The sequence below is a fragment of the Homarus americanus genome, unplaced genomic scaffold (genome assembly GCF_018991925.1).
Source record: "Homarus americanus isolate GMGI-L3 unplaced genomic scaffold, GMGI_Hamer_2.0 scaffold14072, whole genome shotgun sequence".
Taxonomy (NCBI): Eukaryota; Metazoa; Arthropoda; class Malacostraca; order Decapoda; family Nephropidae; genus Homarus; species Homarus americanus.
Window position 1 is genome coordinate 348,053 of NW_024754528.1, and position 144,179 is coordinate 492,231.

General features: G+C 38.9%; 6 protein-coding genes across 7 annotated transcripts in view; all 6 read right to left on the reverse strand.

The window, feature by feature from the left end:
• Positions 1–8,721: 8,721 nt before the first annotated feature.
• On the reverse strand, positions 8,722–43,855 carry LOC121855831 (conserved oligomeric Golgi complex subunit 4-like). The gene is made up of 17 exons (XM_042350980.1): positions 43,729–43,855; positions 41,698–41,895; positions 38,722–38,812; positions 37,387–37,473; positions 35,456–35,649; positions 32,775–32,931; positions 27,770–27,902; positions 27,515–27,644; positions 24,382–24,629; positions 24,106–24,250; positions 23,709–23,807; positions 21,123–21,252; positions 19,924–20,060; positions 17,381–17,566; positions 15,174–15,311; positions 13,183–13,253; positions 8,722–9,345 (listed from the first exon to the last, which is right to left on the reverse strand). The coding sequence occupies exons 1-17, from the start codon at positions 43,813–43,815 to the stop codon at positions 9,303–9,305; spliced, it is 2,274 nt and encodes a 757-aa protein (XP_042206914.1). The 5' UTR covers positions 43,816–43,855; the 3' UTR covers positions 8,722–9,302.
• Positions 43,856–46,759: 2,904 nt separating this feature from the next.
• Positions 46,760–58,741, reverse strand: LOC121855832 (protein lifeguard 4-like). Its single transcript, XM_042350982.1, has 5 exons — positions 58,522–58,741; positions 54,149–54,323; positions 50,033–50,224; positions 49,208–49,340; positions 46,760–47,965 (listed from the first exon to the last, which is right to left on the reverse strand). The coding sequence occupies exons 1-5, from the start codon at positions 58,634–58,636 to the stop codon at positions 47,849–47,851; spliced, it is 732 nt and encodes a 243-aa protein (XP_042206916.1). The 5' UTR covers positions 58,637–58,741; the 3' UTR covers positions 46,760–47,848.
• An 8,946-nt stretch (positions 58,742–67,687) lies between these two features.
• Positions 67,688–94,702, reverse strand: LOC121855833 (xaa-Pro aminopeptidase 1-like). 2 transcript variants are annotated; one of them, XM_042350984.1, is made up of 13 exons: positions 94,587–94,702; positions 90,589–90,769; positions 89,851–90,019; positions 88,200–88,423; positions 83,540–83,648; positions 81,755–81,951; positions 80,645–80,786; positions 78,142–78,268; positions 76,047–76,196; positions 75,545–75,674; positions 71,813–71,990; positions 71,513–71,688; positions 67,688–68,796 (listed from the first exon to the last, which is right to left on the reverse strand). In XM_042350984.1, exons 2-13 carry the CDS (start codon positions 90,706–90,708, stop codon positions 68,677–68,679), a joined length of 1,842 nt encoding a protein of 613 aa, XP_042206918.1. In that variant the 5' UTR covers positions 90,709–90,769; positions 94,587–94,702; the 3' UTR covers positions 67,688–68,676. The 2 variants fall into 2 exon arrangements, with proteins under 2 accessions (XP_042206918.1, XP_042206917.1); XM_042350983.1 differs by lacking the exon at positions 94,587–94,702 and adding an exon at positions 92,564–92,714.
• A 19,446-nt stretch (positions 94,703–114,148) lies between these two features.
• LOC121855829 (histone H2A deubiquitinase MYSM1-like) lies at positions 114,149–128,829 on the reverse strand. The gene is made up of 3 exons (XM_042350978.1): positions 128,691–128,829; positions 118,596–118,863; positions 114,149–116,993 (listed from the first exon to the last, which is right to left on the reverse strand). Exons 1-3 carry the CDS (start codon positions 128,759–128,761, stop codon positions 114,792–114,794), a joined length of 2,541 nt encoding a protein of 846 aa, XP_042206912.1. The 5' UTR covers positions 128,762–128,829; the 3' UTR covers positions 114,149–114,791.
• LOC121855830 lies at positions 122,445–126,448 on the reverse strand. Its single transcript, XM_042350979.1, has 3 exons — positions 125,472–126,448; positions 123,508–123,710; positions 122,445–123,314 (listed from the first exon to the last, which is right to left on the reverse strand). The coding sequence occupies exons 1-3, from the start codon at positions 125,702–125,704 to the stop codon at positions 122,644–122,646; spliced, it is 1,107 nt and encodes a 368-aa protein (XP_042206913.1). The 5' UTR covers positions 125,705–126,448; the 3' UTR covers positions 122,445–122,643.
• A 10,322-nt stretch (positions 128,830–139,151) lies between the features above and the next one.
• LOC121855819 overlaps positions 139,152–144,179 on the reverse strand; it is a 58,449-nt gene continuing 53,421 nt past the window's right edge. Inside the window, exon 9 of the mRNA XM_042350938.1 lies at positions 139,152–141,426. Coding sequence (XP_042206872.1) covers positions 141,252–141,426 — 175 coding nt within the window. The 3' untranslated portion in view covers positions 139,152–141,251. The remainder of the gene's footprint in view (positions 141,427–144,179) is intronic.

A 144,179-nucleotide genomic window follows, 5' to 3' on the forward strand; every position in this document is an offset into this window, starting at 1 on the left:
ATGACCCTACTAATCTTTAAAAAGCACGGCAACGGTCGGTAGTCAGGTCAGAGGGTATGGTGACCCAACCTTCTCACCTGGTTACAAATCTTCTTAATTACAAAATTGTCCAGTTTGTACATGCCATTACTCAAATTCAGGTTGACTGCTTCGGTATGTTTAATAAGACTAAATTCTATAATGTTCCTACTGTCAAATGAATTACAAGGTAATATTGAGGAGGCATTATCCCAGTCAATGCAATGCTTATTATCCCTCAAATGAACAAACAGAGCATTGGATTCCTGGCCTGTCCTAACACTATATTTATGTTGTTTAAGTCTAGTTACAAGATCTTTACCTGTTTGGCCTAAGTAAAACATATTACATTCCTTGCAAGGAACTTTATAAATGCAACCAATTGTGTTGTTGGGGGAGTTCTTGATTAACATTTCTTTAACAGTGCTTGAGTTTTTAAATGCCACATTGACGTTCCCACATTGACGTTCCTTGTGGTTATCAGCATATACCTGGATCACGCGCAACTACAGTGATTTACTTTCATATATATATATATATATATATATATATATATATATATATATATATATATATATATATATATATATATATATATATATATATTGAGCCTTATTCAAGACATCTTCAAAGGCAACTGAAGATGTCTTGAATAAAGACGAAAGCTAAGGTGCTCCGTTGTTTCCCTTTTCCCGTGTGATTTTATCAAGATTTATATCTCATCCACGTTTTCATTGTGGATCTACATGATATATATATATATATATATATATATATATATATATATATATATATATATATATATATATATATATATATATATATATATATATATATATATAACAAAATCAAAATAGGGTGATAGACAGATATTCATTAAAAATGCGAAAAAAGTTTACGTGGTTTAACAGTAGAGTGAAGACAATCATTGAGCGTAAGAAATCCTTAAATATATAAGGCGTTTATTGTAAGGTGATTTCGATTTACTGAAGAGCTTGTAGTGGATTCCTCCCCTACAAACGCCGTGTGTCGCTGACTAGCTGATCCTCTTCGAATTTCCCAGCCTGCACCTCGTGGCCTAGGTCGGTAACAAGCGCCACCTAACAAAGCGGAGGTCAACTATCAACCCACGCCTACCCCTGCTATATAAGACCTCACCCCACCGTGACCTACCTCTTTCTACCTACAGCCACCAGCAAGCAACACTGTGGGGTTATGAGATATTGGTTCGCACTCAGGATGAGATGGAGAAAGGAAACTCACAATGTGCTCTCTGTATACATATTGTATTGGATGTACAGTGCAGCTTGGTGGCTGGTGCTGGGAGGAGGCAGCATGGTTACAAGCGTGAGTAGGGAGAGCTGGTTGGTGAGGGTGCTCAAAGGTGTTGCTTGCTGCGGCTATAGCTAGAAGAAGGGCAAGTCACGGCCAGGTGAGGTCTTATATAGCGGGGGTAGGCGTGGCTTGAAAGTAGACCTCCGCTTTGTTCGGGGGTGCTGGTTACCTGACCTTGCCCACGAGGTGCAGGCTGGTGAATTCACGGGGGGTCGGCTCGTCAGCGACACACGACGTTTGTAGGGGAGGAATCCACTACAATACTCCCCCTTCCCTCCGGGCGGTGCAGGAGACTTGTTGTCGGCAGGGTTGTATCCCACATGTGAGATATAACGGGCGGGGGTGTGGATGAGCTGGATGCTACGGGAGATGACTCTGTCTAGAGACACGAGATCTGTGGGAGAAGTAGAGGGAGGAGTAGGTTTGTGGATAAGAGAAGGTTTTACAGGCGAGGAATGTGGTGCTTCTCTCGCAGTGGGTACGCAGTCCTCGGTGGCTCCGGGTGGGGTGTCTGGGTCCGCGTCAGGAGCAGGGGCCACGTCGGGAGGAGGGTCCATGACAGCAGGAGGGTGCAAGACAGGCGCAGTGGGTACCTGAGGAAGAAAAGAGGGTGCCCAGAAATGTTGTGGGCGAGGTGGTGCTACAAGGGGTAATTGTGGGCAGACTGGCAGAGGAGGTGCGGGATGAATGTGTTCATGGCGGTGGGAAGGCTAGAGTGGTGCAGTAGCCTTGAATGCAGAAACCGCCTGACGTAGTGTTTGTAGTAGGTCGTGACGGACATAACGAGTGAAGTGGTCAAGGTCAGAAGTAAGGCATGTGATGTGCTGCTTGATATTGGCGGAGGTTATGGCGCCTAACCGTCTCCGTCGATGTCGCTTCACTGTGTGGTTGCAGGGGGCCTCACAGCATCTAGCATTAGCACCAAAACGTTGATGGTACCAACAGGGGGTAGATACACTGTGCTGGGGGCTGGGAGCGGCGTCTGAGGCAGGACGGGTGTGTTGGGGTCAGTAGGACGTGGTCCATGAGTTAGGAACAGTCCAGCATCAGGCATGGAGGAGCAGAGCTGTTCAATGGTGTCCATCCTGCGGTTCAAAGTTTGCAACAGGTTCCTGATGTCTTGTGAGGTATTGCTCGGCTGAGGGGTGTTGACCCGGTTTACAAGTTCGGAGGTAAATACTGGTGTGGTCGTTGGGTTGTCCGCGGCAGTGAGGCACGCAGTCACGCACTCGTTGAATATTCTGTCTGCCGCGGTTGCGTAGAGTTCAGGTGTCGTAGAGTAATCTACTGCGGACAGGATGATACGTACTTGTGTGGGGAGCTTTTGTGCGTGAAGCTGGCGCAGGATAGGGTCGGGAAGTCTGTCTGTGTGCCGGGAGTTCAGCCTACACATCTCCTCCCAGAGAAGTCCCGGAGTTGAGTTTCCAAGGGAGATAGAAGATAGGTTCTGCAGGAGGCTAGGGCGGGCCCGTTGGTAATGCGTTTTTCAGGTGTCCCGCAGGGTGGCAAATTTGTTGTTCTCTGGAGGGTTGGAAATAGTCCGTGATACATGCGTAGTGACTTCCGTGGGCAAGGAACAGAGCAGGGCGCCGTACTTTTGCTCGTCAGCAGCTTGTGAGCCAATGAGGATTGCTTCCACATGATCTAACCAGTCCTCAACGTTGTGGTTGAAAGTCGGTAGAGAGATCCGTCCGTCCATTCTTGCGGAAGTGTGTCACATAGTCGTGAGATGGTGTCGTCGTGGAGTAGTGGGTAAGCACGTGGTGCAGGTAAGGCGGTTGGCCAAGGCTGGCAGCAGGCAGGACGATCTTCTCAGCTCCAGGAGTAAGGCAGCAGACAGGAGTGTGGTGTTCACGGCTCCAGGGGTCACCAATTGTAGTTTTACATGAGATGTTTCTCCTCCATCCTGTGTGAGTGCGAATCTCCGGGGTCACTATTTGTGGGGTTATGAGATATTGGTTCGCACTCAGGATGGGATGGAGAAAGGAAACTCACAATGTGCTCTCTGTATACATATTATATTGGATGTACAATGCAGGTTGGTGGCTGGTGCTGGGAGGAGGCAGCATGGTTACAAGCGTGAGTAGGGGGAGCTGGTTGGTGAGGGTGCTCAAAGGTGTTGCTTGCTGCGGCTGTAGCTAGAAGAAGGGCAAGTCACGGCCAGGTGAGGTCTTATATAACGGGGGTAGGCGTGGCTTGATTGTAGACCTCCGCTTTGTTCGGGGGTGCTGGTTACCTGACCTTGCCCACGAGGTGCAGGCTGGTGAATTCGCGGGGGGTCGGCTAGTCAGCAACACACGGCGTTTGTAGGGGAGGAATCCACTACAACACCTCCTCCTCCTCCGCTCCTGCCTGGTGCCCCCGGAGATTTGCACTCACACAGGATGGAGGAGAAACTCATAACCCCACAAATGGTGACCACCGGAGAATCGCACTCACACAGGATGAAAGAGAAACTGATCACTCTCCCAGTCTTCAATCAACATGGAAGACTGGCTTATACACACAGAGGCAGCTGTCATCGGCTCTACAGCTACTGTCTCTACACCGAAGGTTAGACACCCTAGAGCAGCTCTGCTACTCTAAGGAGACAGCCGCTCCTCTTCCTGCCCCAAGCACCACGTCCTGCCGACTCCAACACACCCGTCCTGCCTCAGACGCCGCCCCTGGCCCAGCAGTAGCCCCTGCAACTGTCCTGGACCCTCCTCCTGACGTGGCCATTGCTCCTGACGCGGCCCCTGCTCCTGACGCGGACCCACACACCCCTCTTTTCTCCCTCAGGTACCCCCTGCTACTGTCCTGCACCTTGCTGCTGTCGTGGACCCTGCTGCTGTCTTACACCCTGCTGCTGTCATGCACCCTGCTGCTGTCATGGACCCTCCTCCTGACTCAGCCCCTGCTCCTGACGCGGACCCACACTCCCCACCAGGCGCTACTGAGATCTATATACCTGCCGCGAGAGAAGCACCACATTCCTCGCCTCCACAACCCTCCTTCTCCTTCTCTTCTCCCACAGATTTCGTGTATCTTGACTTTTACTTTTATCCTCTTCGCCACTGATCGACTCGTTAGCCGCTTGGGCGATCGGTCACGTCTCTGATTACTTTTCCTTTTCATTTATCCTCTTCACCAAAAGGTCGGCTCGCTAGCCGCCCGGGCGATCGGTCACGTCTCTGTCACGCACTGTTGGCAAATACTGGGCATGCACAGGCTCCTGAATGTACCTGAACCCGCTCCAGTGTTGGTCAAGTCTTGTCTTGAAAGAGCTCACACTCGGTGCCGTCACAACACTCTCTGGTAGATTGTTCCAAGAGTTTACAACCCTCACTCTGAAAAAGTTTGCCCTCACAGTTTTCTGGACTTGCGGCTGCTTCAACTGTGACCCCTTGTGGGGCGAGCGTCCGCCAGCTCCAAGTAAGGAAACCCGACTGAGTAGTGCCCCCTGAGATGCTTATACACCTCAATTAAGGTCCCCCCTTGCCCGTCTGTAGTATAAGCTAGGCAAGTTCAGGCGCTCCAATCTCTCAGGGTAGCTGAGGTGCCGAAGTGCAGGCACCAGTCTGGTGGCCCTCCTTTGAACATTTTCAACCAACTGACAGTCCCTAGCATATCTCGGGGACCAGATGGGGTGACAGTACTCCAGATGGGGAAGCACTTCACTCTTGAAGAGCGTTACGAGGGACGGACCGTCTAGATATCTGAACGACCTTCTTATAAGACCCAATAATTTATTTGCCTGATTTACCTTCTTCTCACAATGGCCCGAGAACTTCAGCTCATTGTCAACATACACACCTAGGTCCTTTTCACATTCAGTCTCAAATAGTGCAGTTTCTTCATCCCGTTGGGACATATGATACGCCTCCTTACCGTTGGTACGCCCCAGGTGCATCCTCTTACACTTTGTGACATTGAATCTCAGCAGCCATTTCTTTGACCATTCTTGGAGCCCACAGAGGTCCTTCTGCAGCTCTTCACAGTCCGCTTGGTTCTTGATTTCAAAAAATAACTTGGCGTCATCGGCAAACATTTGTATGGAGGAGTGTACAACGTCAGGCATGTCATTTATGAAACAAACAAACAACAGTGGGCCCAATACACTGCCCTGTGGTACCCCGCTTGTGACAGGTACGGATGATGATTTCGTGCCATTAAATCACCACACACTGCTTGCAGTCATGTAGAAAGTCTTCTATCCATGCTTGGACATTTCTCTGAATTCCGTACCCTTCCAGTTTGATTTTCAGCCTTTCGTGGGGTAAACTGTCGAAAGCCTTGGCAAAATTTAGGTAAATATTGTCGATATTACCACCCCGTTCCAGAATATGGGTCCAAATATCCAATACCTTGAGCAATTGTGTTAAGCAGGAATGCCCGGCATAAAACCGTGTTGGCAATTCTTAACAGCGTTGTTTCTAAGTAGATGTTCCATCGCGGCATCTCTGATAATACTCTCAAGTACAGTACTTTAAATATTATGCTGGTCAAGCTCACCGGTCTATAGTTGTTCGTGGAGTGATGATCGCCCTTCTTGAAGATAGGACTCACATAAGCCACTTTCCATTCACAAGGGACCTTTTGTTCATCCAAGCATTTACAAAACAGGATCTTCAGGGGCTTGGCAAGCTCGTTGCACAACTCTCTTGGCACTCTAGGATGCACCATGTGAGGGCCGGGACTCTTATGGACCTTTAGCCCGGACAGTTTATTTCTAATACCCTCTTCTGTGAACACAATGTGGGTCAGTGCTGTGTTGAACTGTCTGTCCTCAAACGCAGGAAGGTTAATCACATCCTCGCTTGTGAACACCGAGGAAAAGAAGCTGTTCAATGCCTCGGCTTTATCCTGGTCAGAATCTGCATAACTACCATCTTCAAGCCTCAGGTCTGATACTCCTACTCGCGTTTTTAATTTCGACTTTGCATAGCGGTAAAACGCCTTTGGGGACTTGACCTCGCTTGCAACCAGCCTCTGGAACTCCCTTTCAGCCCTTCTACATTCTATCTTTGCCTGGTTTCTGGCTCTTGCATACATCCTCCTGTCCAGCTCATCATTTGACCCAACCCTTCGTATTCCTAGAGGCACTGGGTTTGGTTTTGGATATATATTTATCAATCAAATGGGTCACTTTATTAGTTATAATATTCAGCGTAGTGTCTGCGTTCTTGTGCCTTAATGAGTTAGGCCAGTGGATATCCCTCATCTCTTCCCTCATCCAGTTGTAATTTCCCTTGTAATATTTGCACCTTGGCCTGGCCTTATCCTGAACTAGGTAGCAGTTAAATATGAATGACAACACTATATGGTGACTGGTGCCAACTGGGCAAGGTGTTCCAGTTTGGCCACCATACCCTCCTCATTTGTTATGATGAGGTCTAGTGGCTCTGGTGTTTGCTCCACTCTGTAATGTGTCGGGTCTCTAACATGTTGGAACAGAAAATTATCTCTCAGAGTTTCTACAAAAAGAGTAGCAGGGTTATTCAAGTCATTTGGGGTGAACTCGTTTCGCCAGTCGATGTCACCATAGTTAAAGTACCCCATGATAAGGAGGTGGCTAGGGTTGAGCATTGCCATGTTGTCTATTAAGGCTCTTAAGTTCTTTTGATTTAGTGGGCCACAGTCTGGGGATCTGTAGATACACCCAACATTAAGTAAGTCCCTTCCTTTAAGTTTAATTTTACACCACTTGGACTCTTCAAAAACATCCTCTCCCTGTACCCTCGTCTGGCTGGCTCTAAGGTCTTGCTTAGCATAGATAACCACACCCGTCTTGCAAGTTTCTTGAGAAAGGTTCTTAAATTAGTCATATCCAGCAATACTGAACTCACATTCCTCTGGGACGATTCTCCTGTTCTTGTACAACAGTTCTACAGCTCCCACAATATCTGGTTGGTGTACCTTCAGTTGTGTTTCAAACTCCTCTCTCTTATCAAGGAACGTGTCAGTATTAGTGTACATGACATTCAAGCCAGAATTTGTTCTCGGTAACGTCTCTGCTCTTAGTAGTAACCCCCCCCCATTCTCAGAAACTGCAGCATTTGCTAAGTACACTGTATTTTGCAGGGTGTGGTTAGAAATGTCATTGTTTACAAGGTGCTCGCCTCCTCCCGGCTGATAGGCGGAGCTGGTGCCACCTCCTGGGCAGGGGGTAAAGTAGTTGGAGGGTGCGCTGCTGTCCCCCGGCCATGTGTCGGCACACTTGCTTTCACCACTCTTTCCCTGAATACAACCCATGTACACCCGTCCTTGCTCCTCCCTTCTCTGCTTCAATCCGCGATGGAGCTTCCTGTGCTGTTCCCTCTGCATTACCAAGCTATCTGGGAGAATGAAAACACTCCGAAATGCCTCGCTCCTTGCTAAGTTTTTTGCCTGCCGAAGTACTGGGCATGCACTGGCTCCTAAATGTACCTGAACCTGCTCCAGTGCTGGTGAAGTCTGGCCTTGAAGGAGCTTACACTCGGTGCCGTTGTAATGTCCACGGTCATACATGTTAGTTAACGTAAAATCAAACAATTCATATTACGCTCAATAGCCCACAAAATATGGAGCTAGGCTTTCTTTAGTGAGTCTCCCATCTGAGGCATCCGTTTTCTCATCGCTTCAGGACGTCTTAGTCCTCCATTTTCCCTCCATCTTAGAGTGCATCCGACTCTGTTATTCCTTAGTTTATGACGCGAAATTTGAAATTGCAACTGTAGTCTTATCTGTTAAGGCAACTTAAATATGTCTGATTACAGATGGAACATTCAATATCCCCTTGAGAGTGATGTTGAAAGCTTCAACTGTCTTTATTGTTAGTAACACCTGTCAAGTAAGTGAGTGTAGAGTACGAGCGGCATGTCCTTATATCGTCCTTGGAGATAGCCATGAGTTTATAAGTACTACTGAAATTAGATCATTTTGATGCCCAAACATCAGAGAATCTGATGTTTGTAGTTCAGTTAGTGTTAGCTGTCTATTCAAGAAAGTTATTAATCTCCCGAAAAATTCTGTCAAACTGTATATCTACAAGATCTCAACGTATAACCATAGAGGGCCCTTGTCTGAAATCCCGCTGATGTTGTGAGAATGACGTTAACAGTATGTGTATTTGATGTCCATTTCACTTTTTCCTGGCAAGCTCAATCTCTGACTAGATTATAAAAATAGACAAGAAATTCACCTGACCCATGACACTGATTTTCATAGTTAAATGTACAACAAGACGGTGGCCAGCATTCAGCTTGCTGGATCTCGTGAAACTCCCTTTTTTTTATGTCGTATATAAGACTTGGTTACATTAGGTAGTGGCAGCGAAATTAAAAACCGCAAAATATGAGATCCTACTGTACTGTATTAATGAGGGTTTACTATAAATAAAATTCATAGTTCTGTACTGTACTTTAGTTTTATCTTGCATTACCATACATAGAACTGAAGGCATCTCTCATATTTTTTTCTTCTAAACATACAGTATGTACTGTACACCATTGCATTACAAAGAAACTCTATAGAACTCGTGTACTCAAGGGTTTACTAATCTACTCTTGATCCAAAATTTATAACAGTGTAGTAAAAATATTAATTTAAAGTTACTCCCTATATGAGGCACCCAGACATACATACTGGGTACTGTATAAATATATACAGGGATATATTTTTGATCAATAAATTTATACTCAACTTCCCTATAATTCCCATTTATACACAATCATTTCCAGGAAACACTTAAATACAAGCAAAAACTAACAATGTGTCATTTAAGGTAATAAAACAATAATTTTCTGTGAAACTTAAGGACATTGTTAAAATATTTTAAGTGTTACATTGAAATAGAACTAACAAAATAAATCTTTTAGTGCTATGTCCTCAGCAATACCAACATTAATCAACACAGCATACACTCAAATCGAAGAACATAAATATATACATACTGCATATATTTTTTTTAAAGAATCTCTATCAGGGCTCTACAGCTTCAGTCTCTTGATCTCCTCAGCTTTAAAGTCAACTCTGAAAGAGAGAGAAAACTGTACAAAAGATACATCTGTATACAATAAATAAAAAATATGTTAAAGAACACTATATTATACCCTTGGTGAATGATTTCCATACCACACATAAAAAAAAATGGCTTTCATTCTGAAAACCCGTTTTATGACTTTGCCTATGAGGAACAATCTGAAAATATATGCATCCAGGTTTATCAGGGTTTCCCCAGTAAACCTTGTAAGCCCTGGTGAGTGCTGGTAAGCCAAGGGAGTGCCCTTTTTATAAACCTTCCTAAAGATGAGAGAAAAGACATGGTTCACCTTAAGACATGCAAATGTAACATGTCATGACTCCACACAGCTCATTCTTTCCACTGTGCATATCACACGTTATTTTAGTGTTATAAACCAGGTTCACAATAATAATAAACTCACGCCAGCTAACCTCCAAGGAAATCTTCGGGGAGACAGGTGGAGTCTGGGTCACTCCTTACTAGTTCTGTCACAAAGTTGGGTTTTCAGGGTAAAATCCTCACCTATACTGGGGCAGCAGCTCAGGGTGACTCATGAATGAAAAGCCAATCATCAAAAAGGAAGAATATCCAAATAATGTGCAGCGTGCAATCCCAAATGCAAGTTTGCTTCCAAATAGAGAGGGAAAGACTTTAATTTACAAACTTTCCAAGCTATGGTAAAAGATATCTTGTACTGTACACTGAAAGATTCTTCATGAAATAGAGACCCAAGAAGATCACCACCTAAGTGGAATTGAAGAAAGAGTCCTGGGACAGTTAAACAAAATGACCATATCAATCACAAAAGCTCTATAGTTATACCTGTAAATTATAAAACAGAGAACAAGGGGATGAGACTATGTCTACCCAATGACTTATTATCACTGAAGGAAGGAGAATGGGATTAAAAAATATCTGATTCAGTAGGGGAAACACACAATGCCTCAGCTTTGAAAACACTTCAAGTACTGTATCCAAAAGAGAAGAGGAAACACATAAATTTGATCTCTGTTACTACAGTCCAGGGTAGAGTGGTGATTAAACTGAAGTCACTTTACAAGTGTCTGTAGTTAATTTTGAAGGCTTTCAATCCAACTAGCCTTCACCCCCAGCCTGGACCCCCATTGTCTCCCACACCTCCACTATTCGGTGGAGTACAGTACCACATAATTAACTTCCTGGACTTTCTTAAAATATATCTTTAATAATGTAGATGCAGTAAAGGTCTGGTGAGTCCAGTACAATACAATATAGCAATCCACCAACACAAAATGAAACCCATCTGTATTATGCACCTTCATATACCATGGTTTATTTATTAGTCAGTTACCTTACTGTACAAGTAGTCAAATCAAGTCATAATGTATCACTGAAAGGTAACAAATTATGCTATAAGAATGTATCTCCATATTATATACAATACAGTACAGTACTGTATGTTATTATGATCCTGTTGTAAGCTGATCTGCTGGAAGCTCTCTCTCTAGGAACACATTCTGAGCTTTCAAAGGGTTTTACTGTTTTGTTAGAATGCACATATCCCTAATTAAATTAATTCTTTTGAGGGAAAATTCTTCATTATAAAATTTCTGTGGAATACATCCCCAATAGAGAACCCCCTGTACAGAGCAGTATACTAAAGTGTAATCACTTTTTATGTCTTAACACTGCTCTAACGGTATTCTTGGCTGATTATATCCTGGAAAAGTAATGTACAGTACTGCACAACACAAATCGAATGTGAAAACAGCAGTGACCGAAAAACAAGCTTGTACAATGGCAGCAGACAATAAACTAAGTGTCATTATGTGAGGTATAAGGTATTATACATTGCACCACAGAGTATCTAGGGCAACAGAGTTAATATTCAGCACCCCTGGTAAAATATGGTTCCTGTGGTAGTGACCCAAACAGGGAGGTACTATCACCTGAGAAGATATTGGAAGCATAATGTGTTGTCTAATGGTAGACCCTGCTGCTATATGGTATCACAAAAATTGTAACCAAGTCCCAGGTTGCTGATCTGTCTTTCTGCTTCATTTACACACAATTGCAGGGTCTCAATTGTTTCTCTTACTATTGACAACACAACATACATACTGCCATTTCTCACTATTGATTGATTTTTTAATTTTTGTATTTATTTATTATTATTATTATTATTATACTTTTTATTTATTTTATTATAATCATTATTATTATAAATATTATTATAATATTTCGCCCTCCAGGCCCTGATGTGGGTCAGTGACCTGTGCCAGGGTGGGCTAATCCCCATAAAAAAAAAAAAAAACACCCAACAACCTCCCCCATTCATGTCAGACCAGCCACTGTAGGCAGAATGTCTCCACTTTTACGGTAAATCTAATGTTGTAGACTTTATATCTAATTTACAGTGCAATTCCTTTTATCAGAATTCCAATTATCTGAATCTTCCTCGTATCCAAATTTTGTCCCCTTTGGTCTCCTTTGGTAAAAATTCTAATTTAGTAAAAAAATCTGACTGCAACTGAATTCATTCATTCACCAGTAGTGCTATAACTGCTTTAACAAAAATTGCTGTGATAAACAATAATATTGACACATATCCTATCATAAAATACACTAGCACATATTTTATGTACCAAAAACAGCTCCTTCTACACTCAAACCATCATCTATGTGACTCCAAACAGTTGAGCCAGGCAGTGAACCAGGTGACTGATACGTGTGTGTGTTGTGACGCGTGTGTGTGTTGTGACGCGGGTGTGTGTTGTGACGCGGGTGGGTGGCAAGTCTGTGATGCAGTTATAGCTCACTGCCTCTACACATTTGTTCACCCCATACATAAACATTCATGCTCTTCATTTATATTATTTTATACTTTTATCTAATATTTTCTTTATTTCTAAGCCCCATTAGGGTACAATATGGTCATTTTTACTCTTTTGTTCTTTATTAAGTAGAGAAAACAATTATTTGTGTTAAAATTTATCATTAGTATTGCAGAAAATCACTCCATAAAAACATCAATATTATCTCTAAAACATTTATCATTTCTAGCTCAAAATATTATGACAAAAATGTTAATCTTAGTAGCCATGGTAACATACCCTATTTTTTTCTATAAGGTATTAAATTCAGAGTTTGTGAATTCATGATTCTCAACGATTTCCAAGAATGTAACCCTCGTGAATATGGGAGGATAAGTGTACTGGTATATACACTGGACCCATGATAGACCTGTCCATTGACAACAAATCCAATTACAACCAAATCTAGTCTAAATGATGAACACTGCAGTATGAAAACACACTAGATAAATATACTTATGCAATGAAACATACTCTGGCAAACACAGGCACAACCTTCAAAACACATCCTCCTATATTTACACACTCTTATGCAGAAAAACGGACTTATACACAAACAAACTTGCATCACCAGAGAGGTGGACAGGCGACCTCATCACACAGTACCATGGTTAATAAAACTATTCCACAGACATGCTCCTGTTCATCTTCAAAAATACTGTCAAAATTCTTGTAGTTTCAATATGTCTAACATTTCTATCGTGGTTTCTAGTTTTCTTTAGGCTTAATTTGCATTCTGAACATTCTACACCAGATAATTCATGATCCTGATATGCAATGGGAAAAGCTATTGGTTACTGCCTTCTGAACTTACCACTTGATGGATTCTTTTAGTAATACGAGTATACCACCATTGAATGCTGAAAAGTTAAACAGTATACATATGGGAATAATTATGTTGTCCCATTCTCAATTTATGAAAAGACAAATTTGTTACTTAGTTATATATACTGTAGGTTACATGCACACCTTCACCTGAAACTTGAGACTCACCTAAGTTGCAAGACTTTCCTCATTTCCGATGGAGTTAGCCTCCAAGTAGTAGTGGTTGAATACTCAGACACCTGCAAACAAAAACGAGTTACATACTATAATAAAGTACTTCTTGCTCATTTACTAAATGAGGATTGAAAAATGGATTAAAATCTTAACCATAATTACATTTCACAATCAATAATACGAGGAACAGCTTAAATACCCTCCTGAACACAGTTGCCAAGTCTAAACAAACAGCTGATTATCACTTAGATACTACACCGATTTGGGAAATAATTTATAAAGGCCTCTTTAATCTATGTACTATACCATTGAAGGTCTTTCCATGTTTATCTACACCTAATAATATATTTCCTGAATGACTAGACGGTATAAAGCGAGAGTGGTTTCCATAGGCCAGACGGCTCACGAGAGACAGTGTGTATAAATGCAAAATACCTGCCAGTGCTTTACCAAGCCCATCTTTTACCAAGAAACAGTAAAAGCATGTTATTTTAGTGGAGAAATTAAGATAATATTTAATGACAAGAACAGTTGACGAACGGCAGTGAGAGAGAGTGAACATTCACACACCATTCAATCCATCATTCATTACCACAACTTGTATACTGGGTAATTATTTTGTGCACTCTTACCATTACTACAAGCTTATTATTTTAAAGTCGAAATAGTGGCGAAAATGGGTGTACAGTAACTTTTTTTTTATTTATAACTATCACCACTTGTCAACTAACTAACCAGTCAGGTGGTTGGTCTGTTCTTGACTAAGCATATCTGTTCTATGTTACAATCTTCATTTTCCATTGTTAGTAGTATACAGTGTAGTACAGGAGAAAACTTGCAATGTTTGGTAGGATCACACTGGATAACACCCTTCTCACATCTGCCCTGGGGATCGAACCCAAGGTGCAGTAGTGATAGGTTAGCTGATGCAGAGTGGTCCACAGTAATGGGGATCATATGATAACCAGTTGTAAGATAAAGATTATGCTCGCACCTTTCAGTTGTATTTCATATACAGTACTGTAAATTGTGTGTTTTTCATGTTATTTTTCTTGATTTTTATTGTTTCTGTACAACTAAATTATTTTAGGAGGCACGGCTGCATAAATCACATGAAGTTGTTTAAGGTTCAGCGTATCAACAAAAAATATCGAGTTAGTGATGATTCAGTGTACAGTATTTTCGACTTAACAAATTATCACAATTTGTAAGAGAGTTACTTTGGCCACTGTAAGCTGTCTGTGGCACTCCACAGAATAGGTTCCCCATGCAAGTACAGGTATTCTTCTGCTTGTCCAGTGCAGTGTACCAGTATGATGTACCCGCCCAAAATGAGACCCAACTGTACTCAATGCAGCAGCATAAATCATAAGGGGGATAACTTTACTTTTTAAAAATACATTACAATTCTTTTCCACTACACTGTATTGTACTTGAAGTAAATCTGAGCCTTAGGGATGCCACTCTCTACCTTATCTATAATTCCAACTTTCTGTTGAATATTAAGCACTACATGTTTCTAGGCAACTTACCAAACCTGGGATGACAAATTGTGACTTATATCTTGCCAAAAGGAAGAAGTGTTTATAAAATTACACAATATTCTGCAAATCTGTGATTAGCTGAATGACCTAAAACAATTGCAAACACAGAAGCCATGTCAAGTCAGGCCAAGCAAAGGACAGACAAGATGCATATACTGCCTGTGCTCACTATGTCATCCAGTAACCACATGGCCTCAGTAACTCATCACTTTGTTGGTAACTTGGAGTAATTTTATATAATACTGGAACTTTAAGAAAAATGGGTCGCTGGACTAATTGAATGTTTGAAGGTTGGAAAATAAATGAATGCATGTGTTGACTTGTAAATAAAAATAAATATGTGATTGACATTGCTGACTGGTAGAGTACAATAAAAAGTTATATGATAACTCCCCAGTATACAGTAAACTATACAGCAGTTTCAAACAAAAATTTAATCACCTCTTCTAAATTTTCCAAGTTGAGAAGTGTTGCCATTTGTGTGAGGCGGGTAAGTTGTTCCCGGACACCCCACTCTGAGACTTGTGACAAGTAGCCAACTATTGCTCGAACTTCACGATCAAACTGCAGCCCTCCTAACTATACACAGGAAAAACAAAATTAATCAATAATAAAAAAAAAAGGTTAATCACCTTATAAAATAAAAATATCAACTATACTTGTACATTCATGTAACAAATTTCAACCCACCAGAGATATACACTGTACTGTACTGTACTTGGGAATGATGATCTTAATGAAGTTGAAAATACAGTAATGCCTCACCACATGCAGGGTACATGGTCTATAATTCTCTCACAGTTTGCAAAATTGTGGTTGACAAGAGCTGGTACTAAATAAGAGGTTAAGTGAAGTGTCCCTTGAGAGACATATCTAAAGTTCTATATAGTACAGTAGTAATGTACAGCTCAAGGTTAAAAATAAGTACAGTGTGTTTGTTGTACAGTACTTATAAAAAAAACCCACTCATTATACTGCATAAAAATACTGTATAGTACAGTACATTGTGCAAGTATGAACCCACTGAGCAGTAAGGGCTTCTCTCAGTTGAATAAAAATTGTCTAGTGTTGGCCAGAATAAAACACCGAAGTGTGACACTATTCCTTAAAAAACTTATGGTGTGTGCTGGGCCTCAATGATCTTCCTTGCAACACTACCCCCAACAGCACTATAAATATGCACACAGTATTAAGTTTTTTATTCTCTACAAACTTTTCATATGCAAGTGAGGGCAAAAACTATTTTATTTTTAGACTAGAGATTATATGTATAAGGACTGTGAACATACACATAAGAGCTGGGTCTGTCAAAGTAAGTTAATATCTGTTTTGTTTGTCTGGCAGCTGCACTTCACAGTTACCCCAAAGCAAATCTCTCACCTGTGGAAAAGCTCAGCACAAATGTTCCAGCTAATGGGGATAGAACTATTCACTTTCAGTGCCTCCTAAGAGGCAGCCCCTGCTTATACAAACTTTCCCCTGTACTAACAAGATTTTAGTCATGCTTTTTTTCTGGGTTGGGGAGATACATGTGTTAGGTGCAGGACTCCAGTTTGGTTTGGAAGGGAATCTGGATTAAGCCAAAACATTCACTAATTCCAAGAAAAATTCCATAGATGTGCGATTTTATTCGGGGATAAGAAAATTGGTCTCAATACACAGAAATATCTTAAACCCAGAAACACTGCACCGATTATTCCAGTTAAAGTAGATACAATTGTATTCATCATTGTGGAATGCTCAGAAAACTTTGTAAAAGAAGGATCTTTCACTCTTATAGCCTGCAGTACTGTGTCACACACAGGTTGTGTACTTTGGGGAGCACTGGCACTGACGAATCAGCCATAGGCCATACCCAATCAGCTCCATGATAACACACATGCAGCCAATCAAACGGCAGCATCTGGGGGTTTAAGGAAAATGTACCTGCACTTCGAATTATCCACTCAGTTTCTTTATTTTTTCTCCCAAACTTATAACACAAATGTAATTTTTGTGCACCATTTTTATAACACTGTGATCAATAAGTGCTTATAATAAGTTGTTTGGAGAATGAAGGTGCAGGGGAAGGCTGTGGGTGAGGAAGGAAGCATTTATTTAACATTGCTTTGAGAGAAAAGAAAACAGCACAGATAAAAAGACATTTGAGATTAGCCTATGTGAGCGTGAACAAAAGAAGACATAGATGATAAAAACAAGTGGGCCCCCTGTAAGTTCGGCTGCCAGACACGTGTTGGGGAGGAGAAAGCTAAAAAATTATTTCGTGATTTTTGGCAGCTCAGTGATTATGAGGAACAGAATGGTAACAGTAATGACCCAGTGAAGTTATACAGTGTCAAGGTCCTGTGTTGAGGATGGGGTGTCTTATGGTGTGTGGGTGGTAAAGGTTTTCATAGTATTCATGGGATAACACAGCAGAGGGAACTTATATATCCTAGACTAGAAATATGCTTAAATATAAAGAATAAACCTTAAAAATATGTGAAATAAACTGTTGTTGAACCAAGATAATTTTCCCCATCTTATTGTTAAGAAACTCAATCAATATAGTTTGTTTGATGAGGGATGCAAGAATGTTACCTTATACTGTACTCCACTACATGTTTACTGTATATCTTATTTATATGTATATTTTGTTATAAACTTGCCCTGTTGAATGTTGACTTGAATACAGCTTTCTCCAGTTGTTCTGCCACTTCTGAAACCAGTACAGACACCAGTGACTTGTAGTTCTCCTCAGTCAGAAGAGGTAAAAATGACCCGAGCAAACCATCAACTTGAACCATCAAGGTCTGACTGAAGGGATCATTTGCTTCATAACACGCAAACTCCTCCTGGTGAGAGAAGACTTAATTTTAGTCTAACAACTTAATGAGTATTTTAGGAATTTTGATAATAAGGAAAAATTTAATATTTTATTTCTAATTGTAAATCCTAATTATCTGTTAAAAGCACCTGCTTCGCTTGAAGGAAATCAAGGTCCTTCCTATTCTATTTTGAAAATTAAAAAATAATTATAATAATTAAATAAATAAATAAATAACATAAAACAAAACTGGGTCATGAACCTTGAACATAAGTTTTGAACATCACACCAAAAAATTGCAACATGTTACATAAAAGCTTCTCCCTGCCACAACCTCTCTAAGGTGGACTTTCTACCTGACAAAAATTTTCAGGTTGAAGTTTCAAGAAAGAAAAGAGACCAATGTTACGCTATGTGAGATTCCGTGGCCTGGTTATGGCTGTGTATGGTAAGGTTTCCATCCACACCTCTTACAACTTTAATTATCTTCTAGCATGAAAAAAAAGTGCTCTCAGTTCTTATGAAAAAAGTTAAAAATAACCTAAACTTTTGTCAATACAGCTGCAGTATGAGGCATCATACAGTTGTAGCTGTATTAGTGACATACTGTAATTAATCATTACACAATGACAATCATGTGATGACTATTATATGGCTGTACTGAACTGTATAGTTACATACATTACTATAATTATGCTAAATCCGTATTTGTCTGATTGTGTATTCACTGTCCCATAATATACTCGGCAATCTTCTAGGTGTAATAAGAGTCAAACAAGCTTTGCCTTTCTTTGTATGAAACATAGTGTTATGTTGACACAGTGACTCTCTGATCCATCAACAAATACCTACAAATCTACAACTTCTAATGAGCACAGTACAATGTCATGTAAAGAAGAAACTCTGTAGATAACATAACTTTGGAACAAAAAGTGTGGTGAGCTTGGGATATTTTATTGGCCAATGAGTCACTCATAACATAGAAAGGAGCTTGAAATTGAGGGGGAGATTGAGGGTGCACTGACTACTTACAGAGAAGTGTACAAATGTTTACAGAATAAAGCCAAACAACTGACCATCACCATTTTTATTTATTTTTTAATGTCTTACTGCCACCACCATCCCTGCCACCTCCACTACTTTCTCTCCCAAACAAGATTTCACCATTTTAACCATTGCCACTGCCTCCAACTCCAAACTCCCCAGTCTTTCCAAGCAGTTTAGTCACATCCTCGAATAACTGTACTGTCTTCAACATCAACATTATTGTCATATCAAGTTCTTCATCATTTTCATTAAAGGTTCAAAGCAGATTTAACTATCATGGCTCCATAAGGACCTAAGGTCCTAAGGGACAAAAGCTGTCTCAATTCCCCAATATATTAGGGCAATGGCAGAGGGGTTAAGAAAAATTGACTCATTATCATTATTTTACAGATACTTTCCAAACTTGTGTGTGTTAGATGTGATTACCTGAAGGCAGCTCATCATGCTGCACAGGCTCTCACACTCTCTCTCATCTGGTTCTTATCTCTGATGTCCAACATGAAACCTTGTGTAGTGCAAGTTGCATGCAACGTTCAGCCACTGGCATGCGGGAAGCTGCATACAAAACGGCCAAGTCGTCTACATACAATGAGATTGATACACCGCCTGGAACTGATGCTGCTACCCCATTTATTGTGATGGCAAATAGGGTCACACTCAAGACACTGCCCTGAGGAACCCCAAGGGATACATAAAACTAAATGCCGTAGTTGATGAAATGGTATACCGAGTGAAAACCGTGGATACATGGAATCTACAGTTGGCGAGGGTCTACTGTACTTAAGTCAGTCATATATGGTATTTCAGTATGTTTTTCTCTAAATACAAGTACAGTACAATGGCAAAAAAAACATTAAAAAACAATGAAATCTACTTACAGTACTTATAACAATATACTGTACAATACTATATACTGTACTATACTGTACTGCACCTTACTGTACTGTACTTTACTGTACTGTACTTTACTGTACTGTGCTGCTATAATGACAGCCCCTTTGGGTGTATACAACAGCAATTGTGGGCACTGCTATGGGGTGTTCAGCAGGCTAATTTATTATTCACCAAGAGCATGGGGGTAAAGAAGTTTTCACAGAATGACTGGCTACAGGGATCAAGGGGAGTCATAATATCTTATGTTGTTAGATTGGGTCTTGAACACCAATGAGCATAAGACATTGTAATCCCAGCCAGAAGCCTCATTAGTGCCATCCTGCAATTGGGCAATGGCAAGCTCTGCTAAACCTGGAATTTTTTGCTTTTTTCACATCATTTATGAGAACCCACTGGCTATAAATAATATACACAGACCAAAAAAAAAAAAAAATTGAGGGTTACCTCTTTGATGTCGTGTGAAGTGGTGTTGAAGATATCTACCCAAGGTTTCACTCGAGGTTTAACTGCTGTGGCTCTCAATTGTGAAATACCAAATTCTCCAACTATTGCAAGTTTGCCTGTTGTAGACTTTAGATCATCTGAAAGGAAATTAGAAAAATCTACATCGTCCTTTTTTACGTAATAAGAAAGGGGGCCCTCCAAATTCGTGGGGGTTAGGTTCTCAAAATGGCAGCGAATCGCCAAATCCACGAACAACATTTTCGAACTGAGGGGGGGAGGGGGTGTTATACGGGTGCTCCCCGACTTACGACGGGGTTAGGGACCCAAATCCAGGTCGTAAGTCCGAATGGTCGTAAGGCCGACATAGATAAAAAAAAAAAAATAAGTAATTCAAATTTTTTTTTTAAAATAAAAATCTACAATGAAATACAGTACAGTGAAAGTAATAAATAATGAGGAATGGATACAGTGTGACTGAGCACTTACCTTTAATGTAGTCAGCTGAATGCACATGGGGTCCCCATAATTTTCTAATTATACATGGAGACTACATTAACTGGAAACGTTTCGGTATAAAAAATGCGTGCGTCATTTGAAGAAAAAAAAAAAAAATGGTCACAACTGTGGTGGTCGTAAGTCCAAGCAGTCGTAAGTCGGGGACTACCTGTATTTTTACTTGCGTACAAAGAAATGTATATTCCATTTATGTGTTTGCCCTTAGGACAATCATTTCTTTTACCTGTATTGTATATATATGTGTGTGTGTGTGTGTGTGTGTGTGTGTGTGTGTAGACACACACACAACAATGCAAGTTATATTATCCTAAGTCAAGTCAGTGACATTTTACAAGCATAAAAATAAAACCTTTCATAATCCTTGAGTAAGCATTAATCTACCCTCCTGGCTGTTGAGACCCCACCTCCCCCTCCTCCCAGCCTGTGTTCTCTTCACTTCTTCCTCTAGTCAACCATACACTCTTCTTTTTCTATGACTTTTGTTTTGTGTATTTCTGCCCATTCAGTTGGAATTAAATATTTTGTTGATGGATGAAAAGATTTACAGAAAAATATTCATACTTCAAATTACTATTTTCCTTTTAGACAACAGAGTAACAAAGAACATAAGAACTAAAAGGCCACTGTAAGGTGGAAGACAAAAAAATTAAAACACATAATCTCCTTCATTAACTTATACTCACTTAAGCAGGAGTCCAGCTTAGCTTTTGGAGTTGAGCTGAGTCCCACCATGGCACTGATAATATTGTCTTCCAATGTCTGGTGCAGACTCTTGATGTGTCTCATGCTTGTCTCTGTGTTGTTTAGAGCTGTCTGTGTGGGGCAAATAACAAGGGTATGAGTAGGGCAGGCGACAACCACAAGGCAAGCTGGGCTAGCATGGATAGGACCAACAACAGTTCATTAAAATATACCTTTGTTGAGGAAGAGAACTTCATTAAATTGACAACATTTCTCTCTCACGACCAAACCTGACGCTTTGAAGTCAGGTGGAAGGTTGAAGCTGGATGGCGAAAGGTTAGGTCAACCACGGGACAGTGGAGGATGGAGGACGTGAGGGCTGGGAGAGGAGGTATGGACAGGAAGGGGGTCGCATGGTATTATGAAGTTCTGTATAAGAGAAAAAATCCACATGCCAATTATTTTACAAATGCAATGATTTTTAAGAAAGAATAGTGGAATCAGTTTGTGTTAAAAAATATAAAATATATAACTTGACTGAGGGCATGTTCAAGCTGGATCCTGTGATGTAAGCATTGGTGGTCAGGTCCCTGCTAGCAAAAGTGCTACCTGACCTTGTCAAAGGTGACCATTGCAGTGATGCGTCATGGGGGATGGGAGTCAGGTGATGTGGTTGTGAGGTGAAGTTACATTTGTTGCCAGAACTGTTTGGATTAAATAGAACCAATAAAGAATCTCAAGCAAAAGTTCAAAGCAAACATTTATTTTGCAGTCTTGGATGCAGCAATACAATCAGTTGAACAAAGATCCATACATATGCAACAAGTAAGTTCTCTGTTTGGTTTCCTGTCTGATATCCACAAAATGGAGACAATATACTGCCCCTTCGCTTAACATGGATTTGTTGAACACGGATTCACTCAAACACTCTATTTTTAAATTACTACCAGGAATCGCTTAATGCAGGCCTAAGATTCGCTCAAACACGGGTTGAATCGAACGTAGTCAGTTAGAACACGTTTTGCATGGGCCAGCTGAGCCAGCTGGCAGTCAAGTCCACAGGTAGTGTTCCCACACCAGGTGGGTCCAGTGAGTAGAGAATATTTTAAAATTAGAAATAATATCAGTGACAATGGCATATTGCTGAAAAAAATAAGAAAAATGAAGAGCATGGGTGTGTGTGAAGTGAATGTATGTGTGAACTTGGCATGTCACCAAGTTAGACTGTCACTGTAGCTACATCTCTTGAGATATTTTTTGCTTAATTTAGTGAACTAGTCTATAAATGGAGTCTATAAATTCAGTCCTAATTAAATTACACTATTTTTTTACTAAAATAATCCTAAATATTTTATCTAAAAGTTTGGTTAAATAAATATATTTAAAAAACTAAAACTCTACAGTATATGATAAGAGTACATGTATGTAATGCACCTCCTGAATGAAGTAGTGTGTGGAATTTTCCACCTTGTACTGTACAGGGGAAAGTGAGACTAAACTATGCATCATGAGCTGTATTTATTTAAGGAAACACCACTGCACACCTACAATATATCATAAATACTGTTAACAAAATAATGTACACTACTACTATACTGTACCCATCAACAGTTGTTGTCATCTTGAGCCTAGAGAATCAAACACTGTATCACTTGTGATGGAGGTGTGGTTGGGGAAGAGTAGGTCAGGTTACTGACCTGACCTGATGCAATGTCAGGTGGAGGTGAGGTGTGGAATTGGTGGTTTCACATTACTGACCTTCTGATGCAAAGTCAGGTCACCCATTGTTGGGGTGGGGGATCAGAGTGAAGGAACTTCACAGTCACTAACACAGAGTACAATGTGAACTTTAGTTATGTCCTCTCACTGTTAGGTAAAATACAACACTGATGATGACTGATAAACATTGAGCTCCATTTCTTACACGCGTGTTACCAAGAAGAAACAATGGCTGGTCTGTCGTTCACCAGATGGCCACGAGGTGATGTTTGGGTAGATGATGCCTCACCTGACAAATGATGTGAGTGATGCGATCCATTTGGCGAGTTGGCGGTATGCAGGAGTGGTGTTAATATATCATCATTATTAACGTAAACTATCGTAGATGGGAGACACCGTAAATAGAGGTTTACCTGTTTATTGTTTTTAGTTTAATTGTCTTTACAAAGTGACCAGGTCTGGTAAGAGGACCCCTGATATACCTGTGTCAGAACCTCAGAATCTTCCAATGATATGAAGAAAAAAAAATGAAAATTACGAGAAAAAATTATAAGTTCTGATTTTTCATGTGTAATGTACAGTACATCGAATCATGGAAAAAAATTGTTGTTGTAAATGTGGTTATTTGTTAACAGGATCATTGTAAACTGAGGACTGCTTGTTCTCTGGTTTATTACATGCTCTCCTAGCACAGATGTTCATGACAGTACAGTATTCTCTTTATATAAATAATCATTTTATATAAGTCTCCTGGTTCCAAACTTTTGGGATGACATATACATTTTCCCATACACAATTTTTCACATTCTGTTTGACATCTAATGAAATTTATACTAAGACACAAAAAAGAGAAGCTAAAAATAGCTTACCAAGAATCCTTGTCGGAGAGCATCAGAGTCGGCTGTGGAGGAGTTAATTTTGCCTGCCTGAAGAGTTGACTGAAGAGATGACTGTAAAACTGTGTACGCCTGAAACATAAAACAATTAACAACCATGTATAGTACACACAATACTACAGAACATTTCCTCTTAAACAAAATCATCAAACAGCAAAGTGCATTGAACGTGAAATTTTCTTATGGTAACCTAGGTGGTATTGTTGTTAGTGTACAACCTATAGCGGATAGTTTTTTAATACTGTACAATTATTTGTATCTCGTGGACACAGCTAGCGAATACAAGACTATGAGCGTAGCAAAACTTGTCAGATATTCCAGTTGGATTCAAGACCGTGACAGTGTTAACATAGAGTAAGTAAACACCCACCTGGTTGAAGTCCAAGTACCCCTGGGCAGGGAATCCTTTGCGCAGAGTTTGTTTAAATCCTTCTGCCAGTTGGGTCTCGATCAGAGTCACAGCATGATTCAACATGGCACATACACCATCAACACTGTTTGATGCTATCGCTCGCCTGGGTGATGACAGTATTAATGTCATTATTATTTATATATAATTATGATCCATATTTGCTCATATAAATTCACTTTAAAATAGCACAAATGATGATGTTTTAATATCGTAAAATATAATAGCTAAGCATACCTTACACTTTTCTTCACAATATAGAATGCATCATCAACTAAGGAAGATGTATTAGCAGTCTCCTCTACAGTGTCCATAGCTAATGCCTTCTTGAAAGACTCATTAAGATAAAACTGTTCCAAAATAGTATAATCAGCAACTATAACAGCCATGTCGCACACCAGTTGAGAACGTAAGAGTTTCCCTTCAAAAGCTGCCTCCTGTTTATCACGTTCTGCCTTGTGTGCAATGGACGCCTCAAAATCAGCCTGAAATATAATATTTAAGAGTGAGAAAACAAAGACCAAATTAATATTACATATATTTTGTGTCTATCATGTTTAAATAGTTATAAATAATTTAATTATTCTGGAAATTCCATTACTGTACCAAGACAAATTTATGACAAGGAGACTTATGTAATGCTGACAAGGTCACAACCCAAGGAGAGCCCCAGAACAATATTCTCATCACCTGTCCAGTTTAGTGATGTTAAATTATGAGGCATAAACACACAACTGAGGCCACCTTTATTAAACCATATTATTATTATTTTCAATAGTCAACAACTGTACAGTAATGTATTTTACAGTTAGTGTCTCCAGTAGTCTACCAATCCCAACACCAGAATTAAAAATATGTTATTGCTTACTTAACCCCTAAGCCCCGGTTCACGTTCCGGAACATCCTACTAGGGAGCCCCGGTTGACGTTCCGGAACAGCCTACTAGGGAGCCCCGGTTGACGTTCCGGAACAGCCTACTAGGGAGCCCCGGTTGACGTTCCGGAACAGCCTACTAGGGAGCCCCGGTTGACGTTCCGAAACAGCCTACTAGGGAGCCCCTGACGCGAGAGATTAGGAGCCCGGACGCTCCGGCATCTCACAAGGAGCCCCGTGAACTGAGCGCTCGCTCCGGAACAGCCTACTAGGGAGCCCTGGCTGACGCCCGAACAGCCTACTAGGGAGCCCCGGTTGACGTTCCGGAACAGCCTACTAGGGAGCCCCGGTTGACGTTCCGGAACAGCCTACTAGGGAGCCCCGGTTGACGTTCCGAAACAGCCTACTAGGGAGCCCCATTTGACGTTCCGGAGCATCCTACAAGGGAGCCCCGGTTGACGTTCCGGAACAGCCTACTAGGGAGCTCCAGTTGACATTCCGGAACATCCTACTAGGGAGCCCCGGTTGACGCTCCGGAACGCTCGCCTTTTCCGGCCACTGTTTAAATGCCCAGTGCAGGTTATCAGGTTCCAGTGTGACTATTTGCCTGTCACACCACACCTCGGCCACAGGGAAGCTTCCTGAACATAATTATCTACTTTTGTTTGTTTCATTTTCATTGTTTGTCCATTTTATCATGTTGTATCAATGTAATATTGCTAAAAGTAGTGTACAGTAGTTGTATTGCAGTTTAGTATTACTGTAAAACAATGCTATGATTATGTTATAAATGTATTTATATGTGGTATTATTATTCCGATAATTATTTATGTGCATTACTTGTTCTATCAAACACAAAGAAAGCCAGGCAGACTAGCGACAGACTGCGTGTGTGTTGCCAAGCACTTTTTATGAAAAATAATGCAAATAAAATATTCTAAATGAATTATTTATAGGAAATAAGTATTAAGCTCAGTAAATATATACATTACTGGCCATCCTAAACACAAAGGCAAGCAGAAAATGGTAGATAGTAGGCAGCTATCAAACAGGTAGGTAATGGGAAGATATTGGAAGCATAATGTGTTGTCTAATGGTAGACTCTGCTGCCATATGTGACCAAGTCCCAGGTTGATGATCTAACTTTCTGCCTCATTTACACACAACTGCAGGGTCTCAATTGTTTCTCTTACAACACAACACATCATACATATATTGTTTCTCACTCTTGATCATCTTCTTTTCATTTTGTATTTATGTTTTTTTAATATTATTTTCAATTGTTATTATTAATTATTATTGTTATTATTACTATTCCATTTTTATGTTTAATTATACTTTTATCAATTATTATTAAATATTATTATTGTTGTTGTTATTAATATAATTATTATTATATTTTTGCTCCTCAGACCCTGATGTGTGTAAGTGACCCATGCCTGGGTGGGTTAGTGCCCCCCCCCCAAAAAAAAATAAAAAAAATAAAAAAAAATACTGGTACAGGTTGTACCTCTCTAGTCCGGCAACCTCAGGTGCTAGTACTTGGTCCACACCCCTGTTTATCTAGTGCTTGGTCTAGAGATGAGTCTAATTCCAGAAGTGCTTCTTTTCCTTGCTTTTAGAATGGAAAAAAAAAGTATAATAATTTTCTCTAATGTCCGGATGTTTTCCTTTAAATCAACTGGACCAAGATCTATTTCCTGGTCGTCTTGCTCATGATCTATTTCCTGGTCGTCTTGCTCATCTTCTTTTAGTAAAGAAGCCAGTTATTAATTTGTTAACTCTTCTCCAGTGTTTCCAAGCAGCTCTTCTCGGATTTATTCTGGTTGCATGACACCAAATCCCTCCCGACTTACACCATGCTTGAGATCAGGGGCTTTGCTGAGGGGAAGCCAGTGAAATCATTCGTTGCTTCAGGCCATAGGGCCTCCCAACAGGAATTCACACACTTGCTAGTGATTTCATCATGGCTCAGTTTAAAATTTGTTATGCAGTCAGCAATGGTGTAATTTTTCCACTTCTCCTTCACCCCCGCCTGGCTATATTCTTCCAGTGTCTCGTGGATCTTGGAAAAACTGCGACTGAGGTAATATGACTTGAACACAGCAATTATTCCTTGGTCAAGAGGCAGTAAAAGATAAGTAGTGTTCTTTGGGACTCAGATATTTTTTTTTTGATGGCAATCTGTAAGTTCCGAGGGACGCAACCTTTAAAACCGCGAGCTTTAAAGGAATACAGTAAAATCAATGTAATAAACCATTTTACAAAGTAAAGACAAGCTATTGAGAGATGTTCTACTGCAGTGCCAGATGTTACAGCTGGGGATTTGACTGTGTTGTAACCATGCCAACAGATGTATAAAATTGTACAGTCTACAGTTTATACAAGTCTCCCAGGAACCAAACTCAAGGTATGAAAACCTTGTGAAATAAATTTTACATTAAGAGTGAACAAGATAAGCACTAAAAAAATTAACCAGATAAACACAAATACTTACCGACACTCGTCTACGGATGAACCTGAGGTACAACTCAGCTCGAGCATTTATGAGAGTCAGTTCCCCTAACAAAGTGTCTAGATCACGTGGGTCTGGTTGATCTGCTCTTGGCTCTTTACCTCCACTACACCTGAAAATTGTTTGGAAAACATGACAGTGATTTAAAGGACAACTGAAACAAACATACAGGAGCATGATGTTATAGGTTATATGCTGTTGGTGCAAACAATGAAAATTATAAGTTATTGTAGTTACCTCAGTGAATTACGAACAGCAGACACAATGGCCTCGAGTCTTCTATGTTTTCTCATCTCTCCTACAATGCGACCAGCCTGGCGATCACACTCACGCTGCAACATCTCTATTACAAGTGACAGGTGGCCAGGTCCTATGGAAAGTAAAATATACTGAATTTTGTACTAATGTATAGCTTGATTTTGCACACATTACTTATATAATGGACGAGTTGAAGGTTCAGGGTAAACACAAGAAATACACTCTGCCACGTTCGTAGAGTGATGGTATATATAATTTGTAATAAAAGTTTAAAAATCCTGCTATAATAGTCGAGATAAGTTTATTTCTCTAGAAACAGGACCGCCATTTGCAATGACGTCCCCACTTACCCTGCAGGTGATGCAGGGATGGAGATACGAGTCAATTTAGAAGTAATGACATTGTCTGGATTTTGTTTTGAGAATCCTGATGCTAGATAAACATGATGACATAGTGCAGTTATTGTTTTGATGATTCACTAATGAACCACTGGGATATATCATCATTTATATTAATTAATGAGTAAAAGTTTCATTAATTACCATTAAAATAAAGCAATAATAATGAGATGCATTCCCCAGTGTGACCTTTTCATATCTTTTGTGTGGCTTTTTACCCTCTTTTCCCCCCAAAACAACACAATTACTGAAAATTGCAAACTATATTCTTTAAATAATGTTTCTGAATGCACCTTATACAATATAAATGAATAATAATATGGTCACACAAGAGGAGATGGGACGCCATTATTTTCGTTTGTGTTTACAGCCAGGAGTCCGGGACGATAGTTCTACACGAGAAAATTAAGAAAATAAGACCCTGGTTGTAGCTGTAGTAAAATTAATGTAAAAAAATTAATATAAATGTTTTAAGTAATGTTATTTAATGTTAATAAATGGAACAATAGAAGTAGCTAACCACTAATGGCAAAAAAAAAAAAAAGAGATGGATTCGGAACGCCAACATATACGAATGTGTGCATTTAAGGATTCCGCGTCATTTATCCTTTTATGAATACTGTATGTACAAAAGATTCATTATTGTTTATTACTGAATATGTATTTGATTGAATTAATCTTTATATTATGCGAAATGAACAATGCAATTCATTAATAATACATCGAATATTGAAACACACACGAGGAGACAAGATGGCATTGTTTTCGTGAGTGACGATGGTTGTACATAAGAAACTGAAGAGAATAAGACCCTGGTTGTAGCTGTAGTGAACTTAATTTAAAAAAATGAATACCTGTATGTATGTTTTAAGTAATGTTATTTAATGTTAATAAATGGAACGCTAGAAGTAGCTAACCACTAATGGTAAAGAAATAAGGCGAGACGATTGGGAACGCCAACGTATGAACAGTGAGTGCGTACAATTACATGTGAAAACATATAGTCATTTCTCAACATATGAATATGAAAGCAACACTTATTTACTGTTCATATATGTTTTAAATAATATTTACAAATGTAAAACAAAAATTCTATTCACCAATGAATATTGTGCGAGTTTTTACTCAGATGAAGAAGTCATCAGGTTCAACTCTGGCTAGTGCTGTAGCTTTCCATAAAGCTGTTGCTGAAACTGTTACTGAACCTGAAGTTGATGTTGAAGCTGCTTATGATGCTGAATTTGATGGTGTAGCTGAAGTTGATGGTTTAGGCCTTCGAATAATAAAGCTGTCAAAAGAACCTTGCACAGCTGCTTTCTTTTCTTATGTAGAAGTCATTTGTATTTATTTAAATTTTAATGTTTTGTTCTGTTATTGGTTCCACTTCAGAAAACATGTTCATTGCTTGCTCCATATAATATCCACAGACCTCTCACCTTTTTCATATCGTTTTAACACATCTTGTTTCTCAGCTAAGCTTATACACTTTCTATTATCTTTTGAACCAACACTACCATCACTTACTCTCTTGCTCACGTTGAATAGGGATGCAAAAATGCTGTAAGATACCTGAGAAAGTTTTTCTCCTGTTCCAGAGGCGTGAAAACAAAAGGCCCGCCAAGCTCCGACTGTTGTTTACCATTCATTAGCCAGCAGCTTCTTTGTGCAAGGCGCGCTCTTCTTTTTTTTTTACAGTAATTATTATTTTTTTTATAATACATATCTGGATTTAATTATTATTTATATGAAAATGTAATTTTATTTTACTTTTATTTTATTTTGGTAGTAAGTAAAAATGAAATAAGGACGTAAATTGAATTGGGTCCTAAATTACTAGGGTTTTAAATATGAAAAGTTGGTGGTCGAACCGATGTTATCGGAGGCTTTACTGTATTTTCTTATACAATCGAAAAATGTTTTGCGACAGAAATCCTGCAGAGATAACATGTCTTATTGTTTAAAGTACAGTACTTAATCCCATAGTTAGAACCTTAAGGTTTCCCAGATGACCAAAACCAAAATAATAACAATATTGTGTGGAACGTTTATACAGTAATATCTCCGTTAGCCAGAATCCCTCAAACCCGGAAGTCTCTGATAGCCGGAATTGAAATTTTCTTGGAAAATTTCGAGATAATTTTTCCATTACCCAGAAAATTCCGGGGATGAGGGATATTTTTCTGGGTTCACGAGATGATGTAATGGGCAATTTCTGGAACTTCCGAGAACATTTTTCCGTTACCCGGAAAATTCCGGGGATGAGAGAGTCGTCTCGTTACCTGGAAATCTCTCATTCCCGGAAGTGCTCTTCACCAATTGTTCCAGCTAACGGGGATATCACTGTACTATGAAATTTGATGTATGGGCAGCTAATATCCATTGAATTAGTTAATGTGCTTAGTAATATTTATATATTCAATATAGCATTACTGTGTTGTGTTGCACAGTAAAGCACAATTAATCATAAAATAATATTTATTTACTGAGCCAATCAGCCGAGAAGGTTGGACAACTACTTCCAGGGTTTATCACGGCAGGTGAAAGAAATTTACCAAAAGTAGATGTCATTATGAGGCCTTATCTGTGGCCCAGACAGGTCGCACTGCTCACGGTTTCTTCTTTCCACCCACTTGTGAAGGTACTGGTCTGTGATAACAGGCAGTAGGTTTTGTTGTGAAGTATCAGAGAACGTCCTGTTACTAGAAAATTTTGAGAATATACTCACGGAAACAGTTAAGGCTTCCCTGTTCTTCTTAAGGGAATATATGGTAGATTCAAGGCAGTTGAGCCTATACATGATTTCACAGGTACAAGCACCACTTTTGATCGTCTCAAGCATCTCTCGTTTCATTTCAAGGGTGTATTTCCTCTTCTTGACCCCCTTACGGTAGTTACGCTTGGCTTGGGGCTTTCCTAGTTTATCTTCTCTACGGCCATCATTACCACCAGAACAGCTCCCGAAATTTACATTACGCACCTCACTCATCGTCAATACACAAGAATGGCTAATAGTTAAACAAGAATCTCGTGAAACATAAGACAATGGGTCATATAATCCAAGGTCACTACACCACTCGCTCTCGCTCATTCAAACTAACTGACGTAAACAACAAACACGATGGAACAGCTGATAACAAAGGACCACGATAATGTACGCTGCTCACTCTCCATTGACTAGCAAAACCAGTAATTAAAATCACTATTCTTGAGAGGCTGGAAATTTTAAAAGTGACGCGAAACACACGAATCACGAATCTAAAACTCGCTAAACTTGAGATCCTACTGTAAAGGTATACTGTACTGTATTCTGTGTGGGAGATGGAGTGTATCTGAGAGCAGCGGGAGGTTTGGCGACACACCCTGACTCGCTGGACTACTGTACACCTCACACTGGACAATTAAATCACACAAGTGTTGCAAAACCAAAAAATTAAGAAAAACTTTATTTGGTTCTTATATAATGGAGGGTTTGCATGTAAAGAAATGGAGTAAAAAAAGAATACAAAACTACATCTGGGTGTGTAGCCGTGGAGAGGAGATGGTGGGTGATGGAGGAGGAGGTAGGACGTGCTGCCTGGACTGAGAGGAGCAACTCACCTCCCACGCTCAGCAGCCCCCCAACCCTTTATAATGACAGTATGCAATTTCACCATAACTCCCATATTATTTAGGTTCATTTGGTGCCAGGTTAATAAAACATTATTATAAAAGAATAAATTTTCCAGAGAAAAAAAATCCCACACTCAACCACAAATGATTTATTATTTTTATTAAATTCCAGGCAGTTGTGTTTATACAGTATAGCACAAACAGCTGACTGCTGGCACCATTCCTCACCATGTCATCAGGTTTACCACAACATCTTTCTTCAGTACTTAGTAAATAATAATGGTAGTGTATTATGCACCTTCATATACCATGGTTTATTTATTAGTCAGTAGTCTTACTGTACAAGTAGTCAAATCAAGTCATAATGTATCACTGAAAGGTAACAAATTATGCTGTTAAGAATGTATCTCCATATTATATACAATACAGTACAGTACTGTATGTTATTATGATCCTGTCGTAAGCTGATCTGCTGGAAGCTCTCTCTCTAGGAACACATTCTGAGCTTTCAAGAGGTGTTACTGTATATGTTAGAATGCATAAACCTCTGTAAGTCACATTTCTCTGGAACACATCCTTGACATAAAATGAAAACTTCTTGTACAGTCAACAAAAAATATTCTGCAGCCTTTATGGTGTTCTACAATATGACACACCGGACCAAGAATTCTGAACAACACTCATTTTAATTTCTCTGTATTAACTATATGTGATATAAAAAATACATCGGACTGGTTATACAATGCATCACACAACCAGAAATACCAACCTTACCAAATTAACATGGCCTCAGTCAGTGATCGTTGCAGAGGCCATCAGACCAAGAGGTGCAGAACATTTTGTTGCTAACTGTACATATTTCCATGGCAGAGAAGTAACGTTATAATACTCTCTTATGACCCCAAATAGAATTATGATTTTAAATAAATATAAAAGTTTTGACATAAATCTTTAAGCAAACATAACGATACACCTACCATAATATGTTTCAATGATAGGTTGTCGAACTTCAACAGTTCTTGCAATGCCTTCAAATAAAAGTGTGACAGTATCAGCCCAAATGACATGGGAACGCTTTTCTCTTGGGCCAAGAGTTTGTGCAGATGCTAAATTCTGAGCTGTTGTCTCCTGGACCTGTGAGTAAAGAATACATTTGTCATAAAAATTAACATTCACATTCATGGTTTGTGAATCATTTTACCATATTCACCAACTGTACTCCTTAGTTTCACAAATAATTCTTTTGACATTTAGCTGAAGAAAAAAATATGCTATCCTCTATAGCATGTTTACCATGTCCTGTATCAAAGGTTGGTATTATTTTACTTTAGGACATAACGCGCCCTAAAGTTATAAACATTTATATCTCCCTATTCTGAGCATTTTGAACCCCATATATAACAGGCGGAAATGGATAATAGCGACACAATTGAACTTAATAGATTTTAAGTAGTTTTCAGTCTTCGTCTGTCAGGAAATGTTATCTGCGCATCACGCATGAGCAATGTTGACTGACGTCATCCAGTCGTGACCAATGATGTATCGATATCATCACGTGAATTTTTTTCGACCATCATATTTGATTTTTTTCAAAGGAAGCAGCCTGGGTACGATTTTAATTTAATTGACCAGTCTCACAATGGCCGTGGTGGAGGTTGGTTGTCATTTGTGCTCCTACGATTATTTTAAGTTTATTGCCGAGTTTTACGAAAAAGACGATCATTCTATCCAATTCTTACGTATCCCTGATCCTTCCACTTCTAAGGTACAGTATTGTACTTTCGTACATGGCGCGCCCCAAAGTTTTAAACTACTGAAACATCTAGGTTAGTTTAAGCTAGGCCTACCGGGGGTCCGGAGGCAGAGCCCCCGGCTAGGGGTTAGGTCTTGTTAGATTAGATGACAAGTTTTCGTTTTTTCCCCCACCCAAAATCCCTCATTTCCTAGGCTCTCCCCCATTATTGTTGGGGGGGCCAAAAAACTAGCAATCTCTGCCAAAAATGAAGGTCAGATTTGTTTAAAACACCAAAATACACTGGAGAAACATATTGGTCAACCCCTAAGGCCTCATGTTCTAAAGTAAAAATTTACCCCAAAGTTTACTGACTCATACAGCTTAAAAACAAAACAAAACAGAAACAGTTTATCACATTGGTGGTAAAGGTCTGGATGAAAGGTTTCATTTAATAGTAAACAAATAAGAGTACACATTGATCCCTCTCTTACCCTGGGGGTGAATAAAATAATGAACTAATCCTCTGTAACACAAATACTGTAGGTCATGGTAGGTACTGTAGGCCTTTCCATTAACTGATTAATCATCATTAGTGTGAAAAGTGACATTTTGTGCTTCTTGCCATACCTGAACTGTGGTACAAATGGCGTGATAGCTTGACTAAAACAATGATGAAGATGTTCATTGGTGACGTGACAGCGGTATTTGTTCTTCAGTAAATTCACGGCGGAGGAAGCAGACTCACAGCAGTATGTGGAGCCAAGCAGGTGAGGACATGTACGGTAATGGGGCTGTAGAGACTTTCTGTGTCCAGAGAGCGACGGGATGTCAGTCACCAACCTCCTCTTTCAAGGTCATATTTCCTGGGATTTCAATTACTACGGTAAACCCCGATATAAAGGACACCATCTATAATGGATCTGAGACGGGTCTTACTGTTTCTCTTTGGTGCTGGGGGGGTAGCAGATAGCGTGGAATGGAATGGGACGACCTCATCTTCATGGAACAAGCCGGCCTTCTACCCAAGTTCTGAGTTTTATCTATGAACGTTTAAATGGTTTTTATGAAAGTTCTATTTTATTTGTTACTTATGTTTTTTACATTACTGTCTTTCATTTTAGTCTTTTAAGCCTTAATTTTAATTCAGCGACAAATGATCTAAGCTGCTGTGTCACCAGGGATCTAAATACCACAATCAATCAATAATTATGTCAAAGTAAAAATTTGTGGAGTATCCAAATTATGAGCAATAATTACAGCAATACCCCATTAAGCCCTACCCTGCATAACACTGGTCCTCTCCTCCAGTTATTTTTTAATAAAAAGATGATCCATAATACAAGGCAGAAGTTACAAGACACAACACTCAGGACAGTGGCCATGCTAGTTTACAGTCTCTCCACCAATGAGAGCAAAGCACCCATGTACACTCTCAGCCAACCAGTGCTCTCCTTGTGTATAAATTTCTCCTGGTACCATTCAACTTACTTGACTCAATCACCCTTTATATGACTGATTTCCACATATTAAAGTGAATATTTGTGACCCAAGTTATTATTTAATAGAATATAAACATAAATTATGAAATCCATAATACTGTACATACAGGCCAGCTGTTCACCTGTGCCCGGCAGTGTAGCGGTCATTATTACGCTATGGATTCATATTGTTATCACCGCTGGCTTCAACTACAGAGCTGGCATTGCCTTACCCGAACAAACATTAAATCTAACAGCCTGCGACCAGATTTCAAAAGAAATTTCTGGGGAGCTTACAGCGCCGCCCTAGAGCCCCCCAGTTGGTTGCTCGCTGTGCTCGTCATGTTCACTCACCCACAATTTCCTGGACCCCCTTTTGATATTCCTGGATCTGCCCCTGTATGTATGGCATCTATGTTCACACAGAGAACTATAAGCCACTGACCTTAGCACAGAGATACGTTGTAAACTTCTTTAGCCCTTCTTCATGTTTATTCAAGAGAGGGAAAAGTTTGAAGAATCGATCAACACTGGCCATATCTTCTCTTTTGACTGCCTCATCAAACTTGTGTGTGATAAGCTGGCTCAGCTCCTTGTCAGCTTGACGTAAGCGGTCAAACCACGTCTCTACGCTTTCGGCTTAGAAGAAACATTGGGAGGAATAAAAATTAGGCTTAGCATACCGGTAATTATAATATTCCTTCCACAGAAATTTGTGCCATTCCTTGGAACCTAAACCCCACGAATAACAAGGGTTTATTGTATACAGTTACAGTATATCCACCAAATTTGAGGGGTTACATTCCTAAAGATTCCACAGATTACAAATACTGTACAGTTCCTACATCATAAACTGTATATCAATAATTTTTATGCGATACGAGTAAATAGGGCTTAAGTTCAGGTCCTAAAATATAAACTTAACATACACTTAAAAAAATAAATACAAATTATCATTCTCAACTCATGCTAACTAAATTTTATTGGGAAAAAAATTCATATCAAAGACGTGAGCAAACAATTTAAGTACTACAAACAATATCCCAAAATTAAATGGAGCAAAGGAGAGTACGAGGCCAGGAGAGGGGAAGATAAAACAAGAAGCACACGACTGTATCAACTGCAGTACTGTACTACAATAACAGTGTTAATTACTTATGCATTAATAACCCCATAGTGGACTTTTGGGATCAAGTATTACCTACTTACTGGTGGAAGTTCTAGAGACAACCACCACCCTTCACCACCAACCTGCTGCCACCCACCCAACATCAACCTGCTGCCACCCACCCAACATCAACCTGCTGCCACCCACCCAACATCAACCTGCTGCCACCCACCACCACCCTCCCTCCACCATTATCACCCCACACTGCAATAATCTCATTATGAAATTTCTTTTAAATTTTAAATCCATGTCACATCAGTTGAGGCCCTTAGGTCTAAAGTGTAAGAATTTGACCTTGAAGACATTCTGATTGTACAGACGTAATCAAACTTGATGTAACATTAAAAACAAAGACTGTTTATACCCAGCAGAGTGGTTCATTGTTGTGGATGACACTCAATTAGTGTGCAATGAAACCAAGATTCTCAGTAATGCTTTCTACTGCACTGAGTCTTATCACAGAATGATAGGGTGACATCTATCATGGTAGATGTAGACCATTACAGCACATGGCACTCTGATACCGAGTTTAAAAAGCATCTAATGGAATAATGGTACAGTAATATTGTGCACAAAAGTCCCTTCCACCAACCAGCCACAGTATGAGTCTGGATCATGTGAGACTGAATCAACAAAGGAGCTGAAGGAAATGTCTTGATGGTCCAGATGTTGGACCATCAAGACACTTCCTTCAGCTGCTTCACTGATTCAACTCAGGTGAGCTGGACTCACAGTGTGGCTGGTTACTGGAAGAGACTTTTGTGTATAATAATTCAACACTACCTAAGTACTGTATCAAGACTACCAAAGTAGAGAACATATATGGTAAGCTTCAGAACTCCCAGAATAAATTCACCTGCAAGAACTTTCATGTCTCAATATTTATTAATATTAATTTGTATAATGTGAGAAAATAATGTGTATAATGAGAAAATAATGTGTATAATGTGAGAAAATAATGTTACTGAGAAATACAGTACAGTACAGTATATGACATTGCTATATAATAATTGCGTCATTAAGCAAGAATAATCCTCATTCTCATCAGCAGTACAAATAACCCTATACGTCAGGTTCCCCAGTTATGAATCATCCTGCAGTAATGTCGTATAGTTCTCAATTACATTACTTTCCTACATTGTACACAGTGATGCTCAGTAAGTCATATAGAAAAAATTTATTCTAAGGGTAAGTATAGATCAATTTACCTTTACTTGCAGAATCTGTAGTGTGCAAAAGTAAAGTCTCATCCATGGCCAAGAAGCGATGGATGTGAGCTGCTGCAGTCTCATAATCTGAAAATGAAAAATATGTTTGTACTTTAAGTATACTGTACTGTACTGTACTGCATGCTGACGACCACATAGGAAAAAGAAACCACGAAGTTCCCGAGTGATTTTGTGTAATTCACATCTTGAGGGGTGAGTACAGAGTAAGGAGTAGTTACTGACAAGTATGACTGTGGTGTACAGTGAGTGGAAAAAAACAATATCTCATAAAATCTCTTCATGCTTAAACTCCAGAAACTTATGGAGAAGTTCTTAATGTGTACAGTACTTTACAGACCCATATTGATGATGTTATTAACACTTGTGCATTTTGGACGGTGCATGTGCGGTGATGAAAATTATGTAGGTACACTCGAACATTCTTTTAATTTCTAAATTATTTTTTAGCAAATAATTTTTTCCAGCTTAAGTGATATCCGCCTTAACAAGGTAGACCGAGAGGTAGCAGTGAACAACACACGTGGTGGCGGCAGGACACAAACTGAGCGGACATAAACGTACTCCACGAGCCAAGTGACACGTTTGGCATGGAATTTAACGGAATCAGCGCAATTCAGCGAAATAGTTCAGTAAATAGAGCAAACACGACGGAAAGATCAATTTAGCGGAAATTTCAATTTAATGAACAGGAGTGGCTCAAATTAGTTCGTTAAATAGAGAAAATACTCTACTGGGGTGGAGGTTGAGGCGGTGGTAGCACCCCCAAAGCCGTGAACATCAATGATTCAACAAAATCAATCAGGCCTCGATGGTGCTGGAAAATCAGTGGCCGACTTGTACTGTATGTCGTGGTAAGTCATCCATAACATCAATTGTGAACCTCCAGATGGCAGGTCTCACAAGGTGAGTGTTTCAACTTGTAACTTTTGACTAACTTTATGGATTTTTATAATATTTTCTTTATGACAGCACATATCATTGCCAATGGGCTTGTATTGGTTTGCAGAACACATAATATTTGTGGACAATGTTTCTGCCCCTCAACCAACTGAGTGAAGTTTCTGACTCTTTGATCCAGTAAATAGCACTGTTCTGTACTAGCTAATAGCATAAATAATATTTGTACCACTTCCCTCTATTTACCGAGCACAAATATTGATTGTTATCTTGCATCACTCGCAAGCACACATTAGCATCCTGAACTATAAAGGTGTAGCTAGATAAAATTATCAAGGCCATGATAGGGGGCAAGATGTATCACAGAAAAAAAAAGGAAATTCTTGTTCAAATAGAAGTGAAATACAAAACACTTACCTTCTTGAGCAAGAGCTGTTGCTACCCCTCCACTGCATCCTTCAAGGTCTAACAAATCTCCTACTCTAGCTTGAGTTTCCACAACTCGACTCTGTGAAATCAATGTAGCTTGTTAAAATGAGGAGCCAGTGAAATTTTATTTGATAATAGTTTACTATACAGTACTTACCCCCAGTGCTCTATTCCTATACTGCACAGAACTACATACAGTACTGTGATACAGGTACAGTATATTACAGACATACCCGCATTACAGAATTTTGAAATTATGATAAATTCAGGGATGGAAAATAACTCGCCCTTACAGAATTTTGGAAAATTTTACCAAGTGTAAAAATTATTCCCTATGGTAGCCACAAGGTGGTTGGAAGGCTGCTCCCCTCTCTAGTTGGCAGCATTCACCACAACAATGGAGCTGCTCAGTTAGAATTCTTCCCCAGTTTGTGTTCAGTTATGAATCTGTGTTACTGTGTACCCTTATTTAATATGAATGGAAAAAGGCCATCAAGTTTAAGTGAAAACAGTGGTGATAAAATATTCCATAAAGGAATTGCATTAAATTGATGTTTTAAAGAGGTAACTCCCAGTAACTCTGATCCCACCACCTCACCTCACCAACTCCAGCAGCACTCAACATCATTTTTGTTAAGTTAAATCAAGTGTTTAGTTCATTTATTATCATGTTACATCATGAATAACTCATTGTAAGTGGTCAAAACCGTCTAATTTCATATATACTGTGTAAGAGATTGCGTTATGTTTTTGGGCCTCAAAAATTTTCCATGGGAACACATCTCGGCTTATATAATGGAAGTCAATAGGAAAAAATAGTTTCGCATTACGGAATTTTGAGTTAGAGAAAATTTTTCAGGAAGAGAACCCTTCTGTAACACCAGGGGATGCCTGTAGTATGACTCAGATGTTACAAACTGAAAAGAATCAATATATAACAACACTATATCTTGATAGTACAATAATGGCAAGCAACTGTTCCTGATGGTCACTGTACACTATACCCTTCATTAATTTGATAAAAAAGGCCCTCTGGGTCATTTGAATCACCAAAAAATCTAAATTAACCGAGTTTAGAATATTTTACCATTACAGGGTATTCGACAATTTCCAAAATTTTTGTGTTCGATTCATCATATTACAAGTTATTGATAATTTTTACAATGGTTCGGACTGGGCTGTTCTTATAGCGATCAGTTCGTGCTCGTATGGGCTGGATGCGGTTGTGGTGTCGAACAGCAATTCTCGGGCGAGGGATCTCGGGTGGTAGTAGGAGCCGGTGTCGAGGATGGTTTTGTGTGTGTGTACACATATACTGTATACTGTTCAATACAGGTAAAAGAAATAATTGTCCTAAGGGCAAACACATAAAGAGAATACATTTCTTTGTACACAAGTAAAAATGTAACACCCCTTGGCTATTCGTGGCCATTTTCAGACCTAAACCTCGCAAATTTTAGGGACATGCTGTAGTGACATTTGTTCTCTCGTCTTCCCAGCGAACTCGTAGGATGAAACGTAGACTACTTTGGTGAGTTTTCAAGTGCCTTGAGGTGCCTCCTGTATGTGACCCATTTCTCGCTGCCATATACCAGGGTGAGGAGGACCATTGCTCGATATACGTGCAACTTTGTAGATAATTTCAGCTCCCTACAGCTGAAGATATGGGTACGGAGTCTGCCAAAGGCTTGAGATGCACATCTGATCTGATGTTGAATCTCTTCATTGATGTCCGTGGTGGTGGACAGGTGGAAGCCGAGATACTGAAAGTGGGTAACATTAGAGAGGGTAGTACCGTTAAGCTGGATGGATGGTGGAGGTGTGGCTGAACCAGGGGCAGGTTGAAAGAGAATCTGAGTCTTATGTACATTCACCTCAAAACCAAAGTGCACATACACATCTATGTAGGTGTTCCGTACCTCCTGTAGGTCGCGTTCAGTGTGAACAACGAAGGTGAGGTTGTCTGCCTACTGGAATTCAGTAATGGATACTGCTGACACCTTTGTTCCTGCCTGGAGTTGTCTTATGTTGAAAAGATCTTTCATCTGGTACTGGATGTTCACCCCGCTGGTTTAAATTGGCACTGGCACGAGTAAGAAATGCAGCCAAGAAAATGGAAATGGAAAAGACAGTTGGTGCCAGTAGACACCCTTGTTTAACCCGTTTGGATGAGGAAGAACTCAGACTGGGTGCCATTGTGCAGGACAATGCCGTACATGCCATCGTGGAGTTGCCTCACAAAGGCAATGAATTTTGGTGGGCGACCAAACCGGCTGAGGGTCCGCCAGAGGGTTCCGCTGTTGATTGAGTCGAAGGCCTTGCGGGTCATGACCCTGTTCTCTACACTTTTCCTGTATCTGGCGGGCAGCAAAGATCATATCAGTGGTGCCACTTGATAGTCTCAAGCGATAATCTTGCCAGCTACAGACAGCAGTGAGAACCAGCGGTAGTTACCACAGTCTGACCGGTCTCCCTTGTTCTTGTAAATATTGATGATGAAAGTGTCTTTAAGAGCTTGGGGGATTTCCTCCTTTTCCCATATATTCTCCCTGGTTTATTCACTGATCAGTTGTCTAAGTGCAAAAGTAGCTGAATATATCCATCATGTATCAGTTAATTTTAAAATAGAAATTAGAAATTAAAATTTTATAAAACAATGGTTTAGTAGTTTTGTGTAAGGTGTTTTGGGACTATAATATGCTGACAATCCATAGTTTGGAAAATTCCCTGGTCCGGCACCGGTCAGGTCACGAGGGTGCTGGATCAGGGAGGTACGATCTGTAGTATTCCAGGATATTTATTTTTCCAGTGTTACATATGGGTTGTCCAACTGGCCAGGAACACATCCCATTGAACCCCATGTTATAATGAACCTGATTTACGATATTTTGACCTGCAATTGGGTTTCCAGGAAACTAAACCTAACATCGCAAATAGAGGTTTACCTGTACAGTAATAACTAACCTTTGCCAGATCTAGCTGTCGCACTTTGGCAGACACATTGTTTGCCAAATGATGAGTGAACGATATTGTGTTTTCAAGTTGCCGTGCATCAGCCTGGACCAACTGAAGTGTTGGAACCAAACGAGCTAATTGGGAAAGACGTGCTTCCAGATGATGACGATTGCCAACACTCCATTCTAGACGTTCAGCTACTGCTACCTGTCAGGTACAAAAACCATTAGTAAATATACTTATATACTGTACACAGAGGGCTGCACATTCCCATACACCCACTCAGCCATGGTGACCAAAGTAACATAAGGTCAACAAGATCTCACAGCAACTGTTTAGTTATCCCCCAGCAGGTGAGTTGGTCATTGGTAAAGGATTAATATGATTGGACTCAAATCACACAAGGTTAGTTTGGTTATGTTAGGATTATGTAGTTAGGTTAACTTTATTTGTTAATTATCTCAAGGTGGTGAGTGGTGTACTGTTTGGAGTGGTGACTTGTACAGAAACCAGTTAACAGACAAAACTCAGTTGACTAATAGTCTGAGGATTTTTATTACTGTCTGTCATTTAACCCTTGTTAAACATTACACACTGACAATGTCATGTATTGCATATATTTCCTTTACTGTCTTAAACTGTTACTGTAAGTGGTTAGCAAATGTAATACAGGCACTATCATATTATGGAATAAATTATGTTGGTGTTTACCTTTACTTTAAATGTTCTCTTGTTCTAATTGGGTTTTGTTTTGTTCTGTTGCAGATGTATATGGACTTATGAGTTGAATAACGCCTTGATTACTGAAGGTGTTTGATATCATACGACAGGCACACCTAGGGCCGGCTCTAGGTCTCTAGAAGCCCCACCTCACAACCCATATCTTAATGAAAATAGTTCTAAGCGTATGAAGAACCAGAATTCATGGCTAGAGCCTGAAAAGTTGAAATTCACAAGAAAAGAAATATGTGGGTCATATTAAGACATTGATGCTTGAAGCTGAGAGAAAATACTGGCAAGTAAATCACTGTAGGTGCGCGTGATCTAGGTATATACTCACCCCTGAAGATGTGAATTACACGAAAGCGCTTGGGAACTTCGTGTTTTCGTCTTTCCTTGTGGTTATCAGCATACTGTATATATATATATATATATATATATATATATATATATATATATATATATATATATATATATATATATATATATATATATATATATATATATATATATATATATATATATATATATATATATATATATATATATATATATATATATATATATATATATATATATATATGCCTACCAAATCTTTCTCTATTTTCTTCCATTAATCTTCCGCCATTATCGCCTACCCGACCTCTCACTCAGCGCGTTTCCTTCATTAATCGTCACGTGCATGCGTTCCCGTATACGTCATGCGGCCAACCTAAGCAGAGTTTTTTTTAGGCCACCAATTAAAATGAATTGTGGTTTCTGCTTTTAGAATTGGTGGTATTTTTTGCCCAATTAGATACTATTGTGATTTTGGGTCTCATATTTCGAAATTAAAATTCATTTCCGACCATGGAAGTCTGCGATGGGTGTCACTTCAATTATATGGAGTAATTCCCTCATACGGTGAGAATCTGGTTATGTAAAAACACCGTAGAGTTAGGTTAGGTCAGGTTACGTTAGGTTTATATGTTTTTCTAGTGTTTTTTGGTGTATTTTTTATCCACATGACCATGATTTTTGTCGGAAAACGCCCCACCCTAAACCCCTGTCCCCAGCAGGATCCTCTGGGGGTAGAAGGGGGCGATAACTAAAAAAAAAACAGGCAATTTCAGACGGAAATCAAGGTCAGAACCAATCAAAACACACAAAAATACACTAGAGAAATATAGTTTTGACTTTCTAACAGAGTTGTGTGAAGTACTGTAAGGTTACCTGCCCGACCATGAACACTGAACCTCCACGTCACATATCAGAAAACTTGAAAATTGGGGTGATCCTTCACAGCTTTCAGATATATCAACAGAGAGAATAAATCCTCACCTCTTCCTCACAAAGCTCCTCATAAGCTTTCTTTATATCAGTTAAAGACGTTAACTTCCTGGGGTCCACCTCAACCAGGCCTTCCATGTTTACCTCCCAGACCCACACCAAGGAACAGGGAGAGTAAGACCGCCGACTGAGGCGTGTAGTGAGTGTCGCCGCTTGGTCACTAGATGGCGCTCATTACTTTGAGGACAAACTTGCGTCCGTTGTATACTTTCCTCGGCCTAACATCTGCTTCCTGTTTGATAAATCACACAGTTCAAAAGATGTTTGTCACAAATTTGGGGTTGGGTGAGTGTAAATAAAGAGAATTATGGCCTGTTCTGTGAATGAAGTCAGTAGAATACCTGTACTGTATTAGGTATTATACTGTGTGCACCGTCGGTCAGTAATATGCCGTTTGATTTTTTGGTGTTTATTGTCTCAATATAGAAGGCACCAATACCTGAAGTGTACAGAACAGGAATTAACACACATAGGCTACACCATCTCACACATATACTTGTACACACACTCCAATGGCTATACGCTTGGAACAGTACAGTAAGGTACGTACCAGCGCCTTGAGCATTAGTTTGTGAACTTAATAGCAAGTTAACCATTTTTTCAAACAGCTTACAGATACTGGAAGTCAGAGCCAGTTTACAGATACAAGAGGTCAGAGCAATGAGGCGATATTCTAGCGGATGAAGGCCCTTTTTTCCAGTCTTCTTCAAAGGCAGTACAGTAGCCTCCTACCATGAGGATGGGATGGCACCCGCTTGCCAAATCCTGTTATATAGCTCCAATAAAAAGGTCTGTGCCTCAACTTCAAGGTGGTGGAGCATTGAAAATGGAATATCATCAGGCCCTGGTGATGTATCTCCAGTAAGTGAGAGGGAGGTTCTCTGAGGATCAAGCTGCCATTCAAGACACATCTGCAAATGCTGTGGCATAAACCTCTGCTACTTCGTGAGGAGAAGTAACTGAGCTGCCATCATTAGCCTTGACAACTGGGGGAGGATTAGATGAAACTTACTTGCTATTTTCTGCACTCCATTCCATACCTGGGACAAGGGAGTTTTTTCGTTTAGAGACATAAGAAAAGGACTGGCGATGGGCATCCTTTTAAAACTCAATGAACTTGGGCTCTGGCCCGTTTGTATTCCACATGATAAAATTCTGTTCTATGATGCCTGTAGTGACCATAAGCTCTGTGTCACTTAATAAATGCCTGTCTGCACTCCTCTGACCACCAAGAAACAGGTCTGCGAGCTACACGAACAGAGGTCAGAGGAATGGAGCAGTGACCACCCCATGGGAGGAGACTGGCTAGGGCTAGGTATTCAACCGCTTCATCTACTGAGGGAAATTCTTCAGTACTCCTGTCTACCTTCACTAGTTCCTTGAAAAAGTCCCAGTCTGCCTTGTCTAACCGCCAACAGGGAACTCATGGTGTTGGGAGGACTTCTGGAGAGGAAAGTAGGACAGGGTAGTGGTCACTTCCCCAAAGGTAGTCTGTTACTCTCCAGTAGAGAGTTCTGCTGAGCACAATGAGAGATCTATGGCTGTAGTCATGTCGGTCTAGATATGATAGTGGGTGATATCACCGGTATTTAATATACCAAGGTCCATTTCTTCAATGAACGAAGCTATCAGTTCACCCCTTGGATTAACTATTGTAACACCCAGGAGGGTCTGCCTTCCATTAAAATTACTGAGGATGAGATAAGGAGAAGAAATTTGACGAATTACTGAAACCAAATCCTTCCTGGCAATTGGTGTACTGGGTGGGAGGTAAATGGATCCTATGGTGCAAGTGATAGATAATGGGCTATAGGGTACACCACACTTGTCTGGGATAAGGACGGCTGTACCCCCATGATGCATCTGTTCTGGATTATGAGAATAAAAAGCCAAATATCCTCTGGGAGGGGGATGATCATAGGCACCTAACATTGTCCCCTGGAGACAAATGCATATAGGGGAGAATTTGCTCAGGAGCAACTGGAGCTCTTCCCAGGTGGATCGTATGCCAGGGGTCTCAGCTGTTAGCTCAGTTTTAACTGGGGTCTCATCACCATAAGCTTCTGGAAGAGGATGTGTCGGCATCTCTGGGGGAGGAGGCGTCAGCCTGAGCTAACATCTGTTGGAGTGTCTAGGACTCAGAAATGGGGTCAAGTTACCTTGTTCAGAGGATCGTCTACCTCAAGAGACTGAGGAACCTCAGTAGCGATTTGTTGAAATTCTTTTAGTACCAGCAAGGCTAGTGGAGGAAAGATGAGGAGTAGTAGCAGATGTGCCCTCCTCATCCATATGGACCTCAGCCACTACAAGAGAAGTCTGAAGATTGGTGACATAGAGTCGGGTGTGAGAGTTGAATTCAATATACAGTAGGTACAGATAATTTTCAGGGCGGTGTTGCAGAAACAGTTGGCCGAGCCTTGTATCAGGACAGAACCTGTACATACTAGGTATCTCCATAACTTGAGACACATTTAATTGGTGTGTTTCTGGCTTCAGGAAAGCTCACTTTGTCTCTCATGTCTCCCATACAGATCTTAAGTAGTATCTCTTTCTCAGGATCAGGTCTGGGGTCCACTTACCTGATCCTGAATTGTGTCATCAGGAAGGTTATCCCTAATCCCCACCCTACCTCAGCTCAGGAGACAGGTCATGTGACCTGAATCCTTTGTTCTATATCTTTCTCCCCTATTTCGTTCTGTTAGTTGGCTGAAGAAGGTCCTAGTACTGTATCTTCAACATGCATTGTTACATTTGTGAAATGATAGTAAGCAATAAAATTGGTAAGAAAACAAAAAAATACATAAGGAATTGAAGCAGATGACAGTTTACATGCTATGATTGCCAGCATGAGTTGAATGCTGGCTCACTGACATACACAATTTCAATACTTTTCAGCAGACTACTAGTATTGTACTCTACTCAGTGCAGTTCAGTTATACATTTCTAGTTAAGGAATAAATATTGGATTTAATGACTTTGCTGGGCCTTAAGTGAGCTGTTATGAAAGGGTTATGGAAAGTCATTTGATTTTTTAAATTTATATTAAGGAACATCTTGATGGTAATGCTTACTTGTATAACTTTTATCACCTGTAAACACTTATTAAAATACTGTATTCTTGTCCACATTGTAGATAAAGGACACTCTGGTCATTGTATCTCTGATTAATAAAGTTTAAACATCACAACCAAGAAGAATATATTATACATCTCTATAACAATATATTACAAGAAGTAAATTAAAGTTTTTCTACAAACTAATCACTCAAATATAATTTGTTACAACTTCCAAATTAGTTACTGGATTAATAAGTGGCAGTGCCAACTACTGTACATAAAACATTCTTGAAAACTTCTCTATTCTTCATAAACATCAACTGTGAGCTGAAGATTACAATTTAAAGTTGAGAAGTGAAAATAATTGAATTAATATAGTATCTTTAGAATGAAATATCATGTTTTATGTGAGTGATTCTTTTGGACACAGGGCCTATTACATGTCTATATCTTGCATGGAAGAAATTCTTCAGGGATAATTTTGATCTATGGTAGGAGAGCCTTCAAGATTATGTTCACAATATTCTGGCATTATTTTATAAAATTGACAGTGGTTAATGGAATATGGATTACTGAGGTGTATGGTGTCAATATGTGAAGACACTAAAACAGTATACAGTACTGTACTGTACTGTACAGTATTTGACTGATGAGAGTGGCAATAAATATACTGTACAGGAAGGCCAAAGGTACAATGGAAGGATATATTATAGTCTGGGATTACAAATGTGAGATAGATATATTATTGAGATATTAACAATATTAACAAAGATATGTCAAGAATGGCTTGTGTGGAGAGGACTGTGTATAAAGTCCACTTAGCAAACTCAAGGAAAATTACTACAGGATAGAAACAGAAAATTTCAGACATTTAGCAATATCATCACATCAACACATCTGAATCTTATGTTATCCAATATAGTATACTTCTAATTTTCTAACACAGAATCATGTGAATCTTTCCAATTTATTTACCCACATATTTTTTTTTTTTACCAAGGTAATTTATTCTCCTGGGAGTCTTGTGACCACTAATCCTGAAACCTTGACAATATTTAACCCTTTCGGTCTCCAAAGATGCGAAGAAGTTCAAGGAATAAGTTCAGAATATCCAGGTAGAGATTAATTGTAGCTAGAATGTATTCCTCAGGTGATAGCTTCGTCATCATCATCTGGAAACGGAAATTAACAAATCTTTAGTAAAATTAAATACAGAAACAGCTGTGAGGGAGGGGCTACATGAAATGCCATCCTGCATTGGTAGTGAAGACTAAGAGGTTATACATAACACATAGCTGAAAATAGAAATGCCAATTTATGATTAAATGATTTCATGCACAACGTGTCAGTTTGAGAGCACACAAGGCCTTTGTGAGAGAGCCCACATCAACACTTTTGGAATACATTGACAAGTTACTTTTTCAAGTTACTCATCTAGTCTTATAATTCATAAAAAAAACAAGGTTTTCCTGTAAGGTGGCAACTATCATGTAAAACAGAATTGCTGATGACACTATTCGTATAAAAAAAAAAAAAAAAAAAAAAAAAAAAAATATATATATATATATATATATATATATATATATATATATATATATATATATATATATATATATATATATATATATATATATATATATATATATATTATATATATATATTTATATATATATATATATATATATATATATATATATATATATATATATATATATATATATATATATATATATATATATATATATATATATATATATATATATATATATATATATATATATATATATATATATATATATATATATATATATATATATATATATATATATATATATATATATATATATATATATATATATATATATATATATATATATATATATATATATATATATACAGTCAACCCTCACTTTACGCGGTTCATATTGCAATCACAAAAACTAATGAAGATATAAAGTAATGTATAAACATTTTCATTAAGCGTGAACAAAAAATTTGTGTTCTACTCTTGCTTACGTATAGCAATAATTATTTTACAGTATTGTGATAATTCATGTAAGATACTTTGTAGATAATTTATTTACAATGCTACTGCAACAAATACCACCTTTTTATCTCAAATAACAAGCATGTTATGACACGATCTGTACAATTATCTCTCGTGTGGTGAGGTGAGTTACAGGCCAGACCCTGAGTGTCTCACCAGAGAGCACCTCCCAAACCCAAGAGTGTTAAGAGAACATCAATTTAAATTTTCCTCACATTTCACATGCTGATAACCCACAGTCGGGGGTTGAATAAAAATTGGAGAATGACTCTGAAAATCAAGATGGTATATCAAATGAATATTTCACAATTCTGTATAACCTTAAATCTTAACAAAAGTGAATAATGCTTGTAGTACTGTACTGTACCTGGGTGTCATACACTATGAAGAGACAGAAGATGAGAGCAGATCCTCCAGCTAATGCCAACTCTAGACCACTGCTTCCCAGGAACACATTCATAAGACTCAAACCAATCATTATCATCAATGCAATAATCAGTCTGAAAACAAAGATGTTAATATATTAATTACAATGTAATGTATATAGGTAAAGAAGGTTGAAAGTGAATAAAATCAGGATGTACCATTATACATAATAATCTGAGTTTAAATACAAACTGTCCATGTGACCAAGACCATCTAAAACAGCACACTGCATCTTCACTTGTCCCTCTAACAACCCCACTAACTGTATTGTTATTATTGCACATAACAGTACAGCAAAAGGTTTATTTTGGGAGCTACTTAAAGTGACTGCCCAAGGACAAGGGAAAGTCTGAATTCTTTGGACCTTTATTATGATAATGAAATGAAAACAATTAATTTATGTCTATGATATTGCAGCTTCTTCATGTTCTGACCATTGCTTCTGTACTACAGTTGTACTGTAGTAATCTTTCTAACACATCAGTAATCATCAATTGAAAAAAATGTCTCTGAATGATACAGATGTAGCCATTCAAACTGGAAAGTTAACCAGACTGTGATGGTTCCCTAAAAAAAAATTTACTCTGCTTCAGCAGATTATGGAAAATGCAATACAAGTTATTTTTTTTTCTGTAATAAGATTTTAAAAAATCAGTTTATATACAATAAATATTTTTCTGGAATTATATAAAGAAACAAATTATCATTAGCTATTTGTGGATGAATGATAATTAATTATATATGTAACAAAAGTTTGAACACTCACCCTGCCCCCATGCTTGTAAAGTCTCTCTTGGTCTGGAAAGTGTAAGCTGTGAGGCCTCCTGTGATGATAAGCGTCATGACAAAGGCTTTCACTACCACTTCTGCTTCATACATGCTCACTGCTACTCCCACAGTGATGGCCTCAACCACAGTAAATGCTGCCAGTAGCATGAAGTTGATAGGGACATGATGTCTGGAACAATATTAAACACAAATTGTGACGACTAATAAATATTCTTTATAAAAAAGTCTACTCTAAGATTTTTTATTTATCAGAGTTAGAGTTTCAAGTTATTCTAAATGAAAGATTAAGCTTAGGCTGGAGGTGAAGCAACCCTTCGGCTGTGGCTTAATACACTCCAAAGGGTCATCTTTATACAGGGTTGCTTCCCAAAAGAGATAAAGTTATTGTAAATTCTTGCACCAGCTATGTCACTGAGTTATGGTAACAGTCCCACTCCTGGCATCAGTGTTACCATTCAACACAGCAATATTTGCTTCCTATGTACCATATCACAGCTCTTATATAGACTCACTTGTAAACTAAACTTAAAACAGAATAATCATTTATTGAATTCTTAATGTCTTTTTATGATGAAGGCTCCCAAAGTCTACTTGCCTAGGTGGCTGTGATTAAGTCAAATCAGAGAATGCTGTTAAACTTCTTCTAAATTGTCAGAAACTCATCAAAATGCCTCACAATTATCTAAATAAAGATGACAACAAACTTAAGACTCCTTTTTAATGTTCCATACCTGTACAATAAATATAAACTGTAGCAGAGAAACTAAAAGGTCTCCTGGTACAGCACAAGTATCAGATTCATCACACTGGCAACAGTTTGTTGTTATATCTTCTTCAGCCAGGCTATACAGTAATACCTTGATATAAGAAGTGTGTAGGTACATTCCTGGAGCTTCACTCCTATATTGAAACATAAATCATAACTTATCATTCACATTACAGTATGAACAATGATAATTTATATTGAAAATAGTACACTAATTTATTCTGCACACTGTTCAAATTAAAAACTGACATTATCTACAATTGTTTAACTGTAAAGCCAGAAAAAACAAAACATCTACCGTCTGTCTGCCCGACACTTAAATGAATAACTTCCAGCTCCTGCTCTAGTCTTTTAACTGCCCCATTCACCATCATCACTTGATTTCCTTTGAAGACAAAATATCCCCATTTAGAGCAGCCCCACAGTGCCCTGGTTTGTTACAGCATTCTTGGTCCAGGGGGTAAATTTGTCTACATACGGTAAACTTCCTTTCATCCTGACTAATTGGTGGTGGGGGCTGCCCAATTTGTCCAAAATGCTGGGTTTGGTGGGAGTCCATATTGCAGGGTGGTAAATTCCAGAAGTTAGGGGGGATTTCCAAGTCAAGCTGCCTAAGAACACTGAACCTACTGCAATTTTGAGCCTAGACTTAACACTCAGGGTTTTTAATAGAGTGGGTTTAAGCCACTTGAGGTTTAAACACATGTGAAAATTAAATTTTTCGTCAGTCTCTTTATGTGCTCTCGGCAGCATGGCACTAGCATTTATGTACAGCGGTACTCAGCGAGTCACCGAGCAGCTGGTGTTGCCGGGAGCTGTCATCATAAACAATATAACATACTGTATTAAATAATAGAAAAATACAATACGTAATTTGATTTAAAAATAAAGAGACAATCTGAATCAGAAGGTAATTTCTTCCCTGCCAGCACAGATGGGACTATTTGTTGCCTCAATCATGTTTGTTTTTACTTATTCATTATATTCTTTTATGATCAGCCTCTTATGGTCCATATTTCAGCATTAATAACATAAAATATTAAATACAGTAATAGAAAAACTATGATATATAATTTGTAATTTTAATTTAAAATAATGGAGACAGATGGACTACACTAGGTGTGTGTGTGTGTGTGTGTGTGTGTGTGTGACATGGGTGATGCAATATGCCCCTATCTTCCGCTCTCTTCCCGGGAGGATTACCATCACCTTGGTTCAAATTATTTTACCTAAAATCTGTGTGTTGAAATTATAGCTAACCAATCACAGTGCAGCATTATGGGTGAGTCCATTCTAAGAGTGGGGGAATAAACTGCTCACTCACTTGTCTGAGAGGAGGAAAGAGGCCAAGAGATTGCTGGCTGGCAGCAATTTCAAATGACTGCTTGCGGTGGAAATTTCCAATGACAAACATTTAAGGGTTCTGACTAATGTTTCTTGCCGGACTATCTGAAATCTGGATTTACGGGGTCCGGACATTTGAGAGTTTATTGTATTATATCAATGATCTAATTTGACTTAAAAATAAAGAAAATATAATACAAATAATGTATAATTCCATGCTCTAATGTGACTTAGAAATAAACAAAATACTATATACTATTATATAAAACTATAAAATAAGAAAAAAATGAAGTGAGAATGAGAACTGAGAAACAAATTCTGTGTGAGGGAGGTAGGGCAGGTGGCTGGCTGGACTCAACCCATGACCCCTTTATAATAACAGTACAGTATGTAATTTCACCATTATTCCCATATTTCTTTGGTCCATTTGGTGCTGGGTTAATAAAATATTATTTTAAAATGACCCCCCCCCCCACAAAAAAAAAATCCCAAACGCAACTCCAGATGAGTTATTGAGTCGTAATAAATTCCTGGTACTGACCAGCCAGCAAGCCCCGACACCAACCTGTCTCCATGTTAATGTGTACAACTATTCTTTATATAATATGTAGTGTTATTAAAGTAGCTTTGTAACATTTTATGTGCACTTTTGGGCCTCTGGAACCTAACTAATTCTTTCAAATCAATTCAAATACTGTATAATTTTCGATGTCTTCTGGTACCTAACCCACAAATTATTACGACTACACTGTAAGATGAACTTCCTTTTACTGTACAACTGAAGAGAATTAGTGCTAGAGTCTGATGCTTTAGTTTTGACCCTGTGACCTGGAGCCTAACTGGAGTTTGGGTCAACCACTGGATCAAATACAGTAGTTTTGAAGTTTTGACCGTGATTCAACTGGACAAAATGGCTGCTTGCAGGGAAAAAAATTTCTGTCCAGAGAAGAGTATTATGTTGTGTGCTCTGGAAAAGGCAGGTTCAACCAGTTGGTGTTTCACTGGTTTGAATTTCACAGATCACTCACTGAGGAAACGAACTTAATTTGAGAAAAATAGAAATCTAAAACTCATGATAAATTTTAGGATTTCTCACCTATGACCATAAAAATCTATCAAACTTAGTAACCCTCTCATGCATCATGACACAAATTGTGTTGAATCATTGGGGGTAGCACTATAGTATTTGCATTGGTGACATGAATTGCATCATTAACTTTAAACAACCCCCAAAATAAGTTTTCAAGACAACTGCATTAAATTTTTGTGCATCATAGATGACTGTATGATCTTGTGAGGGAAGCTTCCAGAAAGTACCAAAGTGTGGGTAGAGTTTCACTGTCCATCATTTTCCTGCCATCAGCTGTGCTGGTAGGTCACATTTGTCTCTTTATTTCCTCTCACTTCCTCCACACTATTAGTTGTATCAAAATTCCAAAGCCGCCATTATAAAGCTCATAAAATTTTACCTCTATAACTCTATAAAACCTTGGTAGGTTTATGAGAAAATCTGACATATGATGCTGGGAATGCAAGTAATTTTTTTTTTTATTCAGTGAAAAAATATATGGTACAGTAGCCTTATTTGCATCTTATTTTTTCTCCTTATGTCAAAGCTAAAACAATAACACAGCCAATGATGTATAAATCACACAAAAGTAACAATTTCTTGTGGGATAAATTAGCCATAAAACAAAGATGACCAGACCTCACCTGAGTGGTCCCATTTGACTTTTGTTGTGGTCATGGGAACTTAGAAACTTATTGTATGCACGAGAGTTCGTTCATGAAAAGCATGTCAGTCATGTTACTCTTTAGCATGACAATTGTTACTGCATAATTATAAACCAATATATTGTGTCTCATGTTTGCTTAAACAAAATTCATCTGAGAATGTAGAACTAACAAGGGTAATCCAGAGATAAAAGTGTGTCAGAGTAATCAACAGAGAGAAACTGTAATCCTCCATATTGGTAAGTTTACCTTTTCACATGAAGGGCAACCAGGAGACCAAGGGTAAGTGGGAGGCACAATATGAGCATCCATGGGTTGGTATGGATGGTCTGACGGAGGACTGGTGTGTAAGCAAACGCTGCTGCCACAACTGTAGTAACAAGTAGCTGCACTGACAGAAGTCCATACACCTTGCGCAAAAAACCTGCAATTATTTATTACTTGTAACACACACTTTACTTATGCAGTATATACTACAGTATACTCCACAACATTTTCTTCCTGAAAGTGTTTAACATAACTTAAATACTGTACTGATAGACAAAGAATACATTACTGTACTGAACTGAAAATTCATTAACCAATAACAAAATAAACATTTTAACTGACTTCCTGTGTATTATAAACAAATTCCTAGAGGGGACTCTTGTATTTGTGTATGAGTCGACATGTTCCGCTGGGAACAAATCGCCTGGGTAAGAGTTGTCCTTCACTCCAAACATGTTACCTTCTTTATACAATTTTTCTAAAGTTGTTTGTTAACCCAGGACCATGTTCCAGAGTTTTTACCAAGTGTTAAAATAATAATTAATTTTCTTTCTCAATACAGTTTCAGAAATACGAGTTATGTGAACAACTACTAAGTGTTGAATAGTATAAATTAAAGTATATAGAGGTTAATAATGATGACTTACATGCTAAGGCATTATTTGATTTGACGTTTATTTTCTTACAGCATTTCATCAGTGAATTGATATGATATAATTTCTCGTGCAAAAGGCTTCTTTTGGTAGATAATTAGGTGCCTCGGCGTGCACTACTTTGTCTTTCTCGGCGGTGATGCCGCATCCAGGATGTAAACAGCCAATCATATTGATTTATTTCAAAATACTCCGCCGCGCTCTCTGCCGTGCTCTGATCGACGTCTACAGTCAGTGTACATTTATGAGCTGCTCGGTCCAGGAGCCTGCTATCACTTCCACAAAAAACGTAAAGGTAATTATTGGTGACTGCCCTGCCACTGATTTTCATAGAAAACAACTTTAAACATGCCAGAATTTCACTGTTTTAAAGTGGACACTTTCTTAGTTTTAGCAAATGTGTTAATAAGTGGCTATTTCTAAATTAAACCAAACCTAACCAAACCTTAGTTGATAAGAAAAACAAGCAAACAGAAATGTTGTTAGAAGAACTCACCAATCTAACCTACTCATGGGGCTTCAACTCCTCATAGACGTACACTGGCGCTGATTGGAGGGTCAATATAAAATATTAACTGGGACAACATTGTAGGTGACTATGAATCTGAAGACTTCCTAGATGCAGTACAGGACAATTTTTTGAAACAACTAATTACAGAACCTACTAGAGGTGACAATATATTAGACCTGGTATTAACATATAAAGAAAATATTATCAGAGATATCACAGTAGGGAAAGAACTAGGTAACAGTGATCACAGAGAAATCAGGTTCACCCTAAATTGGGAAACGAAAAACAATGACAATATGGTCAGAGTCCCCAAACTTTCGGTTGGCGGATTATCAGGGGTTAAGAAGGTACCTTGGTGAGTCACCTGGGAACAGTCACGTCAGTCCCCAGTAGGAAGGGGTGAGGTCATAGATGACAGCAATTGTTCATGACTATAATATATTCACTGGTATACTACATAAAGCACAAGAACAAAATATGCCATACAGAAAAATTAGTTCAAATAAAAATGAGCCAAGGTGGATGACCAGAAAACTTAAACATGACATAGGAATACGGAAAGGAATTTATAAGAAATTAAAGGGAGGGGAGGAGCAGCTCAGAAATAGGTATAATGAACTATCTAGGAATGTTAAGAAAAATGTAAGGAAAGCAGAGAGACTATGAAATCAGAATAGCAAGAGAATCCAAGGCAAATCCCAGGGGATTTTTCCAGGTATATAGAACAAAGGTCAAGGACAAAGTTGGGCCTTTAAAGTCAGGGAGGGGAGAAGTGATAAATGGCAGTGAAGAAATAAGGAAGGCATTGAGCAGCCACTTCTTATCAGTTTTCACAGAAGATATTCGCGAGGAAATTCCAGAGGTGGAACTGATATTTAGGGGAAAGGAAGAAGAGAAATTAAAGAATATCACAATCAGAAAAGAGGATGTTCTTAAGAAGATAAATAAACTAAAGAAGACAAAATCCCCAGGGCCGGATGAAATTTTCCCTCGAGTCTTGAAAGAGTGTAGGGAACTGATTAGCGGACCCCTCGTAAATTTATTTACAAAATCATTAGACACGGGAATTGTGCCAGACTTGTGGAAACGGGCAAATGCAGTACCCATATTAAAAAAGGGAGACAGAGCATTAGCGTCAAATTACCGGCCGATCAGTTTGACGTCAGTAGTGGGGAAATTTCTTGAATCAATTATAGCAGATAGCATCCGTTCGCATTTAGAGAAAAGCAAATTAATCTACGATTCTCAACATGGGTTTACAAAGGGAAATCTTGTCTAACAAATCTGCTGACTTTTTTAGGAAAGTCTTCGAGGTAGTAGATAATGACGAAAATTATGATGTTATTTACTCAGACTTTAGCAAAGCATTTGACAGAGTACCGCATCAGAGGCTTCTGAGAAAAGTTAAGGCTCATGGTATCGAGGGGAAAGTTTTAAATTGGATAAAATCCTGGCTCACCGATAGAATGCAGAGGGTCAGCGTAGATGGTGTTAAATCTGAGTGGGGCTGTGTAACCAGAGGAGTTCCCCAGGGGTCAGTACTAGGCACACTCTTGTTCATAATCTACATAAACGATCTAGATACTGGGATCAGCAGTGACATAAGCAAGTTTGCGGATGACACCAAAATAGGGCGGCAGATTAATTCAGAGCAGGATGCAAATGCACTACAGGAGGATCTAAATAAACTGCAGGGGTGGTCTGAAAAATGGCAAATGAAATTCAACACCAGCAAGTGCAGCGTACTTAATATTGGAAGAACAAATACTGTCAATGTATACAGCCTTAACAACATCAACCAAGAGAAGTTGACTTGTGAAAGAGACCTAGGGATACTTATAAGCCTGGACCTACGGCCTAGAAAACAGTGCGTTAATGTTCGAAATAAGGCAAACAGGGTATTGGGTTTTATATCTAGAAGTGTAAGTAATAAGAGTGCAGAGGTCTTATTGCAACTTTATCTTGCACTAGTCAGGCCGCACCTCGATTATGCGGTTCAGTTCTGGTGCCCTTATTATAGAATGGATATCAATTCACTAGAGTCGGTGCAGCGAAGAATGACGAAAATGATTCCGGGACTTAGAAACCTTCCATATCAGGATAGGTTAAAGAAACTAAAAATGCATTCCCTAGAAAGACAAAGAGTGCAGGGAGATATGATAGAAGTATTTAAATGGGCGAAAGGAATCAATAAAGGGGATATAGATAAAGTTCTTATAATATCCGAGCAGGATAGGACTCGGAGTAACGGATTTAAATTGGATAAGTTTAGGTTTAGGAGGGAGACAGGAAGAAACTGGTTCACAAATAGGGTGGTGGACGAGTGGAACAAGCTTAGCAACTTTGTAGTAAGTGCTGAAATGCTGGAAAGTTTCAAAAGGAAGCTGGATATATTCATGGATGATACAGTGGTAGTAACTCTCAACAGGAGCTGCCATGCACAGCAGACTCCTTATTTTCTTATGTTCTTATGTATGTGTGTTTACATCCGGGATGCGGCATCACCGCCGAGAAGATAAACTGGTGCAAGTCGAGGCACCTAATTATCTACCAAATGAATAACTTTCTGAAGAAATTATTATCATATCAGAACTAATTGATGAAAATCCAGTAAGAAAATAAACGTTAAAACAAATAACACATCAGCGAGTTAGTTACCAATATTAGCCAATGTAATATTACATCATATCATAATAAGGTCTTTCTGTTAGATATGTTTGGGGTCTGGAGGGTTAGGTTAAGTTAGGCTAGGTAGATTTCTTTGGTTAGGTTGGTGAGGTCTTCTTATCAACTCAGGTTAGGTTAAGTTAGGCTAGGTAGATTTCTTTGGTTAGGTTGGTGAGGTCTTCTTATCAACTCAGGTTAGGTTAAGTTAGGCTAGGTAGATTTCTTTGGTTAGGTTGGTGAGGTCTTCTTATCAACTCAGGTTAGGTTAAGTTAGGCTAGGTAGATTTCTTTGGTTAGGTTGGTGAGGTCTTCTTATCAACTCAGGTTACGTTAAATTTAATTTAAATACCCGGTAACCACTTTTACCACATTTAAACAAACTATGAAAGTGTCCACTATAAAACAGTGAAATTCCGGCGTTTTTTTAACATAAATTTATATGGAAAATAGGCGGCGGGTATCTCGTCAATAATTACTTAAATAAAGTCATCATTGTGTTATATCCAGAAGAAGAAGTTTATTACCCATCCTAATGTAAATATGACTCGTTGCAACATTAGAGCCATACATGAAGTCGTTCACAATTCCACCCTTTTCTGCCTGTCCCCCGTCTTGAGGGATGAGTAGAGTCGTTGCCATTATGGTATTTCTTGCTGAAAATCTGTGATATTTAACAGTAAAGAAGAAGTTTGCTGACACAGTTATGAAGGCCACCTCACGTCACTGATCCTGTCCGTATGTTTCAGTAAATATTTGAAGTGATATTAAGAGTAATTCAACTTTCTATAGTTTAATATATAGATATAGATATATATATATACTTGAATATATTTTTATAATAAATTTAAAATTATGCAGCTTAAAGTCAATTAATTGAAGGATATTTACCAGTCTGCTAAGTAGAAGTCAGAGTTTAAATCAGAACAACAATTATTACACGTCAACATGTGCAATCACAGAGTTACTGAGAAAGTTATTTAATATATTTGGGGTTAAATTGATAATGCTTAAAATATATTAGAATTTATATAGTTAAACCTTATTGTTTTATTCCTATTTTATCTCTTTTAAAATTAAGACAACAAGAGGATGACAGTCAGGGTCAAGGAAAGTATATAGGAGGAAGAGCGTCTCCCATACTCAGCGGTGCAGCCGCCGATTGACCCGCCATCTAGTGACCAAGCGCCCTAACAAAGAGAACGATTTTCTTTATCTTTTAAGAGTAAACTATGACATAAAATTAATATTTAGCGAAAACCGCGATATTATACACCCATAATCCATGACTCAAAATTTTCATTTAGATTTATTTCTTGTACATAAATTATTATTGTACACAAGAGCATAGATCCTGGAGGATGCCTCTGTAGTGGCTACTCTCCCCTACAACATCCTAGCGGTATCCCATAGCAACGGAGTTCTGCCAAAGCCTAGTCATCTATGTCCCATGAATCTTACCTTGAACATAGGCCGGTTGTTGTCAATCACAGATTTTAAAACTTATCACCTCTCAACGCAACAACTTTGAACAACTCCGCTGAAGTCCTCACTCAGGGCATCAAATGTGGTAAATTTCTGTACGCACATGTTTGATATTTAATTTGTTGATATAAAATTGGAAGCTTACCTCCTCCTCTACCCTATCCTACAAATTCACTTTTTTCTTTCTGTGAAATTCTTGAAGACTTCAGCCAGTTGATCGTTGCTACGTTGAGGTCCACTCAAAATATATAAGTAAAAACACAATATTTTCAGGAGTCGTGTTGGACATGTAATTGCTCTTGGTTTCTAGACAGCTCTGACTGCTCCATGCCACAGTCCTACGTCTCCACCCAAAAGCACAGGAAACAATTACCATTTGACAACATGCATAACTAATTTAATAGTTTATAGCTGATTTGTATAACTTAGTGTTACTTATTATTGTTAAAATACATTGATAATCTATTATTAATTCATTTATACAAACTAAGTTACCAAATTTAAAGTACTGTATATAATAAAGTTGATGAGAAATTGTAACTAGTCTCAACCTAGTGTTCCATCTTACATTCATCAGACTCACAATAGTAATAAACCAACACTACTATTCATAATTCTATACATGTGAATGAATCAAAGATTATACAATTATTGTGAGAAATCCATGATTTACCCGACAATAAGCCTATTTTGTGTTGAATTCACCCAGAAACCCACTACCCAAACATCAGTGTGCGTCAGGGTTCCGCCGAGCAAGCTGCTACGAGGTTTTATTAACAAATAATATTAATGCGTGGAATTATTCAAAATAATTTCCACATTCTATATCAGAAAAAAATTTAATAAACACCAGCTCAATATTGTTTTCATGCTTTATACTGTAGTGAGAATTATGATTATACTGTACCGCACCTGTATACAGTACAGCTCTCACTGGTTCTGGACCAGCTAGGATAAAGAAAATGTAAAAAAAACAACAACTGAAGACATGATAGGGTTTATTATTAAGTTACCTTTGCACATCAAATGTCACTCTCCACTACAAAGAAAAAAATATTGTTCATATAAAATATTTTCACTTAACAGAAAAAATATATTTGTATATGGCTTCCAATAATCTGGATTAGTAAGTAACTTGGTTGGTTAAGTATAAACTTTGAAGCACAATGTTAAAGATATAAACTATATCATTGATTACCTTGGGAACTTAAATGCGAATTGTTTCTAAGAAAATGAAAATGGTTTTATAAACATTAAATTTTAATAAAACAATGGGTTTATTTTATATTTGTATTAAACTTAGATATACTGTGCATGTGTAATGGTTGCCCCTCGTGTAACGAGGATGGCCGGCCCAAGAGCCACCTAGGCGCGAATTTGTTTAAGGTGTAGAAGCTGTCGCCAACACAACAACCACACCCTGAGTTAACGAGCTGCATGACCCAGTGCCAAGGAATAGTCCGAGAAGACCGGACAACTAGCTAACTGCACTGGGTAACCCTTACCCCGGAACACAATCCGCAAATGGAATAACATGCAGGTCCCCAATTACTGCTGGGTAGACAGAGGCAAATAGCGGAAAGAAACTTGCCCATAGTTTCACCCTGCTCGGGGGATCAAACCCGGGTCCGCTCGCTTGTGAGGTGAGCATGCTGACCATTACACCACGTATAGTACAGTACTCACAAACATCCATAAAAACATATACACTTATACACATGATGTATATACAGTACTGTACGTCTGCATTTAACCCTGAAGATTGCAGACTATCACAAATGTTACAAAAATTTGGCAACCCACTAGGTTAGTACTGTAGCTATAAAAAGTATATATTGGGCCTTGTTATAAAAAAAATTATCCCCTTTGCTGGCACAAGAAAAATGCACAGGAAGTCCTCAATATATAGAACCCATTTATATGGTATTTCACACTTACCTAAACTTTATTTTAGTTCCCAGGTTCATTACACAGCCAAAAATATTGCTGTTATGGAAATTCTTTTTGGAAAGGGTAATTATAAATAAAAAGAAAATCATCCAAACTTCATTCAAATTAAACTCTGCAACAGATAAACAAAGAAGCACCTTAAGTCAAACTCACCCTCAGTACCACCATTACTGTCATCACTGCATGTCGTGTACCCAAGAGTTTGTTTGCAAGAATAAAATTCAGTTAACCACACCTACCATGTCCGAAGCCTTTAAAGTGGTAATAAAACATTGAATTATTTACTCATATGAACTTGACCATAATTGATTATTCTTATTTCATAAAAAAAATAAATAAAATAAAATATTATTTGTAGGGTAGATCAAGGAGGGTAAATATGAATATACATTCCCATTATTGAGGTGTAGGAAGTGGGCAGGCAGTTACTATCATTCTAATACAGTATCCCACTTTAATGTAAAGTTATTGAAACAGATAACGGTTGTTGACTTTCCACATACATTAACTTATATATTAGCCAGCCAATATAAAAGCTTTTGAAATTTAGATACTGTATACTGTACTGTATCATGTATGAAAAAAAAAATCTTGAATGTGTGTATGTGACAACAATGGTACACATTCTGTTTATTGTAATATACTATACAGTACAGTACTACACTGTTGCTGTAAGGTAATTTACTGATATACAGATATTATAGCAAGTTATGAAACACAGTCTTGAGTCCATGCATACATACTATATTAGAAAATTACATATATATATATATATATATATATATATATATATATATATATTCAAGATGTCTTGAATAAAGACGAAAGCTATGGTACTCCGTTGTTTCCATTTTCCCATGTGATTTTATCAAGATTTATCTTATCCACGTTTTCATTGTGGATTTACATGAAATATATATATATATATATATATATATATATATATATGCAAACATAGTATCACAAAAGGCAACTGCACTCTGGCACAGGACAGCTCACACCAGTGGATGTGTGGGGGGGATGGGACACTCATTGTTCCCAGTACGTACTTCACTGTACAACTATTTATGCAGTATATTGCCTCCAGTGCTATATGATCTATAAAAATGTATTAAAATATTAAAGTTTCTGATTTAAATGTTTAAAAAGTAAAAAATTATGTATTTCGTGAAGTTCTGGGTTGAAAAATTTTTCTGTAAGAACACCTCTCCCATTACTTAATGGGAGAGGTGGAAATATAAGGTCCGTTATACGGAAGTTCGGTTTACGGCCAACTTTTTTAGGAACGTAGCCCTTCCGTATATCAAGGACTTCCTGAAGTAAAAACTACACTTAATAAAACCGGTTTAATGCATTTTTCTCTTATAAAACCAATTTGTTTAATAACAAATCAAAATAATATCATGGATACATTTTAATAATATTGGGTGCTTTACTCTTCAAATGTCCTCACATCTCTTGCACAACAGCAAGATCAATTATACAGTACAGTACTGTGTATAAAAATCTTACACATTTTAAGGATAACATTCTAAAGTTATTCATTACACAAAAAGTTGAATACTGTACTGATATAAATGATTGAGTAGCCAGCCTTCAATTTTCCTTCCCTCTGTCACAACAATATCTATTGTATGTTAATGTTAGTATTCATTGTTATCAGCCTTAAACCCTTCACCACAGGGATGCCACTTTTAATATTTAATGATTTATTCAGCTAAGAGGGGCGCCTGTACACAAGGGGTTAATTATCTGATATATTCTTCACCACTGATATTATCAACTGTTTGCCATTAAGTACGTACGGTATGGCACAAACCACATAAAAAGTAAAGGTCCCAAAAAGGCTCACAGTGAAAAAATTTAGACAAAAGAATGGAAGTACAGTACTGTAGGGGTCAGGGAGGAAGGGTGGGTGGAGCCTCGAGGAGACAGTGCAAGTGTCTAAGAAAGAGTGTACAATACATATAGTCAATGAAATCAGCAGTGAAAATATAACCTCTGTTCCACCTTTGGCGGCATACAATAGCCTCCTGCCTCAACACCCAACCTGCTCATGATAATTAATAAGTACAATACTTTACTACTAACATGTACTATGTGCTCCTTATTTCATCAACAGACATAGTGCAGTAATAATGTTTACCATAAGAAACACCCCTTGGCTCTGTACAATTCTTATATCACTCTTCTATGCCAGGCTGTAGCCAGGAGTGAAAACAGTTATGGCGAGAGAAAAGTGTTTAAACTTTTATCCATAGCTTCTATTTTAATTGGTTTAGAAAGATGAATTTAATACCACAATGATCCTGAATAATTCTCGACAAGATAGTCAAAAAAAAAAAAAAAAAAATCCATACACCAAAAATTATATATGATGTAATGATGTGACTAAATTCTTTTAGGAAAATTTTAAGGAAATGTTACCATTATTTTATCAAAATAATCCTAAATATTTTATTTAAAACTTTGGTTTAAAAAAAGAAAAGAAAAAAATCTGTGATACAGACCATCAAATGAAGGAAATTTTGAGGTGCTAAGCTGTTGCGTACAAAAATATTTACGGCGAGTGAAAAAGTGTACAGGTATCCCTCATTTACCATTGATTCACTAAACAATTTGGTTTAAAGATATAAAATTTTCAACACCCTTTCTCGTTTAATGTTACGTCAAAAATTCAGTTTAACCAAGTTTGGCTCACTATGATGGAGGAAAAAGCTGGCCAGTAAGATGGCATGTTGCCTTTAGTGCATGAAATGACACTATAAAAGTTGTGGAAAAATCACAATAATTTGGCTTAGAAATAACGAAAAAAAAAAAACTATAAAATTAGACAAATCAAGAGCATTGGTGTGTATGTGAGGGAAGAGAATGTATGTAATGAGTCAATGAGTTGTAACTGTGGCCAGCCGCACTCTCCATCCCAGCTATGTGACGTCACTGCATACACAACGCAGCAGACACGCGTCTTTTGAGTCAGCTGGATGACTACCTGGCTGTAAAGTGTCGCATGTATACCGTACCAGCAAATATAAGAAATAAATAAAAATAATATAATTAAGTAAAATCAAAGAAGAAATACTGCGTTGGCATTTGTCAATCGTTTCACTACACATGAGACACAAGACAGCCGAGATCTCACATGTGTGCTAACTCCCGCATGGGTATCCAGATGACTTTCTCAAACCTGGAAAAATCCCTTAGCCCCAGAATTTTTCAGGTTACTGGTAAAAGTTTCTGGGAGTCTAAACTACACATCTTGCACACACAGACACTAGCCCACATCCCCAGAATGTTTCTGGGTGCTGGGGAAAGTTTTCTGAGAGTCTAAACTTCCAAAGTCTGTAAAATATATTTGATAAACTAAAAATCTATATGATACTGGCGTGAATAAAGCTGTGTTACAGCAAAGACCGGTATTTTCCACTCCCATGGAGCTGTGGGGGATTAGTGGGTCTCATGTAACTGACCTGACCTGATGCAATGTCAGGTGGAGGTAAGATGGGGGATTAATGGTCTCATATTACTGACCTTCTGATTGAATGTCAGGTCACTCATTGTTGGGTGGGGGGTTAGTGGGTCTTATGACCTGAAGATGTCTTGAATAAAGAAAAGAGTTAAGGTATTTTTGAGGCACGAGGCAGTTAGCAAAAAATTGGTTAACCTTTTATCCACAACATCTGTTCAGAGAAATGAATTTGATACCATTGCATATATGGAGATGCATTTCTGGTGACATTTATTTCTGCTAAGCTTTCTGCCTTGCTGTAAACACTTGTTACAGTATGCAACGAACTTATTGCCTGTAATCCGATTTTGGAAAGTACAGTATAAAATTTAAGAGAGGCTTGGATAGTTTGAAAATTCCATATCAGGAGAAATTGAAGACTATTGGAAGAAATATTAAACAGACAAAGTGGACAGACTTCTTTAGACTTGTTGCTAATACAGATCCTCAACCTTGCACTAGCAGATCTAACCCCCAACCCTCTCCCAGTTTCATCAAAGGAAGAGCAAATTAAGAGGAAGAAGAAAGCAAAGTAGATGAACCATAGGAGGAGGAATAGAGGAAGCCGTTATAGGGGAACCCCGCAGTGTTCTCCCCCCCTCACTAACACCCAACACCCTCAGATATTCATGATAGGCCATTGTATACAGAACATCCCCACTATTACGGTAAGTCCAATAAAATTCATGCAATGCATACCATAAAATCCAATAGCACACAATTCATGTGCAAAAATAGCTTTCCACACTTAAACCATCCACTGGGCAATGCGACACAGATCAGCTGGGCAGTCACCAGCTGACTCCAAACGTGTGTGTCAGTATGCTGTGATATCACATCTGGGGGAGGAACCTGGCGAGTGGTGACTACCAACAGTCAAGTCAAGATGCAGTTACAGCTCAGTGCTCACTGTCTCCACACATGTTCACTTCCCACACTGAAATAGGGTGGTCCATGTCTATAGGGTGAAAATTCAGTTACAAAAATCATGCTCCACATGGCTGCCCTCATTCCATTAAACACAGGTAACATAAATGCCAAATTTGGACTTAATTAGATAATATTTAGAGGTTGCTTAAAATGTTTGAGGTTTACGCCCTGAGTTGAATTCCCACCATTGAGCCATTGTCATGTGATTTGCACTGCCTTGCGTGTCAGTGCCTCTATTTTTGCGCTAGATGCCGATAATCATATTTCATCATTCTCATGCTTTGATTTTGTTGCTTTCAGATGACAACCTCAATGAAAAAAACACGGTCATATGTTGATGTGTGGATTCTTGGGAAGCCATCTTCTGAACTGTCTCATCAAGTCAGGCTCCCAACAAATGGTAACATTCTACGGTATGTTGTGTTCCACCACATGGAACAAAATGAACTTCTGAACCGAAGCTTCAGACTGGCTGCTGATGGTGTCTTGGAGATGTGGACTAAGGCTCGAATTCCCACTCAAAGTGTGGACTCAGTCATCAGGAAGATAAAGAAGCTCCATGAGCAATATGTCAACCTCAAGAAAACAGGCTTTCTGCACAAGAAAATGACAGAATCAAGGAGTCTCTGTTCAAAGACTCACTGAAGGTATTGTTCGATACTGCTTCTCAAAATGCTTTAAAAGAGATGAAGGAAGAGGAGGATAAAGTTTTCCATCAGATACAGCGAGAAGATGTCCTTTCACGCAGCATGGGTGGCGTGGATACGGAAACAGCAACTCGAGAATTACAGAAGAGGCAGCGCCAAGAGAGGGAGATGGAGTGGACCCAGAAAAGCAAAAACAGCTTATTGGGTGCAACAGCAGTGCCTACAGATATAAGCATCAGCACATCCACAGATGACTCACAGGAAGAAAGACCAGGATTACAGGCCGTCTCAAACTGTTTATACTCCCCATCAACATCAGCTCCACTCCCTAAGAAAATGAAGAACATCATAGCCACACCTAAGGTTGCAGCAGCTCTTGCCCGTGTAAACCTGCCTGACAAAAGAGCTAAGATGAAGTGATTAATTATAGTTCTGATTTTACACACTTACATAATTTTGTTTTCTATACAGTAATATTACAGTAGCTTTCAGTTATAATGTTTCCAGTTGTGGATTATAAGTAATACACCATTTGTTTTGTTTTATTACTACAGTGGTCCCTCGGTTAACGAATTACCTTCCATAAGAATCTTCAATTTTGTTAACGAACAAAAAATTTGATTAACGAAATCCTTACGAACATCACGTTTTGTTGTGAGCATCAGCTGATCAGCTGATGGGTTAGTCTGCCAATTCAGTAATCTGTTCTATGTTTACATTCGTTTCCAGTGGAGTAAATACAGGTTGACAACCCTTTATCCAAAATTCCGAAAACCGAAAAGCTCTGAAAACCAAGTTTTTTTTTTTTAACAGGGATTAGCCACCCAGGCATAGATCACTGACCCACATCGGGGCCTGGGCGCAAAAATGTAATAGTAATAATAATAATAATTATTCATAAATAAAAATTTTAATAAAAATACACCTAAATAAAATAATACTGATATCAATAATAATACTACTAATAATAAAATATAATAATAAAATTAATGATAATAATAATAATAATAATAATAATAATAATAATAATAATAATAAAGAAATACAAGAATGAAAAAAAAAGATGAAAAGTGAGAAACACGACCTACAGTAGACCTATGAATTATTATTATTACAGTATTATTATTATTATTATTATTATTATTATTATTATTATAATATCCCCCCCCCCCCCAATGTGGGTCAGTGATCTATGCCTGGGTGGGCTAAAAAAACTAACCATTCAGAAAACCAAAAAATTCCGAAATCCGAAATGCCTCTGGCCTCAAGGGTTTCGGATAAGGGATTGTCAACCTGTATCACTAAAGTTGTGCTCTTCAAAATTTTTTACATTTTTTATATTAAAATTATTAGTCATACACACGACAACAAATACATAGAGAGACAATAAACCTTTGCTTCTACTTCCCTTTTCACTGTAATTAATGCAGTAGGAGTGAACAGATTAACTTTAAGACTAGTCCTGGCTAGTAAAGCAGAGTACTGTATGGTCTCCTAGGTCAAGACTGATGGCTTAGTGGGTGTATGAGAACAGCATTTGGGAGGTGAAGGTGGTGTTTACTTTTGATTCTGAAAATGATTAAAACAGACGTATAACCGTACTAGGGACAGCTATACATACTGAAAAGATAGAAAAGAGTTACTGCATTCCATTACATTATGAAGAGCTTATTTACCACTCAGTAAGAAAAGTATAGCAGTTGTGTATCAAAATTAGAGTTTAGGGTTAGGTATAATGGCTAACTAATTAACTGTGTAAAGTATAAAAGTACAGTAAAGATCTGGCACCGGTACACCAACAACTTGTGCTGTTACCAGGCCTCACCACAGCTCTGCTACTCACCACATAACACAGCATTTTCACTTTGTGAGTACAGGCACTAGAATTTGTGTTTTTACATTAGACATCTTTGTACAAGTTATGACTACCATAACTTCTCCCCAGCTAATTTATTTTTCTAACTTCTGCAGAAAAGGGTCAGCCCGATACAGCCCACATAATCAAGGTTTAATTGTATTCAGAAGTAAATCATCTAGCAATTAATGGATACAAATACTGTACATTGAATTTTGGTCTTCTCTATAAAAGATTTTACAAAACAATTTAATTCCATTCTTCACTTCTTTTGAGTTCCAGCTCATTGAACACTACAGTACAGTAACTAACCAATGGGCTCAGTTTCCCGAACAAGCCAATCATAGGCATCCTTGTGTCCTTCCTGAAGTAAGAGCTTTCCCACTTTTTCCCGACATTCAGCGTGATAATCATTAAGCCAACTGATCTGTAAAGAATAAGTTGTATTACTCATCAAACACCAAAAATATTTATCATAAATACAGGCATCCCTACCATTAGTATCCCTGAAAACTCGCATCTTAAATCAAGTCACAACTTGAAAAGCATTTACACATGAGAATACAGTACTACATCTAATGGTGTACTGAGGCCATTAGTACATAACTGTATTATGTACCATTTATTATAATTTATATGGCACTCAAAAAAAAAAAAAATCTTATATTTCTTTCTTAAGTAATCTGTAAAATGTAAGTTTTCTCTTGTATGACCCTACACAAAGAAATGACTTGTACTGTAGTATGTATTCTATGAATTACAAACTGAGTTTTTATGTGTAGCATTAAGATATGTATACCACGTTAACCAAGACCTTCAAGATCATTTGAGTAATATGTTGAAGGCCCAACTGTACATTGCTTTAATAAAAATTGTGATATGGTCCAATGGTCCAAGCTGTTATGAGCTCCCTGAGAAGTATTATATGTTTTGTCTATTGTGAAGTTGTTAGTCTGTAAGTAGAGTTACATTTTACTTGACCTAGAGAAATCAGGGAATCTCCTAGAAGGATTGAAGTGTGAAATCTTGAAATTAACCAATTGTAATTAATAATTTAATATGAAACGTGCTCATGAATGCTCATCATTGTTCGTCTGACAGCAATCGTTGAATGTGCGATTTCCAACTTTGTGTAAACCAAATTATTACATTAGATCTAAAATTTGTATGTCTAATGCAAAATCCATGATGTTTATATTCAAAATGATCATCATATTGTAAGAATTCCAGCAATGTAAATTATATTCTGGCGGCAATTTGTGCGAATTTATGAGCTAAATAAAAAAAAAAATTATACTTCATGATATGAGTAGATGCATGAAAATGAAAGTCTGGTTCTGGCAGGCACCCGTAAATGAGAAATGGAGGAAAGAAAACAGTGTAAAGTGGGTAATACTGTGTGTGTGTGTGTGTGTGTGTGTGTGTGTGTGTGTGTGTGTGTGTGTGTGTGTGTGTGTGTGTGTGTGTGTGTGTGTGTGTGTGTGTGTGTGTGTGTGTGTGTGTGTGTGTGTGTGTGTGTGTGTGTGTGTGTGTGTGTGTGTGTGTGTGTGTGTGTGTGTGTGTGTGTGTGTGTGTGTGTGTGTGTGTGTGTGTGTGTGTGTGTGTGTGTGTGTGTGTGTGTGTGTGTGTGTGTGTGTGTGTGTGTGTGTGTGTGTGTGTGTGTGTGTGTGTGTGTGTGTGTGTGTGTGTGTGTGTGTGTGTGTGTGTGTGTGTGTGTGTGTGTGTGTGTGTGTGTGTGTGTGTGTGTGTGTGTGTGTGTGTGTGTGTGTGTGTGTGTGTGTGTGTGTGTGTGTGTGTGTGTGTGTGTGTGTGTGTGTGTGTGTGTGTGTGTGTGTGTGTGTGTGTGTGTGTGTGTGTGTGTGTGTGTGTGTGTGTGTGTGTGTGTGTGTGTGTGTGTGTGTGTGTGTGTGTGTGTGTGTGTGTGTGTGTGTGTGTGTGTGTGTGTGTGTGTGTGTGTGTGTGTGTGTGTGTGTGTGTGTGTGTGTGTGTGTGTGTGTGTGTGTGTGTGTGTGTGTGTGTGTGTGTGTGTGTGTGTGTGTGTGTGTGTGTGTGTGTGTGTGTGTGTGTGTGTGTGTGTGTGTGTGTGTGTGTGTGTGTGTGTGTGTGTGTGTGTGTGTGTGTGTGTGTGTGTGTGTGTGTGTGTGTGTGTGTGTGTGTGTGTGTGTGTGTGTGTGTGTGTGTGTGTGTGTGTGTGTGTGTGTGTGTGTGTGTGTGTGTGTGTGTGTGTGTGTGTGTGTGTGTGTGTGTGTGTGTGTGTGTGTGTGTGTGTGTGTGTGTGTGTGTGTGTGTGTGTGTGTGTGTGTGTGTGTGTGTGTGTGTGTGTGTGTGTGTGTGTGTGTGTGTGTGTGTGTGTGTGTGTGTGTGTGTGTGTGTGTGTGTGTGTGTGTGTGTGTGTGTGTGTGTGTGTGTGTGTGTGTGTGTGTGTGTGTGTGTGTGTGTGTGTGTGTGTGTGTGTGTGTGTGTGTGTGTGTGTGTGTGTGTGTGTGTGTGTGTGTGTGTGTGTGTGTGTGTGTGTGTGTGTGTGTGTGTGTGTGTGTGTGTGTGTGTGTGTGTGTGTGTGTGTGTGTGTGTGTGTGTGTGTGTGTGTGTGTGTGTGTGTGTGTGTGTGTGTGTGTGTGTGTGTGTGTGTGTGTGTGTGTGTGTGTGTGTGTGTGTGTGTGTGTGTGTGTGTGTGTGTGTGTGTGTGTGTGTGTGTGTGTGTGTGTGTGTGTGTGTGTGTGTGTGTGTGTGTGTGTGTGTGTGTTATATATATATATATATATATATATATATATATATATATATATATATATCTATCTATCTATCTGGTGCTTAAGACGACCCCCTAACTTTGGGCTGATTTTTTAATGGTTCAAATTCCGTCTTATAGGCCGAGATATACAATCATCAAATTTTTTTTCGTTAACCGAATTGAAGATTCATATGGAAGGTAATTCGTTAACCGAGGCGTTCGTTAACCGAGGGACCACTGTATATCAAGGGTGGATGGGAGTTTTTGGAGGGTGGCTGATCCCTAACCTCCCAAATTTATTATATTCTTACTGGACTAATTGCTTCAATAACCATTAATTCACTAAACAACGACTTTTGGCGGTCATAGAGGTAATATATTCTACAAACTTGAGTAACATTGGCTATCTTACCTCTTTCTGTGTCATCAGTGATGGATCAATGAGCTTGGTCTGGATGGGTACTAGAGTAACAGTCTTGAAGGTGAGGAAGCCTCGGTCCCGGTGGTTGTATCGAGTCTCTGCCTTCTCAATCCTTACAATATTTTCAATGCGGATACCAAACTTCCCGTCATCGTAATATCCAGGTTCTAAAGAGAGTTTTTCACGTTAAAGAGGTCTATCTTATGGAATATTTCTAAAAATAAATTATATAATTTCCCAGTTATGCACAGAATAACTGCATGAACAATACAACCTTTATTCTTGACTTACCATCTGAAAGGAACATGCCTTCTTGAAGGCCTGGATCATCAGGATAAGAGCGCCATGACACTCCCATTGGGCCCTCATGAACATTGAGGTACATTCCTATTCCATGACCAGTGCCATGGCCATAGTCTAGGCCGATATCCCAAAGTGATTTTCGAGCAAGTGTGTCCAAGCAGTTTCCCTGTTCAAAATTATGTAAAAGATCAATGTACTGTATCCTAAAATACATTGGCTTAATTATGGTAAAAAATATAGTACCTTACACTGAAGATACCAGATGTCAACTCAATATAAATGCTTTATATACTGTACTTCTATGGTGCTTGAAGCAGAAGAGGGAGGATTCGATGAGGAATGGGGACAGATGTGCATGGGTTATATACAAGAAGGTAATGGGAGCACGAGTGCCAGCACAGAACCAAGGGATAGCGGGACACCCCCACCCGCTCTACCTCCCTCCCAGGAGGAGGTGAGTGCCATGTAAACAATGTCATCTCTGACCACACCCCACAAAATACATTGTATTTAGCAAACGCTGCAGCTGCTGAGAATGGAGGGGGGCCGGAGTCACTACCAAGAACAGAGACGTTACCTAGAACAAATTGAGGCTTCTGCAGGAACTCCAAGGGACTTGAGTCAGTGGAGGAGGTGGAGACAAAAACTGTAGGATTTGACAATTATACTGACGTGCATCTTCCAATTTAGCTTGTTATCTATAGTGACACTGAGGAGCTTGGTGAAGTCTACAACCTGGAGTGTGTTAGGGCCCAAAGTAATGGAGGGAGGTGGGACAAGGTCAGAGGAGAGGTTGATGTGCATAACCATGGACTTGGTATGGTTGATGGCCCAATTTTGATGATTGTTCGATATATTCTTGAGGGCAGTGTTGTCGGGAGTCGAGTTGTTGACACTGATCCCAATGGTGGAGTCATTGACAAATTTCCAGCGAGCAGAGGCTTCTCTTAGGGCATCATTGATAAGCATAAGGAAGCAGAGCGATCCCATCTTGGTGCCTTGGGGGACGCCACAGGCAAGTGACTGAAAAGTGGAGACAGCCCCTCGGAAGCATACGGCTTGGCGTCTGTCACTAAGGCAGTCAGTCTGTAAGCCATGGTATAAGACTTCTTCGAAATCTGAGGTCGATAGCTTTGTTGATGAATAAATTGTGGTCGACTAGGTCAAATGCTTTGGTGAAGTCAATGAAAGCGACAGCCATAGACGTCTTTCATTTTTCCAGATGGCGGTATATGTTGTTGAGAAAGCTGACAAGACAGTGAGTGGTGAAGTTTTCATATTGCCAAATTGATGAGGATCTATGACCCCTGCAATAGCAGCATAAGCCCAGTCAAAAACGACTTTCACAGATTAAGTTGGGTTATTGGGGTGATGGCAATGGGTTGTAGCTCATTTAAGGATTGTGGGCTGGTTGACTTGGGCACTGGTGACACATATGAGGTCTTCCAGTCAGCTAGTCATCTTGCTTGGCTGAGGGAAGCATTGATGATGGGGCAGAGGGGTTTGTTAGTTCTGGGGAAAACTCCTTGTAGAGTTTCATTGGTAAGTCAATGGGGGTGGTGGAGCGCTTTAACTTCAGTTTGTCGAGACGTTTTGCTACTTCAAATTCTTCCACTAAGTCAGTGGGAGAGGGGGCTGGTAGGTAAGTAGAGACTGGTTGTGTCAAGCCGGGGGAGCTTCTGGCATATAGTTGCGAAATGGTTGATTGATTGGTCAGCTGCGTCACCATTAATGAGATGGTTAAGGAAGGGGAGGGAGTGTGTCTTATTGTTTAGTCCACAGAGTTCTTTAAGCTTACCATACCATTGACTGATGTTGGTCTGCTTCAGGTGTTGCAGCTTGGTTGGGTAGTGAGACTTCTTTGCCACGTGTATTTCGCGGATGACTTGGTTGCGAAGGGACCAGTAAAGGTTGTGGTCATTGAGATAAAAGGCGCTGTCTCCCTGCTGCATAAGACTTTTGGTCCGAGGTGTGATCCAGGGCAAGTCAGCTGGGTGTGATCTGACGGACTTCTCGGGGAAGAAGTGGTAGTGAGCTTCAGTGGTGGTGTTTGTATAATTTATCCATTTGGTGTCCACTTCATCTACACGAAGTACTTCAGTCCAGGGATGGTGAACTATCCATTGCCCGAAGAGGCGCACTGCAGAGTCAGTAATCAGCCTGTGGGTCTTGATGTAGGGTCTCTGCACTTGGCTGGTAGTGGGAGCTGGAGACCAGAACACTGATAGATGCGTGCTACACCCGATTGGAGGCATTGGTTGAGGTGGTTGGTACTGGTCCAATAAATCAGTTAAGGTAAGGTCAAGGGTGTTTTGACCATGTGTAGGGAAGTTCACAGCTTGTGATTGTAGCAGCTGGTCCTGGATATCAGTGGTGCCAATTTCATTATAACCCCCTCATAGTACTAGCTTGGCACATGGGTACCTAACTCTAAGGTGGTCCAAGGTGATTGATAAGAGTGTCTCTGGTGGGTGAGTGAGGCAGATGGTATGCCACACAGTATATGATAAAAGAAGTGTGGTGAGGGTGGGCACGTGGCTCAACCTGCACCCATAATGCCTCCACATCAGCTGGGACTGAAACATCCAGGCATGATGGACGTAGTTTGCCCCCTCCACTTCCAAGTAAACAAAGGTGATGAAAGAGCTGCTATCCCTTAATGTGGCAAGTTTCGGGAACAATCTGCCATGCCTCGCAGATGGCAACGACATAGGCAGCAACTGACCAGACTGTGGTTGCCAGCTCGTCAAATTTGTTGGCTAGGGAAGTGACATTGGAGAGGAGTAAGGAGAGGAAATTGAACCATATTCGTGGAGCTTCAGTGTATTGGTACGGTCTGTTAGTAGTAGGTTTCTCTGGTTTTCTAGAGGAGGTGATGGTCCTGACTGGCTTCTGTTTATGACGTCCTTGTCCACGACTACGAGCAAGGAATATGTTAAGTGGTTTTAGTAGCACAATAACACTGCATCAGGATATCCATACCCTCACTTTAAACAGTACAGGGTGTGCCTGGAGTACGTCACTGGTGGACATCCGTTGATATTTGTCTAGCCGTAAACACCGCGGTAGTCCTCGTCTCTGGCACTTTGAAGGTAACTGACAGTGTCCAAGGTCTGGTAATACTGTTCCCTGGTGATTTGCTGTAAGGCACGCTTGTTTTTGTGTTTTCCTTGGAATACATTTTTGTATCACTGTTTGGTAACCAATCATTGCACCGAGCATTTACAGGACACATCTCCTCTCTGTGTGTGTGTGTGTGTGTGTGTGTGTGTGTGTGTGTGTAGACAGAGGCAGTCATGGAGATATTCAGTTATAATCAAAATTTCTAAGCCCACTTGGCCAGCATGTACAAGTCATTTATACTGGATATTAAAATAATGGTCAAATTAAACTGAACGTGTATAAGAGAAACCAAGTCAATAGAGGGTTTAATGTATTTGCATTCTTGGACTCTACATCTGTGCAGAGAGCAGAAGGCATGAGAAAAAGAATTATCTTTCCATAAACTACAAACTTACTAGAAAATTCATCCTCAATAATCATGCAGCTAGAAGTATCTACATCCTGCCAAATTTCTGGAACAATTGTCATGATCAAGTCTTCCTGGTCACACAGAAAAGCCATAATGCTGTGTAGATTTATTGTTGTGATTATATCCCCCAGGCACTTTCATGGTGGGGTGTAATGATGATAAGTTCTTGTAAAGCTAATCTAATATACCTTGATCTTTGTGGGGAAGATGCAAGTTGCCATGCTTATCACTCCCTTCAGAACTCTAGTGTAGCATTCCTGCATGAACTTGGAAGGGGTCCCAAAATATAGCGTACGAGTGACATCTGTTGTCCCATCCCTGGAATATAAATCAACATTTTACTTAATTAGAACTGGGTTTCAATTATTAAAAAAATCAACATTTTCCATGTATCTACACTAGGTTTATAGTCACACATAATCCGACCAAAATGAGGAAATGAAGTGACCAACTGGTGAGAAGTAACTACTGTAAGTAAAACTAACTGAAAAATTATTGAAAAGTTTAACAATAGTGGAGATTATTTCTTCACTTGCATAACAACATCAATTAATAACTAAATAAGTCCTGTTTAAGTTTAGTAACAAAGGATTCATCTCATTTGCATTGTGAAAATGGGACGAGGCAAGGATGTAAACAAATACCTGTACTAGTTAAAGGACAATTGAAGTCAGGCTCAAATTTACTTACTTGTACTGTCCACCAGAGTCACAGAGATAGATATCATCAGTAGTAACAATGCGGTCAGTTTCAGGAGAAGGAGAGTAGTGAATTATGGAGGCATTTGGTCCTACTGAAGATATTGTTGAGAAGCTCAATCCAACAAAGTCTTCCAGTTCCCTGAGGAAGAAATGGAAAATTGAAGTATATCCCATTTTATGGACAAGGGGAAGAAATACACTAAGAGTGAGAACCATAACAGCAATACAACTTTTAGTAGAGTCTGCTTTTGCCTTAAAATTCTGAAATGTTTAGTGGGAGGATAAATCATGCAGCCATATAACAATTTTATTGCAAGCAGTTCCTCAACCAATCAAATCTGGGTCCAAAAAAGGAACTGTAAGAAAGCATTTCTAGCCTTAGAACTCTATAAAATCTACCAGAGAAGTACAGGAAACTCACTTCAATCATACTGTAATCTTAAACTGCCACAGATTACTGTATGTTGATATGCTGGAATTGAACTCTCTAGTAAATGAGTACATAAGGAGATCCATCCGAGATCCCTCATCCACGAATTGCATGCTCTTTCAATAAACCGTTAATTATTATAATTATAATTTTTATAAGATGTCTCGAATAAAGACGAATGGTAAGGTGCTCCAGTGTTTTCCACTTACTGAAGGTACAGTACAGTATATGTAACTGTAATCACTTTTTACATTCTTACAGTGCTTTAACACTGTACTATTGGCTCATTTTGTTCTGGTAGAGTAATGTACAACACTCCACAACATAAACTGTACACAAAAAAAGCAGCTAGCGAGGGAACAACCTTCTATGATGGCAATAGAATATAAACTAAGCAACCTAAGCAACTAGACCACAGAAGGCACCTGATGGGTTGGAGCATGATGCAATCTCTTGGATCTCCCTGAAAATTTATTCTCAGACCCAGAAATATATATATATTTTTTTAAGATTTTCCAGAAATTTTCTTGGAATTTTCAGAAAATGTACCTAATTTTCAACCCTGGAATTTGTTCGCAAACCCAGATTTGAGAATATTTCCGTAAAAAATCCGAGCAAATTTCAATTCCGTCTACTGGAGCGTTCTAAGAGGGATTCTAACGGAGATATTACTTGTATACAGTATATGTGTTGTTTATAAAAAAAAGCGCTCCACTTTTCTGGGGGGGGAGGGGGTATACCATATTCTTAGGCAATATCAACTAGACTTAACTGATTACACCTTTCTTTGTGTACATCCATTAACATTAAATGATTGGGTTGTTTCTGACCTACTGTGTGGTGTCACTAATTAGTGTAAACAGTTTTAAAGTCATTTTATATAGCATACACTTAAAGCGGGGACATCTCACCTTCTTTGTTACATAAAGCAGTACCGTCTAAGTAATTATTGCACATTATCAATAATGACCGCACACAATGATATCAACAATTTCAAAGCAATTATATGTGGAAGAACAATAGCACTATCCCCTTGAGGCTTGCCAATAAAAAACTGGGGTGAAAACCTCAAAGTTTTGCTGTCCGTGCTTCACCTTTTCACTTTTTAGTCAATAAAATCATACATAAACAATGATGTCATTATTATCAGCCAATCAGGAATCTAGAAGCACATTTTATCCAGACAAAAAGTCGGCAACTTCCCAGGGTACAAATACAGACTCCACGAGTGAGAGAATAGAATTGATCCCGGTCACACACGGATCCCAGATAGCTTTTTAAAGTCTCGGCACAACAGTGTTGTCAATATATCACAACCTATTTACCTGTGTACATTACAGGTTCTGATACCCTGTACATTGACAACACCGACGTGCTGTCCCGGGACTATGAATAAAAGCTAAATGGGATCCATGTGGTGCATGGAGGACCTTTAGCTACAAGTGAGTTGTTAAAAGTGGGGCAGCTTTTAGCCCATCGTGGTCCAGTGGACTGCTGCCTGACTACTAACAATGGTGGCCTGGGTTCAAAACCTGGCACCCAGAGATGAAAACTGTTTACATCTTCAACGTATATAAAAGAAAATACATTAAGAGGAAGTTACCCAACAGTCATGTATTAAGGACATTAAAAAGTGGAAAAAAAAATCACTCACTCTCTGTACTTCTGCAGTTGATCAGCACCTGAGATTTCAGTCTGAGTACCTTTGATGGCCTCCTTCTCAAGCCAAGAAAAGTAGCGACACAGAGCTGATGCATCTCGGATGTGGCATTCCTCCATTCCTTAAATAAATAAACAAACAATACAGTACAGGTAGTATCAGGTGCTGTAATTATAATAAAAGATGAATGATGAAATATAAGTGGTTCAGTCGCGGACCACTATAGTGACAGGTACAAACTAAAGTAAAGTACAGTACTACATTCTGTTGAGAAGATAGATAATGTACAATTTGTTCCTGAGCTAATAGTAAGACCCCTTTAAGTCGGACTAATATATGGAGTTCAAGGCTGTCCGACTTATCTAGAATTCTCACTTAAGCATAACCTCCTACACTGGGTGCTTTCAACCATCATTTTGCTGAAAAAACTCTTCCAAAAAACAAAATTAAAGTTAACAGCACTGTATACATTTACACTGCACTTCCTTTTATAATAACAGATCAATTTTGAGGTGGAGGACAGTATATGTACAGTAGCTAAAACTATCTGTGCATACTTAGTGGGAAACAATATACCATGGACGATAACTATTGGTATATGAAGGCTGTCACTAGTCACACGTAAATTATCTGGGCATATCGGCCTCCACCTGCACAGGCAGTTGTTTTAGCTACTCTAAAAGTACTCACACTTATATTTATTATGCACTTTAATCGAGCTGATGTCATAAAAAGTACTGTACCCCACCTCAGACCATACTCCAAACAGATAATGTTTTAGGATATCCCATCACCAATTATGGTGGTGAGTGTTGTTGGTGGTGGTGAGTGTTGTTGGTGGTGGTGGTGAGTGTTGTTGGTGGTGGTGAGTGTTGTTGGTGGTGGTGAGTGTTGTTGGTGGTGGTGAGTGTTGTTGGTGGTGGTGAGTGTTGTTGGTGGTGGTGAGTGTTGTTGGTGGTGGTGGTGAGTGTTGTTGTTGTTGTTGGTGGTGAGTGTTATTGTTGGTGGTGAGTGTTATTGTTGTTGGTGGTGGTGAGTGGTGATGGTAAGTGTTGTCAATGGTGGTGATGTGTGGTATTGGTGATGAGTGTTGTTGGTGGTGGTGAGTGTTGCCACACCCATCCTCCAGGCCTTATACAATCTTTTGTCCACTTCATCATTCCATCACCAAGTCACTGTATGTCTGTCTGGGCTCTTCATCCAGCAACACTTATTGTCAGCCATACTTAAAAGGGTGTTCTTTAACCTGGCCCATCACCTTGTTAGTTCCTACATTACCCATCAAACTGTTGCTGGCTGTTCTATTTTTCACAGCTCAGCATATAATGTTTCTCTTACGTTCTGTTCCTTTAATTTCCCCACTCTCCTTTTTGGATCATATACCTTCTTCCTTTTCCTGCACCTTTTATCCCCAGGGCTTCAGGTTATGGTCCCACCCCCGAGTGGGTATATTTGGTAACATTTAAAAACTAAATAAATAAATAAAAAGCAGTTCTAGTCTCACAAACTGGCAATGCATGATATAAATAGGAAATACATAAATGTCCTTACCACAGGTTGGCCACAGTGACTAGGAAGAGTCAACAATGTTTGTGAAGTGGCATGTGTGTGGCATAGTAGTAATGAGGTAAACAACATTAACTTGTAGGCAGTATGAGGCACAGGGCACTTGTTTTATTATGTTAACAGACATTATTACTGCTCCAGTAATTGATCATAATACTAGACTTATGCTTGGGGGGTGTGGGGGGGTAGAAACACATGGTGAAGTGAATCAGGTCCAAGGGTGAGATGCCTACATCACAAAAGCTGACAAGAAACTGGGAGGCTCTAATGTGTGAGTGAATGAAGGAGAAATACCTACTTGGCAATATAATCTACCCAGACTCACCCTTTTTATTCAAATAGGCCTGGGAAAATCAAAATGTCATGTGACGTGACCCGAAGCCTAGGGGTTAAGCAGAATGTCACACACACAAGCAATTTGTGTTTCAAGGAACATTCTTCCCTGCTATTAACCTTACATCTTTAACAAACTTTGTTTGATTTCCATAAAAGTACAAGAAGTATGATGTCAACCTGGGTTTTTATGCTGCTTGACTCATACATCCTCAGCCTATTTTCCCTCTTCTTAACACTGTTGGGTTTAGGGAGGTGCTCTCCGGCGAGACACTCGGGGTCTGGCTGGATACTTACCTCACTGCACCACACGACAGCTAATTGTACGTAACAAGTCTAGAAAGTTTGCTATTTGAGATAAAAAGGTGGTATTTGTTGTATTAGCATTGTAAATAAATTTTCTAAAAACATTTTTATTAGAGTAATCACGATAAAATAAATATTTCTAAACATAGGCGCAAGAAACAAAATTAATTTATTGTAACTTTTGAGTTCATACACAGATTTGTGTATAAAAACCCCAATTGTGTTAAACAGTACTGTACTTATATGATACAGTACTGTATTACAATTATTATTATAATAATAACAATAATACCTTTAATCTCCGTAGAGTTTTTGATGGCTTTCCTTACAGCCACTGGTGAAAGTTTGGACAACCTTTTCTCTTCTGGGATCATTTGAGTTACTGCATGAGAGGCATGGTTGGAAACCCAAATTTTTCCTGACTGCAGAGGCACCTGAAAATCAACATAACATACAGGTAATAAGTATCCTCAAACATTCCTGTTTTCCTCTCAACCAAATTTTACATGCCGAGCCTGTTGTCAGGTTAAAATGGATGGAGTATAGCGATTTCTTAACTTTGTTGACACGGGGAACTGATACAACACCTGTACAGGGTATAATATATAAGCTAAGGTAATCTACACATTGGGTGCTTTTTTTACTCAATATAGGGCTGTAGGCTTATATTGACTTGGCAGAATATAAACTGCATTTCTGGAATCCTTGTAAGATAGCGACTAATTTGAGTAGAAACATCTCATAGTTTGCACAAGAGATAAAAATTTTAGTCCTTTAGCGTATTACATTTGAGTACAAAGTGAGTACAGACAGAGTAATATGTTGCTCAAAATTATGGCTTTTTCACAGGAAAAGTCTGCATAACTAACCCCAGTGGTCAGGATATTATGTACTATATTTTTGGTGTTTTTTAAATAATTATTTATCGTTTTTATACATTTAGTACATTCACGGGAAGATTCGGACACTCGGCTTTTTCGGGCAGGTGGACCCCCTTTTAGTCCGGATCTTCGAGGGTTCACTGCATCACATAATTTCTACCTCAACCTGGTAGAGAGACAGAGTGCTGGGGGATGTGGCCGCCCCAGCTTACTCCCAGGGGTGCGCGATTCGAATTTTTGCTGGGACACAAATTCGTTAAATGGAGGAACCTTTCATAACACAAAAGAGAGGTGGTAATTTAAGACATAATTATAAGCAAGTTCTCGTATCTCCAGGGATAACTATAATATATTGTCACTAGATATGGTAAACCAAAAGTTTGATGACACTCCATGAAGTGTTAACAGAGTCAAATTTAATATTTTGTATAATTATTTAATTGTAAATTATACTGTAATTGTAAGTACTATACATATATACAGAAAGTATTAACCTCTACTACTACATTATGCTTACGTACCTGTTCATCAATAAACTTAGGAAGATCCTCATATGGCTTAATAATTACTTTGACTTCTTTTTCTTGCAGAGATTCCCTTGCAGCTGAAGTTAGCTGACCTTTATTGATGAATAAAAAAGCTTCATTCTGAGTCAGTGCAGCATATGAAAAAAACACTGGATTGTATTCAATGTCTGATCCCCTCAGGTTATACAAATCTGTAAACAGAAAAGATAAAAATATTGATTAATTAAAATAATGTATCTAGAAGGAGGAAAGTTTTTGTAGTTCTCATGATGAAAAATGCAATCAAATTAATGATATCAGAGTCATGATGAGAAGACACCATGAAATAAGAATGAGAGCATTATTGTAGGACTGAAGCATGATACACCATTTGGGGATGAAATGAGACCTGAGAGATATACCACAATCATAAGTCAATTCACATACACCTAAAAAGCAGGAAAAGCTAAGCAACAGAACATATAATTCTGAAACCTAATTATAATCAAGAGGATGTCATTAATCAAATTAACACCCTCAATTCACCATAAACTGGAAAACTCAACCAGAAATTGAGAATTTATTCTTAAAAATCCAAATTTATGGACAAGCCTGGACCAGGTAACTGATATAGAGTTAAGGACATTTCCAACTGGTACACCAAGTGTTGTCAATCCACCGTCTCCCTAAGATGTGAACCTCGAGAGTTTCAACTAGCGAATCTGAAGCCTCTGAGTTACTCTTGTGAGATGTGAGGTGCACACAGCAGCCTGGGACCAGAATATTTTAAAGCAATAATATAATTTTACTCATTCACGGTCCAGCAACATTTATGCTTTACATGCTTCTTTGTTTATATAATGCTCTTGTAGATTAATTGATGTAGCGTGGGCACTTATTACGTTATGCACCTAAAGAGCATGTGTGCTGAGACTCCACTCTGGTCAATCACAGAGGATTTGTGTCAGTCATTAAAGTCTTGGACATTAAACATGATGGAAAGATTAAGAATGAACAAGCACAGAATCAAGATAGGAATATAGAATGTGAGGACATTATAATTATGAGGCTGGTAAGTATGCAATTTTTTTCAAGTGAAATGATAAGACTGTAGTGGGACATTCTGGGATTAAGTGAAGTAAAATGGACAGGTTCAAATAGCTTTAGTGGTGAAGAGTTTTACTTAATATATTCAGGTGGTGAAAAGCATGAAGGAGGTGTTGGTATTCTTGTAAACCAAAAGATGAGCAGCAATACGAATGAGGTCCCATAAAGTTAAACTTTAAATTATTTTTTTTTAATGGGGTGGGTGGGGGGGGGGAGCAGAGAGAGATAATCAAATAGATACAATAGGTGTTTAAATGGGCGGGTAGACTCGATTCTCACGCAAAACACGCTGAAGCTAGCAAGAGGTGCTGGGTGGGTTGGCTGACCCACGTTTAAGGGCAGCTCAGGGAGTCAACTGCATATAAGCGGGGTCGCGTACTCTGGATAGGCATACATTGAGTCCCTACTGTAGCTGGAAAAATTATGGGGATGTGCAATTTTCTTTAGGAGGAGAAATTCGTCTCAATACAGTGCCCGGAAATCTCTCATTACCCGGATGAGCTCTGCACTGATCATTCCAGCTAACGGGGATATCACTTACACTTTGTTTGGAATCTGAAAGTGAATACATGGTCAGCAGCTGAAAGAAACGAGGGAAGATTCAACCTGTAAAAATTTCAGTACACGTATTACGGAATTGTATTACCAACATCAACAAAGGCTAAGATTCGGAAAAGGAAGAATGTAACTTACAAGCAACTTCGTCAAGAGCAGTGATGATAAGCATGGAGGCATTCTCTTCTACAAGGTCTTCTCTGATCTGTTTCACTTTCTCTGTATGACTCAGTCCAGTGTATTTTACCTAGTGGGAAAAATACCAACCACAGGTCAGGGGCAGAACTTAACAATTAACTTTCATTTTCAAGGAACATCTTTTCAAATCAACAAAATTAAATTTTGTGTTGCCATAATAAATTAGGATATTATCGTTCTTTAATATTCTATAAACACTTTAGATATTTTGAAGATTGCAGAAAGTGTAATACTTTTAAGATATACTGTAGTATATTTAACCAATAAACAATACTGTACATACTCTATAGTACTTAGTGTATACAATTTTTTGACTTATAATTTCAGTAAGCATTCTTAAAATACAACGTGTATACTGAGTGTTCTCAAGTCTTAAGCTCAACCCCTGAAAGTGTCACAGTGACTTTAACAATGACATTAAGTTTTATTGCTCAAGACCTTTTTGTCTGGTAAAAGCATCATGTGTGATCAATGTTACATTTCCAGTACAGTATCCATGAAAGATTAACTGGACAAAAAAAATTTACAATTGAATTAAAAGGAATAAATATAAGACTTTGACAACCTAAATGTTTGGTGAGAATGCTGGGTGGCTTCACCTCTGCATCAAGCCATTGATTCAAGCACTGGTCAAAGTCCAGCAAGTGAAACTTAATCCACAGAGTATGGCAAGTAATAATTATGAGATGAGGATGATGTCTTCCATCAGAGAATACTGGGAACTGATATTGACCAAAGACAAGGAAACAGTCCACAATAAAACACAGTGTCTCTCATGACAGAACCACTGCATCATGATCCTGAGCACACTGCCAGTGCTACAAACACAGTACAGTATGTATAGCCATATTTTCAGCCATATTTGGATCCATCAATTCTCAAAAGGAAAAGTTCCTAACTGATAATGCATGTTACCAATCAAGGCCAGAAAGATTGAAAGACAAGGTTTCCTTAACTGATCAATTTCCATCTCTAAAAATCATAAAAATAAGAGGCCTTAGCACAGCCATGCACAGAGCACATACTGTATTCTGTAACACATGGAGGATGAGTGAGAAGGTGGGCTATCAAAACACCTTTTATCAACAAGAGGCATTTCAGGATCAATCCCCAACTTACAGTAGAGGCAAAAGTCCACAATACAGAAATCAGAAAAAAATAAGGGAGGAGGAAGTTGATCAGAGGAAGGAAACGCTCAAATAAACTAGAAAGTCAAAGCACTTATTAATAACAACTTGAGGTTTATTAATACCAGTACAGGTAATGTACTTCCTAGCATCATGAGTCATGAACCAGACCAACAAGAAGCTACACCTCTTGAAGATATGATATAAGGGGCTTTTCACTATACATAGGGGATGTGTTCCAGAGAGAAGCAACTTGTGATGAAATGTTTAATAATGAGCAATTTGTTCCCGTAAGAATTAGTGTAATTATGGGTATATGCATGCCAATATGTACACTCTCACCAAAACCTTCTTCAACACTATAAGCATTATGTAATCTGAAAAATAAACTAAGAATCTGAAACTATTCCGAGATAACAAGCCCCATTCTGCTCATTCTCACAGCCATTGGGTCCAGGTGTTTGAGAAGTTTTTGTTGAGAGTGTACAGTAAAACCTCTTGAAATCTCAACAATTCAGCTTTAAGTGGGGTCATTATAACATACTGTACTTGTAGTATTTAATATGGAGATACATTCCTGACAACATGATTTGTTATCTTTGAGTGATACATGATGGCTCAATATGGCTACTTGTTATACTGTACTTAGACAACTGATTAATGTATAAAATACACCACAATATTATTTATTAGGTGTAGAAGACAGTTGCTGTGGTAAGCACCAACCATCTTGAGCAGTAACAGCAGATATGCATGAAAGAAGCAGAGCATTGACAACTCTGCTTGGAGGGAGGCCGATGACAATGGTCAACTGGTCAGCTTTGTAAGCAAGCATCGAGGATTTAATGCAATACAATACCTCATCTGGCATTGGGTGTAGAATTTTCATCAGTAAATTTTATTATTTTAAAATATTTCATTAATCCAGCACTAAATGAGCATAAATTATATGAAAATTATGCTGAAACTGCATACTGCACTGTTGCATTTATGGGGGCCAATTGTGGAGTCGTCAGGTCACCCTACCTCCCACACAATTGACCTTCCATTCTCAATGTTCTTATTTACTTTATTTCTAAATCACATTAGAGAATTGGAATGATATTTTCATAACTTTTATGACTTGTTATGCACCAATATGTGTACAGCCTTCTCACAGCTACTGAGCACGTGTGTGTTATGGTGCCTCCTAGACTCCCATATTCTCCCACACACAATATACCCCTCCACTCTTATTTTATTCTTATCTTATATCTTTATAGTACTGTACAGTATTTTCTTTATTCACAAGGCACACTAGCACACTGAAATGACTTTTCCGTAAATTCTGTGATTACGTAACATATAACAATGGCATTAGCACTCAGTTGTGTGAGAGGCGACCGACGTAGTTTGGCGTGGTTGAAGCTTAACACTTGTAGGGTACTTTTATTACCCATTTTGGTTATTCTTACATTATCTTACAGTAAATCCCAATTATCTCGAGTCCCGGTAACCAGCAGATTTAAATAACTAGCACCCAAATTAAATAATAAAAAATTCCTCCAAAATCAGCTAGAATCGTAAGTTCGATTACTGCACGCAACGGGGATGAGCTGTCGTATTTATTACTATGATAAACAATAAAATTTATACACATCCTATCATAAAATACAACAGCACAGATTTTATGTACAAAAAAATAGCTTCTTCTACACTTAAATCATCATCTGGGTGATGCCACACAGTTCAGCCAGGCAGTCAACCAGCTGACACTGAGACGTGCGTGTGTGCCAATACGTCACATCGTGAGGGAGCACTGCATCCCACAGCCTCCACACATAAACACCCATGCTCTTCATTTTTCTTATTTTACAGTTTTATATCATATTTTCTATATTTCTTAGCCACATCATTTATATGGAGTGGAATAACTGATAAAGAAGTCCATTTTCTGAGACACAAATTTGTGAGGTCAGCCTGTAGCAATGTGAATTGTAGGATTTATTTGGGGATCCTATGAGTGAGGTTCAACTAATGGGAAAATCTCTTTATCCAGCACCTCTCAATCCCTATAGGTGCAGGATAACAGGTGTTTTACGGTACTGTACATACATGCTTTTAACACTATTTACACGTCAGATTCAGGTATACACAAACTCAGTACAAAACAGTGGATGATGCAGATAATGTATATGTGAAACAAGTGACATATAATGAAAATTTCTTCCTATATTTGTAAGCAACCTATACTGTACTGTATGTGAAATGACATATACTGGTACAAAGCCTAGCAAGGACCACATGTATTTGTAATAAGGTTGAAGTGGATGTTTAAGGAACTTAATTTGGTATATGACTCAAGAAGAAGAATACCTTATTGAGTTAATTTGTCATCTTAACCACAAATCTCTCATTGGCCACTGCACTACCTCACATAGCCTGTCCATAAAGTAGTGACTCATTTAACTGAATGTTCACTATTCACAAGAGTTAAGACATTGACTTGCTATAACTTGTCAAATTGTCATGCCTTGCCAAGACAGTTACTGAAATATGTTCACAAAGATACCAGTCATATGAGGTGATGGCAGACTTCTCAGCACCCTTACAATTTTAGCTTTCTTTCCTTGGTGCTTCTATTATTTATGAATTTCTACAATAAACAAATTTTAACACCAATATCCCAATTCCACTTCCTATTTATGATGTCTAACAAACAAGATCAACATGGCCTAAGGAAGGTTGGCATACACCACTACTGTATATCTCATAACAAAAACGTGCCTTAGTTTGCATCTAAGCCGTGAAAGTCTGAGGAGTACACTTTCAGTATTGTATAGTACTATAACTGAATAAATTTGAATTTTAAATATTTATAAAAAAGAAAAAAAAAATTGTGTGAAACCCTCTTGCAGTTATATGAACACATAATCAGTGTGGCTACAGAGTGTTGACTGCTACTTACTTGAATAGTTTAACCATTTATCTTTCACTTTGGTATAGATCCAAGTGTGGTTGCTCCTGGGGATTTGCTAAACAGCTTAAACAGTGCAAGTTCACAGGGCAAACACAGCCACATACAAACACAACTGGCAACTGTTCACATCAAGACTTCAGGCATCAGTGCAGGATGCCTGTGTTCAAAACTGTGTGTCATTTTCTCTCCATAAGTGCTTTTATTAAATATAGGCAGAGAACCATGATAGAAACCACTGATTATAGGGAACATCTACATTTGTTAAAGTACTGTAAGTCCTAACTATTTTACTAAGAATAATTAATCCATAGATACCAACCAAGCATACATATGATTAGGAGTCTGCTGCATCTACAACCATTAGTTACACAAAACTTGAGGCTGGCCATCATAGCATAAATACAACTAACAATGCAGGGTCAGCAGGGGATCTGACAAGTGGAATATAAACCTATTAAATTTTAAGCAATGTAACATTTAACTGAAATAACTCATTATTTTTCATGCTCCTCACCTCAAGTGGAACAACAGACTTGGCTGGACGAGGCGGCCGTTCATTCCATATTATATCAATGAGGTTTTCTGGTACAGGAATAATGGAATGTCCACCTCCCTGTAGCTCCCTGGCAAAGTCCCGCCACCACTCTGACTCAAGTAGATAAGGGTCAACGCCAACAACCGACCCAACATCTAATGTCTTGTTTAACCATTTGGCTTCACTTGGAGTCTTTGGCAATCCTGAAAAAATAAGTTTGTACATTTCAATACATTCTTGGCAAAATTATTTTTACAGTAAAAGCAATTACAAAAAAAAATGATCTCAATGCAGCAAAACCTTAATAACTCAGCAGGTATGGGGCTCTGGCCTTGCCAAGTTATCACAAATTCTGATTTACCGAGACACTCCACTCCCCCCCCCTCCCTTACAAAAGTACAATAAAAAATTATTGGCCAATATAAGTATAAATGTAATTACTAGTTTTCAAAAGTAACACATACCAACACTGCAGGCAAATAATGAAGCTTTGTAGTAGGTGACATAGGCATGGTAGGTGACACACAGGCATGGTAGGTGACACACAGGCATGGTAGGTGACACACAGGTATGGTAGGTGACACACAGGCATGGTAGGTGACACACAGGCATGGTAGGTGACACACAGGCATGGTAGGTGACACAGAGGCATGGTAGGTGACACACAGGCATGGGGGTGACACTGACACACAGGGCATGGTAGGTGACATGGTGGGTGACACAGGCATGCATGGTGGGTGACACAGGGCATGGTGGGAGTAGGTGACACAGAGGCATGGTAGGTGACACACAGGCATGGTAGGTGACATAGGTCACTGACCCACATTGGGGCCTGAGGGGCAAAAATTTAATACCCCTGTAATAATAATAATAATTCAGATAAGTAAAAAAAAAGAAAGAAAAAAAAAGCTGCCTATCTACCTATTGGACAAACTAAAATCGTTCCGGACCACGAGAGTTTCCGGACCACAGAATGCCGGACTAGAGAGGTACAACCTGTATATGTAACATGGTGTTAATAGATACTGTATATACAGGTACAGTATGAGGATGTTACCATGGTTATCACTTTTTATTTATTTATTTTATTCTTTTTTTACATTTATATGTACTGTACGTACAGTATATATATACAATATGATTTCACAGTGGAGTTGGAACACTGTATACAGTTATCTGAGAGGTGAAAGAAGTAATACAACATGGGTTGTGTTGGGGTGAAACAAGGGGACAGACACAGTTATGATAATGGCTTGACACCAAATATATAATTACTGTATTGCAATAGTAATTTCCATCTACATGACAATATGTGATACAATGGTTTTCATGGTAAAGTAAGTGTTACAAAAATATTAATACTCAGACAATAGATAATTAGTTGATTTAAAGGGAGAGGCTGTGAGAAATTACCTCAAAGATAAGAACCTGACAACAAAGGCTGAAAGGGAGAGTGACATGGACAGCTGCCATCAGGTAAACACAGACATCATACAGCATAGAAAAAGACCATAAAACAGTGATGATGATGATAATGTGCATGTTGAGATCTGTCCTCTGCTAGATGAAGGTCTCTCCCAATATACTTACACAATACTTAACAACCAATTCTTCTTCAATTATAACATACCTTGTTTCATTAGTGTCCAATTCTCATCCATTTCTTGACTTGCTTGTAGATAATAGCGGCCATCAGTCCAGAGTGCAGCACCAGTATCAGTGACAATAGCTGTTCCGGCTGATCCAGTAAATCCGGAGATAAAAGCTCGACGTTGATCACACGATGCTATGTACTCACTCTGAATATTAAAAACAAAACTTAGGAACACTTAAAAATAAATAAATAAATCACATGCAGTCAAAACTCAAAATTAAAAAATTCACATGTAATTTTTCAAGTTTAGCCACTCTAAATTATGTGGTCCCACCACCCTCACAGTCACTGTCACCCAGTTTATTACAGCATATTGTTTGCCATGACTCTGACTCCACAAATTTTCTAAATTCAAAAGTTCTACCCTAATACAATAATGGCTTCAAAAAATTGCACATGGGTATTTTTTATGTCAATATGCAACACCAAAATTTTGAACAGCATTGTAGGACAAAGTTGGGGCAACTGTCACACCCTAGTGTTCGTAAGACGGGGACCCCCTGTAAGTGTTGTAAGAACCTGATACTTTTAGTTAATAGCCACAAGGTCCATTACAACCATAAAAGTCAGTCATCAGTTTGCATGCTGCTGTGGGAATTATATAACTACAGTACTCTTTTGTACAGTAAATAATCATAACACAAAATACCTTACTGCAACACAAACTAAACAATAAATATGCCCTGTAGGAATTAATCACTCATGAAAACAAACCTGATGTGCATCTCCTGAGGGAATGATATAAGCATGTAGAGCTTTTGGAACATAGGTCGTGTTCTTCATCAGTAAGCGAAGTTGCTTCAGTAAGTAAGTCGTACTTTTGGGAGGCATCATCACCTTAACTGTGGTGGGAACTGCACAAACAATGATCCTCTCTGTATCAAGTCACTCAAACCTGTCGAGGGTTAAAGAAAAATCCTTAGTAGAAACATAAAATACCTGCAGAGTTATAAAAACACCAAATGGAACACTTCAAAAATTGCTTTCCAATAAAAGGTGTAAATAAGCTCTAAATCCTGAGCCAAGTTTACCAGACTGTCAACATATTCACTGATACCCGCAAACTATTCTGCATAATACAAAGAAAAATGGGGGACTGATTTCTGAATTTTATCTAATGAGAATGGATAAAATAAATAACCCAAGAATTATAGTGTTTGCTAATACTCCATGTCAAAGCTGCCGTATTAGGTTAGGTTAGTGGGACAGTAGCTACATCAGGCCAGGAATAAGTTCTTCAAAAACCACATTGAAAATATCATGGTACATGTATTCATAAAACTTCCAAAATCCCACAAAATTAGGTCCAGTACCTGTACAGATTATATTTTCATTTGGGGGTGAGGCAACATTTTCTGCTGTAATACCCCGGTAGTTTTACTGTACTTGTACTGTACTGTATTGTAGTACAGTAATCACATTAAAAAAGACCAATATTAAATCAGTTGGATTCCTCAATAAATTACCTACAAAGCCAGAAGTCTATACAGGCAATCCCCGACTTACGAAAGGGTTAGGGACCCAAATCCAGGTCGTAAGTCGAGAATGCAAAAATAATACATAGAAAATCTAAAATGGGTGTTTCTTTTTCTTCTCGGCACCACAAAACTCTCACTTTTAAGCTTGCAGCCACTTTAAAGGGAAATACAAACGAAAATTTTCTCAGTACACAGCGCAATCACTTACGTCGGGACTCGAAAATACATAATTTGAAAAAAAAAAAAAAACTGGTACGACTGGGGTGGTCGTATGTCCGGGCGGTAGTAAGTCGAGTAGGTCGTAAGTCGAAGAGTACCTGTATACAGTAAGTCCTCGTATAACGCTGCCCCGTTAACGTTGTTTTGGTACTACGTCGCTACTCTTTAGGTTGGTGAGGTCTTCTAACATCGTTGCTGCCTCTTTGTTTTTCTTATCAACTTAGTTTAGGTTAGGTTTAATTTAGAAATACATAACCACTTTTTAACACATTTTCCATAACTACAACAGTGTCCACTATAAAACAGTGAAATTGTGGTATGCTTAAATTTGTTTTCACTAAAAAATCAGCGGCTGTGAAGTAAAAAATAATTACCATGCCATTGGTAATGAGTTAGCTATTCTCTGCTTCTTAAAACGCCTTACAATAAATGCCTATACTCAAGGGTCTTAGTTCTCAGTAGGCCTATAACAAATCTAATAAGACCACTGTACAGTATTCAGTAAGTGTTGTTCATTTCATCAAGTTTTTTTATTTAATCTTCCCGATTTCTTAACTTTTTTTTAAAAGTATTTCTGGTGACCACAGCATCTCAGAGTCCGTAAAAGGCGAATTCCATTTTTATCGAGGTTTTACTTGTAGTATAAATGGAGTTCAAAAGACTCAAAATAATAAAATCTAAATGTTTCAGTAGTTTTAAACTTTGGGGCACACCATGTCCAAAAGTACTGTACAATACCTTAGTTAGAAGTGGAAGGACCAGGGATAGGTTCAGGGTCATCAACCTCCTTCTCGTTGGAGTTTACAAGGCAATTTACAGTGTGGGCACTCAACAGACGTAGGGAGAACACCGTGATTACGTAGGAATTGCGTTATATTTTTAATATATCATTACGGAAAATACTGTAATATTATTTTGTTCTTGTTTGTAGGTATAATTTTTAGTTTATTTAGTTTATTGTATACTTGCGGCATTTATTGCACTTCACGTACTTGCTCTCTCATCTGATTGTCTAGTATGCTAGCGTCCTGCACAGGGGTGTCAAACTCATGGCCCGCGGGCCAAATGTGGCCCTTGGGATGGTCAGGTGTGGCCCGCCGGATGACGGTAAAATTCATCATCTGTGAAATTATAATAGAAATAGATATAATCATGTTTATTTACTTAAATGAATTTTATGTACTTAAGATCAGAAAAACCCAAAGGGGGTATTCCTGGTAAGCCAGGTAAGGCAATGTGTGAAGCTGTAAACTTCAATCCTGCAAATATGTGATATAGCACTTGTGTTGACCCTGAAGAGGGTAACTAAAATAAGAATCGACCCTCGAAAGGTTTTGAGTTTGACACCACTGGTCTAGCAGCTCTAGCTCTGATCTCACTTGATCTGACTATGTATTTTGTTGAAGCGTTTATTTCATTATTAGGGTTATGTTATAATATGTTCATTGTTGTTTCCTCTTTGAATTGTTACAACATTTGCTTTTGTGTTATTTCAGATATGTAGTGAAATGAGTCAAGTACTGTATAGCTTGGATGTAGCAACCAAGTGTTTTATTTGCCACAGATTGGATAGCTTGATCGTCTTTCTCATAAAACTCGGCAATATACATAAAATAATCGTAGGAGAATGATTGACACCCAACCTAGACCATTGTCAGACTGGTCATTGAATTTCAAATCCGTACCCAGGCTGATTTGAAAAATTCAAATTTGATTGGTAAAAAAAAAAAAGTTGCGGGATGATATTGATACATCATTGGTCACGACTGTATGACATCAGTCAATAATGCTCATGCGTGATCCATAACTAACTCGGTTTCATGCCGATAATATTTTCACACAGACGAAGACTGAAAAGTACGTAAAATAAATTAAATTAAATTTCCATTTCCGCCTGGTATATATGGGGTTCAAAATGCTCAGAATAGGGAGATCTAAATATTTCAGTAGTTTAAAACAATTCCTTTTGGTGATAGTGCTGTTCTCAGACATAAATCTTTCTTGCGATCTTTTTGGAGTGAAGGAGCGACAATGGTAATTTTTCGTTATCCACCCATTATCTTTTTTCACATGAAAAATATATATTTTCGCTAGTTTTCTTGCTGTTTTATGTTAGGTTAGGTTACCAGACCGAACATAACAGGTCACGTCCTAACCTAACCTAACCTTAAAAAAATTCATGTGAAAAAAGGTGATGGGTGGATAACGAAAAATTACCGGGACAATATTATACCCACAACACTTCCTGCCAGTAAAAAAACCTACTTTTGTCGATAAATTTTCACTTGTTGCCACTATACGAAATCAAGGTTGAAACTATGTTTTTCCTATGGTTTTTGATGTGTTATGAATGAATTTGACCTTCATTTCTGGTGCAAATAAAGTTTCTGTGACAAGCCCCCCCCCAATCTCAGAATTTAGAGATTTGCTATAAAAATCAAGGTTAAAAGTGTTCAAAACAAATAAAAAACCACAGGAAAGTTTGAATCTAACCAACCAACCAACCAAACCAAACCTAACTGAACTTAACTGGGGGAGCTCCAGTCAGTTCGATGACCTTGGTGAGTACTGCCACATACAAAATAAAATGTTAAATATCTCGCTTAAACACAATTTGCGCCATAAATGACATTGAAGAAAGGTGTCTTAGAATTGTCAAAAGTACTGATTGCAACAATAAAATTCCCGAGATTGATTTAGTGGCAACAAGTGAAATAATACCCTTTTGTCTCTTGATTCAGATAATTCTTCAGTGTGTCAATTTGCTCTACCCTTCAAAATATCAGCTGGGGTGTAGACATCTTCTCCAGCATAATATATTTATAACCAGATCTACTTTACCGGTCTCAGTTATTGTCTCAACCAGCGCACTACAAACAATGTTATCTTTGAACTTCTATTGATAAATACATTGAAAAGTTATTTAAATGTTTCTCAACCTTATTAATGTCAATGATTACTATAGAATCCCTACAACATAATATAAATTCTAATTCAAAACCATCAATAACTCACAGCAAGGCACACCACCATAATATCTAGCGTGTTCACACGTTACTTGGCGAACACCTCCAGCGTCCACGTTTGTTTAGTTTAACAAATTTATTGACAAAGCTTGTAGTACAGTTTGCCTATTGTGAGTAATTCAGTCAGGTCTTGACACTGAGGGTGGTATCACTTCTCACTGCCACGCAGGACAGAGGTTCATACACAAAGAAATACATCATATTCATTAACAACTATAAATGTATAGAGGTCAGATTCATGTGGGTAATGTCACTGTTTACTGCCACGCAGGACAGAGGTTCGTACACATAGAAAGAAATACATCATATTCATTAGCAGTACATATAGGTCAGTGGTTCACATACATTGGAGTCATATTCTAATTGAAGACTTATCAGTTTGGGCTAGCAAATTTGGGATAAACAGCAAGAATGTCCTTAAGCACCCCCGATTCAATGTAGTAATTACAAAGTTCAAGATAAAAATAAGTCAGGTGGCCTGAAGTCTTTGACAGTGTCACATAAAATAATATAGTGTTCAAGTGTATGCTTTAAAGGTTTATCACAAAGTTTACATGCTGAGTGTTCCGGTATGGGTACTGCGGGGTATGGGTGTTTGGTTCACACTCAGGATGGGATGGAGAAAGGAAACTCACAATGTGCTCTCTGTATACATGTTGTATTGGATGTACAATGCAGCTTGGTGCTGGGAAGGCAGCGTGGTTACAAGCGTGATGTAGAGAGAGCTGGTTGGTGAGGATGCTTAGAGGAGGGCAGCTTGTGGGTCGCCATGCTCGCCGGTGGGAGCGAGGACCGCCAGGCAGCCGAAGGAGGTGTTGCTGGCTGGTTGGTGTAGGTAGAAAGAGAGCGATCACCACGAGGTCAGGTCTTAAGTTAAATAGCAGAGGTAGGCGTAGTTTAGTAGTTGACCTCCGTCATGTAAGGCGGCGCTGGTTGACCTAGACCACGAGGCACACACTGTGGAATCCGCTGGGTCGGCTACTCAGCGACAAACAGCGTTTGTAGGGGAGAAATCCACTACAATACTCCCCCTTCCCTCCAGGCGGTGTAGGAGACTTGTTGTCTGCAGGGTTGCATAGCACATGAGAGGCAGAACGGGCGGTGCATGCCTCATGTGAGCCATAACTGCGAGGGCGTGGATGAGCCGGCCGCTAGTGGAGGCAACTGTCTAGATACACACTATCTGTGGGAGAAGAGAGGGAGAAAAAGGGTGTGTGGAGGTGATGAATGTTGTGCTTCCCTCACCGCAGGTACAGAGTCGTCAGATGCGCCTGCTGGGGTGTGTGGGCCTGGGTCAGGAGCAGGGGCTGCGTCAGCAGAAGGCGGATGAGGGCTCGTGACAGCAGCTGGGTCCACGACAGCAACAGGGTGCAGGACATTAGCAGGGAGTACCTGAGGGGTGTGTGGGTCCGCACTCAGGCGCATGGACCGTGTCGGGAGCAGGGGCTGCATCATGAGGAGCGGCAGGGGGTACTGCTGGGCCGGGGGCGGCGTCTGAGGCAGGACGGGTGTGCTGGGGTCGGCAGGACGTGGTGCTTGGGGCAGGAAGAGGAGCGGCTGTCTGCTTAGAGTCGCAGAGCTGCTCTAGGGTGTCTAACCTGCGGTGTAGAGACAGTAGCTGTAGAGCCGATGAGAGCTGCTTCTGGGTGGATAAGCCAGTCTTTCATGTTGCTTGAAGGCTGGGAGAGTGATCAGTTTCTCCTCCATCCTGTGTGAGTGCGAATCTCCGGGGGTCACCATTTGTGGGGTACGTGATGTTTGGGTTCACACTCAGGATGGGATGGAGAAAGGAAACTCACAATGTGCTCTCTGTATACATGTTGTATTGGATATACAATGCAGCTTGGTGCTGGGAAGTGGCAGCATGGTTACAAGCGTGATGTAGAGAGAGCTGGTTGGTGAGGATGCTCAGAGGAGGACAGCTTGTGGGTCGCCATGCTCGCAAAATATTTTGTCAACATATCACAAATTTTCATACAAGCGACCAGGGGGAATTGTGACTGTCATGATTTTGGGTGAAAGTTCTGCCCAAAATCTTAGCACCCGTATTATTAAACAACATCTTCCCTTGAAGAGGGTTGTCGTGTTTCAACATAAGAACATAAGAAAATAAGGAGTCTGCAATAGGCCGGTTGGCCTGTGCATGGCAGCTCCTGTCGAGAGTTACTACCACTCTCCATCATCCATGGATCTATCCAGTCTCCTTTTGAAACTTTCCAGCGTCCCAGCACTTACTACATAGTTGCTAAGCTTGTTCCACTCGTCCACCACCCTATTTGTGAACCAGTTCCTTCCTATCTCCCTCCTAAACCTAAACTTATCCAACTTAAATCTGTTGCTTCGAGTCCTATCCTGCTCGGATATTATAAGAACTTTTTCTATATCCCCTTTATTGATTCCTTTCACCCATTTAAATACTTCTATCATATCTCCCCGCACTCTTCATCTTTCTAGGGAATGCAAGTTTAGTTTCTTTAACCTATCCTGATATGGAAGGTTTCTAAGTCCCGGAATCATTTTCGTCATTCTTCGCCGCACCGACTCTAGTGAATTGTTATCCATTCTATAATTAGGGCACCAGAACTGAACGGCATAATCGAGGTGCGGCAAGATATAGTTGCAATAAGACCTCTGCACTCTTATTACTTACACTTCCAGATATAAAACCCAATACTCTGTTTGCCTTATTTCGAACATTAACACACTGTTTTCTAAGTCGTAGGTCCGGGCTTACAAGTACCCCTAGGACTCTTTCACAAGTCGACTTCTCTAGGTTGATGTTGTTAAGGCTGTTTACATTGACAGTGTTTGTTCTTCCAATATCAAGTACGCTGCACTTGCTGGTGTTGAATTTCATTTGCCATTTTTCAGACCACCCCTGCAGTTTATTTAGATCCTCCTGTAATGCATTTGCATCCTGCCCTGAATTAATCTGCCGCCCTATTTTGGTGTCATCCGCAAACTTGCTTATGTCACTGCTGATCCCAGTATCTAGATCGTTTATGTAGATTATGAACAAGAGTGGGCCTAGTACTGACCCCTGGGGAACCCCACTGGTTACACGGCCCCACTCAGATTTAACACCATCTACGCTGACCCTCTGCGTTCTATCGGTGAGCCATGATTTTATCCAATTTAAAACTTTCCCCTCGATACCATGAGCCTTAATTTTTCTCAGAAGCCTCTGATGCTGTACTCTGTCAAATGCTTTGCTAAAGTCTTAGTAAATAACATCGTAATTTTCGTCATTATCTACTACCTCGAAGACTTTCCTAAAAAACGTCAGCAGATTTGTTTGAAAAGATTTTCCCTTTGTAAACCCATGTTGAGTCGTAGATTACTTTGCTTTTCTCTAACTGCGATCGGATGCTATCTACTATAATTGTTTCAAGAAATTTCCCCACTACTGACGTCAAACTGATCGGCCGGTAATTTGACACTGATGCTCCGTCTCCCTTTTTGAATATGGGTACTACATTTGCCCGTTTCCACAAGTCTGGCACAACTCCCGTGTCTAATGATTTTGTAAATAAATTTACGAGGGGTCCGCTAATCTGTTCCCTACACTCTTTCAATACTCGAGGGAAAATTTCATCCGGCCCTGGGGAATTTGTCTTCTTTAGTTTATTTATCCTCTTAAGAACATCCTCTTTTCTGATAGTGATATTCATTAATTTCTCTTCTTCCTTTCCCCTAAATATCACTTCCACCTCTGGAATTTCCTCGCGAATTTCTTCTGAGAAAACTGATAAAAAGTAGCTGTTCAATGCCTTCCTTATTTCTTCACTGCCATTTATCACTTCTCCCCTCCCTGACTTTAAAGGCCCAACTTTGTCCTTGACCTTTGTTCTATATACCTGGAAAAATCCCCTGGGATTCGCCTTGGATTCTCTTGCTACAGGTTGACAACCCTTTATCCGAAATTCCGAAAACCGAAAAGCTCTAACCGAAAGTTTTTTGTGACATTTTTTTTTAAACAGGGATTAGCCCACCCGGGCATAAATCACTGACTCACATCGGGGCCTGGTGGGCGAAAATGTAATAGTAATAATAATAATAGTAATAATAATTATAATAATAATAATTATAATAATAATAATTATTCATAGTAAATAAAAATTTTAATTAAAATACTGTACACCAAAATCAAATAATAATGATAACAATAATAATAATAGTAATAATAAAATATAATAATAAAATTAATAATAATATTAATAATAACAATAATACTGTAATAAAATAATAATAAAGAAATACAAGAATGAAAAAAAGATCAAAAGTGAGAAATGCGACCTAGACCTATGAATTATTATTACAGTGTTATTATTATTATTATTATTATTATTATAATATTTTTGCCCCCCCCCCCCAGGCCCCGATGTGGGTCAGTGATCTATGCCCGGGTGGGCTTTTATATATATATATATATATATATATATATATATATATATATATATATATATATATATATATATATATATATATATATACTGTATATAAAACCTAACCTGTTCTGAAAACCGAAAAATTCTGAAATCCGAAATGCCTCTGGCCCCAAGGATTTCAGATAAGGGATTGTCAACCTGTATTTTGATTTCATAGTCTCTCTGCTTTCCTTACATTTTTCTTAACATTCCTAGATAGTTCATTATATCTATTTCTGAGCTGCTCCTCCCCTCCCTATAATTTCTTATAAGTTCCTTTCTTTATTCCTATGTCATGTTTAAGTTTTCTGGTCATCCACCTTGGCTCATTTTTATTTGAACTAATTTTTGTGTATGGCATATTTTGTTCTTGTGCTTTATGTAGTATACCAGTGAATATATTATAGTCATGAACAATTGCTGTGTCATCTATGACCTCACCCCTTCCTACTGGGGACTGACGTGACTGTTCCCAGGTGACCTCACCTAGGTACCTTCTTAACCCGATAATCCGCCAACCGAAAGTTTGGGGCTCTGACCATATTGTCATTGTTTTTCGTTTCCCAATTTAGGGTGAACCTGATTTCTCTGTGATCACTGTTACCTAGTTCTTCCCCTACTGTGACATCTCTGATAATATTTTCTTTATTTGTTAATACTAGGTCTAATATATTGTCACCTCTAGTAGGTTCTTTATAGCAATTGCCCTGGACAGCCTTTCACGACCAACCCCTCTTCTAGGCAAGACACCACATACTATCGGGATCCCTCCCCTATCTCTAATCTTCCCCAGTGCCTCCCTATACCTCTTGAAAAGTTCCTCACTCCTAACCTTTCCTATATCGTTTCCTCCCACACTAAGACACACTACTGGCTTGGTACCCTCCCCTGATAAAACCCTGTCTATCCTCTCAGCTACATGCCCTATCCCAGCCCCAGGAAAACACACCCTAGTCCTACGTTTCCTATCTCTTACACAAAAAGTCCTATCTATAAACCTCACCTGGCTGTCCCCAACTACCACGACCTTACCTGTGGGCAGGGTTTGTACAACTGCCCTTTCCTCTCCTTGCTCCATACCGTCCTGCCTCTTCTCTTCCTCGCCAGCTTCCTCCAGCACCTGGTAAGGGTTACTACACTCCACACCCTGGTCAGCTTTCCTGAGTCTGACCCTAGTCCCCTTGGAGACAACCACTCTCCACTCCTGCTCCTCCTTCGTAGATGTCCTGCTAGGCAGGACACCTACCTGAAGGAGTTCAGTCCTGAGGGCTTCATTTTCCCCCTTTAGAGTGTGAACCTCACTCCTCAACTGCCCCAGCTGCCTTAACAGAGTGGCCAGTAGGTCGTCTTTCCTCACACTACGCTCCTCTTCCCCCAAGACACAACCATCCAAGGCGGCCATTTTCCTTGGTCACTAACAGGAGCACTTGGGGGCACGACCTTCTCCAAGCTGGGTCAGGTAGCAACTGTCAACCCGAGCTTTAAACTAAATGAGTCCTGAGGGACACCTCAGTACAGTACTTAACGGGGTGGTGTGGCTGTAAGATTAATTAATTCCAATATTATAAATTAATTTTATTGGAATTAGTTAGTTTTACCGCCACACTACCCCGTTAAGTACTGTACTGCGGTGTCCCTCGGGACTCATTTAGTTTAAAACTCGAGTTGAAACACGACGACCCTCTTCAAGGGAAGATGTTGTTTAATAATATGGGCGTGAATATTTCCTGCCAAGCTTGAGCCAATCGCAGTGACCTGTGAGTGTGAATGCCTTAGTCTTGAACCAATAAGGAGAGCCTGTGAGACGTGGCATCATGAACATGTGGCATTCTGTAGGTCGCTTTTGTTTTAACACAGAGTCTGGTAGAGGCGCTGGTGGTAGAGAGGTACTGCTCTTGCCTCGCAAGCAAGATGTCACGGGTTCGATTCCCGGGCCGGCGGAAGTTGTTTGGACACTCTTCCTAGTCCCCCTGGTCCCTGTTCACCTAGCAGCAAAGTAGGTACCTGCTGTAAGTCGAAAGTTGCGAATTCGTATTCAGGGACAAGTTGTTGGAGCTTTCAATAACTTGCTTAGACATAAACCATTGACTCTTCAGGCTTCTACGCCCTTAACTCATGAGACATAAGGCAAGCATGAACTTAGCATGTTTCCCTGTTGGGCGCTGTAAACGCTTCTGCGCTTCACCTTACACAAGGATGTAGGGGGGTGCCCAATAAATGAAAACAACAACAACAAAAACAGAGTCTGGTTAGAGGTAGTGAAGTGTATACGTAAGTGGGGTTGGCTCCCCAACATGGCGGGATATATATTATATATGAAAGTATATTAAGGTTTTATTAATTTCATGAATTGTATTGTGATTCATGTGACCCCTGTTTAACTAGTTAAGAAAATAGATCTATTGGTTTGAAGTATAATTGTCCATCCCAATATTAAGTGTTCAATAAATACAGTAACCGTTAATAAGTGTAATAATTCCTCCCTCCCCTTGTTGAGAAAGGTTGGTTTATTATAAGTGTCTTGGTGGTATACAGTGACCCATTAGTAATAACATAACCGTATCCAGTGCCCTCTAGTGTCTCAGTTATTGTATGTTACTCCCATTCCCCAGTTATCCTCCTCACTCCCTCTTCGCTTTACCCTCGGTGCAAAACCGGCTCTAACCGCAAACCAGCAGTTAGCATCTCTTGTTACCTCCCTCTCCTCTCACTCCACCCTCACCTCCATCACACGAGTATACAGAGAATGAAAGAAAATAGAGTAATAAGACAAATGAATAAAAGGTAAAATAGAAGTTTTTATTACAAGGCAAACAAGGCACACACACACACACTTGGCTTCCTCCCACTCGTTCCTTCCCACTATGCCGTCAATCCTCACCTACCGCCAGCCCGCCCACCCACTTACCCAACCCGCCCATAATTTTTTTTTTTTTTTACGGGGATTAGCCCATACGGGCACAGGTCACTGACCCACATCGGGGCCTGGGGGGCGAAAATAATAATAATAATAATAATAATAATAATAATAATAATAATAATAATAATAATGTAGTGGACTTCTCCCCTACAACTGTGTATCCGCATTCCGATGCTACCGTATCCTAGCAACCAAACGAGCGGCGTCACTAGATGTTACCACCTTCCCTAGCAACGAACCAAAGACCGGCGACTTTCTCGGGTTTTCCCAACATGACTCATAGATGACTCACGGCTGCTGGGTATATAAGCTCTGTCTCTCCATTGAGATTCATTCTAGCCTCTCTTCTACAACACGCAACACCTCCTCCTCCGCTGCTGCCTAGTGGCTCTCGCCTCTCCTCCGCCTGCCTGGCGGTCCTCACTCCCATGGCGACCCACCAGCTGTCCTTCTCTGAGCTTCCTCACCAACCAGCTTTCTCATTCTGGCCCATCTTCCTGAACACGCAACACCTCCTCCAGCAAGCTCCACGCTGTCCAGCTTTCATTCAACCAGGAGGCCAGCAACAGGCAACATCTTCTCTAACGAAGCTCCTGCACATCTACCTCCAACACGCTACTCACCGAACGTCTCTACTGAGCAGCTCCTCACCACACGGCACCTCCAGCACCAGACTGTCTATCATATAACTTATTGAATACAATTAACGATTATAATGGAAATATTACAAGTAGGTACTACCGCCTGGGAAGATATTGGAAGCATAATGTGTTGTCTAATGGTAGACCCTGCTGCCATATGGCATCACAACAATTACGACCAAGTCCCAGGTTGGTGATCTGACTTTCTGCCTCATTTACACACAATTGTAGGGTCTCAATTGTTTCTTTTTCTATTGACAACACAACATACATATATTGTTTCTCACTCTTGATCTTTTTTTTTTTTTTTTATGGTTCTTTATTATTATTATTATTATAAATTGTATTTATTATGAACTAGTAATATCTATTATTATTACATTATCGCCCCCCAGACCTCGATGTGGGTCAGTGACCTGTGCCCGGGTGGGCTAATCCCAGAAAAAAAAATAAAATAAAAAAATAAAAAAAAAAAAATTAAATTAAATTACTAAATTATGGCCAATTATTAAATTTAATATGAAAGCATGAAATTAAAAAGAAAACAATTCCAAGTAATGGCACAGAAAAAGAAGCATCGATGACGTATAACTCCAGGTTGTATCCAAATGAACACCGTCCCCTGTGCCTAACTCATTGCCATAAGAATGCTGCATCAAAATGACCTTTTTTAGAGCTTGTGTGTACCACATTTTGTCTCTATTTTTTAAGATCAACCTTGTGTTTTAACCCCTCATTTTCCCTGGTTTTCAAAGACCTCTGCACTTGCAAAAAATTTCAGATTTTAGGCATTTGCTTCCATTAAATGGTTACTATGGAAATAAAATGTGTAATGCTGTCTTTTATTTTTATCTTTAGTTATCTAGTTTTTATAATTTAATGTTACTGTACTGTGGATTTATTTTAATATATATGATTAACAATTTTGTTGTTACTTTTTACTTTTATTACTTGAGTATTTTATGAGTGACGTTTTTTTTACTTCCACTTGAATAACATTTTGTAGCTGTAATAATACTTAAGTAACAAAGTCCGGTACAGTACTTTTTATAACTCTGCCTGTGTAAAGAAAAAGCAAGACTTACCTAAGCCAGCCTGCCAAAGGTTCAATAAAATGACACTGAAACAATCTGTCAAACGATATATGAAATAAATTTTACAAAACATATAAATATACCGTGGAGTGTGGTAATTATGAGGTCAGCCTTCCTGTAATCTCCTTGTCAATCAAGATGGCCACTACACTTTTAATACTGTGCTATACTACTGTATATGTCATTTTCTTACAAGTACTGTACTAGTAGTTCAAATGTCTTTATATATATCATTATGTATTCTTCCAAATCCTAAATCTCATTCAATACAGTAAGTCCTCGCTTAATGTTGTGGTTCCATTCCTGAAAACCGCGACGTTAACGGAAACAACATTAATGGAATCAATTTTCCCCATAAGAAATAGATAAACACGGGAGTTACGTTCCCCAGCCTCCCTTTGCCCCATAAAATACATTACACATACAGAAAATCAATGGCAGTTTTACAGAAAATAGTATATATATATATATATATATATAAATAAACTAAATAATTTTGTGGAGCGGAGGAGGAGGAGGGTGGTGAGTCACTGAGACCTGGCGGGTGGCTCCTCCTCCCGGTTTAAACCTCCATTTTCGTAGCAAGGCTAATGGTCTTATGTTGCTTCTTCACAACACTAGCATCAGTAGCACTTGATGGGCGCTTGGAAGCCATTTTGAATGGCTGGAGTACAGTATTAAGAGCAAAAACACTTAAACACGCACGAACTGGCGACGCCATGATGCTCCGCGGGTGAGAGCATAGCGTGCCAAGATGAGAGAGGGTGATGCGCTGTACAAAGTTGTCCGTGATGACGTTATACAGTACTGAATCAGCGGGACGTTGTCCGAATCATGGGCATCTAAAGAATAGCAACGTTATAATGAAACAACATTATTGGGGACAATGTTAAGCGAGGACTTACTGTACTTTTTGGATTCTGTTAATGGAATTTCCTAACTCAAGCTTCCATATTTCAAGGATACCAGTATATTGTACTGTATATGTAGTACTGTACTGTACAGTATACTTGACAATGCTGTACAGCTAAAATGCTAAAATATAGTGAAACACTAAACTTGATAAAGATATTTTTTTAATTATATATACAAAAAGCTGAAATGTTACAAACATTAGCTTCTATAAGAAAAATTTTATCTTTAGAACATTCTAATTAGCAAGATATTCACTGAAAATAAATTATGTACATTATAAATGAATAATGTACTGCAAAATTAAGGAGGAAATATACACTTAAATAAAATAAAAAAAATACACATCTAGTTTACACATGAGGAGCCCCACATGACAAGAATGAGTCCACCAAAATAATACCTTGAGATATTGGGGTTCAAAGTTCTCCGTGGTCTTGACAGCCTTGTACAGTATACAAGGTATTTTTTTTAATGATAGGGGCAACCTGCCACATGATGTCAGTCTAGTATTATAGAGACAGACAACAAAGTTTATGTCCCATAGCAGGCTCACCCTTGTCATGTGGGGTGCCTCATACAGTATATATATATATATACAGTACAGAAATGTGATAAAATTAAAGCTAACTTCTAGAACAAAGTTACCTTGAATATGATTTTCAACTCCAATTTCTTTATTTCCATAATCATACAAGAAATCCAATTAATTATACAGTAATTAAATCAATGCAACAACTAAACATTTTTATTAATTTAAAGAGATAACATCAATGAAAAACTTTCCCTTTATGATAATTTCCAAAGTCACATAAGTAAACCTGAAAATGTTTTGCAAGTTTTTTTTTATACACCAATACAATACTGAGTTCTTGGTATTGCCATCTGTAACATGTATTTGTTATTAACAATGACTCTCAGCATATATTGTACAGTATGAACACCAAATCTTACAACACTTCCTAATCACAGTAACACATTATGTATCAAAAGACAAAAATACCCAGCAGATTACATGTATAATTAAAGAATGTTAAAATGTCTGATAACATTTATGTGCCACTTCCCAAGATTGGGCAGTATCATAGTGATGAAAGTCAGCTTTGTGTATAACCCTACAAAGAGTGGCAACTAACACCCAGCATAGTCTGCCTTGAACCTGAGATTGAACCCAACTTTTATACAGTCGGTTCTCCTATAACATGGTACAGTAGATGCCTTCCTGAAAAACACCACTTTTTCTGGAAAATTCCAAGAAAATTTTCCCAGTACCCAGAAAATTCCAGGGATGGGGGAGTTTTTTCTGGATTTAAGACAAGAGAATTGGGCGCATATTCTGGAAATTAAAAAATATATATATTTTCGGTACCCAGAAAATTCCAGGGATGGGGGATATTTTTCCAGATTCGAGAATTTCCGGAAAATTTGCAGAGATGAGAAAATCACAGAGACGTTTTATGATCAAGGACATATATAAATAGCATTAGTGGAAGAGAATAACACTGAAGAAGTATCCAGATCTACTCCAGAAGTTCAAACCCACAAAATCAGGGCTGTGCAAACTGTCCCCCTTTATCCTCTTCACCACTGATCGGCTCGTTAGGCGCTTGGGCGATCGGTCACGTCTCTGTTACGCACTGTTGGCAAGTACTGGCTCCTGAATATATCTCAACCTGCTCCAGTGTTGGTCAAGTCTGGTCTTGAAAGAGCTCACACTCGGTGCCATCACCACACTCACTGGCAGATTGTTCCAAGAGTTCACAACTCTCACTCCGAAAAAGTTACCCCTCACAGTTATCCGGACTTGCAGCTTCTTTAACCTTGAGCTGTGAACCCTTGTGGGGCGAGCGTCCGCCAGCTCCAGGTAAGGACACTCAACTGAGTAGTGCCCTCTGAGATGCTTGTACACCTCAATTAATAATAATAATAATTAACAGTTTATTGAAAGAGCATGGCAGCCGGAAGGCTGAAAATATACAGTACAGTTACATAATTGGGGAATGGGTTTCTTGATTTACAAATAATATACAGGTAACATAAGTGATACAAAAATGTTATATAATAACTAGGTGGGGAGAAGCTCAAACTACAGGGCATTTCAACATAGTGACAGTGCAAAAAGTACGGTTGACTGGGAGTGAATACACTGGTTGATTACAAGTTATTGATAATTTTTACAATGGTTGGTACTGGGCTGTTCTTATAGCGATCAGTTCGTGCTCGTATGGGCTGGATGCGGTTGTGGTGTCGAACAGCAATTCTTGGGCGAGGGATCTCAGGTGGTAGCAGGAGCTGGCTGGTGTCGAGGACGGTGCAGAAGCTTCTCACCAAATTTGCAGATGAGGTCGTGGTGATGGTCAGTGAGAGCCGAGAGGGTTAGTGTGTTGAGCACTTCTTGGCATGTGGAGTAGGAAGGGGAGAGAATAATCTTGCATGCCCTTTTTTGCACTTTTTCTAGGTGTTTACGTTGTGTGGCATTTAGGGAGGAAGACCAGGTGGGGGGGAGGCATAGGTGAGTTTGGGAAGTATGAATGTTGAGTAAACACTTGAGGAGCTCGGGTGCAGGAACTCCGAGGGACTTGAGTCGCCGGAGGAGGTGGAGACGGAAACTGGAGGATTTGACAACTTCACTGACGTGTGGTTTCCAATTTAGTTTGTTGTCTATGGTGACGCCGAGGAGCTTCGTGGAATCTACAACCTGGAGTGTGTTCAGACCTAGAGTAATGGAAGGAGGTGGGACAATGTCGGAGGAGAAGTTGATGTGCATAACCATGGTCTTGGTATGGTTGATGGTGACATGGTTGTTGGTGGCCCAGTTTTGGAGACTGTTCAATAAATCCTGAAGGGCGGTATAGTCGGGAGCAGAATTGTTGACGCTGATCCCAATGGTGGAGTCGTCGATATATTTCCAGCGAGCAGGGGTTTCTCTTAGGGCATCATTGGTAAGCATAAGGAAGCATAGTGGTCCCATCTTGGTGCCTTGGGGGACGCCACAGGTGAGTGACTGAAAGGTGGAGACAGCCCCTCGGAAGCGTACAGCTTGGCGTCAGTTACTGAGGAAGTTTGTAAGCCATGGTATAAGACTTCTTTGAAACTTAAGTCCCACCTTGCCTGTCTGTAGTACAAGCTAGGCAAGTTCAGGCGCTCCAATCTCTCAGGGTAGCTGAGGTACTGCAGTGGAGGCACCAGTCTGGTGGCCCTCCTTTGAACATTTTCAATCAACTGACAGTCCCTAGTATATCTTGGGGACCAGACGGGGTGACAGTACTCCAGATGGGGAAGCACTTCACTTTTGAAGATCGTTACGAGGAACGGAACATCTAGATATCTGAACGACCTTCTTATAAGACCAAATAACCTAGTTGCCTAGTTACCTTCTTCTCGCAATGGCCCGAGAACTTTAGCTCATTATCAACAGACACACCCAAGTCCTTTTCATATTCAGTCTCATTTAAAAAAGTTTCTTCATCCCGTTGGGACATATGATACGCCTCCTTACCGTTGGTACACCCCAGGTGCATCCAATTACACTTCGTGACATTGAATCTCAGCAGCCATTTCTTTGACCATTCTTGGAGCCCACAGAGGTCCTTCTGTAGCCCTTCACAGTCCGCTTGGTTCTTGATTTCCCGAAATAACTTGGCGTCATCGGCAAACATTTGTATGGAGGAATGTACAGAGTCGGGCATGTCATTTATGAAACAAACAAACAACAGCGGGCCCAATACACTGCCCTGTGATACCCCACTTGACAGGTACACATGATGATTTCGTGCTATTAACCACCACACACTGCTTGCGGTCAAGTAAAAAGTCCTCTACCCACGCCAGGACATTTCCCCAAATCCCGTACTCCTTCCAGTTTGGTTTTCAGCCTTTCGTGGGGTACACTGTCAAAAGCCTTGGCAAAATCTAGGTAGATTTTACCACCCTGATCTAGAATTTGGGTCCAAATATCCATTACCCTGAGTAATTGTGTCAAGCAGGAGCGCCCCGGCATAAAACCGTGTTGGCAATCATTTACGAAGTTGTTTCGTTGTAGATGTTCCATCAGAGCATCTCTTATAATGCTCTCAAATACTTTACATATTATGTTTGTTAGGCTCACTGGTCCATAGTTATTCGTGGGGTGACGATCGACCTTCTTGAAGTTGGGACTCACAGAAGCCATTTTCCAATCACTGGGGACCTTTTGTTCATCCAGGCATTTACAGAACAGGATCTTCAGGGGCTCAGCAAGCTCGTTGCACAACTCTGTTAGCACTCTAGGAGGCACCATGTCAGGGCCAGGACTCTTATGGACCTTTAGCTTTGACAGTGTATTTCTTATACCCTCTTCCGTGAACACAATGTGGGTCAGTGCTGTGTTGAATGGTCTGTCCTAAAACGCAGGAAGGTTGTTCACATCCTCTTGTGAACACCGAGGAAAAGAAGCTGTTCAATGCCTCAGCTTTATCCTGGTCAGAATCTGCGTAAATACCATCTTCAAGCCTCAGGTCTGATACTCCTACTCGTGATTTTAATTTTGACTTTGCATAGTGGTAAAACACCTTTGGGTTTGTCCTGACCTCGCTTGCATCCAGCCTCTGGAACTCCTTTTCAGCCCTTCTACACTTTGCCTTTGCTTGATTCCTAGCTCTTGCATACATCCTCCTCTCCTGCTCATCATTCGACCTGACCCAGATCTTGAATTTCTGGGTTTTCTTCTTAAATTTGTCGACCGTCGCATGGTTCATGTGAAAAGGTCTCCTTGTATTCCTGGAGGCACTGAGTTTGGTCTTGGATATGTATTTCTCAATCAAATGATTTACTTTACTAGCTAAGGAATTTAGTGTAGCAACAGCATTCTTCTGCCTTAGTGAGTCAGGCCAGTGGATACCCCTCATCTCCTCCCTCATCCCGTTGTAATTTCCCTTGTAATATTTGCACCTTGGCCTGGCTTTATCATGAACTAGGTAACAGTTAAATCTGAATGACAACACTACATGGTGACTGGTGCCAACTGGGGCTAGATGTTCCAGTTAGGCCACCATACCCTCCTTGTTTGTTATGATGAGGTCCAGTAGCTTGGGACTCATCAAGAATCAATGGTTAAAGCCACGTTCTTCTGCCTGGGTACAGGCCGTTATGGCTAGTGTCATCCACCGGGCAACACAATTTATTTCATCTGAGCAAGAGATATACTTCTCAGTGGGATGACTTCCTTAATAATCATAGCTACTAACTGAAGTCTAAGTAAAGTGAGATATGGAGGTGAATGTGCCCTTATGGCAATTCAGTGTTATTTACAAAGGAAGAAGAAAAAAACAAAAAATTTAAGTTTAACACTTACACTGAAACCTGGAGCTACTGATCTTCCACCCATACCATTAACAATCTTTCTATTTCAATTAACAATCCACTTATTTGTTTTATCACAGTTGAGTGCATTGTAAGGTTATTCTTCTGTTTTGTAAAGACTTTTGGTGCAATTGTCAGACCGAATGGCATCACTGTAAATTGATAACTTAATTCCCCTACTTTGAACACCAGAAATTTTCTGTACCTGGGAGCAACAGGAATGTGATAATAGGCATCTTCGAGATCCACTTTTGAGATCCAAGCATTGGGCGGAATTAGATGCCTCAGATGGTCGTAAGTGAGCATCTTGAAACTTCTTTTGGGAATAAATTTGTTTAGGACTGAAAGATCCAAAATCCACCTTAATTTGTCGCTGCCTTTCTTGGGGACTGGGAATAGGCGAGACAGGAAACATTTCTCTGACTGCAACGGTTCTATGACACCTCTGTTTAGTAGTTGACTTAAAATTTTTTTAAGTAATGGGGTTGGTTTTTTACCCTTCTTTGGGAATGCTAGGGGAGGGCGCCTCAACCAAGTCCATGTGAGACCCCCTTTGACTGCCTTGTAAGCCCATATGGAAGAAGTCCATCTGTTCTCCCAACCCCCTAGACGACCCAGCTGTCTGGCTTCATTGGAAGGGGGAAGTTGCTGAGGTGGTGGAATAAGGTCTCCTTCCGTTTCTGAACAAACGTCCACCTCTATTACTTCTTTGATTATTTCCTCCTCTAAAATTTCCCCTTGGTTGATAACTGACCCGGGCAGCTGGTCCTGTTCCTCTGTAAAACCTTCCTCTCCTAGGTTTACGGTCTGAGGACTCCTGGGGACATAAATATTAATAGTATTCTCCAAAGATGATCTATAATTAATCAATGATTGCTCACCAAACAAAGCAGGAGAAAGAGAAGAACGTATCAACAAATAAGCGCTACCACTTGAAGCATTATTTGTTGCTTGTTTCCTTAGCTAGACTTTCAGTCTTAGGGCTTTCAACAAATGATCTAAGAATGAGTTGTACAGGGAATATGGGATTCCTTGTAGAGCAGCAGCAAAACATTTGTCCACTTCTGAATTTTCTTCATAGTCCAGCACAAACTTAGTTAATAACTGACACATCATGATTGCAGACCAAACATCTGCTGCCAATTTCCTAATTTTAAATTCTTCAAGCAGCAGTGCAGGGGCAACTGGTTTCAAAAAATTTTCATAACTTATATCAACATATTTTGAAGCCGACAAATATTGGGAAAGATCATATAAGGAACTCTTTTTGTCATTAAATTGGAACTTCAAAAAACTAAACTTGTGAGCATCCTGTCTGAGGGAATGAATGTTAACTCTTTCAATAAATTAGCCCAGACTTTGTCTATTTCAGAGATCATCTTTGGGCAAATATCAGGCCAAGAAAGTGTAGTATCACCCTCCAAAAACAAAGAATGGTGACCCAAAGTTGCTTGTCCTTCCTCTCTCTTTGTAGTTGCTGAGATATCAGGAAGCTAAGAGACATTTTCATAAAATATCTTGAATAAGGAATCCACAGATTCAGATGGATTAGTGAACAAAGAAGACTTAGCTCTTACCAATGTTAGCCATGGCCTGTTAGAGTCAACCTTACACTCAATATTATCCAGCAGCTGCGTGTTAGTCGACAGCAGCCTGTTTCCACTCGCAGTAACCAACACTTTTGCCCCAGGTGGAAGTGGTTGCCAAGATGTGGATAGGATGAAGTCAGTCTCAACAGGTTCTTCCTGCTCAAGAGTCTGGATACTATGATTAGAACCAGGCTCATCGTCCTGATCCTGGAATCCACTGAAATCAGATTGAGTAGATAGAGGTTTCTGTGGACTTCCTACTGCCTCACAGTCTGAAGGGTCCAATAACTTATTTTTCTTAGCAGGAGCAGTCTTGTCTAAGTGGGGATTAAGTCTTTTACCTAACACCATTAAACCTAAACTTTCTGCCAACTTGGGATCTTTCCATTGTTGAACATTCAAAAATTTACTCTTCAAGGCCTTATTCCACCTATTTTTAATTTGTAATTGCAATAAATCTTTCTTATCACCTGTAGCTTGATGAAACTGAAATATTTGATCATAACAAACTGCACAATCCATTGGTGAAAATAAGTTATTTGAGACACAGCTGCCATGAATTATACAAGCCACATGAGGATCTATCTTAGTAATCCAAGTCACTTTACATTTTTTATAATTACATGTAGTATGGCCCCCTTGGGTCTTGGGTGAAACTACTACTACTGTATTCAAATTCTCTACTGACAGACAATTCCTTGTATATAGTGTATGAGCTGAACTTTCTAGTCCTTGTAGCTCATCACTCAATAGTATCTCCTCAGGGACAGTTCCATAGTCTCCTCCATCATCCATAGGCCCGAACTCCTGACCTTCATCCTCCAGTTGCACATCACTCATCTGAACTAGGAGGATAACATGAGTCACATTATATCATTATAACACAAAGTAATAATAATAATTAATAAGGGTGAAAGCATTTTCTCCCAAACTTAATCAATATGACTCATAAATGTTATATTATCCGTAAGTTAGTGTTATACAAGTCACTCCTATGACCAATATAAACAATAACTCACTATTTCGTATCTGTCTCCCGACTCTTATTTATCAAGTATCCCTTAGCTCAATGAAACTTATTTATTTAAATTTGTTTTTATAAAATAATTTCATTCAGAACATTTATTGAGAGGGATCATCAAGATCTTTATTTGTTGCCAATCAGGGGCACAGACATTATCCCCAAGTAAACACTTGAGGGAAAATTCCTACGTGCGCACCATCACCCGGCAGGGTTGACAGTGCTGAGCCGCTAACATGGCGCTCTATTGGCAGCAACGTTCACTGTTACTCTAGCAATATATATTGGGTTGAGAATTCCACCCTGAATTGGTCTCATATAACCCATAGAAGGTGTAAAGTCCATTTCAACATAACTCTAGATTGCTAGTAAGACCGGAAGGTCAACATTCCGGAAGGAACGCTAAGTCTAGCAGCCTCGCTAAAGTTCGCCTGAACCCACTACTGAGGACATCAAAGTTATGAAGAGACAAACTCAACTCTGGCCTTTTTGCTGAGAACAAATAGAAGCCCAAGGGCGGAAGCCCAAGGGTTTTGTGAACGTACATAAGAGTAGGAAGAGAGACAGTCATAGTATTCATATTAGCACGTGAATAATTGGGACAAAGATTGTAAATAATAAACATATACAGTATATGTATACAGTATATATAAATAGATGTATTCACATATTCTCTTTTAGTGAAGACGAGCCCGGGAGGGCGCAGCGACATTCACTGAGTGACTTAAAGGCAAGGGATAGTCACAACGATCTAAACGACTCAAAAAGAAAATGTGTTTTGGTCGCCATGCTGACCCAAAGTCGTATAAGAGAATGTCCCAAATACAATAAATGAGAGACATAAAATAAGTCACTACTTCATCACTGTGCTATTAAGTACAAATACTGTACCATATATAATATCCTTGGAGGCGAGTATTTCAGCAATTAGAACACAAATTTGCGGAGCTTCCCTTTGTGTGTATTATAGCTGATCGCCAGGCAAGAGATGAGGTTCTCGATGCACATAGGTGGAAGTGAACGAGGGGGTTTGAGAATTGCAATTAAATGCCAGGTAGCAACGTGTCCTCCTAATATTACTTTTTAAGTAATTATTAGATGTTTTAATTGCCTGTATGTTGGCCTGGCGAATTGGCTAGGAATTAACATACCTAGGTAGCATTTGCTGATGTCGCATTCAACTTGAACAAAAATATACTTCACCCAGACACTATCTGTCAAATCAAAATACCCCACCTCCGACTCCCCCCCCTTCCCACGCTCGCTGGGTCCCTCCCTCCCTCCCTACCCCCCCACCTTCCCTCCCTACCAGAGAAATGTTTGGGTTAAAGCAGTATATTTACATTTTTAATAATAAATAATACTTCAGACTAAAGTTAGGATAATATAATTGACATTGCTGGATTCCTTGCAAGACCAGGAATATTTTGAATATACACGTCATATATTTTGCACAAAAGATAACATATTTGCTCTGTGTAAACAAAATTCTTAAATTAATTTAAAATTTGTATGTCTAATGCAAAATCCATGATGTTTATATTTAAAATAATCATATTGTAAGAATTCCAGCAATGTAAATTATATTCTGGCCGGGTAATTTTTATGAATTTTATGAGCTAAATAAAAAAATTATACTTCACCCGCGTATATGAGTAGATGCACCGCGTAAATTGGGAATTCCGGTTCTGGCTGGGTACCGGGTAAATGTAGAAACGCGTAAACGAGAACTCCGTAAAGCAGGGTATTACTGTAATCTAAATTGCTCATAAATATCTAAACCAACAGGGGTACAGATAATCTATCTTAACATGTCTGTGTTAAGTAAGACAGGCTCCAAATCCTGGCTGCCTCAGCTTGAATAAATGTTCCCTGTATGAGGTGGGCTACATCTGTGGTCTCACTCTATCTCTGTAATACTGTACAAGCTTCTTGAAGAAAAACTACCAGTACAGACTACATGATTATGAACTGCCTTTGTGATTAAAGACTTCACAACTGGATGCCACTTTTAATATTTTAATCGGCTAATGCCAGACAATTTCATTCAGTAGAGAGAGAGAGAGACCCCTCATACCCAAGAGGTTAAATTATCATAAAAACTAAAATGATCATGAAACTAGAAGACTTTCCTGAATGGCCACAATAATACTGTAAACATTTTTATATCAGTTTCCCAAGTGCCAGCTTCTTTGAGTTGATTATGCTGCTTTACATCCATATTCCCGAACTCTTATTTTCTTTGAAAAATCAAGCATCCAAATACTCTCTGACAGCAGCAAGGAAAGTGGTACGCACTGACTGTAATGGTTCATGTAGATGTAGAGGTAAATGGTGGTTTAAAGATGCTATTGCCTTCTCCCAGTACGTCAACTGCCCACGCCATTCTCCTCTCCATTCTACTGCCATGGAATCATCTCGAGCACCTGCAACTACTGCCCTCACTCCCTGGCAGACTTCTTCCCATGCACCAGGGATTACCTCACTCACAGACCAGAAAAGTTTATATGGAGAACGAAAGGATTCTACCTCTTCCTTTCCAGACACTTTATGTGGCGGTTTATCTAACACAATACAACGAATTTGGGAAGCCTCATTACGATTTGTGGGACAAAAGGGACTTACAATAATACCTAGGAATGGAGCATCTTGGCGTGCAAACCATTGCTGCATCTGATCTTGAGTGTCAATATCCTGAACAGATGGATTAGGAGGAAATGTTGGGTGTGAGTGATACCATCCTACTACCTGCACACCACCCTCATGAATAACAGTACATGCTGTGCTTTGAGATATTGGGCACATGTCACATTCCACACCTGTACTAACAGCTTGGGTGGGAACTGCAACAGTTACATAGAGAGTTTGTGTAGCAGGATCATAGTAGCCACCTAACAACCCCATTACTTCAGCATGAGATGTATGTGTATGAAGATCTAATGTAATAAGAGCATGAGCATGCATGACAACAGAAAATGGAGCTGGAGTGTCTGGGTCATGTTCAAGACAGCGAACTAATTTAAACTGCTCAAGTCTTCCACCATTTGGGCCACTCCCAGGACCTGCCCTACTGCGAGGAGCCTCCGGAATATGACATGCATCCACAACTGCGCCTGATTCATCATGGCTAATTGTAAGACCACCACCTTCACTCATCGATGCATCCCATTTCTTTTTTTGTTTCTGTCGAGTCATTTCTGACCGATCTACCTTAGTTGAAGGCTTAGTAGGTACAGTTACCTTTTCTTTTTGTTTAACACCAATCACTAAAGGAGAAGTGTAATTACTTTCTGGACACCCAAAATTAATAGCACCAATTTTTTCTAGATATTCATGAACTTTACCTATTGAGTTAACATCTCCACAGTTCCTTAAACCTGCACGAACTATAGTTTTTCTCATATATTTAGGCTTCACCTGATTCCAAAAGGTAATAAGATAATTTCTGATTTTCAAATATCTTTCTGGAGTTTTTACACCTTTTCCATCAAAATATTCAGAGTGAACTTTCTTTTCTTCATCTGTTACATCTTCTAAATTTAATGTTCTCTCCTCAGCTGGGGGAGGAAAATTGAAAACTTGTTGTTTTTTATCATCAATTCCAGAATCTTCACTTACAGTGTCTTCTTTATTTCCTATAGATTCATCTGGCTCAATAATAACTGTGTCTTCAATGTTGTTACAAACCGTTACATTACTTGGAGGTTTGTCTTCAATCATCAACTCTTCATCATCACTTATATCAATATCAACATCACTTTCTTCCATCTCATTTTTAACAATGTGAACAACTTGTCCAAGTACCGGCATAGCAATTTTGGGCTCGTCACTCTTTCCATCCTTCTTGGGTAAAGTTTGTGAGTGTATCACATTCTCTCTCTCACTGCTAGTTGGACCAAGTGTAATCCTCAGTTTCTTTTTTTTCTTTGGTGTCTGCTTCTGAGGGGACTTTATTTTAAAAGGCACATTTGAACTAAGCATGGAATTTTTCTTTTTCTTTATATGATTCACTTTCTTTTTATTTTCGTTTTTTTTTCTAAAATTATTGAGAGTTTCAGGATTTGAACAAACAAAGCCATCGGACTCAATAATCCATTCCTCTGCAATATTTGGAACAAATATTTCACCTGATGAATTAAATCCTTTACTATTATCTTCAACTGCACTTGAAGCCTGTGAGCTACTGTCAACTTTTTTATTTCTTTTTGGAGAAAGTGGAGTTGTTGTTACAGTTGTTGTAGCAGTTTCAATAAGACCTAAAGGATCATCTAAATCTGTAGTAGTAATACAAACTTGATCAGCTGGCATATACACACATGTTTCCCCTACAGTCTCAGCTTCTTGGACAATGTTGGCTGTCTCGGCCCATTTCTTGTGAAAACTACGAACTTGTCCTGAAGTCTTAGTGGCTATAAAATTTGAGAGTCTGTTCCAGTTAGGTCCAAAGAGTTCCTGCAAGAAAAGTTTTATTGTCAATACTTTCAATATGAAATTCACTGGCTACTTAAATTGAAAACTTCAGGAAAAACAAATAAATGATTAAAGTATGATATCCCATTTTATGGCCAAGAGGAAAAGTTACACTGTTATATGACCCTACCAAACAACCCCCTGCCTGAGCCTGCCTTGTACTTCTATGGCAGAAATACCGTTCATTTGGATCAGTGGAAAGGCTACAAAGAGTCTTTTTCCCATTCAGATCAGGGTTATGAAACAAGCTTCAACTGTGATTCAATGGTTGTCTCAAAAGCCAGCAAGGCACACCAGGATGAATCCTGGACTAGTTCCCTTGACTTGTATCCCTCGGGTATAAAGTTAGAAATCACACAATAAAACACACATTTCTCCTGCTGATATAGTAACTAAAAGGGAGGAATGTTTCTAGGTTACTTGATTCACCCACAATTTATGTTTCCATACTTCAGTCTTTCAATTGGCAAAATTCAATACCGTACTGTACCTGCTACAAAGGGATGAAGGAGGTAATGTGTCAATGGAACAATTTAACAGACCCAAGTTAGGAAGTATTCCCTCAAAAAGGATTAACCATAGGTAACTGTACTTCCTAGCACCACAAAGTCTCAAGTAACCAGGGCTGCACATTCCCATACACCCACTCAGCCATGGTGACCAAAGTAACATAAGGTCAACAAGATCTCAATACGTGACTGTTTAGTTATCCCCCAGCAGGTGAGTTGGTCATTGGTAAAGGATTAATAAGGGGAGTGAGTGACTGCTTGTTAGCATGTTGTCTCCAGTTGTGACTCTCCTCACTCCTTGCCATATTTCACTGGATTTACACTTATTATTAGTGTTTACTGATAGAATAGTGATTAATAGTGATTAATCATGTCATTGGAGCTAGGTTAGCTCATCATTGTAACCACTAGGCTACTGGGCCAGGCTATGAGGTATTATGATTGTTTTTCAACTATTTTGGGGCAGATATATGTCACTTTCTTCATTCATTTTACTCAGTTACATACACATACCATCCTACATACAAACCGTACAGTGAAAAAAGTACAGTATTACACTGCAAAAGCAAAAGAATCAATAATTTCATCTAAATTAATCTTTTTGTCAACATTTTCAATGCTTAAAATGGTTTAAGCAGACAATCTCTCCTATACCATACAAGTGTTTGTTATATACAGTACTTTTAATACACAGTGTTTAATTATATTATCGTAAAAATATTACGTATGTTATTTTTGATCTAGCCAACAGAACGCACGATGCACTCAACTGCCCAAATCCCCGACAACCCTGCCAGCCTCACGGGGCCCCTGGTGTTTTGGTACCATTACTACCCCCCCTGCCGAGGACATCCCAGACATAAACAAGTAACCTTTAGGACAGAAGGCGAGTGATGTACCCCTCTCAACCATTGCATCCCTGAGTGTGATGATCACTTAATTTTTCTTCATTGCTCACAATATTTTAACAGATGCCACAAAACCCACGGACTGTTAGAATGAACCACGCAACACATCTTCCATGGTGAAACAAAATTAATACTGTACTGTACTGAAATAAAGACAATAAACTTACCAGTCCTTTCTGAAATAAATCCTTCTCAACAGCATTCCAATGACTTTTTCTTTTACGGCTGTTAGAAGTTTTTTTACTATTTGGCGATCCAGTCGTGTGATGCGAACTACTGCAACTACTACCAACAGTAGTATTTCCATTGACAGTAGTACTGCACGACTGATTACTTTGAGTAGTGGTGGTGGCTGTGGTGTGTAAAGCCACTCCTGCTTCTCCAAATAGTCCAAACTCACCACCAGAATCAAAGTCAAAAAAATCAGGTTCACTTCTGAAAGACAGAAAAATGGTTTCAATACACAAGAAGAAAAACACAAATACTGTACAGTACTACAGTGACTAATGCTCAAATATTAGTACTGTACTGTACATAGAAGAATATTAAATAAACAGTTTTAGGAAACAGTAATGAACAAAATATTGTACAGGTAGGTATCCCTCTAGGACATGAGGTAATACTGTACCCAGTAATTGATTATGATTATATACCATACTTATGAGTGATTACAAAAATGTAATGTAATCAATGTATTTATGATTACAGTAAATCCTCAATAACAAGGCATATATAGGGGGCTCTGGTCTTGCTGAATTATCCCAAATTATCCCACCCGGGCACAGGTCACTGACCCATATCGGGGCCTAGGGGCCTAAGGGCAAATGGTTTCAGTCTCAATAAACAAGAATTTACAGATGCCAATGCTCTAAGGTACGGTAGGCCAGTGGAAGGTTTGCCTTCCCAATGCGTGTGTGGCTCTTCCTATGACGCCTATCACGCCATTGTGTGCAAGAAAGGGGGCTTCATATGCATGAGGCATGATGAAGTAAGGGATCTCACAGCAAATATGTTGAAGGAAATCTGCCGTGACGTCAGGGTAAAACCGACCCTCCTTCCATTGGACGGTGAGATTTTCCAACACTTCAAACACATCCAACGAAGCCCGTGTTGACTTCAGTGCTTGAGGATTCTGGATGCGGGGACAGCGAGCCTTCTTCGACATCAGGATCTTTGATCCCATAGCCGCATGTCACCGTAACTTAGCTTTCGATGCTGCACACAGGCGGAATGAGAACGACAAGATAAGGGCATAAGTGGAGAGAATTCAAAATGTTGATCAAGGCAACTTCACTCCTCTGGTGTTCACAACCTCTGGTGGGATGGGACCAGGTGCAAGATGTTTCTACGCCAGACTCGCGGAGGTGATCTCCGAACAGAAGCAGCAGCCCAGAAGTTATGTTACAGCCTGGATGAGATGTCGACTGTCCTTCTCTCTCCTTCGGTTGGCTTTGCTCTGCCTTATGGGAACGAGAGCTTCGGCCCCAATGCCGACAACAGCTGCAGATATTGACTATGAGGCAACAGTCACTGAATGCCGCATAGATCTGTGGCTCAACTAATTCAACACAGATAGGATAGCTACTTATGTATTAGGATATTTAATATTAAAGTAATTAAATGGTGGCGAAGGTGTGGCTATTGGGGGAGGCTGGAGGCCACGTTAAAAAAAAAAAAAAAAAAAATAAGTAGTAGTAGTAGTAAACAATAATAAAAATAATAATAATAATAATAATAATAATAATAATAATAATAATAATAATAATAATAATTAATAATAATAATAATAATAATTCAGATAAGTAAAATAAAAAAATAAAAATAATAAAATAATAATGATAACAATAATAATAATAATAAAGAACCATAAAGATATAAAAAAAACATCAATAGTGAGAAACAATATACAGTATGTACTGTATGTTGTGTTGTGTTGTCATGTAAGAGAAACAATTGAGACCCTGCAATTGTGTGTAAATGAGGCAGAAAGGCACCTCAGCTACCCTGAGAGATTGGAGTGCCTGAACTTGCCTAGCTTATACTACAGACGGGCAAGGGGGGACCTAGTTGAGGTGTATAAGCATCTCAGGGGGCACTACTCAGTTGAGTGTCCTTACTTGGAGCTGGCGGACGCTCGCCCCACAAGGGGTCACAGCCCAAGATTGAAGAAGCCGCAAGTCCACTGGACTTGCACCACTGGATCAGGAAAAAGAAGAGCCAAGATGTGTGGTTGCAGCCTGCGCTCCTGCCTCACCACATACATCATCCCAAGCACAGCCATCATCGAGCTCATCATACTCATTAAACCATTATATCCCAAAAGTCCTATGGCGACAGACGAGTGGCGACGGGGACAGGCAGAGATGACTGCCGGGAGTCTCTAGTCACAACTCTGCACATGGGTGGCACAGATAAGATGGTCGTTTATGCACTGGGATCTAGGCAGCAGTGCAATCTGGTCCTGTCTGTGTGACTGAGCAGCCCTTTCGAGGAGCCACTCTGCTCACCCCACATGGGGAGGGGGCTAGAAAAGGTACCCTAAACATAGCCTGCCTAAAGAACCAACCAGACTGGGCAACCGCACCCAGTAAGGTCATCCTTATGCGGTCGAAAACACAATTATAATCACAGATCAGAACAAACTATCCCTCTTATTGTCACTGCATGGAATGTCAGAACCCTTCTGAAAACTGAAACAAATGCACTTCCTGAAAGAAGAACTGCCCTTGTAGCAAAAGAGCTGGTTAGATATAACATTGACATAGCAGCCATTAGTAAGTCCCGGCTCCCAGATGAGGGCCAACTCACAGAACGGGGATGTGACTATACCTTCTTCTGGAAGGGTAAGCCTGTTGTGGAGAGAAACCGCATTTATGGAGTTGGCTTTTCCATCCGCCAACACATCCTACACTGGCTAACTGAAATGCCTATTGGGATCAACGAGCGCCTCACGACGCTTAAGAATCCCACTGAATCACCCTCGTCATGCCTCCTTCATCAGTGCATACTGCCCAACACTGGATGCAGAGGATGACATCAAGAAGGCCTTTTATGCCGACCTTGTCAGAGTGCCAACCTCTATCCCAAAGAAGACAAGGTTGTGCTCCTTGGTGACTTCAATGCCAGAGTTGGCAGAGATGCTGACATTTGCAGGGAACCATAAGGAGAAATGGACTAGGCAAGTGTAATCCCAACGGCCTACTCCTCCTCAGCAAGTGTGCTGCACACAACCTCACTATCACCAATACCTTGTTTAGGCAGGTTGACAAGTTTAAGGATTAATGGCAACACCATTGATCCAAACACTGGCATCTCATTGACTACATCATTGTCAGAGAAAGAGATCGCCAAGATGTCCTTATCACCTGTGCCATGCGTGGCTCAGACCACTGCGACACTGATCATCGGCTCATCAGAGCTAAGCTCTCACTTCACGTCGCCATTCCATTCCATTCATTGCTTTAATTAGTGAACGATTCATGTCATTAAATTTTAATGAAACTGGTTCTATATTTTTTTTTAAGCATTCATAAGTATGTTGCCTCAAATTGTTTAATTTTTACTTCATTGTGGTCTTTAATAATGGAGCATAACTCAATATGTAAGGTACTTCACCTGTGAGGTTTTATGAAGACAACAAAAGGAAAGAAATATATATTTATTTTTTTTATAAATGTGTAAAACTTAAGAAAATAAACTATAATTTTTCTATACATAGCTCTGCATTTCCTGAAATTCACAGCTTATATTATAGATATATAAAAAGAAATCTTAACTGCCATACTTTGGACAATATTTGTAACTGACATGAAACTATTTCTATCTTGGGCACAAAAAGAAATGGTTCACTCCTTCTCTACAGCTATTTATATCAATGCATAAAATTTAATAAAAGAAACATATCCTCCATACAGTACTTTGCACAGTATGACATATTTTATAAATACCTGTATACACCAAACAAAACTTTATTCTTTATCACAGGAAATAAATTCAATTTTTGAAAATCACAGCCTTCATGTATACAGTATTATAAATAATCACCCCCCAAAAAATAATTACCTGCCATACTTATGACAGTTTTTGTACACAAAAAAAATCTTTGTCAAAATAAACACATGTATGTTTATTTCCATCAAATAAAATTAGTTGAATATGTAAGAAATAGAAAGATTAACTTTTACTTTAGATGCCAATTTCTGAAATATTACAACATCATTCATATGTTTTAGCCATGGCATCATATGCAGCTCTTGCTTTCCTTAAAACACTATCTAACAATTCCAAAGAATTAATCAATTTTTCATGTGTCTTTTCAATCGATGCAATTGCAGTTTCACTTAATTTTTGTTGTAGTTTTTGTGTTGACATAATTTCTTTTTTCAGTTTCATTTCCTCCTCATGCTCCCTTTTCAATCTGTACAAATTATATTTATGTAACTCTTCTTGTCTTTTATCACACATTTCATACACACGTGTCACCCTCCAAGTTCGCCTTGGTGTGCTCCTTGGCCGAGAACCAGATGCCTTGGACACTGAATAAAGGTGTTGGTTGGAAGCATGAGTAGGAGGGGGTGAGGCAGGATCACTCGATAGTGAATCAGGGGCATTGACTGGCGAGGCAGGAGCAATGTTTGGTGAGGCAAGAGCAATGACTGGTGAGGCAGGAACATTGACTTGTGAGACAGGAACAGAGGGTGAAAATAGAGGTCGATAAACAGTAGATGAAACTGCAGTAAATTGTGCAGAAGACACAGATGATGGCCCTGGGGTTGGACCAGGTAAAACAAGTGGATCATAGGACTGAGTAAGTGAAGCAGAAGGTACACTTGCAGAAGTCTTCCGCATGCCACGAGCACTGGGTTGCTCGAGCACCTCGGCAAATACTGAAACAGTACACTGTGTCAGTACACGTGTATAAGGTAAAGGTAAAAGTGACCTAAGAAAAATAACAGATAAAATATTTAGCTGTCAGCCACTGTTCCTGTTTGATTTTTCGATAGCAAAAGGAGATTGAGCAATGGGAGTTATGAATGCACGCAGCTGTATAAATCAATCACTTTTCTGTAATGTTCTCACCTAGCTGCACATTTTCTAAGGTATTATTTGCTTCATGTATTGGTTTACTGAAGGTCTCGTAAATGTCATCAGCCATTGACAATTCTGCCCCCATCAGTGATGATGCCAAGACCATTTCTTCTGAAGCTTCCAATATTTTGAGTGGTGGGCCACCACCTGTCTTTGCTAAAATTTTTCTTTGCTGTATATCTCGGCTTTCAGTTCTGAAAGAAACATAAAATAAATACTGTATACTGTACAAACATAAATAATTATAGCAACAGCATAGGCATTTATCATGCTTTCATTACCAATGTCTATGGGCAAAGTGGTTGTAAGTCAAAAATGCATAAATAATACATAGAAAATCTTAAATGTGTTTCTGTTTCTATTCTCAGCACCACAACAAACTCACTTTTAAGCTAGCCAACCATTTTAAAGTGAATTATATAAAGAAAATTTTGTCTGTGTACTGACGTTGACTCGAAAATATGTAATTTGACCAAATATCGGTACGACTGAAGCAGGTCGTAAAAGTGCGGGTTGTAGTAGAAGAGTAGGTCGTTAGTCTAGTAGGAGCTGTATATATGTATAGAAAATGTAAATTGACCATTAAAAATTGAGAAAGAAAACATGTTTATATTTTATGATGCTGATGTTCACTTACATTAGTATATCTAAAACAAACAGAAATTTTTTTTTAAGTGGGCCTAAATCAGGCTAACACATATCTACTCGGCTACAGTCATATCTGCTATAAAAATTATTATGATATGTTAGTAATGATGACTCGTATGCTTCTGACAAGTCATTTGAGGTGACACTTCTGAAACTGAGCCTAAACCTGTTTGAAGCTTATCTTGCCGGAATATTTTGGCTTGCTAATTATGTGGGGACACCAGCCCCTTACTTGCCAATTTTTCTTGATGCATGTCATGGTCGTAAAATATTTCCAGGCACCTAATGTAAAGCACACCAAACCTGCAGAATAATACCTGTTTCATATAGAGTTATATGCTGTATAGCTTCGTTCACTGACAATGGCCACCCATTGTCAGTGAATAAATGGCACAAAACATAGAAATAACCTAACATTAATTTAAAATAACCTAACCTTACCTAGCTTAACTGTAACCTAACCTAACTTATTTTTTACTTAACCTAACTTTATTTTAACCTAATCTAACTTTAACTACAGTAAACTTAAGTTAATTTACCCTAATTGTAACGTAATCTAACTTAACCTCAGCTAACCTAACTTTAATTTAACATAACCTTACGTTAATTTAACCTACCTACCTACGGTAACCAAATATTAAATATGACTGTTCCACTATTTTTTTTCACTTATCCATAACTTTTTATCAATGTTTTGCATTTACTGATTTGTAGTGTTAACAAAAATGTTGTAGTTGTCATTTTTTGTATAAAATTATTACTAAAAATAAAACATGTCAATAAAGTATTAATTCTTAGTGTTCTGTGTTTTCTTCAATTTATTCACTGGCAATTAAAGATTTCAAACAAGAGAACCTAACACAGTATGGCTGAAGCACCTTTTTACTGATGTATCCTCCATACCAGTTCCTTCATTATGAATTTAATTTTTGTTTCAGATATCATACACAATTTTAACCTAGAGTGATTAGGAGTAAAAATAAATCAATGGCTAACACTTGCACATATAAAATATATGGTCAATACTACTCAGACACCCGCATGGAATAGCATATAGGCATATATAACTTATAAAAGTAGACATAAAAACACTTATTTTGATATATAACTGAACGTGATCATAAAATTATACGAAGGAAGGGAAAATGGGGAGGTGAGATGGGAGCTTTCCTTCTGTCTACTTTGGTAGGAGGTGGGACTCCTCACATGACACGTCACTTAAATACTGTAATCCTACTCAATTTAGTAACCTACTGGCAAAAAAACGTATTTTTAAATACTAAACTTAGAAATAAACATATACTTACTTCCGTTTTATGTGTTCGTAACTTCTCTTGAGCTGCTTGGCTGAGCGAGGGATTTGGTCTGGGTAGCTGGCGTTGAATGAAGCAGTAATTTCATCCCAGGCCTTTCTTTTCCTATCATTTATGGTGTTGCTTGTAGACCTGTCCTCAATGATTGGCCTTTGCTCGATATGGCGCAAAAGTGCCATGCGTTGGGTTTCAGACAGAGCTGCAGAACGTTCTCTTACTACCTCCATGTTTTGATAACACGTGCGCAAACATTGTTGCCAAGTACTCAGATGAAAAAATTATCTGTATTTTGTTTCGAACAGATAATAAAGTTCAATTTTATAAAAAAATATATTTTACAATATATTATTGTGCCGGTATAAAATAACAACTAAATATCTCTCTAAATCGTCTTTCTAACTACAGGTATGTGAAATAATGCATTTGGCACACGCGCATGGCCAAAAGTAAAACACACTGAAAAACGTAAACAAAAAAAATCCATACCAAAACCCGAGAACAGCCAATACTTACCTGAACCATTAACAAGGAAGCGACCAAGAAAGATCATTAACCACCCATCACCTTTTTTTCACATGAAAAATTATTTTTTTCGCTAGTACTCTTGCTGTTTTAGATGATTCTGACATTTATATTTGGGGCAAATCACTTTTTTTTTTTCGTGAGTTTATAGTATCACACCGGTTCTTATTTCTGTATAAAAAATGTGTATCTCGTAATGTTTACACAATTCGAAGACATTTTTCTTCTATGATATTTCCACCGGATATTAAGGATAACCGAAATGTTAATTTTTCAAGATTATTACTTTCGCTGTCACAAGTGTCGCCATGATTTGTTTACCTATGGCCGAGGTGGTCTGACCCCCTGCTCATGCATTGCTCCAGTCCTCCGACGAGGAGTTAGGTTTTCTTGGTTGGTTTGTAATATAATTTATTTATTAAAAAAAGAAAAATCCAACTTTTTCCATTATGCTTGTTTGGGGGAGGTATCTGAAGAAAAAAACGTGAATTCTGGTGGAAATGAATATCAAATTCGTTCAAAACTCATCAAAACACATAGGAAAAATCTATTTTTAATATCAAAATAAAGACCGGTGATACTATAAATTTACCTTTTTTTAGTTAGGTTAGGTTGGTTGGTTGGTTCCCTTGGGATGATGATAATAGGTTAGATTAGGTTAGTTGGTTCCTCTGGTATGAGCATGGGTCCTTTTTGGTGTATCACTCAAATGTGACCTTCATTTTTTGTGCAAATTAAATTTTTGGGCAAAAAATTTAAATTTTCATTTTGGCAGAAACTGCTAATTTGCACAAAAATGGTGATCAGATTTGAGTAAAACACCAAAAATAACCTACAGTAATACCATAGGAACCAACCAACCTAACCTATTCTCATACCAAAGGAACCAACCAACCAACCAACCTAACTATAAAAAAAAAGAAAGAAAAAAGAGATTTGCCCCTAAGGATACACCCCATTTCGTCACCAATATCAAATCCGTTTCGTTACCACTAACATTCGCTGATATTAGTGACAAATTATAAGCTATTATTTTACATAAATATAAATTACACATGTATACAGACGACTCAAGAAGTATTGTTATTATTATACATGAATATTAATTATTGAAAGAGAAAACGATTAAAACATTAGTAAATAAACAAATTACAGAACAAATGAAGAATTATTATTATTATACATGAATGTTAATTGTTTAATATAGAAAATGATTCATCATTGGTAAATAAACAAAATATAGAACAAATGAAGGTGATTTGGCACCAGCGCATAAGCCACCCAGCAGCGGTCCGACTAATTACCCAAATGTAGCCAAATATAGCCGCAATGAAGTCAAATAATGGTCCTACATGAATAAATCGGACTGCTAATCACTTCTCGACTAGTATTTGGTGTCAGAAAGTCACAAAAAATTGGAAAACTTACTTTAATCTGAGTTAATAGATCGCGTGCATGTACCGACGGAGCGAGGAATTACCCAAATGTAGCCGCAATGAAGTCAAATGATGGTTGTACAAGCGTAATTCGGGCTGTGAATCACTTCTCGATTATTATTTGATGTCATAGTAAAAAAAATTGATAAACTTAATTTAATCTGAGTTGTGTTAAGTTAGATTAGGTTAGGTACATGCACTTGATCTATTAACTCAGATTAAATTAAGTTTACCAATTTTTTGTGAATTTGTGACACAAAATACTAGTCGAGAAGTGATTGGCAGTCCGATTTATTCATCTAGGACCATTATTTGACTTCATTCCGGCTACATTTGGGTAATTAGTCGGACCCACCCAGCAGTGGTATGCAGGGCCGGATTTACCTACTTGTGGGCCCCAGGCCAGACTCATCAGTGGGCCCCCAAATTTATAGAAATGTTTGCATGTTTCAAAAATCAATATATATGTATGTATAGATAGATAGATACATAGATAGATAGATAGATCGATGGTGGGACACGGACATTTAAAAAAAAATATATTTTTTTTATTATCTTATTTTAACTTATTTTCTTCACTTTACTATAGGGCCTAGTCCGTGGCCCACCTGAGAACCACCCCATGGCCCACCAGTTAAAGACCACTGCAGGCCTATACTTATTGTACAGGGGCCCTTATGGTTGTGAATATGTTATATAATGAAATACTCGGTGTACACTTGAAACAAGGTTATACGCTGGCACGCTGCGCGACAAATTAGTTTCAGTGGGGCCCCAGATACCGGTGGGCCCTAGGCCAATGGCCTACTTGGCCTATTGGTAAATCCGGCCCTGGTGAGATGATTGCAGGAGTATTAACAATGTTTATATTTTTTATTTTCGTCTCTAATAAATTGTCTGTTGTTTAATTATTTTCAATCCCAAGCCAGTTATTTTCGTGTATATATTGATGGGAATGAAAGCGGTGACGAAACGGGAAAAACAGTGGTAACGAAATGGGCAGACCTCGCCCCAAAGATATTTGTCAGGATCATCTAAAACAATAAGAACACTAGCGAAAAAATATATTTTTCATGTGAAAAAAACGTGATGGATGGATAACAAAATATAATCCCAAAGAATATATCAATTATAAACCCTAATGTTGTTATACCATTACACCGCCACTCAAGAGTAACTGTGGGGTGGTCAACCTACACCACAGTTCACACTATACTGTAACTCATATGAAATGTTTAATTGGTAATTCACTCACTTAAAGTCAAGGTCAACAAGACCAACAACATCAACATCTAAGGTGCCGCCTATATCATCAGACGACGCCATTATCACTCAGCTCGCCCACCGCCAGCCGCACACTGAACTAAGCTTACAGGGACCTAACACCGGGTAGTTAAGCTGGCGCACCTACCACTCACAGCTTACCGCAGCAAACACTACTTCTAGCGTACACACAACTGTAGTCGAGTTACTGAGATTATTAATAACATATAACTTAATTTTAATAAACCATTTTATTTGTATGTTAGGAGTATAATTTACCTGAGGTATTTTGCCGTCAGATTTACAATGGAGAAAATAAATGAAGTAAGAAATTAAGAGAAAACCAGGTTGAAGAGTTTAAAAGTCAACTACTAAGGTATAAATTAAAAAGAAAAGGAGAAACTCAGCTATCGTGGTTTTTCTTTTATCTTCCTTCACTCCGTTTTTGTGACAAGCATTTTTGCTCTGTTTTTGTGACTGTTAAGTGAGCATTGTAACTTTGAAAATGTCTGGGAAGGCCAAGACAACCGTGTCTCTGAGGTGAAGTGGCCTAAGACTCCCCAGATGCTGTGTGGGGTCAGTGACGTCTCCACTACAGGGGACATGTGATGATGACCAAGTAATGTGGTGAGTCTTGTTTGTTTTCTATTGATTTTACCTGTGTAGTAATTTTTTTGTTGGTGATGCATGTGTGTTTGGGACTGGCTGGAAGCATATCACATTGAACTCCATGTTATAATGCTCCCTATCTACAATATTTCAGTACACACCGAGATACATTGTTGTGCATCATTGTCTCTGGACTGTTTCGTGACTGTCTCAGAAAAATACAAATTTGTTGGGGGACTGTCTCACAACAATCCTTCTGAAGCACGATTTTAGATGTTACTCGTTTCTGATCCCATATGGGAAACACGATACAAAGTTGCTCAATCTGGAGACAAAGATTAAAGAAAAACAATTAATATTATTATAGGTAGGTGTATGTTGATATGTGCATGGCACAATAAAGGATTTTACCATTTATTTAATTTTTATGCAATTTCATTTAGCAATATTTTCCTCCTTTACAATATGTCAAATATATTAATAAATTTACTTTTACAAATTCCTTCAGGTCATCAATGAGAGCGTCACACACTTCCTGAACGATGGCAGATATTGACTGTTTTGACACTTTCGGAGTGACCACTCACACAGGATGGAGGAGAAACTGATCACGCTCCCAGTCTTCAAGCAACATGGAAGACTGGCTTATCCACCCAGAAGCAGCTCTCATCGGCTCTACAGCTACTGTCTCTGCACCGCAGGTTAGACACCCTAGAGCAGCTCTGCTACTCTAAGCAGCCCCTGCTCCTGACCCAGGCCCACACACCCCAGCAGGCGCATCTGACGACTCTGTACCTGCCATGAGGGAAGCACAACATTCATCGCCTCCACACACCCTTTTTCTCCCTCTCTTCTCCCACAGACAGTGTGTATCTAGACAGTTGTATCCACCGACAGGCTCATCCACACCATCGCCGTTGTCTCACATGAGGCATGCACCGCCCATTCTGCCTCACATGTGCTATGCAACCCTGCAGACAACAAGTCTCCTACACCGCCTGGAGGGAAGGGGGAGTATTGTAGTGGATTTCTCCCCTACAAACGCTGTTTGTCACTGAGTAGCCGACCCCACCAATTCCCCAGTGTGTGCCTCGTGGTCTAGGTCAACCAGCGCCGCCATACATCATGGAGCGGGGGTCAACTACTAAGCCACGCCAACCCCCGCTATTTAAGACCTGACCTCGTAGTGACCTGCCTCTTTCTACCTACAGCCGCAGCCAGCAACACCTCCTCCTCCGCCGCTGCCTGACGGCCCTCGCTCCCGCCGGCGAGCATGGCGACCCACAAGCTGTCCTTCTCTGAGCATCCTCACCAACCAACTCTCTCTACATCACACTTGTAACCATGCTGCCTTCCCAGCACCAAGCTGCATTGTACATCCAATACAACATGTATATAGAGAGCACATTGTGAGTTTCCTTTCTCCATCCCATCCTGAGTGTGAACCAAACTTCACATCCCCACTTGTAAATGAGTCCCCACTGGCAACGTACCTTTGTTACTGCCAGGCGTATTTTGGCAGGGATTGAGGCTCGATAGTTTGTATTTTGCTTTGTGATTTTGGGACCAACCATTTTCAGTAATATTTCAAAATCTGAAGGTGGTGTTCCTGAAATTTCCTAAATCTAGCTGCATCTTCTAGTTTCAGGTCTGTCATTAGTTTTTCTCCATATGTTGTTCCTTCAAAGTGAGCCAGTTCTGTTACAAGGACGGTGATAAGGTCTGGCTGTATAACCCTCTACGGAAGAAGGGTCAGTCACCAAAGTTACATAGTACATGGGAAGGACCATACACTGTAGTGGAACTCCTTTCAGATGTGACCTACCGGATCAGGGGAGGAAGAAAGACTCAGCCAAAGGTAGTCCACGTCAATCGTCTGTGGCAGTATCATGGGCCAGGGCAGTACACCTGGGAGGACTCTGAGGAACAGTTCACCTACCATCGACGAGGATCAGACTGGAAATCCTGGAAGAACCCAGGGACATACCAATCTGGAGAAGCCAACCATGGACAAGGAAGAGGACAAGACAGGAAGCGGGGGGGGGGGCATCTGAGAATGTGACCGAGGTAGCTGCACCAAGGGAGGACTCAAAAGACATCCCAGTACGTCAGCAGCAGCAGCAGGAGAGGAAGAGATCTACCAAGTTTCAGGATTATTATGTATATAATAAATAGTTGTGTCGGTATGACACAAGGATTAGGAAGGGGGTAGAGTTATACCGAGGCATAATTTAGGATCTTAATTTTTGTGAGGTAAGTGTTTTGATTATTTTCTATTCTATGCAGCAGGTATTTTGGCAAGTTTAGGGAGATTTTTTCCTATACTGTATATTAATGTATTACTTATGTAAGAATTTTCTAGAATGTATTGCATCATTTTTGTTATGATTTACTTACGTATTGTAAGCCTAGATCATTCTAGAACTCTCCAGGCATATCTTGTTCTCACGAGTAGCGCCTGGATGTCACGAGGGTGCTCTTGGTGTCTGACGAGACATGTATAACACCTGCAAGCTTCTTAGGAGTTAGTAATCTGTTTTTCTTCAGAGTGTGAAGTACAGTCCTAGTGACAGCTGAAGATAATAATTGTTGTGCAGTAAAGTACTGTATTGTGGAATTGTTGTGAGCGATATACTGTAATGTGAAAAGGCTAAGGAATTGTACACTGGTAGTGAGCTCACTGTAAATATTCAAAGTGAAAAGTCCAGTGGTAAAGATATACCCTGTGAACAGTTTTGTGAAGAATTAGTGATTATTAAAGAAGACTACAGTGCACAAGTGTGTTTCTGTGATCTGATGGAAATCTACCTGCCTGTTGTTTTGTCTGAACACTGATACCGATCATCGGGAAATTACCAGAGACTGGCGGGACAGCCAATGGTAATTCGACAACACTATTGAGATATCTACTGCTTCTGTATATATGACCTGGCCAGCGGTGGATAGCTGGGATTGGTGAAAGGGGGTGAGCAGCAAACAAAGGGAAACGTGTCATGATTTTGTATAGCATTATGTCATTGCAGTACAGTACAGTGGTCCCTCAGTTAACGAACACAATTCGTTCCAGAAGGTCGTTCGTTAACCGAAAATTTCGTTAACTGAAACCATTGTTTCAATGGGATTTTGGGTAATTGGTTCCAGCTCACCAAAAATTACATACAAACTAAAAATAAATGCAGTAAAGTACACTTACTTTGAGGTGTGTATGTAGAAGGCTCCTGGTTGATGATGATGATGGGAATTAGAAGTGTAAACAGCGTCATTTCTCTTATGTACAAAATATTCATTATTGTTTATTACTGAAAGTCTTTTTGATTGAATTAATGTTTGTGTGTGCAAAATGAGCAATACAATTCATTAATAATACGTAGAATATTAAAACACGAGGAAATGACACAGCATTGTTTTCGTTGATTACAAAACCAGTGACTGACTGGTTCTACATATAAAACTGAAGAAAATAAGACCTTGGTTGTAGCTGTAGTAAAATTAATATGGTTGTTTTAAGTAATGTTATTTAATGTTAATAAATGGAACAATAGAAGTAGCTAACGATAATGGTAAAGAAAAAAGAGAGATCGCGTATGTAAGTGCGCACACGTGAAAACATATCGTCATTACTTTACATAAGAATATGAAAGCAACACTTATTTACTGTTCATATATATTTTAATTAATGTTTCTGAATTTGTTTTTATTGAATTAATGTTTGTGTGTGCAAAATTAACAATACAATTTATTAATAATACGTGGAATATTAAAACACACGAGGAGACGAGACGGCTGCCGGCATTGTTTTTGTTAAAGCTTACAAAACCAGTGACTGATTGGTTCTACATATAAAACTGAAGAAAATAAGACCCTGATTGTAGCTGTAGTAAAATTAATGTAAAAAAATTAATATGGTTGTTTGAAGTACCTGTAATGTTATTTAATGTTAATAAATGGAACAATATAAGTAGCTAACCATTAATGGTAAAAAAAAGTGAGTGCGCGTATGTAAGTGCGCACATGTGAAAACATATCGTCATTACTCTACATAAGAATATGAAAGCAACACTTATTACTGCTCATATATATTGAAGGGTTAAATGTTGTACTGTACTCTGTATAGACAAGGAGAGAGAGAGAGAGAGAGAGCAGCCGAACTGCCGGATGTAAACAAACCTTAATTTCCCTCGGCTTTGTTGTTGTTCTTTTTTACGGGGATTAGCCCACCCGGGCATAGGTCACTGACCCACATTGGGGCCTGAGGGGCAAAATTTTAAAACTCCTGTAATAATAATAATAATTCAGATAAGTAAAAAAAAAAGAAAAAAAAAATGCTGCCTATTTACCTAATGGACAAACTAAAATCGTTCCGGACCACGGGAGTTTCCGGACCACAGAATGCCGGACTAGAGAGGTACAACCTGTATTATGTATCTTGCAAACAAACAGCAGAGCCCTGTTTATAACCTGTGCCCTCTGACAACACAGATGACTTTTGGGATTAAAAAAACAAGCATAATGGGGAACTAGATAGAAAACTGCAAAATATGGAAAGCAGAAAAGAATGGGGAGAGAGTTTTATGTACACTGTGTATGTAAAGGATATTGGTCAAGTACGAGAGTGGTAGTGTAACAAATCAACAGGAGAAAGGAGGCTACAGAGAGTTTGGGATATTATCCCTTTGTGACTACCAATACACCTCACTTATGGGGGTACTTCTCCAAGCATCTGAGGATCACAAATTATTACCTAGAAACACACAACTAACATAAAATTTCAAGATTCTGATTTAATCACACCATGTGGCAAGGTCATACCTCATTTGTTATATTCATTAAAGAAGTAATTTTGTCCAAATAAAAAAAAAATATGAAAACTGGCAACCTTTTATTTCACTATACAGTACTGCACTTATAAGACAATTATACTGACTTTACAACAAACACTTTGAAGTTCGTACAACATCTAACGGGAGACTTAGAGAAATTCAAAGAAAGATCTGTATATATTTTTGATACACACTACAGTCAGTGGTTTGAAAATAAACATTTCTTAATAATAATGTGTTGACACATTCTTTTATCTAAATGTGAATTCCATGAAGTAATCATACATATTACATTACTTGTAATCCTGAGTCATCAAACAAGTTGTTTGAAGGTTATTACAAAAAGCATCAGCATTAGAGAAATCTGTTCCAATAATTTCTATCTACAATTTGTGTTATTACAAAATGATTGATGTGAAAATGATATTGAGTCATAAATCTTCATATGTCCCATCACCTATACTGTATTAACATTTTGAAAGATTTAAGTTATTTATCATTTTATTGTTTTTTTGCTCACCAATGAAACATTGTATGACTTCATGACAATGGTTCTTGAAACTGAGAACAAAAATACATATACTGTACTGTATACAGTAGTACAGTACAGTAAAACCCCTCATACTTTGTAAGGACTAGAGTTCCTATTATTTCAAATTTTATATATATATACATATATATATATATATATATATATATATATATATATATATATATATATATATATATATATATATATATATATATATATATATATATATATATATATATATATATATACTGTACAGTGATACCCCGATTTACGCGGTCAATTGAACCCACGGGGTACCACGTAAATGGAATAACAGAACATATGGGATTAATTCCAATAAAGACTGGCCCGACCCCCAAACTCCACTTTTTCAGACACAATACCTACGTTGTAGTAAAAATAACATATTAATTTTATGATGTAAGCACACACAATTAATAATTAAGAGAAATATCAATAATATTGGGTTTTTTAACACTTGCATTAGTAGAAAAGATGGCTGGGCACACTGGGATGGGGGGTTGGTTCCGAGGCAGAGGGCAGATTATTGGCCCTCACCTGTATCACTTGTATCAATTGTATCACTATCCACCACAGAGGCTTGCAGGGCCTCTTTGTCAAACCCCTCAAATTCCATATAAGTCCATATCCTCACTATCACTGACTTGGGCCGGCTGTGGTGGGTGGCGGGTAAAGAACTCGGTAATATTTTGATGACTGGGCGACCTTGTGCGCATCCTGCCTGCGCCGCTTCCCACGTATATGAGTAGATGCACCGCGTAAAATGAAATTCCGGTTCTGGCGAGGTACCGCGTAAATGTAGAATCGCGTAAAGCAAAACCGCGTAAATCGATATATGAAACATTACTGTACTGTACTGTACTCTGATAGGCCTATCTCTCATCTATGTTCTTTGCCTTTTCCATGTTTAGTGGAGACACTGAAAAGAAATGAGAGGCAGATTCTCTATTGATACAATGTTTTTAGTTGCACTGGCATTATAGATGTTGGTGTCTCAGTGTAAAAATGCATAATAGCAATGTATTGGCAACATGTACTGCACTTACCTACAGCTTCATGCCCATAGTAAAACACTCATCACTATTTTTGTTAATTTATCTATGTATTCTTGACATTGTTTGTGAATCTCGGCACCATACACATACCATTTAAAAGCTATTTTTATGTAAGACCACACTCTCAGCTCCACACACCATCAAACACTGCAGAATACTGACATAGCAGCAACTTGTAGCTTTATGCCTCATAATAAAACAATATCACAATTTATATTTTATTCGCATATCCTTTTACTTATGGGTGTACCATTATATCTATTACTGTACATACATTTACCATTTAAATGTACTTCGTGTCACTTAACCTTTAGTGGACATATCCTGCAACAGATGCAGGATGGAGGATCACACTGTTCTGGTCATAAGTATCCCACAACTGTTACCACACATTTCTCCTGGGCCCAATCTAAATTTCCCATGATTTCTTCTTAGTGAACATCTTTTTGGAGCATTATGGCACCTACCCAAGGCAGTGTAGACCTCTCACTATTAAAGGCAGTTTCACACCGGATGTGATGCTAGCTACGCTGAGGATGGAAATTACGTGGCTTTGATTTGTTTCTTTTGTTTTTCGATGAAGTTGTTAACACAGGTTGACAATCCTTTATCCGAAATTCCAAAAACTGAAAGTTTTTTGTGTGCCCACCCGGGCATAAATCACTGACTCACATCGGGGCCTGGTGGGCGAAAATGTAATAGTAATAATAATTATAATAATAATAATTATTCATAGTAAATAAAAATTTTAATTAAAATACTGTACACCAAAATAAAATAACAATGATAACAATAATAATAATAATAGTAATAATAAAATATAATTATAAAATTAATAATAATAGTAATAATAACAATAATACTGTAATAAAATAATAATAAAGAAATACAAGAATGAAAAAAAGATCAAAAGTGAGAAATGCGACCTAGACCTATGAATTATTATTACAGTATTATTATTATTATTATTATTATATTTTCGCCACCCCCTCAGGCTCCGATGTGGGTCAGTGATCTATGCCCGGGTGGGCTTATATATATATAAAAAAAAAAAAAAAAAAAACCTAACCTGTTCTGAAAACCGAAAAATTCTGAAATCCGAAATGCCTCTGGCCCCAAGGATTTCGGATAAGGGATTGTCAACCTGTACTGGATGCGATAGTACATATCCGACATCTGTGACGTCAGATATGTACCATCCTAGACTGCCTCCTCCACGATTTTTCCTTGGCATGGCTTCGTTGTGCATGCACACTGGAGCATTTTGGCAGTCTAGGACTGACAGTTGAGTGATGGCAGCTAGTGTCCTGCTTCAAGGTCATTCCCAACCATATTACCATTTACTTTTGTGTATCAGTGCAGGTGGACCATGAAGCAACTTAATGAAGAAGTGAGGAAGCATCCATGCTTATATGACATGATTTCAGATAATTACAGACGTGTTACGAAAGGACAACAGCTGGGAGGAGATACCTAAATCCCATGACTGTGATTGTAAGGACTTTATTGATAAAATACATTTAATTTTCATGTAGTTCCACTTATTTCACTACTTTAATGTTTATTTCTTAGATCTGTGGATCATAATTTATCTGGAAATTATTTACCCCCAGGTTAACATAAACAGATTTATGTAAGCCTATTCCATATAAAACTGAGCGTGGGACAATATGAAATAGTCTAAATCTTTTTTCATCAACTGAAAGCTCCTGCATAAAATGGTTGCACAGTATTTGCCAAAGTTTGGTCTTTTCACATTTATTTCATGTACCCACTTCCTTTTTCTTTTCTTAGACATTCCTAGAGTCAGCAGTAAAACTTCCTCCTCTTCCTCATAAACTACAGTGCATTGCCTTCCATCTTGACTGATGCAACGATACTGAGTGTCTCTCTCGAAACACCTGTACATGGCTTGCATATTATTTGGTGTGAACACTCACATAGTAAGCATTGCTACCGAAAATCCGCAGCGTAACTAGCATGACATCCGGTGTGTAACGGCCTTAATGGATGGGTTATGCTCAAACCAAGACGTACCACATCCACTCATGCACGTTGCCCTACACAGGAGGAAATAGACACCACTATATTTGCTTCTGGAGACAAGGATGACCCTCCCATGCATGAAGATACACTGTATCCTGTTAATTCTGATCGTTAAAATTCGCATTTGAGCTTAATTTGTATGTTCTTTTATAAAATGAATAAACAATTTGAATTCAAAATGAATCTGAACTAACCGAGCGGTTCCGAAGTAATTGATATTGTTATATAAATATATTATGAAATAGAGTATGATGAATGAATTATAGTAATATGAAGTATATGAAGATACTGTATGTTTAGGTGTGAAGTTCAGGAGAGGAACTGGAGGTTGGCAGAGGAAAGAGAGGGCAACTCACCTCCAGTGCTCGTCAGCCCACGATCCCTTTAATACAACCGTATGCAATTTCACCATAATTTCCATATTATATCGGTTCATTTAGTGTCGGGTAAATAAAACATTATTGAAAAATAATGAATTTCCCCCCCAAAATCCCACACTTGATCCCAGATGAGCTAATGTGCCATAGTACAAATATATTCCAGGTCTCTTGTTTACAGAGCGGCCAGAAGCTATACACTCCTCCATAAAAATGTTTGTGGACGATGCTAAGTTATTTAGGGAAATTAAGAACCAAACAGACTGAAGAGCTACAGGAGGATCTCTGTGAGCTTCAGGAATGGTCAAAGAAATGGCTGCTAAGATTCAATGTCACGAAGTGCTAAAGGATGCACCTGGGTCGCACCAACGGTAAGGAAGCGTATCACATGTCCCAACAGGACAAAGAGACTGCATTAATTGAGACCGAATGTGAAAAGAACCTGGGTGTGTATGTTGACAATGAACTTAAGTTCTCGGGCCATTGTGAGAAGAAGGTGAATCAAACAACGAAACTAGTAAGTCTTATAAGAAGGTCGTTTAGATATCTGGATGGTCTGTCACTCGTCACGATCTTTAAAAGTGAGGTGCTTCCCTGTCAGGTCCTCGAGGTACAGTATGCTAGAGAGTGTCAATTGATTGAAAATGTCCAAAAGAGAGCTGCCTCACTGGTACCTGCTCTACGGAACCTCAGTTACCCAGAAAGATTGGAACACCTGCAACTACCTAGCTTATACTACAGACAGCTGAGAGGCGACCTAATTGAAGTGTACAAATATCTCAGGGGGCACTGCTCGATCGAATGTACATACCTGCAGCTGGTGGACGTCCACCACACAAGAGGTCACAGCTCAAGGTTGAAGAAGCTACAAGCCCAGAAAATTGTGAGGGCAAACTTTTTCTGAGTGAGAGTTGTGAACTCATTAGAACAATCTGCCAGAGAGTGTTGTGACGGCACCGAGTGTGAGCTCATTCAAGACCAAACTTGACCAACACTGGAGCAGGTTCAGGTACATTCAGGAGTCAGTGCATACCCAGTACTTGCCAACAGTGCATGACAGAAATGTGACCGACCACCCAAGCGGCTAATGAGCCGATCAGTGGCAAAGAGGACAAAAGGTAAAAGTAACAGCTGATCATTCCTACTTCCCCTAACAATGTTGCTAGCACTCACCATCTCTCAAGCACCATTGTTGTTACCACTCAGAACTTAATAAATATTATTGTAATGTGTTGTGCATCTCCATATGCTCTGGTTTATTCACTGATCAGTTGTCTAACTGCAAAAGTCGCTAAATCTAGCCATCATGTATCAAATAATTTTAAAATAGAATTAGATATTAAATTGCTATAAGACAATGTGCTGTGTAAATGCCTTATCACATCACCGCACCTCCTACCTCGTTACCTCATCTCTCGCCTATCACCTCACTCCTTGCCTTGTCAGCTCACCGTGCAGTGTTACATTTATTTATTACTCTATTATTTACTTTATTATTACTGTACATACATAGAAAAAAATATATATGTTTGCACAGTAATTATAACAAAATTATTTTATGTGACAGCCAAGGCAAGGTGCAAAAACTGAACAAAAGCAAATGAATAATTGAACACAAAAATTCAGAAATTGTCGAACAATGTCAAAATATTCCAAACTCGGTTAATTAAGATTTTTCGGTAATCCAAGTGACCCAGAACCCCTTTTTTGTTGAATAAATGAGAGTATATTGTAGTGACTTTCCTCAAGGTTTGACAAGTGAATCTACGGTAATAAATCTTAGGGGAATTTGAGTGATGAGGAGGAAGATCATGGTGGTGGGTTGGCTTCCGAAAGTCATGTGTCCACTCATGAAGTTGCTACATGGGATTGGAGTAATTCTTTACTTGTTCTCCCGGTAACTGCCTTTGATAGTGTAAACCAGAAATTTGTGGTAAGCAAAATTCAAATATTTTATGATGTCTTCTGATATTATCCCATCTAGTGGGTAATGACCAGAGGGCTGCCATCACCATCCTCAAAGGATTAGTACTTGCTTTGCACTTAAGGTTATAAGGGATGCACTGATAAATCAGAAAAGAACAGCCAAGTTTAGATAGTTGATACAAGGTCTATGTGAGATGAATGACTGTTGGTGCAGAGCCAAGTAAACAAGTAGGGATGCAAAGACACTTTGTCCAGAACGCTTTAATCTATCAACTGTGTTTTGTATTTAAGTTGCCACTGTTTGGACATATTCTAGGGTATTGTACAGTAAAGTTTCTCCCATAATTAATATCCTTGTGTAAGTTTCTTTATGATTATAAGACAAACACTTCACAAATATAGCAAGTTTTGATACATCAATGGTTTAGTGTACAGTACTGGCAGGGAGGTGGCACAAATCCTTAAAAAAATTTCCTTATATTAATGTTGCATCTCCTGTGCCACCAAACATAATGGTGCAACATTACAGTACAGTGTAACTTAATGTGTCAATAAATTGAATATAATAGTTTTTTCTCTCATAATGTTACAGACAGTCTAGTATACATTGCCCTAAGGGATGTGGCAGCACTTTGAGTAACTGGTACAGTGGTGCCAGCCTTCCTGTATCATCCCTGTTGGCCCAGATGGCTATTACATTTTAAATAATGTATGTCACTGAAGTATAGAAATGTTCTTAATGTCTTTATATACAGTCTTATGTAGTCAATTAGTGAAGTGAAATATTGGAAGTTAGCAATAGTTATATATTTTTCCCCATTCCTTCTCCAGAAACTTCTGTAAGATATTTTGTTATGCAAAATTTTCTTCTATATCTCAATTTTTTTTCACACTTTTCTATTCCATTATTGTAATTTTCATAACTTGACCTTCTGTAACTGGAGGGATACCCGTACTTATTTTTAACTGTGAGGTGTTCGTTATACGACTTTAGCTATGTTTCACAGGGGTCATTTCTCTAAACCCCTTATTCCCCATTAGACCCAGCCCCTGCCAACCCAACTGCAGGAGAATTCTCCAATATAATCCCTACAATTGGTGAGGGATTACTGTATATGTAAAATATAAGCTCGTGAACTCCATGTTTACACTCTAGTAATACAAGACCTAACTGAGAGATGTCTGGCATTTCTGTTGGTGATTCTTGAAGTTTATTCTCTTCACAAACACACGCCAACAAGAGTCACAGGGAAAAGCCGGCTTGCAAGGATGTGATACCAGTAGATGTCGCATCATCGCCACTCCTTCATACTTTTGGGTTAGGTGAGGGCAATACGGACATCTGAAAACAAGAAAGAAAGGAGTGAGGAAGTGAAACTCACAAACATGGCCCAAACTTGTAACTGCACGGACATGTTCATTAAGGTGACTAAACTGCAACCTTTTGTCATATTCTAAGGAAAGTACATCCATAAAATTTTCCCAACAGCCACTAGCTCATTGTGTACTACACTTCACTATCAACAAGATAGAAAAATACAACTCATTGTTGATAAATAAATGTGAATAACATCTCTGCATCTAGTACACATCATAATTCATATTCACTTGCCAGCAACTAATACTCTGTTAAAAGACCAGTTCAGCTGCTTGAAGTTTAGTCGTAAACTCATTAAGACCCATAAAGGAGTGCAGAGAAAAGCATGAAACAAATATTACTTTGCAGACATGTGCTTCCCAGCTAGCTTGAGTGTGGAAAGCAAATCATGTCAGGAGTAAGTTTATCACAATATGTGCTCCTGTTGTGGACCCTACTTCACATGCAGGTGATGAGATTCCTGGTTTATTCTCTGGCAATTGTGAGAATGATGATCAGGTAGGTAAAGTGGTCAGAAGTGAAGAACCTCATGAGACAAGGACCAAGTGATGAATACGAAGACATGAGCTATGGATTGTTGTGTACTTACCACCTGATGACTGTGCCAAAGAGAGGAAATATTACATCACCCACATAGATAAACATGTGGTGGTCACCACAAAAGAGATAAATGTAAATAATGAGTCAAAGCAAGTTTGTGATTTGAGATAAAAATGTGGAATTTGTTACAATAGCATTGAAAATAAATTATCTTTAAACAACTTTATACGAATAATCACGATAAAATAATTACACCCACCTTTTACGTGGGGGTTATGTTCTTGAAAATCACCGCATAATTAAAAAAAACGCATAAATTAAACTGATTTTTCCCATAAGGATGCATGTAAATGGTACAGGTTAGGGGAACCATCATGTACTGTACAGGTAACTCACAAATATTATTTTATCTTACTCATTCATAAAGAAAAAACAATAGTAAATACATCATAAATAACACTCACATTGACAACTGCTTGACAAAGGTGGTGTAGGGGAGGGTTGAGGAGGGAGGCTACTGAGGCGGAGGCGAGGGTATGGGCAAGTCAGTGGTTGAGGTAGGCTGTGGTCTGGAGATGCCAGATGTCGATGGCTGAGATACATTGCTGTCAGATTTCTTGAAATATGAGAACAATGTCTTTTGGGTGGGTTTCATTTTCTTTTCTTGCAGGATTTCTTTGTAGCACTGCATAGCCAAAAGTACATTTCTACTAACTTTTGAGCTACAATCACTATTTATATTATCTTCGTCTATAATAGCCAAACCACGCTCAATTAAAGTGAATGCCTCTGTCAACAGCTTTGCTGTTAGAGTTCGAATGACCTCAGGTTCCTCTTTCTTCTCTCCTTCCTCCTCATTTTTCCGCTCTTTTTCTAAGTCAAGCAAATCTTGGGGCCAAAGTTCTTCTTTATGAGTCTAATAACTCCTGCACGTCTTCTAACTCCACCTCTTCAAGACCTACTTTCTTTGCCAAACTCACAATGTTTTCTCTGGTTTTAGACAGATCACTTTCAACACTAAAACCTCTAAAGTCATGCACAAGATGCGGACACAGTTTTTTCAAACTCCATTCATCCACGAACGACTAACTTTGTCCCATGCCTCACCAACAAACATTATAGTCTCTAATGTCAAGAGATTTCCAGAATTCTTTAACAGTCATTTTACCATCATCAGTAGCCTTCACTAAAGCATCAAATGTTTTGTTGAGATAATAAGCCTTAAACGTACTAATCACTCCTTGATCCATAGGCTGAATGAGGGATGTCGTATTCGGTGGAAGAGAGACAACTTTAATGTTTTCACAAAGATCTTGAATTGAAGGTGGATGTCCGGGGGCGATCACAATATTCACGCAACTCATCTTTCAGCTTTGATACAACATATTCACAGAAAAGATTATCAGTAATCCACCCCTTGTTATTTTAAAAGCAATGAACAGGTAAGAGATGTTTAGAATAACCCTTGAGAGCACGTGAGTTTGTGGAGTGGTACACCATCACTGGTTTTAATTTGCAGCCACCTTCAGCATTACCTCCAAACAATAAGGTAAAATGATCCTTAGCAGCCTTAAAGCCCAGTGCTGTTTTTCCTTGCGAGAAACATACTTTCGTGCTGGCATTCTCTTCCAAAATAGAGCAGTTTCATTCAGATTGAAAATCTCCTTTGCAGAGTAACCTCCCTCCTCCATAACACCCTTCAGAGTCCCGACGAACTGCTTGGTAGCCACGGCATCAGCAGATGCAGCCTTCCCACTCATCCTGATGTTGTGATACCCGTATCTTTGCCTGAAGTTAGCGAGCCAACCAGAACTAGCAGTGAATGGTTTCACAGGGCCTTCTTCATCCCTTTGTAGCTCTTCATACATTACGCACACGCTTTTGCCTGGGCTTGCAACATGCTGACTGGTACGTTGCCGTGATTTTTATATTCAATATACGTACTAAGCATCCTTTCCATGGGCTCCATTGTAGAACTCCGAGCATAAGAGGTTTTCGTGCACTTGCAGATGTCCCTTATTGAGCACTGTTCTTTATTTTCTCAGCATTGTCTCAAATGGTATGAACAGTGCCCTCACTTAAACCGAGCACGCGGCCAACATTCGATACACGCTCTCCTCTCTGAAGGCGGTTGATCACGGCTAATTTCACGTCCACTGCGATTGTTTTTATTGCCT

Bases quoted from the DNA above. Each gene is read 5' to 3' on its own strand.
- LOC121855829 (XM_042350978.1), bottom strand. From the start codon at position 128,761: ATGGCGTCGTCTGATGATATAGGCGGCACCTTAGATGTTGATGTTGTT. The intron at 118,864-128,690 runs GTGAGTGAATTA...TCTGTCTTTCAG, and splicing joins CTTGTTGACCTTGACTTTAA to AAGTGAACCTGATTTTTTTG. The intron at 116,994-118,595 runs GTAAGTTTATTG...CTTTTCTTGCAG, and splicing joins ATTTATTTCAGAAAGGACTG to GAACTCTTTGGACCTAACTG.
- LOC121855830 (XM_042350979.1), bottom strand. From the start codon at position 125,704: ATGGAGGTAGTAAGAGAACGTTCTGCAGCTCTGTCTGAAACCCAACGC. The intron at 123,711-125,471 runs GTAAGTATATGT...TGTTTCTTTCAG, and splicing joins TACGAACACATAAAACGGAA to AACTGAAAGCCGAGATATAC. The intron at 123,315-123,507 runs GTGAGAACATTA...GTACTGTTTCAG, and splicing joins CTTAGAAAATGTGCAGCTAG to TATTTGCCGAGGTGCTCGAG.
- LOC121855832 (XM_042350982.1), bottom strand. From the start codon at position 58,636: ATGGCAACGACTCTACTCATCCCTCAAGACGGGGGACAGGCAGAAAAG. The intron at 50,225-54,148 runs GTAAACTTACCA...ATATTGTTCCAG, and splicing joins GTTGCCCTTCATGTGAAAAG to ACATCATGTCCCTATCAACT. The intron at 49,341-50,032 runs GTGAGTGTTCAA...CTTTGTTTTCAG, and splicing joins TTTACAAGCATGGGGGCAGG to ACTGATTATTGCATTGATGA.
- LOC121855833 (XM_042350984.1), bottom strand. From the start codon at position 90,708: ATGATGCCTCCCAAAAGTACGACTTACTTACTGAAGCAACTTCGCTTA. The intron at 88,424-89,850 runs GTATGTTATAAT...TTATTTTTTCAG, and splicing joins TTGGACACTAATGAAACAAG to GATTGCCAAAGACTCCAAGT. The intron at 75,675-76,046 runs GTAAGTAAATTT...TTTATATTCCAG, and splicing joins GACTCTGGTGGACAGTACAA to GGATGGGACAACAGATGTCA.
- LOC121855831 (XM_042350980.1), bottom strand. From the start codon at position 43,815: ATGGAAGGCCTGGTTGAGGTGGACCCCAGGAAGTTAACGTCTTTAACT. The intron at 27,903-32,774 runs GTAGGTGTATCG...TACTTTCCATAG, and splicing joins TATCATTGAAACATATTATG to GACCTGGCCACCTGTCACTT. The intron at 13,254-15,173 runs GTGATTAAATTT...TTTTGTTTGCAG, and splicing joins ACTTGGAAAATTTAGAAGAG to GTGTCTGAGTATTCAACCAC.